The sequence below is a fragment of the Saccopteryx bilineata genome, chromosome 4, assembly GCF_036850765.1.
Source record: "Saccopteryx bilineata isolate mSacBil1 chromosome 4, mSacBil1_pri_phased_curated, whole genome shotgun sequence".
NCBI classification, from domain to species: Eukaryota; Metazoa; Chordata; class Mammalia; order Chiroptera; family Emballonuridae; genus Saccopteryx; species Saccopteryx bilineata.
The window spans coordinates 45,323,176-45,439,651 of NC_089493.1; the positions used below are offsets into that span (position 1 = coordinate 45,323,176).

The 116,476-nt window shown below is 43.0% G+C and overlaps 2 protein-coding genes and 3 pseudogenes across 2 annotated transcripts; 3 read left to right on the top strand and 2 right to left on the bottom strand.

The window, feature by feature from the left end:
* Window positions 1-6,868: 6,868 nt before the first annotated feature.
* Window positions 6,869-8,557, top strand: LOC136335421 (geranylgeranyl transferase type-1 subunit beta pseudogene; annotated as a pseudogene).
* A 2,114-nt stretch (window positions 8,558-10,671) lies between these two features.
* Window positions 10,672-17,656, bottom strand: LOC136335422 (large ribosomal subunit protein bL19m pseudogene; annotated as a pseudogene).
* Window positions 17,505-79,383, top strand: GCH1 (GTP cyclohydrolase 1). The gene is made up of 6 exons (XM_066276272.1): window positions 17,505-17,994; window positions 54,036-54,145; window positions 63,327-63,382; window positions 74,322-74,353; window positions 75,266-75,350; window positions 76,646-79,383. The coding sequence occupies exons 1-6, from the start codon at window positions 17,655-17,657 to the stop codon at window positions 76,770-76,772; spliced, it is 750 nt and encodes a 249-aa protein (XP_066132369.1). The 5' UTR covers window positions 17,505-17,654; the 3' UTR covers window positions 76,773-79,383.
* LOC136335061 (small EDRK-rich factor 2-like) lies at window positions 22,008-22,642 on the bottom strand. The gene has a single exon (XM_066276078.1). The coding sequence runs from the start codon at window positions 22,422-22,424 to the stop codon at window positions 22,248-22,250; it is 177 nt and encodes a 58-aa protein (XP_066132175.1). The 5' UTR covers window positions 22,425-22,642; the 3' UTR covers window positions 22,008-22,247.
* A 16,108-nt stretch (window positions 79,384-95,491) lies between the features above and the next one.
* LOC136335188 (translationally-controlled tumor protein-like) lies at window positions 95,492-96,373 on the top strand (annotated as a pseudogene).
* The last annotated feature ends 20,103 nt before the right edge of the window (window positions 96,374-116,476 follow it).

Below are 116,476 nucleotides of genomic sequence, written 5' to 3' on the forward strand. Positions count from 1 at the left end.
AGGTTGCTGGCTCGAGCAAGGGGTTACTCAGTCTGCTGAAGGCCCACGGTCAAGGCACATATGAGAGAGCAATCAATGAACAACTAAGGTGTCGCAATGCGCAACGAAAAACTAATGATTGATGCTTCTCATCTCTCCATTCCTGTCTGTCTGTCCCTGTCTATCCCTCTCTCTGACTCTCTCTCTGTCTCTCTTAAAAATAAATAAATTAATTAAAAAAAAAAAACAACAAACCAAGTCAATATTTAGTGAATAATAAAATCACCAGTTATAGCAGATATTGCAAAAATCTTGAAGGGCTCCACAGATGCCTGAGGTTGGGAGATATTTGTCAAGGCACAGAGCTATCCAACAGAAATATCACAAGCCACAAATGCAAGTCACCTATTTAATTTAAAAACTTCTAGTAGTCACATTAAAAAAGAAAAAGGTGACATTAATTTTAATAGCATTTTATTTAACTCAATATATCCAAAATATTATCATTTTTACACGTTATCAATATAGAAAGCACTGATGAGATATTTTACCTTTTTTTTTCTACACTAAGTTTTGAAATCCAGTATGTGTTTTACATTTACAGCACTTCCTCTTATATGAACTAGCCATATTTCAAATGCTAAAGAGCCATGTGTGACCAGCGGCTACGGCTCTGCTAAGCACAGGTTACGGGGAAGTGAGGTACGATTCTGCCCCTTGAGCTTCCAAATCCCACAGTGGTAGTTGCTGAAAATTTTTGTTTAAGTACTTCTAAAAGAATTTCAGAAATATATGTGAACCTTCCTCTGCCTCACACATGCATTGTTAGATTGATAAATAAAAGTTTTCTAAGACTAAATAGCTGTATAAATATAAATTACAGGGTATTTTATTATATTTATTTTTTTCTTGTGTGCACATGAGAGGGAGAAAGAGAGAGAGAGAGAGAGAAAGGGAAAGAGATGAAAAGCATCAACTCATAGTTGCAGCACTTTAGTTGTTCATTGATTGCTTCTCGTATGTGCCTTGATGGGAATGGAGGGATGCTCAAGCCAAGCCAGTGACCCCTTGTTCAAGCCAGCGACCCTGGGATCATTCCCATGATCCCACACTCAAGCCAGCAACCCCACACTCAAGCTGGCAACCTTGGGCTTTCAAACCTGGAACCTCAGTGTCCCAGGTTAGTGCTCTATCCACCATGCCACCACTGGTCAGGCTAAATTACAGTGTATTTTATTTTATTTTTAAAAGATTTTATTTATTGATTTTAGAAAGGGGAGAGAGAGAGTGAGAGAGAAAGGAGGGTGGGGAGCAAGAAGTAGTTGCTTCTAGTATGTGCCTTGACTGGGCAAACTCGGGTTTTCAAACTGGCGACCTCAGCTTTCCATGTAGACTTTTTATCCGTTGGACCACCACAGGTCAGCCTACAGTGTATCTTAAACACTGACTTTAAATAAAGCCATGACAGTATTTTGAGAGTAGTCCATGAAATGAAAATATTATAGTACTTTGTCATCTACCACCATCTAGTTATACAAATTAGTGAATAAGCTCTTACTTTCCTTCTTAAACTTGTATTTCCATTTCTCTTCCCTATACAGAAATTTATTCAACATTTATATTTGAAAATCTTTTATTTATTACTTATGTCAAGCCTTTCTGCAAAAAGAACTTGCATATATTGACTGGTGGTGGTGCAATGGATAGAGTGTTGACCTGGGATGCTGAGGTCTCAGGTTTGAAAGCACGAGGTAACCGGCTTGAGCACAGGCTCATCTGGCTTGAGCAGCAGGCTCGCCAGCTTGAGACTAGAGTCACTGGCTTGAGCAAGGGGTCAATGGTTTGGCTTGAGGCCTTCACCCCATCAACATCAAGGCATGTGTGAGAAGCAATCAATGAACCACTAAAGTGATGCAACTAAAAGTTGATGTTTCTCATCTCTCTTTCTCTCTATATCTCTCTGGCTCTCTTTCAAAAATAAAAACAAAAAAAAATCTTGCATATAAACTCATATTTTAAAAATATTTCCTTGTGACTCTAAGGCTCTAAATGTTTTTCAAATTATTCTGGACTGAGTTATCTTTCCCTTATATAATGTATCACAACAAAATAAACATGTCACGAAATGTGGTAAGTTATTAATGGTACAATTTCACTGGGAATTATTTCCAAATGCCAGTACTGGTCCCTTACCTTCCTCATTAGTTCAAGTAGCTGTAGATGAATATTATTTATTGCTAGAATGAGACAAGATTCAGAATCGATTCTATTCTAATTTTTTATTTTTATGGGCATAAACACTAAATAGATGTTTATGAGTTTTGGAAATAGAGTTTTGTTTTAACAACAACTTGAGATTATTGACCTTGCCTCCATATTATACGGCGAAAAATTGCATAATGATCTATCACAAATTATCTTAAGTGATCTATTAAACTGACAACATGATTAGATGTTTCTTCAATTTTGATGAAAGTGAATAATTGAGAATGGTTTAACTTGCAAAAGTCATTAGATACTCATTCTGTCCCCACAGATGCCAGCATTCTGATTTGCCCTTTTGCAGGGTGTCTGGGGCAGTGCATTGTAGAAAGAATTTGGATACCTGAGGCAGATTACTTTCTCTCTCTCTTTTTTAACACACTTCTTTTTTTTATTTATTTATTGATTTTAGTGGGAGAGGAAGGGAGAGAGAGAGAGAGAGAGACAGGAACATCCATCTATTCTTGAATGTGCTTTGACCGGGGATGGAATCGGTAATCTTTATGCTTTGGGATGATACTCTAATGAGCCGATCTATCCAGCCAGGGCTCCTTTTTTTCTTTAAATTAAATTTAGGGAGAGAAAGAAAAAGAGAGAGAGAGAGAGAAATCGATTTGTTGTCCCACTTAGGTGCCCTAACTGGGGATGAACCTGCAACCTTGGCGTAACTGGACAATGTTCTAACCAACTGAGTTACCCAGCCAGGCCCAGACTACTTTCTTTTGGTAAAGTCAGAGCAGGGCAATTAGGTGAGGTGGGGAGGAGACCTGCCACATGCAGAATACAATGAACAGAAGTGCCGGTGGACATTGACAATATGGACACTGGTGTGCATCCCCCTGGAGTCTGGCTGAATGCTGGGGTCTTAGGGCAAGGCAACAGTTAGTAGACAAATGGTGCATGAAAGAAACTGTCAAGATGAGTGTCTGGGCTCCAGGTTGTCAATCCTCAGTTTTCCAGAGCCAACCTGAGGCCAAAAAAGAGCTCCTTCATTCTTTTTTTCTCGAGGCAGGGGCTACATTTTGGGGGAAAATAGCTGATAACTTGGTTTTCCTTTCTTCCCATGGGGGCTAGAATGGTGGCGTGGTCCAGCTAGGGCTTCAGGCTGCTCACCAGCTGAACAAATTCCTGGCATTCTGCAAGTAAAAACCAGTTTCTTCCACTGTAAAATGGGAATAATGATCTTTGTTTTGGTCAGACAAAGAGATACAGGAACATCTAGAATTTTCTGCCACACTAGTCAGTATAGGGATCAGCAAATGCTCTGCCTCAGTATTAAAATAAAAAATACTCACATTTTTTAAATTAATTAATTTTTTTTACAGAGACAGAGAGAGGGATAGACAAGGACAGACAGACAGGAACGGAGAGATGAGAAGCATCCATCATTAGTTTTTTGTTGTGCATTGCGACACTTTAGTTGTTCATTGATTGCTTTCTCATATGTGCCTTGACCGCGGACCTTCAGCAGACCAAGTAACTCCTTGCTCGAGCCAGCGACTTTGGGTCCAAGCTGGTGAGCTTTTTGCTCTAACCAGATGAGCCCGCGCTCAAGTTGGCGACCTCAAGGTCTTGAACCTGGGTCGTCCGCATCCCAGTCCGATGCTCTATCCACTGCGCCACTGCCTGGTCAGGCAAAAAATACATTTTTTAAAAAACATCAGGCATAAACTAATCATTCTTTTTTTTTAAGCTAATCATTCTTATAGAGAGCTTGCCTTCATGAGACGATGAAGCATGAACCCAGGAATCACCTTCTCACAGGTTGGAAGAAGAAATCCACAGCACGACAAAGCAAAGACTCAAAAGCCCAAACTCATCAGGCAATAGCTGTTATCACAGAATCCAGAGTTCAGCATGAGGATGATGATGAAGAATGAAGAAAATACATGAAAGCGACATCAAAGCATGGTAGTTAGTGCTACTACACTTTAAATAACCCTGGCTCTGCCACTCACTAATTCTAATTGTGTGATCTTGGATAAGGTACCTAGCTTATCTGTGCTCTGTGCACCTACAAAACTATTATAATAGTTTCCTGCCTACCGAACTATTACAATAATAGTCTTATGTTTTGGGTGGTAGTGAGGATTAAATCAGTTAACATAGTTCTCAAAACAGTGGCATTCATAAGTAGCATTCAAAAAATGTTAGCCCTGGCCGGTTGGCTCAGTGGTAGAGCGTCGGCCTGGCGTGCAGAAGTCCTGGGTTCAATTCCCGGCCAGGGCACACAGGAGAGGAGCCCTTCTGCTTCTCCACCCCTCCCCCTCTCCTTCCTCTCTGTCTTTCTCTTCCCCTCCCGCAGCCGAGGCTCCATTGGAGCAGGGATGGCCCGGGCGCTGGGGATGGCTCCTTGGCCTCTGCCCCAGGCGCTAGAGTGGCTCTGGTCACAACAGAGCAATGCCCCGGAGGGGCAGAGCATCGCCCCCTGGTGGGCAGAGCGTCGCCCCCTGGTGGGTGTGCCGGGTGGATCCCGGTCGGGCGTATGCGGGAGTCTGTCTGACTGTCTCTCCCCATTTCCAGCTTCAGAAAAATACAAAAAAAAAAAAAATGTTAGAAAAAAAATGCAGAATTTACTAATCTTGGTGGGAAAAAAGTATTAGTTATCATGATTGTCTTATAGTTTTGTCTAGAGCTAGCTATCAGGAAGTCCAACCTAATTATTTAATCAATCTGTAAAGTGTTTACTTTCTTGGAGCAAGGCATAATAAATGGGCAGATAAGTAATATAAATTCAACAAAAGCAGGGTGCTTACCTATGTACATTCTGAAGTGAGACAAGGATAAGATAAAATTCTTCCTTTAGTTATTCAACAACTTATTAAATAGTTTCTCTATGCCAGCCACCGTGTGAAATACTTGGATTATTCCTCTTATTTATGTGCCTAAAGTAGAATGCATTTTATAGTGTAAAAGGCACAGAAAATATAAAGGATCATTCTTTATACCCAGTAAGAAGTCTTGGGATGGCAAAGCTGTTCTAGAATGACTCGACAATAATATCAACAACCCGGATTCCATCTCTCTTCCTACTCGGTCATCATAGTGATGACTGAGGTACAGCAAGCAAGATACAACAAAGAACATTTTGACCAATTGCCATGTCTTGCCAAAACAGGGGCCACTAGCTTTCCAGACCCCAGCTGGTGGACCCATAAATCCTTGGTTCAAACACTTAGTTTTTCATTTTACTTGCAGCATTCCACTTACAGGTACCAAATTGTATTACTTAGGAACTGTGCTTGGCTGCTAAGGACAGAGACTCAAGCTAGTGGCTCAGTAAGTTGTTGCATTTTCCTAAAGTAATGGGAAGCCTAGTAGGAAGGGGTTCAGGGCTGGAACGAACGCTTTGCTGTGTTATCAGGGATTCAGGATCTTATCTTTCTGTTCAGTTATTCTGAGCATGTGCTCATGGTCTCCTGGGTACAAGACGGCTTCTAGCATGGTTTTTGCCCTCCTGCCAAGAGAAAGAAGGTAAAGGGCACAAGGCACCCATTAGCCGAGCACCGATGTGCACCCCTTTCCCAGACGTGCCACCCAGCAACTGAGAGCTCATGGACAGAACTACATGTCACATGACCAATGCAGCTGCAGAAAGCTTGGAAAATGTGTTTCTGGCCAAGTCCCAGCACACTGCCTCTCTGAAGGAAGTTAGAGATCTTTCATGAAAAGAAAAAGGGGAGGAAGAATACTGGGTAGGCATCTAGCAGTAACTGCCAGAAACCAATGGCCCGTCCTGGACAGCACTTCATCTTGCTAGATGGCACCTCTCTGATGAGAGGTCATGGCTGGTCTCTCAGATGCTATCCTGCAAAGGCCCAACAGGAGTCTTGAAACATCAGATCATTACAGATTCACATGTATTTTTTTAGATACCTTCTTGGTAATAAAGATATTTTCCATTTATATAGGATTCTTTCTCCGGTTATTTAACAAGTTAGTACGATTTTAAAATGTATTAAAACAGTTTCAGATCCATCACTGTCATGAATGATGTCAGGAAATATTTGCCAGAAGCCAAACATTTGAACAACTTAAACTATAGCATCAGAAAAACTACAATTACACTCAGGAAAGAACTGCGTGATGTGTGACATTAAAATGCAGTTCCCCAGACAACTGAGAGGGAGATAACATTCGATAAGAATGGAGCTTCTGTGAATGGCTAAGATCTTACAGAATTTGCAACACCTTTTATTTATTTATTTATTATTTATTATTTATTTATTTATTTTAGAAATCTTTAAGATATGCTTTTTTTAAAAAAAGATTTTATTTATTCATTTTATAGAGGAGGGAGAGAGAGGGAGAGAGAAAGGCAGAGGGAGGAGCGGAAAGCATCAACTCCCATATGTGCCTTGCCCAGGCAAGCCCAGGGTTTCGAACCAGCAACCTCAGGGTTCCAGGTTGACGCTCTATCCACTGCACCACCACAGGTCAGGTCTTTTATTTATTTTTATTGACAGTTAAATTATCACTTGAAAGCATCTGCTGACTAGGAAACAAATTCTCCCCAGTACTCTTAGGCTTCCTCCAGAAATAGCTACCATACTAATTATGGAGGAGATCAGGGAAAGACTTGAGTAGTGGAAATGTGCAGGTGGGATGTACAGCCTTGTCATCAGACATGGCTGTGTTGGAGATGGCACTTTTTGCAGATGTAAGCTGAGACAGTGTTCAGATAATCTTTGTCTCAGTTGACAGAACACTGCCCCAGTGTTCTCATCATACATGAGTTTGACAACCTTCCTGCCTTCCTTTTTTTTTTCTTTTACGTGAGAGGACAGGAGATAGAGAGACAGACTTCTGCATGTGCCCCGACTGGGATCCACCCAGCAACCCCCTGTTTGGAGTCAATGCTCTGACCAACCGAGCTATCCTCAGCATCTGGGCCCAATGCTCAGACCAATCGAGCTACCCTCAGTGCCCAGGCTGATGCTTGAACCAATTGAGACACTGGCTGTGAGAGAAGAGGAAGAGAAGGTGGAGAGGGAGGAGGAGAGAAGCAGATGGTTGCTTCTCATGTGTGCCCTGACTGGGAATCTAACCCAGGAATGTCTGCATGTTGAGCTGACGTTTTATCCACCGAGCAAACCTGCCAGGGAGATAACCTTTCTTGAATTCTGTCATTTCCACTGTGCCTGCTTGAGAACTCAAAGCATGGGTATTTAAGGCCATGGCAGACAGAGCTGCCATAGCAGCTTGGTGGCCATGGAGGTCGAGCAGCAGGCGGTGGCTGTGAGGGAGAGTGGCTGGACTTCCTGTGGGCAGGCACGGTGGTTCTTCCAGGGCTGCCTCCACATTTTACTGAAGCATTCTTCTTTGCTGAGACCAGCAGGTTGACAATTACATTTTTGCGCTCTCCAAATTGGATAGATTGGATTCCCTAGATGTGGTGAATCAAGATAGTATAATAGAGTGGAGGTACTCCCCACAGAAGGCAGAGCAAATCTATATCACTGTGGTTTCCAAGGTTCTTCATACCTGGGCATTCCATTCAATCCATCAAAGAATCCTGAAACAGCTCATGACAGTGGCCACATAGCAAATTACCTACACTGACCTTTCAAGTTTAGTTATTCTTGGAGACATTTAAGCTCAGTAAATAAAGAAGCTTACGTAGCAGGCTAGAGAACCCTTCAGCTAGAAGGTGAAAGTTTTTGTGCAGTACCCGAAGGCAATGAAAATGATGTAATTTGCATTCTGTGCTTCTTGTGTTTGCTATATGCTCAACAGCTTGTCCGGCATGGATAGGAAAAAAGCCATCAACTATATCTGGAGAAGTATGTCCTGTGACAATGAGTTGGAATAGGGAGCTGGACTTGAATCTCAGGGAGGAGCAACTTTTTGTGTCATTGCATTGCTGTGTCTCATGGGTAAACCAGGAGTTTTTACAGAACAAGAATTGAATAGGATAAATACATGGTACATAATAAAGCCACAAAACAGTTATCATGAAAGACCAAATAAGCCTGTAGGCACCTGTCATTGTTTTTGGATGGGAGCAACTCTAAAGCTTCTGAAACATTTCCAATACACTATGAGAAAAACAGAAATTATATTTTATCATCTCAAGATCGTCTTGTGGGGGGACTTGCCAAATGGCCAGAGAGTCATCCAGATTCTTTGCACACATTTTTTTTTTTAGATTTGTGGCCTGCCACTGATGGAGGAAAGTGGCATTTGTAAAGTTCATCTTGTCCTGAATGTAAGCACACGGCCTTCTGAATGCCTTTGAGATCTCCATCAGGGCTGGAATACTGAGGAGTCTAAACAATGCTCAGAGAATGTATACATCTCCAAATGTCTACATTAGATTGGGAGGGTGGGGGGATTTGTGGCATAACTGTAGCTCAGGGTTAACAGCCATGTATAACCAAGTGTTTGCTCTTTTTTTTAGGAGGTTAAAGTCTTACAATCAAATCTTGTGCTGGTATCACTTTGGGATATGGCCTTGAGCCAGTATTTATAGTGGATTTCAAGAAAATCTTTGAAGTTTGAACCACACTAGACTGTTGTAGTTCTTAAATGTTTATACTGTATTTCTAATAAGTTCTTTAAGGAAAAATTAACTGTATATATATATATATAGGCTATCTTATTTATTTATTATTGATTTTAGAGAGAGAAACAGAAGATGATGATGAAGAAGAAGAAGAAGAAGAAGAAGAAGAAGAAGAAGAAGAAGAAGAAGAAGAAGAAGAAGAGGAGAAATCAACTTGTTCCACTTATTTATGCATTCATTGGTTGATTATTGTATGTGCCCTGACTGGGGATCGAACCCACAACCTTGGCATATTGGGGTAATGCTCTAACCAGCTGAGCTGCAGGGCCAAGGATGTTTCAGTTTAAATATTATTGACTCCTCTTTAGGAAAGATGATTACTGTGCCCATCTCTCTCTTCCCAATTCTTGGTTTTGCTTCATTGTATTATTATATTATTATATATTTCCAGATTAATACTGTCCATGATCTGTTCTGTAATAATGATTCTCAAAGTCATTTAGTATTGGCTTTATACTTTGTATTTTTATATTAAAATATTTGAAATTGGTTTTATATTTAAATGCTTATCATCACTTGTTTATTCTTAAGTTCTCTATTTTGATTATCTCTTAATTAGCAAGCTCTTATGTCAAGTGGTTTTCTCAATAAGGATTGATAGGAGTTGTGTTTTCTAAGTTCATACATGTTTGAGATGGTGTGTCCCTATACTTGAATGCTTTCTTGAGCAGGTATAATTTACTTTCCTTAAAGCTATAAAGTTGCCTCACCCCCCTCCACCCTTTTTGGTGATGAATGTTCTTATAGAAAAATTGAAGTCTGTGCCTTTACTCTGTACCTCATTGAGACAATTTGTTGTCAGTTTGTTGTCTGGATGCTTGAAAAACTATCCTTAAAGCTGTTTTTATCCTTGGAGTTTATCCAGCTCAGTGTTAAGCATTCTGTCTTGAATTTTTCTACAACATACTGTTCTAGAAAACTATATACATAATTTTGCAAATTGTATTTTTACTGTTTTAGAGAAATTTTTTTTTTTTATTGAGCTATATAATTCATACACCACAAAATTTGTTCTGGTAAAGTGTGCAGTTCAGTGGTTTTTATATCTTTTTTTGTGTGGCAGAGACAGAGAGAGTCAGAGAGAGGGACAGATAGGGACAGACAGACAGGAAGGAAGAGAGATGAGAAACATCAATTCTTTGTTCCGGCTTCTTAGTTGTTCATTTATTGATTTCTCATATGTGCCTTGACTGGGGGACTACAGCAGACTGAGTGACCCCTTGCTCAAGCCAGCAACCTTGGGCTCAAGCTGATGAGCTTTGCTCAAACCAGATGAGCCTGCGTTCAAACTGGCGACCTCGGGGTTTTGAACCTGGGTCCTCCGTGTCCCAGTCCAACACTCTATCCACTGCGCCACCGCCTGGTCAAGCACTGCCAGATTATTTTCTAAAGAAGCTGCCCTATATTATACTCCTCCCAGTGTGTAAGTACTGTATTTCAATTTCCTCACATCCTCAGAAACACTTGTTCTTACCTATCCTTTTTAATATAGCCATCCTACTGGGTATGAGGTAATATTCACTCACACCCTGATTTACATTTCCCTGGTGGCTAATGATGCTGAGCTTCTTTTCATATGCTTGTTGGTCAAAGAAATATATTTCTTGGAAGAGATGGCTAGTCAAATCCTCTGCCCATTTTTAAATGATATGATTGGTTTATTTATTATTTATTTATGTTTCATGTATTTCTCTTTTTAAAGTAATAAGCTAATGTGCTAACTTTATTGTTTTAAACAGTACTCATAAAATAATGAATGCTTAGTTGATTTAATGATGATGTCTTTATATTGAAATTAATTTGGTCTCTGAAAAATCCTCTGAGAGTCAGTATATCCCCTGCAAGTAACTAAATTCATTTTCAGATCAGGACATTTTCGATGCTTTAATTTCATCTCATATTGTAGCTTCAATTTCTGAAGTATCATAGTCCCTCATCATATCAAACTCAAACCACGGTGGACTCCACTTGTGAGCTTCTTTCATTTGTTCTTCAGTTAAATAAAGATCAAATCTGATTCCTTTAATATTAAACTTTGAACATTCCCAGCATTTGGATCAGAGCTTAGGCTTCATTTTACTTTCAACCGATTAACAGGAACGTCTTGGCTAGATTATTGTACTGTTGGCTTTACATTAATACCCAAAGTGTTGTCTTTAGGAAGGGCAAGCTGTCATCCACCCCTTTCTCTAATTTGACCACCTGGATTCCAGGATTATAAACTTCAAAGCAAATCTCAACACCTTGCCCTTCAATAGTATTCCTTAGGATAAAAGTAGCTCCAGGCCCTGTTTCCTGATCTCTGGATGCAAATCCCTAGAAACTGACTGGTTTTTCCATTAGTGTGTAGGTCAGCCAGTAGTAACACGAAGAATGCTTCTCACATAGAACTCTGGAATGTGGAGTACTTTCTCTCTTTTCTAACATATCTTTTCTTTCTATTTAAAATTTCAGAGGATTTGTTCTTCCTCTTGGAGAAATGAATTCAGGACCCAAGAACCTGGTTTCCTGGTGCAGGGGGCAGCACTTATCCACGATGACTGTTATTAGAGGCGGCTGGAATGCACAGGGCTGGGAAGGTCCAGTGCTCTGCTGCCCACTGTGCTAAGCAGCCTGGCCCTGAGCCCGTTCTGTGCCCTGGCTCACCAGACTCTCTCCACTTATGACTGGTCTATTTATTATTTAATTGTAAGTGAACTTTATCTTCTTCTTTTTTTTTTTTTTTGTATTTTTCTGAAGCCGGAAACGGGGAGAGACAGTCAGACAGACTCCCGCATGCGCCGGACGGGGATCCACCCGGCATGCCCACCAGGGGGCGATGCTCTGCCCACCAGGGGGTGATGCTCTGCCCATCCCGGGCGTCGCTCTGTTGCGACCAGAGCCACTCTAGCGCCTGGGGCAGAGGCCGAGGAGCCATCCTCAGCGCCCAGGCCATCCCTGCTCCAGTGGAGCCTCGGCTGCGGGAGGGGAAGAGATAGACAGGGAGGAAGGAGAGGGGGAGGGGTGGAGAGGCAGACGGGCGCCCCTCCTGTGTGCCCTGGCCGGAATCGAACCCGGGACTTCTGCACGCCAGGCCGACCCTCTACCACTGAGCCAACCGGCCAGGGCTGCACTTTATATATTGTAGATAACTAATCCATATCAGATTTATGATTTACAAATATTTCTACCATTATCTGCATTGTTTTTCCCTTTTCCAATAGTATCCTTTGAAGCTCAAGCGTTTTAATTTTGGTAAAGTCTAATTTTTTTTTCTTTTGTTGCTTCCATTTTTGATGTGATTCTAAGTCTAATTGCTTAATCCAAGGTCATGAAGATTTATGGCTATGTTTTCTTCTGAAGTTTATAATTTTTGCTTAGATTTAGGTCTTTGCTCTATTTGAGTTAACTTTTGTATGTGGTGTAAAGTAGAGATCTAACTTATTAAAGTAATAAGCTAGTGTGCTAACTTTATTGTTTTAAACAGTACTCATAAAATAATGAATACTTAGTTGATTTAATGACGATGTCTTTATATATGAAATTAATTTGGTCTCTGAAAAAATCCTCTGAGAGTCAGTATATCCTCTGCAAGTAACTAAATTCATTTTCAGATCAGGACATTTTTGTATGCATGTAGGTATCCAGTTATCCTAATCTCATTTGCTGAGAAGAGTTTTCTTTATCCTGTTGGATTATCTTGCCACCCTTGTTGTAAATCAATTTAACACAAATATAAAGGCTTATTTCTGGTAGAGAAATACACTTTTATTAAATCTTGCCTATATCCTCTCTTTTGTTGAGTTCTTTATCTCAGAACCCTAATTACCATATTCCCCCATGTATAAGACGCTCCCATGTATAAGATGCACCTTAATTTTGGGGCCCGAAATTTGGAAAAAAATGTATTACATAAAGTTATTGAACCCAAGTTCTATTCATCATTCATCATAAAATTCATACAACTTCTCATCACTGTCAAAACTCCCATCCATTAGCTTGTCCTCATCTGTCTGATGACGAATCACTGTCTTCAACAATGAGCGCAAAAACAAGCGCAAAAAAGTGAGAAATGCAAGTTTGAAAAAATCTACAACCACTGTATAAGACGCATTTAGTTTTTAGACCCCAAAATTTCTGGAGAAGTGTGCGCCTTGTACGTGGGGAAATGCGGTGTTCTTATACAGGTCATCTCTGTCTTCTCTAGAGGTGGATTAAGGTCAGTTGAGGCCCTGGGCCTGGAAGAAAATATTGGGCTCCTTAAGAAAAAGAGACAGAGAAAATAAAAACACATGTTAACCATATTTTTAAATAAATAAAAAATATTATGTACTATTAATGTTAAAATTGCACATATGAAACCAAACTTGGTGTCATTAGAAAAAAGTGTAAAGTTAGGGTTTTGCGGGGCCTTTCCGAAGTCGGGGCCCAGGGTACGCACCTGGTGCACCGGCCGTTAAATCCACTGCTGGTCTTTTCTCCTATCCAAGTACAAACCAGGCCCGACCCTGCTTAGCTTTGGACGAGATCGGGCGCGTTCAGGGTGGTATGGCCATAGACCACTGCTGATCTTTTCTAATAGCTTTCATCTTCCTTTTATTGCATTCATTCTTGCACCTTACTTCGTGTCAGTAATTGAATTTTCAACAGTGTCTATTTTGTACATGGTTCTAACTGATTCCATTATCATAAGGATCCTCAATTTATTTCCTTAGATCTGCAACTCCTTTGACAATTCTATTATTTTATTATGTTTTTTATTAAGTTGTTCTGTAGCAGAAAGCATTTGTGAGGAATTTGCTTTGGTTCTATGAATGTTGTTTTCTTCTTGTTAGGTTCGGGTCCAGTGCTCCTTACCAAAACTCCTCAGGTTAAGGTGATGTGGCGCTAGCGCAGTTCCGGGTGTCAGTGCAATCCTCGACCCCCAGCTGCTGAGCGGGCAGCCCCCGTAAGTCTCCACCAGTAAACCACCTCCCATCACTTATCAAAGCATTCTGTTATTCAGCCATTATTCTCCAACCCTCAGACCTCCTACCAGTTAATCACCTCCTATCACTTATCTAAACATTCTATTACTTAGTGAATAGGCATCACCCTTTCCCAAAATTATCCATCAAAACTAACTTCCTTACTAGCCTTGCTCACTAACCCTATAAAAATTTAAATCCCCAGACCGTTGGGGCTGATACATAAATAAATGTTTGCAGATGCATTAGTAAATTTCTCATAAAACTCACCAGGCCTTGTGTGTCGATCCTTGGGTGATCTAACACTTCTCAGTTGCATTCTTTGTCTTTACATCTTCTACGTGCTGTATTCTTTCCCCTTTGCTTAATTTATTCTGTTTGGCTGATCTGTGTTCGCACAGTTACCGGGCTGTTTGTCTTCTGTCCATGCCTGGTATTACTGAGGGTGACTTCGTTGTGTTTCCCATCGTAGTGGATGCCCATTTGTTTTTCTGACTCTGCTACAGTTTTTTATCTTAAGGAGTTTGTGCTATCTCTCTTCTTCTGTGAGGAATTGTGAAAGTTGGGAGTGTTCAGCTGTGGAAGAGTTTACTCTCCATTAGCACCTGTCTTATTAGCATTCTTTCGTTCTTCTGAGATGGTATCAAACATCCTTTACAGTGACATGCGACGAATAGGGGCATGCCTACACTCTTCCCTCATGAGGTGTCTGGATAGTTTCCTCAATTCCCTTGAGCCTTCCCTTCCATCTCAGAGAGTAAGCACAGTGGCCATATTCTTTCATTTTCTCTCTAAAAGTCCTCCCATTCCTTCTCAGTCAGAAGAGAAGAAAGGTAAGGGTCTTCCTTCAATTTGCTATATTTCAGGGATTTAGTGAGACCTCCAAGAATTCCATTAACTCCACAGTCCTGCTTCTGAAAGTTAGGAGAGGGATAAGGATACTTTTCTTGTGTACGTTTCCACCTTGATCCAGAATCTCCTTCAAAGTTTGAATTTCATATATAGAACCTCCATCAAGTGCACTTAAAAAAATGTGCTTTTTTCCCAATTACCTTTGCCAAATGCCTAATGTTAGTTAACCTGTTACCCTTGACTCTGTACAGATATCTACATAGATAGCACTGCAGTATTCAGTCTGGGACACTGTGTATCTCACTCACCTGTCTCTGTTCTTTCACTACACTAGAGATGAAAGAATTAAAAAAAAACAATCCTTGACCAGTCAGGGGATATACAAGAATCATCAAATGAACGCCGAAATAAGTGGAACAACAAATCGATGTTTCTCTCTCTCTAAAAAAATTAATTAAAATAAAATAAAATAAAAAATCAGTGCAGTAGTAGAGCAGTGACCTGGGATGCTGAGGACTCAGGTTTGAAACCCCGAGGTTGCTTGCTTGAGAATGGGCTCATCAGCTTTAGCGCAGGATCGCTGGCTTGAGTGTAGGATCACAGACATGACCCCATGATCACTGCCTGAGCCCAAAGGTCACTGGCTTGAGCAAGAGGTCACTGGCTCCACTGGAGCCCCCCACACCCCATAAAGGCAGGTATGAAGGCAATCAATGAACAACTAAAGTATCTCAACTACAACTTGATGCATCTCATTTCTCTTCCCGTTTCTCTCTCTTTCAAAAAAATTGAAATAAAATCAATAAAAATAAAAAATAAAAAATTCTTGGCTTTTGGTAGAAAGTAACTCCTAGGTTGGGTCCAAGGTAAAAATGGGTCATGGACTGGGTTAAAAGCATAGATGCTGTCACAATTTCTGGCTGTGAATGTTCATAGCTCTATTGGTGAACCATATTATGCTAATAAATTCTGTGGGACATATCCCTCTTCTTTTAGTTTATTTCTCCTTTTTCTCTTGTTTCTACTTATAACCACCCAACTACCTACATTTCACTGTCAAAATGTTTAGATAATGTTGGCAATTTTAAAGCTTCCTTATATTACCTCTGGGCATTTAGCTAGAAGGTATTGCCTCCATTTTACAAGTACAGTCAATATATTTTAGATTTTGTATTAATAATTGACAACAAATGTGCTAATGTCTCAGTGGCAGTGTTTATAATAAAATGCTAATTTTTAGGGTAAAATTACATTAGGAATTTTCTTTGGTAAATATATTAGTTAATGTTTATAATTTTTTAACATTTATTTTATTGATTTTAGAGAGAGGAAAGAGCAAAAAAGAGAAATATTGATGTCTTCCTGTATGTGCTCTTACTGGGGACCAAACCCACAACCTCTGTGCTTCAGGGGGATGCTCCAACCAATAGAGCCATCTGGCCAGGGCTGTTTACAAATGTTTTTATTTTATTTTATCAAAAGTTTTTTTGTTGTTAACAAATATTTTTAAAGAAGGCAAAAGATTCCCCCCCCCAACCTTTATTAAAAGCATCACCATCAAATCCCTCCGTTTTAAAGTACCTCACTTGGTATCTTTGTTTTCCTTTGTTAAATATAAGACCATCCTTTATTGTTGTGTTCAACTATGCTCGAAATAGTGGACAGCAGCAGTGCAGTTAAAGGGAAAAAATGTTGCAGGACCTTGTCAACGGGAGAAAAACTTATAATAAATATTAGGAGGGTGACAAAGAGACTTTCCAAAGGATGTTCATATTTATTGATTTATGTCATTTGATTTTTAATATAGACATTAAATCACTATCTTTTAAAAAACCCCACTTACATGATTATTTCTTCTATTTTAGACTGAAGATGCCTAAGAGGTCAATTTCTCTTTTTCTTTCCTTAATGTTTAGAATAGAGCAATACCTGGAGCAGACATTCAATGAATACTAATTATAATGACCGAGCTTCTTTATGAGTATAGAATAATTCCAGGGGCTTCCCTCCTGGTTTGTTTGATCCTTCGCTTTCTAATACTTGTTTATATGTCAGAAAATCAGCATTAGAAACTCTCTGGCAAATCAGAAGATAATTTGATACGTCATCTTTGGCATTATGAAATAATCCCTCAAATGAGGGAAAAAGTCCATTTTAAAATCTTAAAATAGTCAAGGCAGATGCCACTGGCTGAGTCCAGTTTGATCAATAACGTTTCACAATTTGTACCAGCATCAGGGGAAAGGAGCTTCGCTTCGCTTGCAAATCAATCGCTCCAGGGTTAAAGTTCTGGCCACCACAAATATCATCTCTCTAGATATAGGGGTCACATGAGGACCACTTGGTGTAACACTCCCACTGAAACTGGCTAGAGGGTCCGCTGCACATATTTTAAACTAACGAACGTAAGAGTTTCAAGTCATACTATTCTCTTGCCCTAAAAGCAAGAGCTTGCCTACAGCTTAACCCATTCTCTTTCTACGAGGCCACCTGCTCGCCCCTCTTTCCCAGGGCGCGGGGATGAGAGAACTTCTGTTGCAGCACTCTACCTATCAATAAAAAGAGAGGGGCTGACCGGGCGTCCAGACAGTGTCTCCTGCCAAGGTTCCAGCTCCAGACACCTGTCTCCTTTCGGATTCCGTTCCTCGCCACTTGTGGAGACCGACTCCTTTCCTCTCCGCCGGAGCCGAAAGACCTCCGGGGTGGGTCGGCAGCATCGCCCCAGACCCGCAGCCTTGCCGCAGCTCGCCCCGCGGAGCCCCTCCGCGGGCCGCCTAGGCAGCCCCGACCCCTCCGGGGCGCCGGGCCAGGGGCGGGGCTAGCCCCGTGACGCGAGGCGGCACCCACCAATGGGAACGCCCTGCGGCGCCGGCCGAGCCGCTAGCCCATAAAATAGAGCCGGGGGGTGGTTCCTGTCACTTTATTCCCGACAGGTCGCCGGCCCCTCTCCCGGTTTTCTGGCTACAGCCCATTGCCCGCGGCCTCCGGCGAAGTTTAGTTGCAGCCCCTCAAGCATCCCGAGGTCCTTCCCGAGCGGCAGCGGCGGGTCCATGGAGAAGGGCCCCGTGCGAGCGCCGGCGAAGCCGCGGGACCGCAGGTACAGCAATGGGTGCCTGGACGGGGAGCCGCCGCGGCCCGGGCCGAGCCGACCCGCCGAGAAGTCGCCGCGGCTGGAGACCAAGAGAGCGCAGCTGGCGGACGGCTGGAGGGGCGAGCGGCCCCGCAGCGAGGAGGACAACGAGCTGAACCTCCCCAACCTGGCGGCCGCCTACTCGACGATCTTGCGCTCGCTGGGCGAAGACCCCCAGCGGCAGGGGCTGCTCAAGACGCCCTGGAGGGCGGCCTCGGCCATGCAGTTCTTCACCAAGGGCTACCAGGAGACCATCTCAGGTCAGCGAGCCCGCCGGGCGCGGGAGGCGGGCGCGGGGGGCGCGCGAGGGCTCCGGGAAGTTTGGAGTTGCCTCACTCTTGGCAGAGAGAGTCGAGTGCTGCCACCTTCCGAACCTCGCCCTCGGACCGGGCCCGGCTGCCTCTGCTCTCGAGGTCTCCCTTTCGGCAGGTCAGGGGTGAAGCCTTGGCTGTGTGTGCCCGGAGTGCCCGGGGTGATCCCTCACCGCCAACTCGGGGGACTTGCTAGGCACCCGGGTCTTCGGAAAGTTGTAACTCTCTGTGGGTCACATCGAGTTCACTCTAGCTCAGGACTCTTCCGGAATTTGTTGCAGTTCTGAGCAAAGGCTTCTCGGAGTTTGAGGTGTGAGGTTTCTGGGGCTAGTTTGCTGCTTAAAGCCTTCTGCCTCTATTCTCCCTCAAAGCAAGAAAGTGATCAGGCATTTTCTCTGAACTCTGGGACACAGGGTTGAGTTCCTGTCACCAGGTAACCCCCCCCCCACACACACACACACACATACATAAACTCCAAAATATCTGAGTTGGCCCAGTGCTATCACTCAGGGACAGACTTTGACCCAAGGGAAGGGAAAGCACAGGGTGGGGGGTGCAGAGGGAGTGGAAAATGACTGGGAACTTTGAGACGTATTTGCTGGGTGAGTGGTGTCGATCTTCAATTTAAAGAGAGAGCGAGAGACAGAGAAACAAAGAGCCCCTGACTTATACAGCTGGGACCACAGGATACTCTGTAGTTCACATCTTTGGTGCCTCGTGGTGACATTTACTTCTTTGGCCTAAGAAACTTTCTGCTTTAACAGTTTCTCAAAGAATAGCGGTGCTGCTTTTTAGGTAGCCTCCCCGCCACTGTTATTTCCCTGGTGGAGTATCTGGCAACTAACTCCCTGAATAGGTCCTGGGAAGAACCAAGTTATTTTTGCCCAGCCTTCCACACCCCAAAGGAAGGGTGGCAAATCAGAGTAGGAGAGGGGTGGGGCCCAAAAAGGAAATGATCCTACATCCTAAAGCCAAGAAATGTGTCCAAGTTCATTTTTTTTTACCCCTTGATGGTAAAAGTTTAGAGCTTCAAAAGCAGAATTTCACAATGCAAAGACCGAAGAATAAACATTCTCTATTTGATGAATATGCTATCCCACAACAATGAAGAAACATCTTCATAGATGAGGCTTGCTCATTCTGCCTTTTGTGGACTCTGAAAGCCACCTCCTCACTGCACTGGTCAGGCTTTGGGAGTCTTGCCCTAACAGAATTCACTGGAGAGAGGGATTTCTGACCCCACGACAGTTCACAGCTTTTTATCTAACGTGGCTCACAAGATTTTCCTAAGAAATTGTTAGCAGAAGTTTGAGTCATGTACTATAGGACCGATGAGTCCAAAGAACACTTCATTCTAACTTATAAGACTGCTCTAGTCAAGTGTTGCTTTTTTATTTAAAATGTCTGTGGACCTAGAAACAGAAAGCATATTAGGGGTTGCCAAAGCCTGGAGAGCAGGGTGGAATGGGTATGAGTTTTCTTTTGGGGTGTTAAATGTTGTGGGAGTAGAGACTGATGATGGTTGTACAACATGCAAAAGTGGTGATGGTTGCATTACCACTGAATTGTACACTTTAAATGGTTAAAATGATGAATTCTATCACAACGAAAAAGTCCACGAACAATTTGAAAATTATTGAATAGCCATTAACTAAATACATACTTTTATGCTCCAAGTGCTTTATGTGGATGGTCTTGGTTAATCCTCAATTTGAGGTAACATTGTTCTTTTATACCCATGATAGGGAAGCTGAGGCAGAGAGGTTGACCACTTCATGGTAGGGCTGGTGATTGAATCCAGGTAGCCAAACGGCAGAACTCTTAAACACTTCCTTATGTTGCTACTTAGAGAGATATATCAGTGTATCTTCTCTACCAACTTTCAAACTGTGAGTTGCTACTGAGTAGTTGGGTCACCAGCATAAAAAAAAGGTGGATTAGAATGGTGAAGATCCATCTATATCACATGTAGTGAGGGTAGATATTTTGAGGAACTTCTGCGTAGGTTTTATAGGTGTGACTTTTGTGTGTGTACTGGCTCCAGATGTAAAATGTCCTTAGTGTGGGTTATGATAAAAAGTTTGAAAACCTCTACCTAGAGGGTCACACTTATATCAATTCAATTTATTATCAATTTCTTAGAGGTATATAGTTAAAGAGAAGACAGAGAAGGGAGAGGATGATGAGGATGATGCTAAACTTAAAGAAATAATCTGAAATGGTGGTCAAGGCCTTGCACCAACCTGGGTAGGAGAGATGAGGAAGAATATCTTAAATCTGTAGAAAATATAGAAGAGAGTAATAGAGAAAAAATTCTTGCCCAATCCTTAATTTTTATTTCTTCTGCATCCCAGTCCGACGCTCTCTCCACTGTGCCACCGCCCGGTCAGGCTCTAATTTTTATTTCTTTAGAAGAGAGAATATGCCAATGACACATAGATTGTTTTGGATAGAAACAAACTTCTTTGAAACTATCACTTTTCTATGATTGTAAACAAGCTACTTTATATCATTGTGTATTAATTCTTGGTTAAGAGTGCAGACTTAAGTGCTGTAAAATGTAAAATAAGTTGGTACTTTTTACATGCCCCCAATTATTATTTTTTTTCAGTTCCAGTTGAGGGGATTGATGCTAACTTCTGGTGTTCTGGAGAGCTTGTCAGTTCTCTTTGTACTGCAGCTTTTCTTCCCAGGGGCATGGTACGCCTTTCCCTTTCTTCCCACTGTGTCCCTTATCATGGGCGTAGCAACTCTCCTGGTCACTGCCACTGGGCTGTAGCTCGTAGTCTGGCAGGGAGGACTGGAAGAGACACTGTTACCTCTCTCAGAAACTGCCTATCCTTTGAATCTAGCACCACAGGGAGATCCTTGGACCAGTGTATCTCTCTTTCTCTCTCTCTCTTTTAGAATTGTTATGAGTTTATTTGAGGCAAATTGATGACAATTGTTGGGAAAGCAAATCTAAATGAATTGAGAAAATGCTCCAGAGAATGGCAGTTTTGAAGCTTATTTTATACATTAGAATCAAAGGAAGAGATAGATGTAAAGAGGGTTCCGTGAAATCCATTGGTGGTAGATTAAGGAAGTAGGAAAAGGCAAAGCGAGGAAATGTGTTGGGGCAGACTGGAATGTCCAGGAAGCCAGGTGACACTTGGAGAGTTGGAGAACCAGTTTATTATGCCTGCAGGCTCAGAGGAGTTAATTCTCCAAAGTCTGAGCCCCGACTGGAGGGCTTCGGGGCCCATTATAGCCCAGGCTGATGCAGGAAGCGGTCGAGGTTACAAAAGCGCAACTGGAATTAGTGAGCAGAACAGTTACAGGCAAAGCATTTTGCTTTGTCATCATAAAGTCATAGCCACATCATTCCTTCTTTGATGCTCTCTAACAAAGTCTATAGCAGGGGTCCCCAAACTACGGCCCGTGGGCCACATGTGGCCCCCTGAAGGCCATTTATCCGGCCCCCGCGGCACTTCTGGAAGGGTACCTCTTTCATTGGTGGTCAGTGAGAGGAGCATAGTTCCCATTGAAATATTGGTCAGTTTGTTGATTTAAATTTACTTGTTCTTTATTTTAAATATTGTATTTGTTCCCGTTTTGTTTTTTTTACTTTAAAATAAGATATGATCAGTGTGCATAGGAATTTGTTCATAGTTTTTTTTATAGTCCGGCCCTCCAACGGTCTGAGAGACAGTGAACTGGCCCCCTGTGTAAAAAGTTTGGGGACCCCTGGTCTATAGGGCCTGAAAACTATATATGTCTGAAAACACTCATTAGGACATGAAGGCGTGGGGACACTTAGTGACAGAGTGAGGCTTACTAGGATGAGTTTGATTAGGATTTTGTAAGTTGTTATAACAGAAAGTTTCCAAAACCTTTTATAGTAACAATACATCCTACTATTAGTATGCGACTCTTTTTTTTTTTTTTTTAATTACAAAGCTACTTTTAAAACTTTGGGGTGAGCCCCACAAGAATAAAAAACACTGGGATGGGGTAACCCCCTCACCCCCAGGAGTGGCCCAGGGGGAGAGAGGCTACCTGAGGGGAAGTTAAGCACAAAAAGGACCCACTGCAGACTCAGGGCAGAGGGAATGCCATCGGTGCTGGGACCTGTGAGCACTACAGGAGGAAATGCGAGCGTGGTGGGACTGGCTCCAGGCACACAGGCGAAGGGTGAGAGGGTTGGACATGAAGCCACAAAGCTACTTGGGTTCCTCCTTCTCGTTTGCCTTTTTCTGCTTCTGCTGCATGATCTCTGAGTCCCTCTGCTTGCGGGCAGCAGCAGAAAGCCCGTTATCTCGGCGCTTTCCCTTAACCGAGTTGCTCTGCTTTTTCATATTCTTCTGGCGGGCGAGCTCACGCTGGTTACCGTGGGTCATGGCAAAGGCAGCAGCTCCAGCCTGCCTTTGTTTCGTCCCCTCGTTCACTCCCAGTATGTGACTCTTTTTTTTTTTTAATTTTTTTCAATAATTTTATTTTTTTAATGGGGCGACATCAATAAATCAGGATACATATATTCAAAGATAATAAGTCCAGGTATCTTGTCATTCAATTATGTTGCATACCCACCACCCAAAGTCAGATTGTCCTCTGTCACCTTCTATCTAGTTTTCTTTGTGCCCTCCCCCTCCCCCTTTCCCTCTCCCTCTCCCCCCGTAACCACCACACTCTTATCAATGTCTCTTAGTCTCACTTCTATGTCCCACCTACTTATGGAATAATGCAGTTCCTGGTTTTTTCTGATTTACTTATTTCGCTTCGTATCATGTTATCAAGATCCCATGATTTTGCTGTAAATGATCCGATGTCATCATTTCTTATGGCTGAGTAGTATTCCATAGTGTATATGTGCCACATCTTCTTTATCCTCTTAATGATAGTCTCTCTCGTCTACTCCAATCCACTGGAGCGCTTGCAGCGAGTCCTCTGTCCAGAGTTAGAGTCAGGATCTCGACAATGATCAGGAATGGCAGCGGGCAGGTCATTACAGTCCTGGTTGTTCCTTGGGTTCCGCTGGTTGGGGCCCTTCATCAATTTCTGGTAGTATGCCCATTGTTCTTCACAGCATCCCCTGTAATGGCTTTGTGGGGTCACTGTGAGTGGTCCAGGACTCTGGCAGGCCATCCGTGTTGGCTTTTTGACTCTGGTATGGCGAATCCAGGGTGCCGTACCTGCAATTTTAATGGCAGTCGGAGTAGCCAAGACAACTCTATGTGGAGCTGTCCAAACAGGTTGGAGTGTTGTTTTTTTCCAGTCTTTAACCCATAGTATGCGCCCAGGCTGATAGGAGTGGACCCAGTCCTAAGGGGAACGGGGCCCTCTCTAGAACATCGGGGCTATCTTATGGAGCGTTTTCCCTAGCAGCTGGAGATGGGTTGAGAGGCCTAATTCTCCTATCTGTCAGGGAGGGGGGGGTCTCCTCTCAGTTTATTAATAATGGGTGGGGGTCTCCTGTGTAAGATTTCAAAGAGGGAGTATACTGTGGGTCCAGGAGTGCATCAGACCCAAACATGGCAAGGGGTATCAAGTCTACCCAAGGGAGGCCTGTCTCTGGCAGAGCTTAGCTAGGGTGGTCCTTTAGGGTTCAATTCATAGGTTCAACATCCCCTGAACTCTGAGGCCAGTATGTAGCCTGTAATTTCCAGTTGATTTCTAATACTTTGCTATTGCCTGGACAATGGTTGACATGAAGGCAGGCCCTCTTTGCCACTTGATCAGCGAAACAGTTTCCCAAGCTTATTGGGTCGGTTCCTTTTTGAAGTCCTTTGCAGTGTACGACTGCATTTCTTTTGGGTTTCCAGACTGCTTCCAGTAGTTGAAGAATCCTTTGGTTTTTGATTTTTTTGCACTGAGCTGTGAGTAGTCCTTTTTCCTAATAAATTACCCCACGCACATGTAGGGTTGCAAAGGCATATATAGAGTCAGTGAAGATGTTGACCTTCTTTCCCTCTGAATATTGTAGCACTTGGATTAGTGCCCACAGTTCTGCTCTGTGAGCTGACTAAACCTGTGGTAATGCTTCTGCACTGGTGACTCGGTCTCAGGTGGTCACTGCATAACCAGCTTTCTGCTCCCTGTTTTGGATGAAGTTACTTCTGTCTGTGAACAGTTCCAGTTCAGGTTCATGAGAAAGTGTCTGTTAAATCAGGTCGGCTTGAGTAGACCTCATCCATGCTTTCCTCACAGTCATGATCTGGCGGTCTGGCCTCGGAGGGGGAGGAATGTCTCTGGGTTCATTCAGTGTGTGTACTGTTTCTAGTGACACCCGTGGGTTTTTGCACAGTAGTCCCTGATAGTGGGCCATCCTGCTGCTGGTGAGCCACCGGTACCCCTCGCTATTCATCAGGGTTGTCACCGCATGTGGGACTTTCCCATAGATGTTCTGGCCTAAGGTGAGCTTGCCAGCCTCTCTGACTACTGTTACCATGGTGGCTAGTGCCCGTAGGCAAGGGGGCCACCCAGCAGCACTGGGCCGAGCTGTTTAGACAGATAGGCCACTGGTCTCTGCCATGGCCCGACAGTCTGGGTGAGGACCCCTGTGCTACATGGTCTTTCCGCAGACGAAGAGATTGAATTCACTGTTTACACCCGGCAGTCCTGGCGCCGGGCACTGGCGAGCAGTGTCTTTATTTCTTGGCATGCCGTCTCCTGTTTTTCGCCCCAGTCTAGGAGTTCCCCCTCTGGCCCGCTTAGTGCCTCATAGAGGGGTCTTGCCTTCCCTGAGAACCCTGCCGCTCCTAGGAGCTCCCAGGGCTTCTTTTTGTTGTTGGGTCTAGGGGTCGAGCCGAAGGTTTGCTTCCTCTCGGGCCCTAGAGAACATGTCCTTTGGTGATGATGAACCCGAGATACGGGACTCGGGGCTGACATATCTCTCCTTTTTCCAGGACACCTTGTACCCTGTGTCGATCAGCAACTGTAGTAGGATTTTTGTGCCTTTCCAGCAACCTTCTCGGGAGTCGCTGGCCAGGAGATCATCTACATATTGTAGGAGGACACAATTTACCTCTTCTCCCGGGGAAGGCTGTGAGGTCTGCGGCCAAAGCCTCACCAAATAAGGTCGGCAAAATTTTGAATCCCTGAGGCAGATGTGTCCAAGTTAGCTGGGTTTTTCTGCCTGTGTGAGGTTCTTCCAATTTGAAGCCGGACAGCGGCTGGCTCTTGGGAGCCTTCGCAAGCAGAAAAAGGGCATCTTTAAGGTCTAAGCAGGTGAACCAGCTGGCTCCAGGAGGAAGTAGACTCATGAGAGTGTAGGGGTTCGGAACCACCGGGTGCAGAGTGATGACCGTGTTGTTGACTGCCCACAGATCCTGGACTTGCTGGTATCCGCCCCAATTAGGCTTCTTTACTGGTAATAGTGGCGTGTTCCAGGCGGACTGGCATTCAACTAAGATCCCGGCCTCCCTGAGTCTCTTTTTCTTTTTTCTTTTTTTTTTTTTTTTTCTGAAGCTGGAAACAGGGAGAGACAGTCAGACAGACTCCCGCATGCGCCCGACCGGGATCCACCCGGCACGCCCACCATGGGGCAACGCTCTGCCCACCAGGGGGCGATGCTCTGCCCATCCTGGGCGTCGCCATGTTGCGACCAGAGCCACTCTAGCGCCCGAGGCAGAGGCCACAGAGCCATCCCCAGCGCCCGGGCCATCTTTGCTCCAATGGAGCCTTGGCTGCGGGAGGGGAAGAGAGAGACAGAGAGGAAAGCGCGGTGGAGGGGTGGAGAAGTAAATGGGCGCTTCTCCTATGTGCCCTGGCCGGGAATCGAACCCGGCTCCTCTGCATGCTAGGCCGACGCTCTACCGCTGAGCCAACCGGCCAGGGCCTCCCTGAGTCTCTTTATGGCTCTCTGAGCTCTGTTCCGAGCCGAGCTTCCCTGGGCACTGGGCTTTGTCTCTGTCTTACTGGGACTGCCCAGGTTTCAGGTCCACTACCACAGGTGCATGGCTTTTGCCATCCTGGGAGGATTCTTCTCTGCCCAGACTAGTGGGAATTCTTCTAAGAGTTCAGGCGGGTTTTGCTCATTTATCTCCTGGGCATGGAGCTTCCATTCAGCCTCCCTGGCGACCGTTATGGACAGTATCAGAGTTTCCTCTTGTGTTCCTAAAGTTAAGCTGGCAGGTTTTCCAGGAGTCAGGTTATTTGGGCTCGTAGCTTAGTCAGTAGGTCCTGTCCCAGGAGGGGTATAGGACATTTAGGTAGATACAGGAATTCATGGACAACTTGATGTCCCCTGATTTGACACGTTCAGGACTTGCAGAAGGGGAGAGGAGTTTGAGTGCCCATGGCTCCAGTTATGGTGGCTTCTCGCTCAGTAAAGGGTGTGACTGGCATGGTGACTACCAAGTGTTCTGCTTCGTGTCCACCATAAAAGTCATTGGCTGGCCCCCTACCATCATGCTGACCATGGGCTCCCGGGGGCCTAATTTTACGGAGCCTGGTCTTACCTAATCAGCATCAACCCCAGCTAACCTCATCAAGTCTTGAACCACTGGTTCTGGTTGATAGTTGCCTTTCCTCGACTGAGTGGTTTTGGCCGCAGGGCCAGAGGCTGTTTTCTGGTTGGGGTATTCATTTTGCCAATGTCCGATCTCTTTGCAATATACACACATTGATCAGGTTTCAGGGGCTGGTGTCTCATCATTCTGCCCTTCCTGGGAGGTCCAGCCTTTTAATCAGGTCAGGGTTGCCGAGAGCTGCAGCAAAGAGGGAGACCTTTTGTGTCATTTTTTTATCTGCTTCTTTCCGAGCTTCCAGTCCTGGTTGATGTAGACCTTGTTGCCAACCTCTAACAACTGGGTGGCATTCATTCCAGCGAAGCCTTCTAATTTCTGGAGCGTGTGGCAGCTGTCAGGATAGAATTAGGCTACAAAGGCGGCATTAACTGGTTGTTGATTTTTGACTGCCTCAGGGTCCAATGGGGTGTAAACTCAGAAGGCTTCACAGAGCGCTTCATAGTAGTCAGCGGGAGGCTCATCAGGGTTTTGAGGCACGGAGGTGATTTTGGACATATTGGTGGGCTTCTTAGCCCCTGCCTGGACTCTGTGGAGAAGCACCACGCGGTACAGACGTAGAGAATTCCTTCTTCCCTCGGTGTTGAAGTCCCAGTCTGGTTTGACGTCTGGGGCCACAGCCTTTGTCCATGCCTCCACATCAAGGGACCCTGCTGGAGCTTGAACTTGTATCCATTTTCAGGTTTCGGTCAGGGTTCACCTTCACTTTTCAATGTTGAGCAGGGTGAGAAGCAGCTGGCGGCATCATCCCAAGTAGGCTGATGAGTTTGGAAGATGGACTACGAGAGCCCGAGGCTTCTCAGAACAGGAAGGCATGTGGTGCTTCCAGTTCAAAAGATCTGTGGTGGTGAAGGGTTGATAATGCAAGGCGGGCTGTCCTGCCCGGACGCTGCCATCTGTATTTAGTTGCTGGGGTCCTCGGGTCTCCCGGAGAAGCATCTGGCAGGCGGATGTCTGCTGGGCCAACCGTAGGCGTCTCCCGATGGGTTCCAGGTCTGGCTGGTCAGGTTCAGGCTCGTGCGGCGGGGAGACTGATGGTGGTGGGCTCTTGGGCAAGGTAGGTGGTGCTGTGGAGCCACGATCAGTCACGCATACATCCATTCATACAGCGGTTATTGCTTTCCCCCCCTTTCCCAGGGCATCCCTATTTGGTGTCTCAATCTTAAGATCGTGAGAGGTGATCAAGCTCCCCCTTCCGTTCCGAGACAGGCTGGACTGGGTGAGCGTTCCCGGGACCTTACCTTGTCCAGATGCCTGACCTGAAAATGTTAGTCTGTCTCTCTGTTGAGTCCGGTCGGGTCCAGTTGCTCCAGTGATGAGGTCCCATGGAAGATGTCGGGTGGCGCCGCCTCGTTCACACAGAAGGCCCCCTCTGCCAGGTGGTTCTTGCTGCTGGGCTGGTGGCGCAAGGGACCAGCATGGTTGGCTTCCCGGTCAGGGAACCAAATGTTGCGACCTACTGGCATGTCCAAGAAGCCAAGCAACACTTGGCGAGTTGGAGAACCAGTTTATCATGAGGGTGGGCTCAGAGGAGTTAATTCTCCGAAGTCTGAGCCCCGACTAGACTAGCGGACTTTGGGGCCTTTTATAGCCCGGGCTGATGCAAGAGGCAAGCAAGGTTACAAAAGCGGAACCGGAATTAGCGAGCAGAGTGGAGCAGTTACCGGGGAAGCGTTCTGCTATGTCATCATGGAGTCATAGCTATATCAATTTCCAGATAAAAAGTAAAATGGAGAGACATATACTGCTTTTAAATTGGTGGGTAAAGGATAGCAAATACTTAACATTTATAGCACAGAGAGATGGTATTCTGGGAACACGGTAATAATGAGAGATTCTGTGGTTCTGTGCTCTGGTGTGATGGTGTGCCTTAAGAGGTCTGGAAAAGATTACTCTGACATTTCAAAGGTCTGCTATCTTAGATGTAAAAAGACAATAATAAACAGGCTAGCCTTAGGTACAGATTGACCTTTGTCAAGAAAGTGACAGGCCTAGCATGAGATAACCCACCCTGATCCGCTTTTAGTTGGGAATATTTATGTTTAGATCATCCAGTGTGGTTGCTTTGAGTCCCTGAGGTTTTAAGGCCCACCATGCAGGCCTCCCCTGAGCTTTTCAGATTTAGTATGTGGCCCCTTTTTCACCTGTACTTTTGCTTTGGGTCATAAATCAGTCTGAAGGATGCATTAAAATCTTGGATAATGTCCCATGGTGCTAGGAAGGCTCATTCCTAGGAAGTCTTATTTGTCACAAGTCAATGTCTTGTGGAAAGGGTGGACCATTGGGGATGGGGCAAGACTGTATCCTTGGATGGAAGTTAAGGCTAAATTTTTGAAGTATGTACATGTACTTTCAAATAAATAAATTAAAAGCATTGTGACAAAGTTGTTTCAAATCTAGGAGTAAAAGAAATACAACTCTTCCTAATGGTAAGTTAGCAAGAAAAATCTGGTTACTGAAAACCTTTATCCTGAAATTAGAGAAAAATAGATATCTATATTTTTGCAAGGTTAATCTTCATTGTAATCTTTTTTTATTTTTTAAGTGAGAGGAGGGAAAATAGAAAGATAGACTCCTGCATGTGCCCTGGCTGGGATCCAACCTGCAACCCCCATCTGGAGCCAATGCTCAAATCTACTGAGCTATTTTTAGCACCTGAGGCTGATGTACTTGGATAACTGAGCTATCCTCAGCACCTGTGGCCAGTGCTGAAACCCATCAAGCCAGTTGAGCCACTGGCAGCTGGAGAGGAAGAGGGAGAGAAGCTGGTGAGGGATGGGGGAGAGAAGCAGATAGTCACTTTTTATGTGTGCCTTGACTGGGAATAGAACCTGGAATAGAACACTGGGCCGACGCTCTATCCACTATGCTAACTGGCCAGGGCTCATTGTAATCTTTTTTTTTTTTTTCATATCAAAGGAGGTCATCCTCCTTTGAATGTAACCTTGTCACTTAACTATCTGTTTTGTTACTGGCATGTCTCCATACTTAATTGTCATCTTTCCCTTTTTGTAAAGGGTGGTAGCTAATTCCTGCTTTGACTGGGCTCTTATAAGAAATAACTAGGTATGCAAAAAGCACCTGATGTTTAATATATTCCTTTCTAGTGAGAAAGAACTGTGGGATTGGATTAATTGGAAAGTGTTTTAAGAATGTGGGACAACTTTGGAGCCCTGAGCCATCAAGTAAAAAGTTCAGTCACTCTGTGGATGCCATGCTGGGAGGAAGCTCTGCCGCTTGGAGAGACCACCTGTAGTTGTCAGGCAGATTGCTGTAGCTGAGATCCCACCCCGAAGCTAGCATCCAGCACTAGACATGTGATAGACTCCTTCAGGTGATTCCAGCCACAGCTGACTGGTCATCCGCACTGAGGCCCTGAAACCAGGAGATGACCCGCAAGTCCTGCTGCCTGTCACCACGAAAGCCAAAGTTGTGAGACAAGTGAGAAGGAAAATGGTTTATTCAAGAGTCAGCAGCCTGAGAAGATGGGGGACTCCTGTCTCAAAGCCCATCTTATGTCTCAGTGCAGGCAGGGGTTTTCTTCAGGATCTCGGGAAGAGGGAATGGCGGAAGGCAGAACAAAGAGATCAAAGGGAGAGGGGCTCTTCCAAAACGGAAGGTGACTTATTCTTGTCAGTTCCCAAAAGGGTCCCAGCAGCTTCAGCAACATTCTCGAGGTTGAGCTGGCCGTGAACGGGCAGGATAGAGGCCTCTGGTTTCTGCAAATATATTCAATACTTGAAACATTTGGTTAGCTAGTTAATGAGAGCAAAATCTAATGTGATTAGTCTGAGTCACATGGAATTGAAACTGCCTGTTACAAACAGCCGGACACCTGTGGTTTCCTCATAGCTTCCTCAGGTGTCAGCATTCCTTATTCCTGAAACAGGCTATTATTATTCAACTGTAGCCAGAGCTTGGGACAGATACCTGGCTTCAGATCCTGTTACTTACCAGCTGTGCCTCAATTCCCTCATCTGTAAAATGGGGGTGTTAATAGTACTCATCCATCTATAGTGTTATTGTGAGGATTAAATGAGTTCACACACATGAAGTGCTAAGAGAAATGCCCAGCATATATGAAGTACTATAGATATTTGTGTGAGGTAGCAGTGGGTACTGAGATCTGATTTGAAAGTTATGTCAGTGGTTTCAATAGCAGTTCAATGTGACAAGTCGAACTGTAGGCTTTTCGGGAGTAATTTGACAAATTATAGGAAACAACACTTTTTAAGCTATTTTTTCCTGTCAGCATCAAGTGAGTCCCTGGTGTTGTGTATCAAGGCGGCTACATGCTGGGTGCTGGGAATGAAAGCCTTAGGTGTTAAAGAGAAAAGCATGGGAGCCGTGCCTCTGAGCAGGCAGGTCAGGTTGTATACCCGGGACGTCATGTGATCCTCCTGCCGTCTAGGAGTTCATAAGCATTTTAGAGAGGTGGAAATGGAGGAGGCTCAGGTTAAGTCACTACCCAGAGGTCACAGCGAGTAACTCAGGTGTGTGTGACTACAGCGTTCCTGTTCTAATTGACATTATGCTCCTTGGGTTTTAAGTGCCTGTGTTAGAATGTCATATGAAGAACCCATTAATATGTGAGAATTGTAAGACATGAATTCTGCCTTTTTTTTTATATATATATATTTTTTTTTTTTTCTGAAGCTGGAAACGGGGAGAGACAGTCAGACAGACTCCCACATGTGCCTGACCGGGATCCACCCAGCACGCCCACCAGGGGGCAACGCTCTGCCCACCAGGGGGCGATGCTCTGCCCCTCCGGGGCGTCGCTCTGCAGCGACCAGAGCCACTCTAGCGCCTGGGGCAGAGGCCAAGGAGCCATCCCCAGCGCCCGGGCCATCTTTGCTCCAATGAAGCCTCGCTGCAAGAGGGGAAGAGAGAGACAGAGAGGAAGGAGAGGGGGAAGGGTGGAGAAGCAGATGGGCGCCTCTCCTGTGTGCCCTGGCCGGGAATTGAACCCGGGACTTCCGCACGCCAGGCTGATGCTCTACCACTGAGCCAACCGGCCAGGGCTGAATTCTGCTTTTTTCCTGAATTCTAGCAAAGGGAGAGCCAAGTAATTTTAGTTTTGAGCCACTTCTTCATATCCTGACTTAAAGATATTTCACTAAGTTCTTGATCAGAGGAATTCAGGAATGATTGCAAAAAGAATTAGCTAAATTACATTCAATTGTAAGGTAAATTAATAACTAACAAACCTTTCCCACACTTACTCTTTTGAAGGAGATATTTGTAAACCAAAATTTTATATATTTTGTCTAAGCACATTTAATTATGTTGTGGGTTTATTTTTTATTTATTTATTTATTTATTTTACAGAGACAGTGAGTCAGAGAAAGGGACAGACAAACAGGAACGGAGAGAGATGAGAAGCATCAATCATTCGTTTTTCGTTGAGCGTTGCTACACCTTAGTTGTTCATTGATTGCTTTCTCATATGTGCCTTGACCGCGGGCCTTCAGCAGACCAAGTAACCCCTTGCTGGGGTCAGTGACCTTGGGTTCAAGTTGGTGGGCTTTTGCTCAAACCAGATGAGCCCGCGCTCAAGCTGGCGACCTCGGGGTCTCGAACCTGGGTCCTCCACATCCCAGTCCGATGTTCTATCCACTGCGCGACCACCTGGTCAGGCTGGGTTTATTTTTTAAATTTTATTTATTGATTTTAGAGAGAGGAGAGAGAGAAGGGAGGGAGAGGAGTGGGAAGTATCAACTCCTAGTACATGTAGTTGCTTCTTGTATGTGCCCTAACCAGGCAAGCCTGGGATTTCAAACCGATGACTTCAGCATTCCAGGTCAATGCTTTATCCACTGTGCCACCACAGTTCAGGCTGGTGTGGTCTTTTACACTTTATAAATACAAGTCTATTTTAATGACTTGACCGTTTGGAACTTTCAGTCCTGCTTTAAATATTTGTTTTTAGGGCTTGTACTTTTTGTTAAATGCAGTTATAAATTCTTTTTTTTTTAATTTTTTAATTTTTTTTTGTGACAGAGACAGAGAGAGAGACAGAGAGAGGGACAGATAAGGATAGACAGGAAGGGAGAGAGATGAGAAGCATCAGTTCTTCGTTGCAGCTCCCTAGTCTCCTTAGTTGTTCATTGATTGCTTTCTCATATGTACCTTGACCTGGGGGCTCCAGTAGAGCGAGTGAACCCCTGCTCAAGCCAGCGATGTTGGGGTCATGTCTATGATCCCACGCTCAAGCCAGTGACCCTGCACTCAATCTGGTGAGCCCATGTTCAATCTGGATGAGCATGAGTTTAATTAAGCTGGTGACTTTGGGGTTTCAAACCTGTGTCTTCTGCATCCCAGACTGACGCTCTATCCACTGCGCCACTATCTGGTCAGGCTATATAAATTCTTAATATTTCCTTTCATTTAAAGTAGTTTTATCTGTAACTACAATGGTGTATAAATTTCAGAGATACACATTTATTTTAACTCCTTTTTTGAACAATTAGACAAACATAATACAACATAATCATGTTGTATCTGTGCTAACATATCTGAATTGTATTCCCTACCTTATATTTGCAATTGTGTCAAAATGCATATACTTGAAGATTTTATATTCTTTTTTGTTTTTTTAATTGATGAGAGAGAGAGACAGGTAAGAAAAGAGAGGGGAGAAGAGAGATGAGAAGCATCAACTCGTAATTGCTTTACTTTAGTTGTTCATTGATTGCTTCTCATATGTGGTTTGCCCAGGGGACTCAAGCTGAGCCATTGACTCCTTGCTTAAGCCAGCAAACTTGGACTCAAACCAGCAACCTTTGGGCTTTAACCAACAACCTTTGGGTCCAAGCCAGTGACCCAGGGATCATGTTGATGATCCCGTGCTCAGGCCAGTGACCCCACACTCAAGCTGGGGACCTTGGGGTTTCAAACTGGGGACTTCAGCATCCCAGGTTGATGCTTTATCCGCTGCACCACTACCAGTCAGGCGTATATTTTTGTGTTTGTTTGCTTGCTTGCTTTTTATTGTGATACAATATACATAACAGAAAATTTACCATTTTTAAGTGAATGGTTTATGTGGATTAAGTACGTTCACATTGTTGTTCAACCATCACCACTATCCATCTCCAGAATGTTTTCAACATCCCAAATTGAAACTTATTAACCAATAACTCCCATTCCCCTTCCCTCCCAGCCCTTGATAACCACTGTTCTACTTTCTGTATGCATTTGACTATTCTAGGTACCTCAGATGAGTGGAAACAGACCATATTTGTCCTCCATGACTGGCTTATTTCACTTAACATAAATATCTTCAAAGTTTATCATGAACATCATTTTGAAGTTAGAAAAGACCCGTTTGGTCCTTGTTGAGCCAGTAACTCATTCTGTAGAATGCTGTATTTTCTTAAATTTCTATCTATTGTACTTTTATTTCCTGACTTTAAGAAATCCTTAGAATTGAAGATGTACTAACTATGTGTATAATTTTCAACCACCAACTCTGTGAATGACCCTGTACCAACTATTAAAAGGGAAGCAAAACTTCGTGGCCAGGTCTGGCCCTCAAGGAGCCCGTGGTCTTTGCTACAAGTACCAGAAGTCTGTGGCAAGAAGACTTAAAACCACACATGACTGTGGAGGAGGTAGTTTTTGAGCTGAATGCAGAAGGAAAAAAATTTTTTTAACAGAAATAGTTCATGTTGGTTTAGTCTATGCATTCTGGAACAAAAAGAATACATTAATATTCATAGTTATCTGTACCATAAAGTTAAAATTAAATGGAGCTTTCAAAGCAATTAGGTTTATTTTATTAAACATCAGCATGGAGTAAGTAGGGTTGGCTCCTTTCTCTGATGTTTTAATATCCATTCTGGCCAATTAGCCAGAACTTTCCTTGAACACACATTGCTAGTTGGTCTACTCTAGTCTTTCTATCTGGTCATTTGTTTTGTACAGGAGTCTTTTTTCTTCCCTTGGTTACTCTTGCTCTGAGTCTTAACTCTTGTACTTCCTGAGTATCTTTAGACTTTTATTTTATTTTTTATTGATTTTAAAGAGACAGAGAGGAGGGGAGAGAGACGGGGAGGGTGCGGATGGAGGAAGCATTCCTTTGTTGTTCCACTTAGCTGCGTAGTCATTGGTTGAGTCTCATATGTGCCCTGACTGGGGATCGAACCCGCAGTGTTGGTATTTCAGGACACAGCTCTAACCGACTGAGCTAACTGGCCAGGGTCGATTCTCTTATCTTCTCTTTTACTGACTCTTAAGCATCTCTCACTTGAAGTACAGTAACTTCCCGACTGGCTGCCTTGCCTCCTAGCTTATCCTGCTCCAATCTTTAGGGCTAATGTGATTTTACTAAAATCAAATAGGTCTCTTCCTTCTGAAAACACTTGACTGATTTTCTCTTGTCTTTCCTCACAATAGCTGTGAGGTTTTACTATGTTCCAGTTCTTGCCTGCATTTTTCCCCCCTAATCTTCCATCACCATCTCCTCACTAGGGCAGTGTACTATTTTAGTTTAGTGCATAGTATGTCTTTAGAAACCATTCTGTCTTATTCTCACATTGGAGCTGGAGACCAAAGAGAAGTCTAACAGGAGGCTTGTTCTTCTGCAATATTTGACCTTTATCTTCTGCCCTCTTTCTCTAATCATTTTTGCCTGTCTTTTTGGGTTTGGGTTGCTAATCTTGAGGGAATCACCCCCCCCACACACACACACACAATTTACCAACATCTGTCTCCTATCTGGAGTTCTGAGAACAAGCAATGGCATTTAGGTAAGGAAATTGGCCCTTGCTGAGTTCTGGGTTGAATTTTTTTAGGTCTCGTTGGTCCCAATGCTGTTTCAGTGACGCACTTTGCCAAGAGCACATGGCTCTGGCTATGAGGCATGATGTGTTTTATCTACACGTATTAGTTCTTATTTGTTCTAAGCAGGAATCAGCCAAGTTCAACAGAGGCCATTGCCAAATGTCCCAAATGATGCATTTCTCCCAAAATTATTTAAAATACAATGATACCTATTATATATTGTAGTTTATGCACTTGTAGTAAGATGTGCATGAGCAGTGATGAAGGCGCTGAGTGCTGGAGTTCAACTGAGAGGCTGTAAACCCAGTGAGGACCTTACTGAACTCCAGATTATTGTGCTGTATACTGTGCTCTCTGACTAACCACCCCTTCAAAATATGAGTGCTTCTGTTAATGCACGGGTACCACTGGAGGTGAGCCACTCTGAATGCCCATCAGAAACAATTTGCCGCTCAGCTGCAAGGAGTAGTTAGCTGGCAGCCTCCAGCGGTTAGTACTTCAGGATTTGCCTTGGTGGAAGCCATGCTTATCTCCGCTGGTTTTTGTTTTTTTTTTCATATTAATATCTATCTCTTTCTTTCTATTCCCCCTCCACCACAATATATGGAGCTTTTGGAGGGTGGGGTTCTTTACAAGTAAAGCAGCTTAGAAGAGGGTGACACAAAACTTTTAGTTTCATATTTAGTGTGTTAGAAATTATTTTCACTGATGTAATCTTGAGGTCCATTTGGTGTTTCTTAAACTATTTTAGTGTGTCATCCCTGGCCAGGTAGCTCAGTTAGTTAATCATCCCAGTACACCAAGGTTGTGGGTTCATCCCCTGATCAGGCCACATACAAGACTCAATCAACAAATGCTTAAATAAGTGGAACAACAAATTGATCTCTCTCTCTCTATCCCTCTCCCTTCCTCTCTGTCTCTCTAAAGTCAATCAATCCATCCAGCCATAAAAAATTTAAACTATTTTAGTGTGTCAAAGACTCATCCTAGTCTAATGGGAAGAACAACTAGTCTGGACTGGTCACAGCATTCCCACTAACTAGTTTATGACTCCAGACAAGTTACTTCAAGACTTTTATGGATCTGGTCTGCAAGGAGGGGCAGTTGGACTGGAGTTGAATTGTTATGCTGAGGTCTCTGTCGTATGGGTATGCTAGAGAGCTTTGTCTCATTGCTCACACTGTACCAGGGGTCCCCAAACTTTTTACGCAGGGGGCCAGTTCACTGTCCCTCAGACCGTTGGAGGGCCGCCACATACAGTGCTCCTCTCACTGACCACCAATGAAAGAGGTGCCCCTTCCGGAAGTGTGGCGGAGGGCCGGATAAATGGCCTCAGGGGGCCTCATGCGGCCCGAGGGCTGTAGTTTGGGGACACCTGCTTCGGCAGCTAACAGGTGGGATCCTAGCAAGGACGTCAGACTTTTTTCCTTGGCAGAGGTGCTGCTTTCCTCTGAAACATTCAAGCCACTCAAATAGTTCCTATGGCAACAGGTCTCTTGTTTTTCTTGTGATGCAGATTTTTGAAAAGGTTCTTCATCTGTATGCCCTTTAGGATCTGTGGGCTTCTAACCTAAAGCCCCTTTGATTTGACAAAACCTTTCTTTGAAGACTTTACCCTCAGGAATATCGTAGACATGTCTACTAGAAGAATAAGCAGTTGTTAGTCATACTAAATGTGAAATTTTAGTGGATTAATAAGGTCTCTCATATCAAATAGAAGAGTAATTATTAGATTAGTTGGTAGAACAATAATGCCAAGAAAATTAATATTCTTTGTGAGGATCAGGACATTTCATTTCACTTTTACTTTTTATTATGTAAAATTTTCAAACACAAAAGTAGACAAAAATTGTATAATAGACAACTATATACTTACTACTTATATTCAAAATGAACATTTTTGCCGTATTGGCACTGTAAGGCTGGTGGTGGCCGAGGCCAGGCAGTTCACATTGGATTTGGGTAGATGGTAGAGAAACTGTGGAGCCGGACAGTGTTGGGCCGTTCCTGTTTATTGGAGGCTCGCAAAGACAGGTGAGCAAATAAACAACAAAAGTGAAAGAGCTAATGAACAAAGGAAAATCTGCTATTTGCAATAGGGCAAGGGAGCAAGGCAAACCTCACTTAATGGTGGCGGGAGAGCGATCTGGGAGAATAACCGCCCCAAGGGAAGCACCCATAGCCAGCACCCATAGCCAGCACCCATAGCCCCCACCTATAGCCTTATCTAAGCCAAACACATGTGCCTCTGCCACATGCTCACGCACTAGTCAAGTGAAGTGCTTGCAGCTGGTAAACCTGCACGCAAGCCTAACACAGCTGTCCCACAGGCACATTCTATTCCCTTACTGGGAGAAATCAGAAATGTGTGTTTAGAGGTGAAATATAACCCTAGAAAATGTTTTTTCTTGTTAACCACATACACTATGCTTAGTAAAATTAACTATTAATTTGTTCAAATCATTTAATACCTAATTGATATTCAAACTTCCCTAGTGGTCCCAAATGTCGTAGTTTTTTTTTTTTTGTATTTTTCTGAAGTTGGAAACTGGGAGGCAGTCAGACAGACTCCTGCATGCGCCCGACCAGGATCCATCTGGCATGCCCACCAGGGGGCGATGCTCTGCCCATCTGAGACGTTGCTCTGTTGCAACCAGAGCCATTCTAGTGCCTGAGGCAGAGGCCATAGAGCCATCCTCAGTGCCCAGGCCAACTTTGCTCCAATGGAGCCTTGGCTGCGGGAGGGGAAGAGAGAGACAGAGAGGAAGGAGAGGGGGAGGGGTGGAGAAGCAGATGGGCACTTCTCCTGTGTGTCCTGGCTGGGAATCAAACCTGGGATTCTTGCACGCCAGGCCGACACTCTACCACTGAGCCAACCAGCCAGGGGTCCAAATGTCTTTTACTGGTAATTTATTTGTACCAGGACTCTCTCAAGATCCATACATTTGCATTAGATTGTTAGTTGTCTCCCCTCCTCTGCCCCCCATCCTATTGTTAGGTTTTAATCTAGAAGAGTTCCTGCTTACCCCTCAACCCCCTGCCCACACCCCTCCATATGACACTGATTAGCAGAGATTGTCAGTTGTCCTTTAAGATGGATGACCCACCTTTGGGATTTGCCTGGTTGTTTTCTTCTTGTTTCCATTTAACTTGTTTCTCTATCCCTCATATTCCTGGAAATTGAAAAATAGATCTAAAGATTTAATTAAATTCTGGGGAAACATTTTTAGCAGGAATGTTATTTTCTTCATGCAGTATCACAACCAGGAGACAAAATGTTTGGATGTTGAAAATGTAAAGATTCTAGTTGGTTTGAGAAGCAATTCTTGATTGGTAGCTTAGGATAAACGTCTATAGAGAATTTCTTAAAAAACAACAACAACAAAGACCTGTATATTAGTTTGAAGATTTAATGGAATTCTTTTTTTCTCCCTTGAAACTGTTCCAATTTGATTTCAAAAAGTAAAGGTCAAAGTAGCATTACATTACTGAAGTTTTCCTCTTATAAACCAAATAAGTAGTTGATAAAACAGCATTTTGCGACTGATACACAGCGACTCTGGGCTCTAGCAGCTTCTGGGTGTCAGGCTGCTCTTTCTATCTGTTCGCCTGCACCCTCCCCTCTTGGAGCCCCTATGTTCCTAATTTTACTTTTGATTTAACAAATCAGATTTCCTCCCTTCGTTTCCTTTGCCGTCGTTGGCTTTAGGCCTTGTTGCCGCAGGCATGGCTGAGTGTGACCACCTCCCTCTGAGCCCTCCCTTCGTTCCATTCTTCTGATAGGAGAGGCTCCGACGCCCGGCAGCTGCTGTGACTGGGGCTGGGAGTCAGAGGACAAAATTCAGCTTTTTCACTAATTAGTTGGCTCTTCCTCAGCAGAACTTAATGTTTCCAAACAGAGCCTCAGTTTTCTCATCTGTAAAATGGGGAGGGGAACTGTTTTGACTAGTGTAGAGTGTGGCAGGGCTTGAAAGAGGTCATGAAGTAAAGGTAACATTTAATTTGAAAAATGCTCTAAAATAGAGGGGAATCTGGTTTCTGCCTGAGGTTGTTTCCCATTTCTGTATTTTATCTCATATGGTACCTCTCTTTGTTACTTCCTTTGGAAAACTCTCTTCGTCCCCTCCTATTCATCCTCAAGGCTTGGGTCAAATCTTTATCTTCAAAATAACCATATTGTTTCTCCCAGCCCATATTTTTTTCTTTATATAAACTATTGCTTTTATAGTTTAGGTTCTAGTCATCTTCAAATATTTTTACACATAGGCCTCTTATTTCCTTAGACTTTAGGTTTCTTGAGGTACAGTTTGATATTTTTGTGTCCAGCTCAGAAACTATAGTACAGGACCTCTTATGAAAACTTGATCATGTTACCCTTGAAACTGATTTCTAGTGAGTTGGCTATAGGACCCAACTGGTTTCTTAAGTGGCTTTTTTAGAATTATGGGTAGGACTTTTTTTTTTTTTTTTTTTAATTAAGATTATTGTACTTTTTTGGCCCTGGCTGGGTAACTTGGTTGGTTAGACCATCATATCAATATGCCAAGGTTGTGGATTTGATCCCCAGTCAAGACATATACAAGAATCAACCAATGAATATGTGAATAAATAGAACAGCAAATTGATGTCTCTAATTCTCACATCAATCAATAAATAAAATTTTAAGAAGATTATTGTATTTTCTTATAAGAGGAGGGTTTTATTTTATTTTTATTTATTGATTTGAGAGAGAGATTGATTTGTTGTTTCACTTAATTATGCATTCATTAGTTGATACCTGTATGTGCCCTGACTAGAGATTAAACCCACAACCTTGGCACATCAGGATGATGCTCTAACTAACTGAGCTACCCAGCCAAGGCCAAGAGGAGTGGTTTTGTTTGTGCTTGTTTGTTTTGAGATAGGCAGGGAAAGAGAGAGACAGGAACATTGAGCTGCTCATGTATGTGCCCTGACCGGGAAAATGAACTTGGCGACCTCTGCGCTCCTGGATGATGTTCTAACCAACTGAGCTATCAGGCCAGGGCTTAATTTTTATTGATTTTTGGAGAAATAAAAAGAGAAAGGGAAAGAGGGGGGAGGGGAAAGGGAAACATTCATTTGTTGTTTCACTCAGTCATGAATTCTTTGATTGCTTCCTGACTGACCTGGGATCGAACCCACAACCTTGTTGTTTCAGGATGACACACTCTTAACTGACTGAGCTAACCCGCTAGGGTCAAGAGGACTGTTTTTTAACAAATTTGACGTATGTCGATCAACCCTTGTTCAGATTGGGCACATATCAAATCTAGTATTTGTCTTTTTCTTTCAATTTGCATGCAATGGAAAAACAAGACTATACACATACATACACATACATATTCACAAAATTGGGTAATAGGCACTAGGTAGGCTGACAGTTTGCCTATAGGTGAGAAATCATCTAACAAAAAGTAATCAGAACTTTTTTTTAACATCAGTGACTTCCATAATCAAGTGTTATTCTGGCCTGACTAGGTGGTGGCACAGTGGATGGAGCTTCGGACTGGGACGTGGAGGACCCAGGTTCAAAGCTCTGAGGTCGCCAGCTTAAGCATGGGCTCATCTGGTTTGAGCAAGGCTCACCAGCTTGAGCTCAAGGTCACTGGCTTCAGCAAGAGGTCATGCGCTCTGCTGTAGCCCTCCCAATCAAGGCACATATGAGAAAGCAATCGCTGAACAACTAAGGTGCCACAATGAAAAATTGATGCTTATCTCTCTCCCTTCCTTTCTGTTCCTGTCTGTCCCTCTCTCTGTCTCTCTCTGTCTCTGTCACACACACACATACACACACACACACACACACACACACACACACAAAATGTGTTATTCTGATTAATAAAACTTGGTGCTGACCTTGCCTTTGCCCACTGGAAGCCAGGGGTTCTCCATGTGCCCGGCATTCAGTGAGACATGCTGCAAATGCTCAGAGAGGACTTGGGCAGAGCTGGGTATCCGGGCTTGGACTGGGGCTGCGGCTCCTGGTGCTGCTCCTACCCACACAGATTTCTTCAAATCGAACAACTGCTGTAACACCTCCTACAACAGCAACACCTTGACTACCCCAAAGCCAGTGAATGCCACCACCAACACAAGTGGTGGTGCTCTGCAGTCAATAGTCTGTGTGATCTTATTTTCTCTTCCACATCTCTGCTGTTAAGAGATTCGGGCCAGGAAATGTCTATACTTCTCCATCTTCTAAACCCAATCCGAATGGCCTCTAGATATCCTGAGTGACAGGGAAAAAACAGGTTTTCATTGAATCTGATAATTCCACACCTAATTTTATTGACACAGAAGATGTCAAGGGTCCCAAATTTGATTGGTTTGAAGAGCACGTGCAGGGTTTGGCTAGATGATGAATGCTAGTATTAAATCTGCTGGAGTTTCATGTACAATACAAGATGAGGAGGGGCATCTTCAAAATAGTTCAGAGATGTTTTACTTAAATGTAGCTTATGAAGTAAGGATACATGAAGCTCTACCTTGAAAATCAATACATTTTATATTATCTAGAGATAAAGGATGAGATTTAGAACAGAGTCAGTTTTCCTTTGGTTTATTGAAGTTATAGGGCCATAAAACAGGTAATGCAAAATACTTCCATAGTTCTATTTATATGCACATTTGAGGGAACTTCCAGGTGTTTCTGTAAATCCTCGATGTATTGTTTCACAGTACTAATTTAATGTGGCTCTAACTGTAGAGAAAGTTTTACATTGTTGTCTGACAATGTGGTGGTGCAGTGGATAAAGCAGCAACCTGGAATGCTGAGGTTGCTGGTTCCCAAACCTGGGCTTGCCCTGTCAAGGCACAAAGAAGAAGCAACTGCTATGATGCTTTCTGCTCTCCCCCCCCCCCTCCAATTTTTCTCTGTAAAATCAACAAATAAAATCTTTTTTTAAAAAAAGTTTTACATTATTAAGCTATCACTGTTCTCTTGGGAACTGAACTCTTTGCTCTGAGCCTCTGGATTTGACACTGAATTTGACTATTTGTGTAGTAATTCATATGTGCCAGGGCATTGAGGGGTTGGAATCTACTCCAAATCCAAGCCTAAGAGTAAAGTTTACTTCTGTACTTACCACCTATTCCTATTCAACAAGAGCACCAGATTCATTTAGCTGAACGAATTCAAAAAAGTAGAAGTACACTGACCTCAACTAATTAAAAAAATGTTTTTTATTTCTGCATATGTTAAATACGTTTTACAATTTAAAAAGTGATCTGTTTTGAAGGCAAAATTGACAATTTTTTTTTGAGAGAGAGACAGAGAAGGGGGATGAGGAGAGAGTTGAGAAACATCAGCTAGTAGTTGCTTCACTTTAGTTGTTTATTGATTTTTTTTTAAGTGAGAAGAGGGGAGACAGAGAGACAGGCTACCACATGCCCCCTACAGGGATCCACCTGGCAAGCCCCCTAGGGGCTGCAGCACTCTGTCCATCTTGCTCTGTTGCTTGGTAACTGAGCTATTTTTAGCATCTGAAGTGGAGGCTCCAGGGAGCCAGCCTCAGCGCCAGGGGCAACTCATTCAAACCAATTGAGCCATGGCTGCAGGAGGAGAAGAGAAAGAGAGAGAAGGGGGATGGGGAGGGGTGGAGAAGCAGATGGTTGTTTCTCCTGTGTGCCCTGACCAGGAATTGAACCCAGGACTCCCGCACACCAGGCCGACGCTCTACCACTGAGCCAACTGGCCAGGGCCTTGATTGCTTCTTATGTGTACCTTGCCCAGGGCTCAAGCCAACCCAGTGACCCTTGCTCAAACCAGTGACCTTTGGGCTCAAGCCAGTGACCTTGGGATTATATCAACGATCTCATACTTCAGTTGGTGACCCCATGCTCAAATTGGTGAGCCTGCACTAAAGCCATTGTGCCTATACTCTACCTAGAGACCTCAGGGTTTCAAACCAGGGCCCCCAGTATCCCGGGCCAGTGCTCAATCCACTGTGCCACCACTGGTCAGGCAAAGTTAACAAATCTTAAAATTGAAAAGGCAAATATGTGAAGGAGCTAAAATAATAAATCAGGTATTTGGGAAGTGAATACTGGAAGCTTACCTACATTAAATTCAGAAAAACTTTTATTTTATTTTTTATTTATTTTTTATTTTTCTGAAGTTGGAAACGGGGAGGCAGTCGGATAGACTCACCATGCACCCGACCGGGATCCACCTGGCATGCCCACCAGGGGGCGATGCTCTGCCCATCTGGAGTGTTGCTCTGTTGTAACTAGAGCCATTCTAGCACCTGAGGCAGAGGCCATAGAGCCGTCCTCAGCGCCTGGGCCAACTTTGCTCCAATGGAGCCTCGGCTGTGGGAGGGGAAGAGAGAGACAGAGAGGAAGGAGAGGGGGAAGGGTGGAGAAGCGGATGGGCACTTCTCCTGTGTGCCTTGGCCGGGAATTGAACCCAGGACTCCCGCATACCAGGCCGACGCTCTACTACTGAGCCAACCAGCCAGGGCCCAGAAAAACTTTTATATTCTTTCTGTACATACTTTAAAAAAGCTTGTGACTCAAGGGAAACAAAAAATGTAAACAATTAGGGCTATATCAAATTAAAAAGTTTTTGCACAGCAAAAGAGACCACCAACAAATGAAAAGAGCCCACTGAATGGGAGAACATATTTGCCAATGATATATCTGATAAGGGGTTAATATCCAAAATTAGTAAAGAACTTATAAATTCAACATAAAAAAATCCAGTTTTAAGATGGGCAAAGGATCTGAATAGACACTTCTCCAAAGAGGACATACAGATGGCCAATAGACATAAAAAAGGTGCTCAATGTCACAAATCATCAGAGAAATGCAAATTAAAACCACAAGGAGATACAACCTCACATGGCTATCATCAATAAATCAACAAATAACAAGTGTTAGTGAGAATGGAGAAAAGGGAATCCTCATGTACTATTGGTAGGGATACAGATTGGTGCAGCCTCTGTGGAAAGCACTATGAAGTTTCCTCAAAAAATAAAAAATGGAACTGCCTTTTGACCCAGTGATTTCACTTTTGGGACTATATCTGAAGAAACCCAAAACACTGATTCAAAAGAATATACGCACCCCTATGTTCACTGCAGTGTTATTTACAATGGCCAAGATTTGGAAGCAGCCCAAGTGCCCTGATCAGAGGATGAGTGGATAAAAAAGCTGCGGTACATTCACCCAATGGAATACTCCTTGGCTGTAGAAAAGAAGAAAATCTTACCATTTGCAACAGTGTGGATGGACTTGGAGAGTATTATGCTAAGTGAAATAAGCAAGTCAGAGAAAGACAAGTACCATATATATGATTTCACTAATATGTGAAATCTAATAAACAAAATAAACCAACTAACAAAATAGAAACAGACTCATAGAGAGAACAGACTGACAACTACCAGAGGGAGGAGGGTGGAGGACTGGGTGAAAAGTGTGAAGGGATTAAGCAAAAAAAAAACCCTAAAACCCCCAAAAACAAAAATGCAAACTCAGAGGTAGTATGTTGCTTACTAGAGGGAAGGGGAGTGGGAAGACATAGGAGAGGGTAACGGGGGCTAAAGGGTGATGGGAGGAGACTCGACTTGGGGCGGTGAACACACAATATAATATACAGACGATGTATTATAGAATTACACACCTGAAACCTATACAGTTTTGTTAACCAATTTTACCCAATAAATTTAATAATTATTAAAGAAAAAAGGACCTGGCTGGGTAGGTAGGTAGCTCATTTAGTTAGGGTATTGTCCTGATATGCCAAAGTAGTGGGTTTGATCCCTGGTTAGGGCTGTCACCCTCTGACTTGGTGACTATAGTGAGGGTCTATGGTGAGGAATTATACTGCTCACAGTTGTGGTCTTGCTAAACAGCCAATTAGGGTCCCTTTTCAACCCTCATTTTCTCTCACTCCTCAAGAACCAATTCTCTTAGCCAGACTGGTTATCAGAATCACTTGGGTTTTTAGTTTTTATTTTATTTTTAAACCCCAATTTTATTTATTAGTTGATTGAGTCAGTGATTTTAGAGAGAAGAAAGAAGGTGAGAGAGAGAGAGAAAGAGAGAGAGATCAATTATTCATGGATTCATTAGTTGATTCTTGTATGTTCCCTGACTGGGGATCAGACCCACAACCTTGGCTTATGAGGACAGCAATCTAACCAACTGAGTTGCCCGGCCAGGGCCTGATCCTTTCTCCCTAATTATTTGTTACTAATGAATGGTGGCTTGCACACACCCTGTTGGTGCTTATTCGTCAGATAGAGTTACAGATGGTTCTATAGCATTAATCTGTGTGAAATCTGATGGAATAAGTGAATGTAGGATAATAAGAAATTAGCCCATTAAAGGCTTTTAAAGCAAATGCATAGTTTATCAGATTGGTATGTTTATTCTTTAGAACTGCTGTGAACCAGACCTTGTTACCACCATCTGTTTTGTAAATTTCATTTTTAGTTTAACAGCTGGATTGTGAAAGATATACAAAATTATTCAACTAAAAAATAAAATTTGGCAAGTATGCATCTTTTTTTTTTAAAAAAAAGATTCTTTGAATATACACTGTTTTCTTCTTTAGCTAGCCTTCTAAGGCTCTAAATTCTGGTCTACCACAATCTTTCAGAGTAGTAAACTGAGACCAGAATGAGAGTGCTTTCGCTTGGAGAACTTTGAGAGGTAATAATATATATGATTGGCAGCCTTCAGTTTTTTGTGTTTTTTTTTTTTTTGTATCTTTCTGAAGCTGGAAACGGGGAGAGACAGTCAGACAGATTCCCGCATGCGCCCGACCAGGATCCACCCGGCACGCCCACCAGGGGGCGACGCTCTGCCCACCAGGGGGCGATGCTCTGCCCCTCCGGGGTGTCGCTCTGCCGCGACCAGAGCCACTCTAGCGCCTGGGGCAGAGGCCAAGGAGCCATCCCCAGCGCCCGGGCCATCTTTGCTCCAATGGAGCCTTGGCTGCGGGAGGGGAAGAGAGAGACAGAGAGGAAGGAGGGGGGCGGTGGAGAAGCAAATGGGCGCTTCTCCTATGTGCCCTGGCCGGGAATCGAACCTGGGTCTCCTGCACGCCAGGCCGACGCTCTACCGCTGAGCCAACCGGCCAGGGCCAACCTTCAGTTTTATCAGTGAATAAATGGGAATAGTTTGAAACCGCTTCTTTTCCCTACCTCAGTGCGCTAGCCATTACTCTGCATATCTCAAAGGCTTGACCAGTGTGTGTGGGAGGGTAACCATTGAAATTTGGTGTCGATTTCCAACACCCCAAAGTTGTGCAGGCCTGGAACCTGGGAGTGCTGTTAAACTCTGTCTCCAAAACCATTCAGTTACCTTGAGGCCCCTCTAGCCCCCAGGTCACAGTCTGCACACAGCTGGAATGAGAACTCAGGTCTCTGAACTCTCTTAATTCATTCCTTATACTTTACCATTCTGCTCCTTGTACCATTGTGCGTGTTTCACTAAGAGCTAGTTAAATAATTGTGTTTGGATAGAAAGATTATATGTACAGTGGTCCCTCATCTATCGTGGAAGTTAAGTTCCAGAACCCATTTTTCGATAGGTGAAAATCCACAAAGTAGTGACCTTATATTTATTTTATTATTTATATATATTTTAAGGCTTTATCAACCCTCCCTACACTCTTATAAACCTTTCCCACACTTATTTTGCTTATTTTACTGCAAAAATAATAAAAAAATAATAAATATATAAAAATACCTAAATACCCAATCCTGTGATATAGCATAAAATCCACGATACAAAATTAGATATATAGAATTTAAAAATCTGTGATACAGTGAGACTGTGAAAAGTAAACCGTGATATGGTGAGGGACAACTGTACTTCCATTTTTTTCTTTTCAGTATTTCATTAGCTTATAAATAAACTACAATGAACATTACTGCTATGATCAGGTAAAAAAGTCTCATTTAATAAATATAACTTTGGCCCTGGCTGGCTGGCTCAGTGGTAGAGTGTTGGCCTGGCGTGCAGGAGTCCCGGGTTCGATTCCCGGCCAGGGCACACAGGAGAAGCGCCCATCTGCTTCTCCACCCCTCCCTCTCTCCTTCCTCACTGTCTCTCTCTTCCTCTCCCGCAGCCAAGGCTCCATTGGAGCAAAAGTTGGCCTGGGCGCTGAGGATGGCTCCATGGCCTTGCCTCAGGCACTAGAATGGCCCTGGTCGCAACAGAGCAACTCCCCAGGTGGGCAGAGCATCGCCCCCTGGTGGGCATGCCTGGTGGATCCCGGTCGGGTGCATGCAGGAGTCTGTCTGACTGCCTCCCTATTTCCAACTTCAGAAAAATACACACACACACACACAAAATAAATAAATAAATAAATAAATAAATAAATAAATAAATATAACTTCGAACTTGTCCCTCACCAATAGATGCCATGTTGAAGACAGGACAGTTGAAAGGATGGGAGTAGCTCACCAGCACTGTATTTGCTGAATGAAACATGCACATCAGTACTATGTTGAGGGAAGCTGGTACATTTATTTCCATAGTTGGAGCTATATATTTTTTCCAGCTTTATTGAGATGTAATTAACATGCAGTGTGCGATGTGTTGATTTGATACCCTTGGGTATGGCAAAATGATTATCACCATGGCATTATCAAATATCTCCATCACATGACATAATTATCATCTCTTTTTTGTGGTGAAAACATTTAAGATTTACTCTCTTAACAACTTTCAAATATGTAATACAATATTGTTAACTATAATCAAAAAGCTGTGCATTAAATCCCCAGAATTTAGTCATCTTCTAACTGGAAGTTTATATTCTTTGATCAACATCTCCCCATTTCCCCCACCCTCCTGGCCGTTGTAACTACCACTATGCTTTTCTATGAGTTTGGCTTTTTTAGATGCTACATTTAAGTGACATAGATCATACAGTTTTTCTCTGCCTGGCTTATTTCACTCAGCAAAATACCTTCAAGTTTTATTCATGTTGTCTTACCTACATTTTAATTATTTAAAGGCAACATGAGAATTTATCTGCCAACCATGACAGGAATGGAAATTTCCAAAATAACCAATCTTTTACCTTCTTTGCAATGCTTTGGCTCTTTCCTGCTGACAAACCTGCAGTTTCTGAAGTGAGTTCAGTGCCGTAGCTCAGTCTACTCCGGCAGATGGTGGGAACGGTGGTCTGAACTCATCTTACTTTCTGCCATTACGTTCGTCTGTGGAGTGCTTCAATTCAGGCTTATTTTGGCCAGTTTTTACAAATATTTACTGTTAGCTTTGTCTTAAATGCAAAAAGCTGTGGGTGCTGGAAGTGAAAACAAAAGGCAGACCCTCGTCATGGAAATGAAAACGGAAACAGTCATTTTCTTCCCTCCTTTAATTTGCTTTAACATTACTATTGCTCTTACTTGTAGGACAAATTTTTCCAAACAGGATGTAATAAGCAAAATGTTTTAACGCCACGCCTAGGGCAGAAGCCTTTGTTTGGTTTGCAGACTGTGATTTAAGAGGTTTCTGAAGGAGTGTGCAGCATTGCAGAAGCAGGTTTGTTTTTCCTGTGTCATCCTCCTCCTGCCACAGTCCTTCCATGCAAAGGTAACCCCAGTTTTTTGCCTTTTTTTCAGGAACAAAACAAAATTAAACAAAACAGGCCCTGGCTGATTGGCTTAGTGGTAGAGCATTGGCCCTGGTGTGTGGATGTCCCAGGTTTGATTCCTGGTCAGGGCACAAAGAAGCAGCAACCATCTGCTTCTCCACATTTCCCCCTCCCCCTCTCTCTTTCTCTCCTCCTCCCACAGCCATGGCTTGATTGATTTGAGCACATTGGCCCCAGGTGCTGAGGATGGCTCTGTGGAGCCTCCCCTTCAGGTGTAAAAAATAGCTCAATTGCAAGTTGGGCTCCAGGTGGGCACAGCATTGGCCCCAGACAAGGGTTGCCGGGTAGATCCTGATTGGGGTACACTCGGGAGTTTGTCTTTCTATCTCCCCTCCTCTCACTCGGAAAAGAAGAAGAAAAAAACCCGACAAACAAAAAACACCAGCATGTGTATGAACACTTCAACTAAAACTTTTTTTATTAATGAAATGTCTCAGATATGCAAGAGAAAGTATAAAGAACTAGTTAATGTTCTAGAACATGCATCGAGTTTTAACAAATCTTAATATTTTGCTATAATTGCTTAAAAAAAATTCAGATCCTGTTACCCTCCATCCACAGAGTTAACCACTATCTGTAATTAGATCTCTGCTCTCATGCTTATTTTAATACTTGGATTTTATGTGTATATCCACAAACATGTAGTATTGTTTCTACTTCATTTAAATGGTCATCCTGTATATATCCATTACTGCTTCCGATACTTGCTATTTTCATTGGGCATTCTTTCAGGAAATTATAAATGCAGCTCTGATTCACTCGCTTTCGGTGCTGGTTCATATAAAACTGTATAATTGTAAACTGTACCCAGGCTGTGTAATCATTGCTCTGATGTACATTTAAACTCCTAATATTTGCTAATATCAATAGTGCTGCAATAAGAATTCTTATGTTCCCTTGGCCACCTGAGTTTCTTTGAAGCCCCTTCTTTAAATCTATTTTAAGGAAGTAATCACAGGGTAAAGACTGACACATTAATTGGATACAATGGAAGGTCTATGTTTAACTCTGGCTCTGTGCGTGGCATATAGGACACTGTGTGGAAACTCCGAAGCCTTAAGCTACATTACTTACTTCCAAGGTTGGGAGAAATTAGGACACGTAACAGCGGTGCCAGGAGGTGGAATGAAATAAGTTCTGTATGCTGGTAGATGCAGCTCTAGTATTGGGAAGGTTTGAGCTAGGGATTCAAACCTTTCTTTACTAAATCAGGGTGGGCTTAACTTTCTTAGCATCTTGAGTTGATTTCATTCCAGCCAAGAGCAAAGAGGCTTGATGCCTTTATAAGTCTTGCTTTCTGTGTTTTGTTTTCTCTTAATTCTGAAACCAGCAGGCAGACTCCATTCTCTCTTTGCTACCCCTTAGGGTGGACGCCTATTCAGTGTTCCAAGTCTTCTTCCATTGTCTTTTTAACACTGTCCTCCAGGAAGCAGCGTCAGGTGTGAAATTCTGGCTCTCTTGGAGATCTCCAATTTTTTGTGCCGATCACCAAACATCCTAGATAGTGCTAGTTCCTGTTACCACTCATTCAAAAAGAAACTCCACTGGACACAATTTTCCTTTTGTGGGAAATACCCCACCAGTTTCCTTTTACCTTCCCTGACCCCAGCAGAAACCTGTTCCTTCATATATATTTTGTTTGAGTAAGAGCCTTTTGAAGGTGTGAAGGTTCTATGTACCAATACAAACCATGAAATATGTCAAAATAGGGCCTCTTAAAGTGTGGTTCCTACACTAGGAGCATTAGCCTCTTCTGGGAACTTGTTAGAATGCAAATTCTCGGCTCTGGCTGGTTGGCTCAGCGGTAGAGCGTCGGCCCGGCGTGCAGGAGTCCCGGGTTCGATTCCCGGCCAGGGCACACAGGAGAGGCGCCCATTTGCTTCTCCACCCCTCCCCCTCTCCTTCCTCTCTGTCTCTCTCTTCCCCTCCCGCAGCCGAGGCTCCATTGGAGCAAAGATGGCCCGGGAGCTGGGGGATGGCTCCTTGGCCTCTGTCTCAGGCGCTAGAATGGCTCTGGACGCAACAGAGCCACACCCCAGAGGGGCAAAGCATCGCCCCCTGGTGGGCATGCCGGTGGATCCCGGTCAGGCGCATTCAGGAGTCTGTCTGACTGCCTCCCCGTTTCCAGCTTTGGAAAAAAGAAAAAAAGAAGAAATGCAAATTCCCAGGCCCACCCAGAACTACTAAATCAGCTGCTCTGTGGGTGGGGTCCAATGATTTGTGTTTTAACAAGCCCACTGGGGGAGTCTGAGAACCCAAGCTTCAAAGTGTGCTTAAATAGGTACTGGGGTCATATTGTAGGCCTGCCTCACTGTACTTTCAGGAAGGGACTAAATACTTGAAAGATGACTGCCCAGCAGGGTTTTTGTTGTCATTAATTATATAGGAAGGTATATTTTTTATGCTTTTATTTGTGTATGTGTAATGTTGTTATAGGTAAACCTTTAGCTCTTGGAGGCTACATTGGTTTCCTTTATTGGTTATAACCTGCAGCAGGAAATAGAAAGCCTGCCATAAATCCCTGTTTCCAGGGTTACCTTCTTGCTGCTGATAACAGGCAGGAAATTAAAACAATCTGTGATAGTGTTTTGTTCTTATTAGTCACAGATGGTAGCTTTCAGATATATTGAAGCAAAACATAAATATAGTAGGGGAACTTTATTGTTATTGAAAAAAATGGTTTGGGTAGGTCAAGGTTATAGTCTGGGTTCATGTTACTGAAACGGAATGTAGGCAACATTGGTGTTCCGTCACCACACAAAGCGTTAAAGCATACGGGGGTCACTAATTTTGTTCTTTCTGGTTTAATTTTGAGTATGTAAAACATTTACATGATTTCAAAGTCAAAACTATAACAAATTATATTCAAAGATGTCTCATTTCCATTCATATTTCTTCTCATCTTGTGCTGTCAGTCCTTTATGGGTAATCATTTTTATTAGCTTTTTGATTTGTTCTTTCAGGGTTTATTTTTGAAGATAACCATAAATATGCGTATATGTTCATATCTTCCCCCTTTCTATTATTCATACAAAAGTTTGCACATTATACTAAAGATTTTTTGTTTTCTTTTTTAAGCGAGAGGAGGGGAGATAGAGAGACAGACTCCTGCATGTGCCCTAACTGGGATCCACCTGGCAACCCCTGTCTGGGGCCAATGCTCCAATCAACTGATGCATGAATCAACTGAACTATCCCCAGCACCAGACGCTCAGAGCAACCGAGCTGTCCTCAGCACTGGGGGCCAACATTCGAACCAATTGAGCCACTGGCTGTGGGAGGGGAAGGGAGAGAGGGAAGGGACAAGAAGCAGATCATCATTTCTTATATGTGCCCTGACTGGGATTCGAACCTGGGTTGTCTGCATACTGGGCCAACACTCGATACGCTGAGCCAAGTGGCCAGGGCCTTGAAGTAGCACTTTTTCAGGCCCCTTTTAAAGCTGAGATGACTGAGGTACAGAGTGCCTTGCCAAAGACCCACAAGCTAGTTAGTGATGGAACTGCATGCTAACTTAGCCTAACTCGGGGGCTAGCATTTTAATATGGGTCATTTGGTTGTTGTCAAAGCTTAGAATGGGGATGCTCTCATTCTTTGCCAGAGAAAACAAATGAATACTTCCTATGTTTGACAATTCTCTTTCGTTTTTTTTTAAAGAAATATTTTCTTTGTTTTCACATTCAGGAAGATTCCTTGTGTAACTAAGATTTTAGTAAGCTATGTATAGCAATAATATTATATTAAAATCTTGGAGAAATCTGGGAGACTCTGGGGAGCACCAAGGATCTATTTTTAGACTTCTTTCAGAAATATGACTGCGGGTTAGGGAAGAGTATTCAGAACAGAAAACTGCTTTTGCAGAAGGAGTATTTACCTAAAGAAAGGCACCAAGCCTTCTCGCTGGATTTTATCAGCCTCTCCTGACAGGGGTGTTGTGCTTGTCTGTGTTGTCTAAACCCCACCTGGTCACTTTTGTTGACTACATTAATGACTTTTCTACTACACAGTCAAATGTGTCTCTGAAGAGCCTGACTCAGGGGATGCTAACTGTGGTTAAACAGTGACTCAATATCTGTGAGCCTCTATTCTAGTAGCGGTGGAGCCCTGAAGGTCAGGCTGTGTGGGTGGACGTTTGCACAGCTTCCCTGTGACTCACTCTGCAGCCTGCCTTTATGAGGGGAAATAGCTGTAGGTGGCTGCAAAGCCCTACTTGTCTCCTCTGCTGTCTCAGCATGCTATGTAGATGGGGTCTCCCCAAGTCCTTGAAATCAAGCTACATTTCAAGCTCAGTGTCTTGAATGTATCTAGTCTCCCAAGCTATCCAGATATCAATGCGTGTTTGTTTTTTAATAAAGCTTTTTTTGTTTGTTTCTAAATGTTTATTGTATATCTGGCCATATGTGCTAGAGTCCACAAGCAAAACACTGCTCGCCACACAAAGCCAAACTGGGCAGGCATCCATATACTGTTGTAGCATCTATTTCCTTAGGAAGGGAGGAAGGCAGCTATCTAGAGCAAGCCTGGTGTTTGCATACAATAACTAGAAATTTTATGAGAGTAGAAAATTATTGGGGAGATTAATGACAGAGGTGAAATGTATAGTTGTCTGGATCTGGCCTCAAGTCAAAAAGCTAATGATTATTATATATTTTTTCTCAGATATGGTTTTCTACACACCTGTTATAGAGAAAGTGTTCGGTACACAAAATGTAAGGAAAAATGTGAAAGCAGACAATTTTTTATCACCAGTAATAGCTCCTCTTTTGTTTTGTATAATTTCTCTCTCCTTCCCCTCCCTCTCTCATACTGCAAATATATTTGTAATCTTGCATTCTAAAAAAATGTAACACTATATCATAAGGATTTTTCCCCCCATCATTTAAAGGAAAAGACTTTGCTAATTTGCTGGGTAAAATAACTAGTTTTAGTTTGCCTTCCCTTAATATTTTAGTTAGGACTAGTATGATTGTCAGTTTATTTACTTATGAGATGGTTAGTTTTTCTACTCTGTATCTTTTCATAAAATTGAAAATGTTACTAAAGTAAGCCTCTGATTTCAGATGTCCTAAACGATGCTATATTTGATGAAGATCATGATGAGATGGTGATTGTGAAGGACATAGATATGTTTTCCATGTGTGAACACCATCTAGTCCCATTTGTTGGAAAGGTAAGGTTTTTTTCTGTTGTTTCCTAACAATTTTAAAAATCACGATGAAGGTTTTAAAATTAGGATAATTATATTAAAAATTGTCACCTAATTCCTAATATTCCGGATATTTAGAATTACATATAAACCTCGACTCTTCATCAACCTGACTAATCTAATAGCTTGAAATGAACAAAATAAAAAACAAAGTAGCAGAAGGCCCTCGAGGCTACTAGCGTTTCACTGCAAATGCCATGTTAATAGGTTAAAGTAATAAGATTAAATTCTCCTCTTTTTTTTTTTTTAAGGTAGCTGCTGCAGGCTCTCAAAACCTTTGTCCTTTATTTTGACAAAATAATGTTTGATCCAAGATAGACTTTTGTGTAATATGACATGAGCAGTATTGATTGCAGAATATCTTGTAGCAGGGTTATAGTATTAGTGGCGATATGGCTATGACTCCTTGGTGACAAAGCAGAATGCTTCACCTGCAACTGTTCTTGCTCTGCTTGCTAATTCCAGTTCTGCTTTTGTAACCCTTGCTTGCTTCTTGCATCAGCCTGGGCTATAGAAGGCCCCAACACACACCAGTCGGGGCTCAGACTTCGGAGAATTAACTTCTCTGAAACTTCTCTGAGCATGCCAGTGTAATGAACTGGTTCTCCAACTCTCCGAGTATCGCTTGGCTTCTTGGACATTCCAGTCTGTCGCAACATTTGGTTCCCTGACCGGGAAGCCAACCGTGCTGGTCCCTTGTGCTACTGAGCTGGCAAAAAGAACCACCAGGCAGAGGGGGCCTTCTGTGTGAATGAGGCAGTGCCTCCTGAATTTTCCATGGGACCTCTTTCCTGGAGGCCCCCCCACGCTGGGGGTAACTGGACCCAACCGGATTCAACGGAGAAACAGATTAACTCTTTTGGGACACACATCTGGACAAAGATAAGGTCCCAGGATAAATCACCCAGTCTAGCCCATCTCCAAACGGAAGGGAAGCTTGGTCACCTCCCATGGTCTTAGGATTGAGACACCAGATAGGGATCCCCTGGGAAAGGGGGAGGGGAATGTTATAACTTGTGAATGAGTGTTTGTGTGACTGACTGATTGTGACTCCATGGAGGAAGCTATGGAGTCTGTCTGGGCCCCAACCTGCAGTTCCATGGTGACATCATAAGGCCTAACGGTGACTTGTCTCCCTTTTGGAAGACAACCAGGCCCAGGGTTTATATGAGTGCACCTTAGCCAAGACACGCCTTAAAGTTTCACGAGAGACGCGGCCAGGTGAACAACTGCGTGGCCTCTGGAAAGGGGGCTCCCAACCTTTGTCTGTTTCACCACTCCAGACATGGGAAGGAGTGCTGGAAGGTCATATTAGACTAGACATGGGGTCTGGTCAGTCCAAACCCACTGTATTAGACAGCGTGATTAGGAATTTTAAGAAGGGGTTTTCTGATGATTATGGCATGAAGTTAACCCCGGAAAACTGCACCCACTGTGAATTCAAGTGGCCCCCTTTCAGGTCAGGTGACCCTCGGAAGGAACCCTAGACTTATCAACTGTCAGAGCAGTTTACTGGGTCGTGACAGGTAATCCTGGCCACGCAGAACAGCTTCCCTATGTAGATTCCTGGTTACAGATAGCACAGAGCCTGCCCCATGGGTTCAGTTCTGCGTTAATAAGAAGGGGCAGTGCAAGGTCCTGGTAGCCCGCCCTTCAAAAGTAGGCAAGCCCCTGAAACCTGATCAATATGCATATTGGAAAGATTGGACATTGGAAAATGAATGCCCAATCAGAAAGCAGGCCTCCGGTCCCGCTGCCAAAGCCACTCAGTCAAGAAAAGGAAAGTGTCAACCAGGACCAGTGGTCCAGGACTTGATCAGACTAGCTGAGGATGGTGCTGACTAGGTAAGACTGGGCTCCATGAAATTAGGCCCCTGGAGCCCACGGTCAGCAATGATGGTAGGGGGCCAGCCTATGACTTTTATGGTGGACACAGGAGCAGAACACTTAGTAGTTACCATGCCAGTCTCACCCTTTACCGAATGAGAAATCACCGTAATTGGGGCCATGGGCACTCAAACTGCTCTCCCTTTCTGCCAGTCCTGAACGTGTCAAATTAAGGGACACCACGTTGTCCATGAATTCCTGTATCTGCCTGAATGTCCCATCCCCCTCCTCGGACAGGACCTGCTAACTAAGCTAGGAGCCCAAATAGCTTTCACTTCCAGAAAATCTGCCAGCCTAATTTTAGGAACACAGGAGACCCTGACAATGTCTGTAACAGTTCCTAGAGGGGCCAAATGGAAACCACACTCAGGAGATGAAGGAGCAAAACCCTCCTGAACTACTAGAGGAGCTCCCATTAGTGCGGGCCAAAAAACACACCCCCCCCCCCCCCCCCCGTGTTCGAATGGGAAGAACCTCACATGGGCAGGAAAGTTCAGCTAACCTGGACATGTCTGCCTCAGGGATTCAAGAACTCTCCCACCCTGATTGGTGAGGTTTTGGCCGCGGACCTCACAGCCTTCCCCGGGAGAAGAGGTAAACTGTGTCCTCCTACAATATGTAGATGATCTCCTCCTGACCAGCAACTCCCGAGAAGGTTGCTGGAAAGGCACGAAAATCCTTCTACAGTTGCTGACCGACACAGGGTACAAGGTGTCCTGGAAAAAGGAGAGATATGTCAGCCCCGAGTCCCGTATCTCGGGTTCATCATCACTGAAGGACATGTTCTCTAGGGCCCGAGAGGAAGCAAACAATCTGCTCGACCCCTAGACCCAACAACAAAAAGAAGCCCTGAGAGCTCCTAGGAGCGGCAGGGTTCTCAGGGAAGGCAAGACCCCTCTATGAGGCACTAAGCGGGCCAGAGGGGGAACTCCTAGACTGGGGCGAAAAACAGGAGACGGCATGCCAAGAAATAAAGACACTGCTCGCCAGTGCCCGGCGCCAGGACTGCCGGGTGTAAACAGTGAATTCAATCTCTTCGTCTGCGGAAAGACCATGTAGCACAGGGGTCCTCACCCAGACTGTCTGAACAGCTCGACCCGGTGGCTGCCGGTGGCCCCCTTGCTCTCGGGACCAGCCACCACAGGGACACAAGTCAGAGAGGGCTGCCAAGCTCACCTTAGGCCAGAATTCTAAATATGCTTTTGCAACCCTACATGTGCATGGGGCAATTTATAAGGAAAGGGGACTATTCATGGCTGGGGGTAAAAAAAAAAAAATCAAAAACAAAAAAAATTCTTCAACTCCTGGAAGCAGTCTGGAAACCCAAAAGAAATGCAGTCGTACACTGCAAAGGACTTCAAAAAAGAACCGACCCAATAAACTTGGGAAAGTCTTTCGCTGACCAAGCGGCAAAGAGGGTCTGTCTTCATGTCAACCATTGTCCAGGCAATAGCAAAGTATTTGAAATCAACTGGAAATTACAGGCTACATACCGGCCTCAGAGTTCAGGGGACGTTGAACGTATGAATCGAACCCTAAAGGACCACCCTAGCTAAGCTCTGCCAGAGACAGGCCTCCCTTGGTAGACTTGCTACCCCTCGCCATGTTGTGGGTCTGATGCACTCCTGGACCCACAGTATACTCCCCCTTTGAAATCTTACACAGGAGACCCCCACCCATCATTAATAAACTGAGAGGAGACCCCCCCCCCCCGACAGGTAGGAGAATTAGGCCTCTCAACCCATCTCCAGCTGCTAGGGAAAACGCTCCATAAGATAGCCCCGATGTTCTAGAGAGGGCCCCGTTCCCCTTAGGACTGGGTCCACTCCTATCAGCCTGGGCGCATAGTATGGGTTAAAGACTGGAAACAACAACACTCCAACCTGTTTGGACAGCTCCACATAGAGTTGTCTTGGCTACTCCGACTGCCATTAAAATTGCAGGTACGGCACCCTGGATTCGCCATACCAGAGTCAAAAGAGCCAACACTGAGGACCTATCAGAGTCCTGGACCACTCACAGTGACCCCACAAAACCATTACAGGGGATGCTGTGAAGAACAATGGGCATACTACCAGAAATTGATGAAGGGCCCCAACCAGCGGAACCCAAGGAACAACCAGGACTGTAATGACCTGCCCGCTGCCATTCCTGATCATTGTCGAGATCCTGACTCTAACTCTGGACAGAGGACTCGCTGCAAGCGCTCCAGTGGATTGGAGTAGACGAGAGAGACTGTTATCAATAGTCACTTACGTGCTAATAGTAGGATGTGTTGTTAACTCTAAAAGGTTTTGGAAATATTCTGTTAAAACAACTTCTTAACAAAATCCTAATCAAACTCATCCTAATAAGCCTCATCTTGCCACTAAGTGTCCCCACACCCTCATGTCCTAATGAGTGTTTTCAGACATGTATAGTGAGGCCCATAGACTTAGTTAGAGGGCATCAAAGGGGGGAATGATGTGGCTACGACTTTCTGATGACAAAGCCAATGCTTCACCTGCAACTGTTCTGCTCTGCTCACTAATTCCAGTTTCCTTTTGTAACCTTGTTTGCTTCTTTTTTTTTTTTTTTTTTTACAAAGACAGAGAGAGAGTCAGAGAGAGGGAGAGAGAGGGACAGATAGGGACAGACAGACAGGAACAGAGAGAGATGAGAAGCATCAATCATCAGTTTTTCCTTGCGACACCTTAGTTGTTCATTGATTGCTTTCTCATATGTGCCTTGACCGCGGGCCTTCAGCAGACCAAGTAATCTCTTGCTCGAGCCAGCGACCTTGGGTCCAAGCTGGTGAGCTTTTTGCTCAAGCTAGATGAGCCCACGCTCAAGCTGGTGACCTCGGAGTCTCGAACCTGGGTCCTTCTGCATCTCAGTCCGATGCTCTATTCACTCCGCCACCACCTTGTCAGGCCTTACTTGCTTCTTGCATCAACCAGGGCTATAAAAGGCCCCAAAGCCTGACAGTCGGGGCTCAGACTGGTTAAAACAAGAGAAAGAATTGTTTCCTCATGTCTCCATGATTGTTGCCTTTATAATGTTAATAATTTATCAGCTTGGTTAAAATGACTCTATTTTATATTTTTCCTTCTTCATTTTTTCCTCAGCATTTTTTGGTACATATGTGTATGCATTTCTATTAGGAATGGACTTCCGAGTGGAATTGCATGGTCATAGGGTATATACTCCTGCTTGTTTATTAGGTACTGATTTTAGTTTTCCAAAGTGGTAGTACCAATTTACACTTCATGTACTCTAATGTGAGTCCCAGTCACTTTACAACCCTTGCCAACACTTGGCACTTTGATTCTTTCTGAGTTTAGTATCCTGATGTGTGTGTAGTGGTTTCTCTGTCTCTTTAAAACCTAATTTCAAACATATATGAGGATAAAAAGACTAGTATAATCAAGTTCCATGTTCACATCAACCAGCTTCAACAATTATTAGTAAAGGCCCTGGCCAAGTACCTCATTTGGTTAGAGCATCATCCCAATACAACAAGCTTGTGGGTTCAAGCCCTGGTCAGGGTTCATAAAAGAATCAACCAGTGAATGCATAAATCAGCAGGACAACAAATCAACGTTTCTCTCTCTTTCCCTTCCTTTCTCTAAAATCAGTGAATAAATTACAAAAAGAACAGTTATCAGTAAAGAACCAATTTTATATATATGGGACATTCACATTGGACTGTTTGGAGGCAAATCTTAGATACATTATTTTTTCCATAACTTCTTCTAGTATATCTCTCTAAAAGATAAGAATTTTTAAGGAAACGTTACTCCAATTTGATTATCAACCTAAAAATTCAGCAGTAAATACTTTAACATATTAAATAATGCATATGTTATATATAAAGTATGTATAGACAGCATGAGTCTATCATTTATCATTAATATGCATCTGTAACATGATATTTTCATACTTATCTACAGTAGCACTAACATAAAATTAACAGTAGTTCCTAAATAGCATCTAATAACTAACCCATGTTTACATTTTTCTAGTTGTGTCAACTGTCTTACTATTGGTTTGTTTAAACCAGAATCCCAATAAGGGTCATGAATTTACATTGTATTTAGTTGTTGTGCCTCTTAACTCTTTTATTCTGAAATAGGACCCCTGCTCCCCCAACCCCCTTGGCATTCTTTTACTGAAGATACTGGGCCAGTTGTCCTGTATAGTATCCCACCTTCTGGCCCTTTTTCTATTCAACCTCTGGATTTCTTATAAACTTGATTAGATTTAAAACTTCTATTACCTTCTGCTATCTGTGTTTGTGTTTTTGCTAACACTGTTTTAAATATATAATTTAGTGGTGATTATCTAAAATGGACATTTAAATGACTTAGGATCTTTGGGAAGACCAGAAATAGTACAAACGCTATGCAAATTATAGTTCTGCATGTAAGTATAAAAATTTCAAGTGGTACCTGAGAAAGGTTTAACTCTGAAATACTTTTTTTTTAAAAATAAATTTTTATTAATGTTAATGGGATGACATTAATAAATCAGGGTACATATATTCAAAGAAAACATGTCTAGGTTTTCTTGTCATTAAATTATGTTGCATACCCCTCGCCCAGAGTCAGATTGTCCTCCGTCACCCTCTATCTAGTTCTCTGTGCCCCTCCCCCTCCCCCTAACTCTCTCCCTCCCTCCCTCCTGCGTCCTCCCTCCCCCCATCCCTGGTAACCACCACACTCTTGTCCATGTCTCTTAGTCTCGTTTTTATGTTCCACCAATGTATGGAATCATGTAGTTCTTGTTTTTTTCTGATTTACTTATTTCACTCTGTATAATGTTATCAAGATCCCACCATTTTGCTGTAAATGATCTGATGTCATCATTTCTTATGGCTGAGTAGTATTCCATAGTGTATATGTGCCACATCTTCTTTATCCAGTCTTCTATTTGAAGGGCTTTTTGGTTGTTTCCATGTCTTGGCCACTGTGAACAGTGCTGCAATGAACATGGGGCTACATGTGTCTTTACGTATCAATGTTTCTGAGGTTTTGGGGTATATACCCAGTAGAGGGATTGCTGGGTCATAAGGTAGTTCTATTTGCAGTTTTTTGAGGAACCACCATACTTTCCTCCATAATGGTTGTACTACTTTACAGTCCCACCAACAGTGGATGTAACTCTGAAATACTTAACGTTCTTTGGAATACTTAATGTTTAGGTGCTGCTTTTCCTTCTGCTGGCCAGGAGGGTGGTGCACAGTGCTAGTAGAGGAAAAGTCACTAGTTACAACTGGATCAGTTATTCAAGTGCACAGCAAATATTAGGTGAATAAATGCAACAAATACTGGCTGACCAAGATGTAAATAAGTCTATAATTTTATATTAGGTTAATGGATTGCTTACAAATGACCATTTACTTTTAGCCTTTTAAGAGAACTAATGTTTTTTTATACTTAATGCACATGGCTCAAAGAGAAGTAACACATACATATTAGATATCAATCAGTACCTATTAAGATTATAGAAATGACTTTGCCTTATATTAAATGCTGTAAGGCCTGACCAGGTGGTGGCGCAGTGGATAGAGTGTCGGACTGGGATGCAGAAGGACCCAGGTTCGAGACCCCGAGGTCGCCAGCTTGAGCGCGGGCTCATCTGGCTTGAGCAAAGAGCTCACCAGCTTAGACCCAAGGTCGCTGGCTCCAGCAGGGGGTTACTCGGTCTGCTGAAGGCCCGCGGTCAAGGCACATGTGAGAAAGCAATCAATGAACAACTAAGAAGTCGCAACGCACAACGAGAAACTGATGATTGATGCTTCTCATCTCTCTCCGTTCCTGTCTGTCTGTCCCTGTCTATCTCTGCCTCTGAAAAAAAAAAAATGCTGTAAGAACTTATAGATGCATATTGAGAACTTAGGTGTTAGCAATAGCCAGAGGAAAAGTGGGAGAGGGGGGAGGGAGAGGAGGCAAAGCTGGGGAGATGAGGACAGAAAGAGACTCTGCGTGGGACAGAATGCATGAAGTGGTGTGTAGATGATGTTATATTGAGCTGTACACTTTAAACCTGTATGGTTTGGCGAACCATGTCATCCTACTAAATTAAAAATAATTAATTTAAACCAACTTAGGTGTTGTTAGGATCCAGATTCTGCACAGTCACATTTGTATCCATGTCCTTCTCCTGTCAGGAAAATGGTACTCTCCAGAGGCTTAGAAGTGGGGCTACCATGCATGATGAAGGGCATAGGACCCCTCTTTCTGGGTAGCAGGGTGGGGTGTTTAGGGCCACAGTGATGTGTGAAATGGCAGTCTTTATAGTTATAGTTTCGCCCATCTAAAGGAGGCTTTCCTGGCTACATTTTAATGTTGCTACAAGATAATTTGCACTTTCTTGAGATGTTCCCACTTAATAGAGGAAAGACTTTAAGAATTGTATGGAGAGTTTAACTTCACCAAGAAATACCATGACAATGTTTCAAATTTTTTGTTTTTAATAGAGTCATTCTTATATTTTTTTCTTTTAGTGCATTTATATTATTTATTTTTTTCTTATTTTTTAGTGAGAGGAGGGGAGGCAGAGACAGACTCCTGCATGCTACAGGACCAGGATTCACCCAGCAAGCCCAGAGAGGGCAATGCTCTGCCCATCTGGGGCCCTTGCTCTGTTGCAATCAGAGCCATTTTGTTTAGTACCTGAGGCAGAGGCCATGGAGCCATCCTCAGTGCCCAGGGCCAACTCACTCCAGTCGAGCCATGGCTGCAGGAGGGAAGGAGAAGAGATAGAGAGAGAGAAGTGAGAGGGGCAGGGGTAGAGAAGCAGATGGGCACTCCTCCTGGGAGCCCTAACTGGGAATCAAACCCAGGACATCCACATGCTGGGCTGATGCTCCACCACTGAGCCAATGGCCAGGGCCTGTGTTATTTTTTATTTTATTTGTTTAGATTTTATTTTTTCATTTTTATTAGAGAGAGAGAGAGAACAGGGGGAGGAGCTGGAAGCTTCAATTCCCATATGTGCCTTGGCCAGACAAGCCCAGGGTTTTGAACCGGTGACCTCAGCATTCCAGGTTGATGCTTTATCCACTGTGCCACTACAGGTCAGGTGGGCCTATGTTATTTTTAAATGCTTATTAAAGTGCTTCATATTCTAAGTCTTAAATCTTAATGTCTTAGAGGTACATTTTTATTGTGTTGAATTATATATAAGTATTCTATATGATGTGTCCTTATTTTGTTGTTTTGTCACAAGGAAGCACTATATTTTCACTTAGCTCATTTCTGTCTCTTCTCTGAAGGTCCATATCGGTTACCTTCCCAACAAGCAAGTCCTTGGCCTCAGCAAACTTGCCAGGTAAGTATGACTGCGTGGTGAATAGGAAGACAGGTGTATAGGTCGTGGCCTTACACAGCGAGCGTCTCACCAGGCTTTCTTTATTGACCAGTGTGAATCTAACATGGAAATCACATTGCAACTTAGAATTTACAGTGGCAGAGACAGACTTGGAGGACTTAGAGGACCTGAAATGCAAATGTCCTTTTCCTCACTCCCTCATTGCCTACCCTCCTCCCCTATCTCCCAGCCTTTCCTCCACTGGCACATCCTTGAAATCTGAGTTCACACCTTTCTCTGTAGAGCCTGCCCTGACCAGAGAGGATCTGAGCCCCTGTCCTGTAAGGGTGGGTTAGCTAATGGGAGGGGTGGGGGAGGAAACCTGGCAGGGGTCTAACTGCACTGCATTGTTTTCAGACTTTTAATCAAACCACCAATTGGGGTCTCAACCCTGCCTTTTACTCTGGGGTACCTTCGGGCGTCTTTCTGGGGTCCTGCAAGACCAGCCAGGTCACTTATGGTTTCTTTGCCTCTTCAGACACAAGATTCATTTACTCTGCTTTTGATCTGGTCACTATAACCTCGATCAAGTTATTAAAAGTTAGCTTGGTTTATTTTAAAAGGGTGGGGCTTGACTGTATATTTATTACCTATTTCTTCATTGTGTTCCTAACTCTCTCTCAACACACACTTTCTTTTCACTTGTTTTTCTAGGGATTAAGGAAAAAAGTAAGTAGAATAGAACATTTTAATTTCCCCAGTGTTTAACTTTTTTTTTTTTTTTTTTTAAAGATTTAACTTACTGATTTGAGAGAGTGAGAGGGAGAGAAGGGGGGGAGGAGCGGGAAGCATCAACTCATAGGAGTTGCTTGTTGTATGTGCCTTGACCATGGAAGCCTGGGGTTTTGAACCAGTGACCTCATCATTCTAGGTTGAGGCTTTATCCACTGCGCTGCCATAGGTCAGGCATCCCTGGTGTTTGACTTTATTTCTGGATGACAATCTTGCCACCAGCTAGAGTTCCTTGGCACCATGAAAGGATGTTATTGTATCAGTTGTAAGTGCTTCACTGCAATAAGACTCTTAACACAAATCCAGAAACACCTTGCCACCTTCCACTGATCGGAACCCCCTGGCAGCGACTAGGGGTTGCTGAGAGGGTATTGGTGGGGATGGGGTAATTGACCCTACTATAATTTCTATTGCCAATGCTGTATTTTTCACTTATAGGGATTCTGGTTGATGCCTGTCACAGACTATTCATATGCAAAACGTGTGTAGTGGATGGTTTTTATATTATAAAAAAACTTGGCAGACTACATAGGCCTATGTCTTAAGGAAAGCAGTCTTCTCTCTTTAGAAGACCACACTGTGTAGCCCATGGGCACATCTTTATGGAAATGGTTTCTGGAGTGATCCAATGAGATCTTGGAATAAATGTATTTGGGTTAGAAGGAGTAATCTTTGGTTATTTCCTTTCCTAGTAAAAGGAAAAAATCTCAAATAATTAAGCTTTTATGAAACAATACAAAGGAGTTGATTATTGGCCTAGAGATTTGTCCTGACATTAATAGGATTAAAACTTAAAAAAAAATGGAACACTAAACCAAAGAACTGAGTATGTGTTACTGTCAGATAGGTTGTAAAAAATTTGAATGAAGGGTCTATTAAATAGAAAAGAAGGCTAAGATTTTACCCAACTGCTTCCTTCTTGTAAGAAGTAGGAATATTTAGGGAATGAAGAATAATAAAGCAAGCCGAATGCCTTGGCAAAAATTCACTACTCATTTTAATCTTGTATGCAAAGTTTGTTATATGCATGCCTTTAAATGAATGACCTTTCAGTGCCACAGAAGTCAAATATCAAACAGTAAAGCCTTAAGTAACAAGAAGATGCCACAAGTGACTCGACCTGGTTTAACTCTAGTAGAATTCTAGAATAAACTTAGTTTTAATAGAAATTCCTTTTGTTGCTGAAAATTCATTCAACATCTATCAGTTTTCTTGCCTGAGAATAACTGAGTGAACATAATTAAATCTTGAATCTCAAATTGCAGTGCCTCGTGATAACCATGATTAGTCTATTTATTGAGCAACTACTGTGAAAGGCCACTGTGCCAGAGAGAAGTGGGACATAGCCTCTGCCCTCAAGGAGGGCGAGAGCATGAGGCAGCAGGTGCCACAAAAATGCCTGGTCTGGAGCTCCCAGTTCAGAGGAGCCAAGATGGCTGTGGCCTGGGACGGTGAAGAGACCTGAGGTGGAGAGCTGCTCAGAATTCTACAATAAATGGAAGAGAAGTTCCTCTAGGTGTGGTTAATACATAAGCAAAGGCAAATAAGAGGGTAGGGGCAAAGCATATTCCAGTGGCTGGGAGCAGATTTAATGGATTGAAGCTAAGATTTAGACAGGTGAAAGGAAATAGTTAAAATGTTAAAATGTAAGGTAAGCATTAGATTACGAAGTGGACATTTGTTGTCCCTTCTTTTTCAATTATAAAAGTAACATATATACCAGTTAAATTGATTTATTTAAAATTTAAAAAAGATTTTATTAATTGACTTTAGAAAGAGGAAAGAGAGAGCGAAAGAGAAGGGTGGTGTGGAGAAACAGGAAACATCAACTAGTAGTTGCTTCTGGTATGTGCCTTGACTGGGCAAGCCCGGGGTTTCAAACTGGCGACCCCAGCATTCCAGGTTGACGCTCTGTCCACTGTGTCACCACGGTCAGTCCATACCAGTTAAATTCATATGTAAATGAGTGAGTAAAAGGAAAGTTCTTTTTTTGTATTTTTATTCCCCAGAGTAAAAACTAGATATTTATTTCGCTATCCCTTCAGAAAATTTCTGTGAAAATGCAAACACAAGGGTTTTTAAAATTAGCAAAACCAACCTGACCAAGCGGTTGTGCAGTGGATAGAGCATCAGACTGGGATGCGGAGGACCCAGGTTCGAGACCCCGAGGTCGCCAGCTTGAGCGCCGACTCATCTGGTTTGAGCAAAGCTCACCAGCTTGGACCCAAGGTCACTGGCTTGAGCAAAGAGTTACTCGGTCTGCTGAAGGCCCACGGTCAAGGCACATATGAGAAAACAATTAATGAACAACTAAAGTGTTGCAACAAAAAACTGATGATTGATGCTTCTCATCTCTTTCCATTTCTGTCTGACTGTCCCTATCTATCCCTCTCTCTGCCTATCTCTGTAAAAAAGAAAAAAGAAAAAAAAAAAAAAGCAAAAACAAAGAAAAAGAGTGGATGAGATCATACCCTATATTTTGTACTACAACATTTTTTAAAAATCTAGAATACATCAAAATCCTTTGTACATCTTTTAGTCCAAAAAGCCCAAGTTCCTTTTAATGGTTACATAGTATTTCTTTGATTGATTAATATAATGCATTTAACCAGTCTTTGATATAGATACGTATAGTCTACAGTTTGAGGCTGTCAAAAAAGAAAGAAATGCTTGAGTGAACAGATTTGTATATATGTGCATACTTTGAGTCTACCTGTAAGAAAAATTACTAGAGTAAAATTTGCTGGGTTAAGGGGAGGTGAATTTTTTACTTTACTAAATTGCTCTCCAAAAAAAGATTATACCAATTCATACTCTAATAATAAAGGGTGTGTCTTTCTCCACATTTGCCATCATTGGGTTTCATTATACTTTTTAATTTTTGCCAACTTGGTAAGTGAAAATGGTACCTGTTGTTTTAATTTGCATTTCTTCAACAGAGTGAGGTTGAATCTTTTCAGAAACTTCCTGCACTTAGCCTTTGCTAATTTTTCTGTTGGGTTGCTTGTCTTTTTATTACTGATTTGTCTGAGCTCTCTGAATGTTGAAGCAGTTAGGTCAGATGCTGTAAGTCATTTTTCTAGGCTTGCCATTTGTCCTTTGATTTTGCTATATAGTATTATTTTTCCATAAAGAAGTTAAAAACTTATGTAGTCATAAACTCATGTTTCCTTGGTTATGTTTATACTTGAATCTTTGCTCCCTTTGGAATGTATTTTGGGGCTAGGGGTGAGGAGGAAGCCACCCATTCCTGTTGCGTGCTTACCAACTTCCTGCTGCACCCCTGCGTCCCTCCCAATACCATGCTACTGCCTTCTTGCTCTCTGCTGACACTCTCTGGTGGATGTTTAAAACATTAATTAATTTATTGATTGATTGATTTGAGAGAGAGAGAGAGAGAGAGAGAGAGATTGATTTGTTATCTATGCATTCATTGGTTGATTCTCGTATGTACCTTGAGCCAGGATCAAACTTGCAACCTTGGCATATCATGACGAAGCTCTAACCAACTGGGATACCCAGCCGGGACGTGGGCTTCCCTTATGCTTCTCCTGGATTATATGTTAAACTCCTAACTTCTCTTTGCCTCTAATCTCTTAGGGTTCTTAAATCTGCTCTCATACCTGCTAGGATGTTCTTTCTGAAGTGTGGCTGTGCTGCTGCTGTAAGAGAAAGTTCAAACTCCTCACTTTAGCTGACAAGTCTGTTGTGATCCAGCCTCATCTGCTGCACATTTGCTCTTTGCTCTAGCCGCACCTCAGAATTTACAGCCTGGTGTCAAGTCAAGTAATATGAAGGCATCAAAAATGCTCTTAAGATTTGCAAGGGTTACGTGATACCATCCAAGGGTTCTTCCTGCAAAAGTGTCACCAGACTGCTTTCCCAGTAGCCAGAGGACGAAGAAGAGAAAAAGCATAATGCAAAAGAGAAAACAAAGGGCCTAGCACGGAGGCTATAAGACTAGTAAGTGGGCTATTTAAATAAGATTTACATTGGATTAAATCCTGTACCCAACTATATTCCCTTTATTTTTTTTTTTTTTATTTTTTTTTTTTTTCTTTCATTTTTCTGAAGCTGGAAACAGGGAGAGACAGTCAGACAGACTCCCGCATGCGCCCGACCGGGATCCACCCGGCACGCCCACCAGGGGCGGTGCTCTGCCCCCCAGGGGGCGATGCTCTGCCCATCCTGGGTGTCGCCATATTGCGACCAGAGCCACTCTAGCGCCTGAGGCAGAGGCCACAGAGCCATGCCCAGCGCCCGAGCCATCTTTGTTCCAATGGAGCCTTGGCTGCGGGAGGGGAAGAGAGAGACAGAGAGGAAAGCGCGGCGGAGGGGTGGAGAAGCAAACGGGCGCTTCTCCTATGTGCCCTGGCCGGGAATCGAACCCGGGTCCTCCGCACGCTAGGCCGACGCTCTACCGCTGAGCCAACCGGCCAGGGCTTATTTTTTAAAAAAATCATAAAAGTTCAAAATAAAGATCAAGGCACAATTTATCAGAGGAGACAAAGTGGTTTTCTTATTTTGATAAAGTTTGTATAATAAAAGTGGTCCTGAATTTTTATATGTCAGATGGGATAAAAAAACAAAGACAGGAGCTGGCTGAAATGAATTCAGAAACTGCCATACCTGAAAGAGGTGAGTGGGGACACTAATTACCTCTCCATCTTTGATTGAGGTGGACAAAAAAGCATATGCAAAGCAGAGTAATAAAATTTTGGCCAAAAGAAAACATAAACTTAAAAAAAAAAAATGAACAGATGTAACAAGAAAACTAGAAATTAATACAAAATTATTTTTAAAAACCAGCTATTTAGAAGCTATAGCTCTTTTAAATTTCTTTAACATGATGGAAAGTCATAATGATGCAAACACTGTGTGTTAATATATGCAATCCAAAGTACAAAGCTGTAGTTTGGGATTAATACCAATTCTCCTCAAACTTTTCCAAAAAAATAGAAGAGAGAACACTTCTAAACTCATTTTTCAAGACCAGCAATACCCTATTATCAAATCAGACAAGGACCCTACAAGAAAGGAAAATGAATTCCTGATGAACATAGATGCAAAAATCCTCAACAATATATTAACAAACTGAATTCAGCAATACATTAAAATGATTAAACACTGTGATCAAGTGGGATTTCTCCCAGGGATGCAAGGATGATTCAACATTGGCAACTCAATCAATGAGATACACCACATTAACAAAATGAGGGATAAAAACCATGATTATCTCAATAGATGTAGAAAAGCATTTGACAAAATTTATTATCCATTAATGATAAAAAATTCACTCAAAATGGATTGAAGACTTTAACATTAAAACCCGAAACTATAAAACTTCTAGAAGAAAACATGGGGTAAACTCCTTGATGTCAGTCTGAGTGTGATTTTTTGGATTAGACAACAAAAGTAAAAATAAACAAGTCTGACTACATCAAACTATAAACATGTGCACAGCAAAGGAAACCATCAACAAAATAAAAAAACAGCCTATAGAATGGGAGTAAATATTTGCAAATAATATATCTGATAAAAGTTAAACCCAAAATATATAAAGAACACATACAACTCAATAACAAAAAAACAAAGAATTCAATTAAAAAATGGGCAGAAGAACTGAATAAACATTTCTCCAAAGAAGATATATAATACAAATGGCCAACAGGTACATGGAAAGATACTCAATGTTACTAATCATCAGGAAACTACAAATCATAACCTATATAGGATATCACCTCACACCTGTTATAATGGCCATGATTTAAAACACAAAAGATGAGTGCTAGTAAGGCTGTGAAGAAAAGGGAACCCTTATGTACTGTTTGTGGGAATGTAAATTGGGGTAGCCACTATAGAAAACAGTATGAAGATTCCTTGAAAAATTAAAAATAGAACTTCCATATGATCTAGCAATCCCACTTCTGGGTGTATATTGAAAGTAAATGAAGACAGGATATCGAAGAGATATCTGTACTTCATTGTTCTCACCAAAATAAGTAAGTAGGTAAGTAAATAAATAAATAAGGTGTGGATGTGGGTGGGGGAATGTTTTTACAATACGGGTGCATATGAAATCATCATGAGATACACTGTAAATAGAGTACAATGTTTATATTGATTATGCCTCAAAGCTGACATTTTTTGGAGGTAAATTTATAGCCACAAGTGCTTCCATTATTAAGTAAGAAATACTGACAAGAAATAAAGAAAGCATTTAATATATATATACTTATATATATATATGTGTGTGTATTTAAAATTACAAAGCATCCTTAATGGAACAAATGGGGAAAAAGTGAGACAAAATTTAAATGATTAACCCTTTGAGTAGTAAGTTTTTTCATGCTTGTTGACCCCAGGAGTGAATTTTTTTCAAAAAATGAAATTAGTTCCAGTTCCAGTTTTTTTAACTTAAAATCATGTTTGTTTGATAACCAGTTTATAGAAACATGAAGAACATACATATACCTTTTTTTAATGTTGCCTTACACATTTTTAAAATAAAAATTTTTGTTATCTGGATGGTCAGGAGGCACAAGGATGTACATGAATGTTCGTACTTCTCAAATTAATAGAAAGCATAAATCAAAATGTTGAAAATCTCGTATCATGGATTGCTTGGAAGTCTGAATGAGAGGATAAATACTTATATCTTGGGATGAGAGGCTATGTAACTAAAAGTAAGCTTTAAAAACTTCTTTCAGAATAAGATTTTTAAAAAACGAAGATGGAGAGAGAAGGGAATGAATCGCAAGTTAGAAAATATGGCTAAATTAGTAACCGCTAGAAAAAGTCAAAGTAATGTTAGGGCTGGGAAGAATGGGAAAGGGCAGGACCCAGTCATTTTAACAGGTATTCTTTCAAACTTCCAAGTCACCACAATTCCCATGTTGTATAAATAATCCAAAAGCATTAAGAAACCCGAAAAGCTCTACAATCAATTTGATGAAGTTGCCTATCCCTAATAAAGCTTGATAAAATGAGCCTTATAGACTAATCTCACTTAGGAATGTAGTTTTAAAATTCCAAAATGTATTTCAAAAACCCTTACTTTAACAGGCTACAAGTATTATTTTCATCATGACCCAAGACGGTTTACCCTAAGATTACAAAAATGATTTAGATTAAAATTGAGAACTACTGATTTTGGCAGTATGGCAAACTAGAGTGTAATGATATCCCCCTAGGTATAGCATACTCAGATGTGATGTGGGTGAACATTTCACACACTGGACAAAATGTAAGGCAATCCCAGTGAGAATCCATAGGAATTAGCCAGAATAGGAGCCAACCTCAGGGATCTCTCCTTCCTATTCACCCCAAATTGGAGTAGATACCTGTTAGCCTTATTCTGGAGATAGCTTTAAAAAGAGTCCATAGGCATGTTCTGTATATATTAGGGTTTGCGATCACAGTTCACATGACCTTTGTGGGCCTCAAAAAAAAGAAACAAAAAACAAACAAACAAAAAAACAAAATCCAAACCAATAATTTACTGTAAAATGCCACCAAGAAGAGAGCCTGCAATGCTTAGCAGAAATAAGTGCACGTTCTCTGATGCACTTTTATCCATGCCTCAAAGACTTCCCATGGATGATGTTCCAAAGAACATGAATTCAACGAAAATAAAAGAAAACAAGCCATCATGGGTCAGAGTTACCTGAAACAAATGGTCAAAGGGGGCAGGTTCTCGAGTTAATGGATGCAGAATATATAAGTATGTTAGAGGATAAGAGTCCTGAAAGTTTGACAAAGGAGTAATTAGCCAGGCATACTGGAAAAATGACCAAATAACTTCTTAAAAAAAGGTAATTGAATCAAAAGCCCAATGCATTCACATTAAATAGCAGCATAGGCACAGCCTAAAGGAACTGAAAGAAAGGTCTGAAATTGTAGAGGATGCAACACAGAGAGACAGGTACAAACATGAATGAGAATGTAAAAGATACGGAGACTGAGAAGGTCCAATATGCCCTTAATTAAAATTCCAGGAAATGACAGAGACAATGGGCAGGTGCAATGTTAGAGAAGGTAATAGCTGAAAATGTCTCTGATTACATGCAAAATAGCAGTCTTCAGATTCAGGAATCCTAATAAATCCCAAATAGGGCCAATTAAATTAAGTCCCCACCTATATTCAATATGGAAAACTGTACAGTATACATACTCAAATATCATAAAAGCAGCCACAGAGAAAACTATTATCTACAAGGTAACATCAATTAGACTGACAATTGGTTTGCTATTGGCATTGTTGAAAGGCAGGTAATATCAGTGTCAAATTAGAATTCTGTTCCCAAGAAATACCTCTCAAATTTTTTGCAAGAATTGGGGCAAATACACATTTTTTTTTTATTCAGGGAAGCTATATGATTTTTGTTAATGTTGAGAAGATAGAAATTCAACATCTAATTTTTACTCAAAAAGAAAAATGAATAAACTTGGAATAAGAAGTCATAAACTCTCTGAGCATAGGAATCCTGTTCACCACACAATTGTACATCATAAGTACACAATGATAAACACGAATGACCCTCCTTTGGCGTGACAATGGCTATCAACCAAAAACAGGCAACCCAGGTGACAGTAAAATGTTAGAGGCATTCCTATGAAAGCATGGAGCAAAATATGAATGCTCAATGTCACCACTGTTGTCTAATATTGTACCTGAAATTTTGCTTGAGTAAAAGAAACTATGAGAAGAAAGACATTACTAATTTTTAAATCAATGGCATCTCTTACTTATATAACAAAAGTTAATTACCTGAAAAACTATCAGCAGTAATTTATACAGACATTTGACCCAGCAAGAATGAGACAGGCCCTGGCTGGTTGGTTCAGTGGTAGAGCATCAGCCTGGTGTATGGACATCTTGGGTTTGGTTCCTGATCAGGGCACACATGAAAAGCGACCATCTGCTTCTTTCGCCTTTCCTCTCCCCCTTCTCTCCCTCTTCTCTTGCAGCCAGTGGCTTGATTGGTTCAAGTATCAGCCCTGGGCACTGAATATGGCTCGGTTGGCCTGAGCATTGGCCTCATGCACTAAAAATAGAAATAGCTCAATTGATTTGAGCATCTGCCCCAGACAAGGGTTGCTGAGTGGATCCCGGCTGGGGTGCATATGGGAGTCTGTCTCACTACCTCCCCTCCTCTCTCTCACACACACAAAAAAGAATGAGATATATTTTTTATCTGGGAACTTGAGCCATCTTTTCTCAGGTTTTTGTTTAAAATAAAAAATAGATATTGGAATTTCTTCAATGTTGTTTACCTACTGGGAACACAGAAGGATCAGAGTGAATCCTGCCTTCAGGTGGAGTGGTAAATAGGGCAGTGTACCACTTACTGACGTTATTGGCTGTCACAGAGGTATCCAGGAGCAAGCTGTTGGTTCTGAGAGTCGTACTGGGGGGGAAGAGCTTTTAAATGCCTCATGGACAAGGTGATTCTTGAGTCCAAATTCGCGACTAAAAGGCCAGATTTTAAAGAAAAGATCCTTAATGTGCACTGCTATTCTAAAATGGGTGATTCACGTGGCCATCTTTACATTTCACAACTAGAATGAAAGATGTTGAAAGGAGGAAAATCATCACTTGACAGATTGTGTTATAAGCTAGCATCAGTAAGGTTTTATTCTGGGAGGGAGTTAATCATTGAATGCTTATATAGACCTATTTTATAAAGAGATGTCTGAAGGAGGCTGTTCACTTCTAATCTGATTATACTAATAGGTTTAGTTGGTACAGTAGTTGACAGTGGTCTGCCTATTAATTAACAAGTAGTCTTTTTATTTTTAACTTGATCTTTAAGCTCTGATTAAACAATATGACTAATTAGAACACATGCGATTTGGCTTAGAATGGATGGCTTGGGAGCTTTAAAATTACTCATCTCTAATTGCGGTTTTCGTAAGTGAACTATGTACTCTTAATTCTTGCTGTTTGCGGACATAGGGAGGCACCACTCTGTCATAGCTGGTCTCCCTTAGTCCTCCCCTCTTCTCATTCTCCTGTAGTTTATATATCTTTCTATCCTCCTGTAAGCATTAATCTGCCCGCACCCTACAGCTGCTTCAACAAAGTCCTTTTAGTCTTACGACAAAGCCTTAGCAATTTCAGTTAAAAATGTTTTTGTATTAACTAAAACAATTCTTTCTTTTTTAGGATTGTAGAAATCTATAGTAGAAGATTACAAGGTAAATTTTAAAACTATCTTTTTACAGAAAATATTTTTTCTTAAGGAAAAAGCATTTAGTTGTTTTAAGTATTATACATATGACTTATACAAATTAAAACCTCATAGGAATATAAAACAGAAAAGCCTGCTCTATATACTCCTTCACATTTTTAGTCATACACAAACATTTTAAAATCAATTTATTTGTATTACATTTCAGAATGGGCTCATATTATACATAATGGGCTTCACTTATCTTTTCTTCTACTTTTTCTTTTTTTTGTTTTTTTTACTTACATCTTGAACACCCCCCCACACACACACACACACGTAAGTATTGCATCTGTTTTGCCCACTGTTAGCATTCCGTTTCATGGCTGTGCTTGATTTAATCAATCCCTGCTCTGATAGATATTTGGGAATTTTGTCAGCTTTCAAATGAATGTAACATTGCAGTGAATGTATGTACTCAAAGATTAGTTGTGTATTCAGCACAGGAACTGCATTATTTAGGCTGAATCATTGTTTTTCAGCATTGCTGTAAGTATAGTTCAGTAGTCAGACTGATTACTTTGTTAATCCTGTTGCCAAGCTATGTATTCCTGGGCTCTGCTCAATCTCTGTGAAGGTGCTGGTTATCAATATCCTGTTGGTTTTGCTGCACACCTGAGAGACAGCTGCGTTCTAATCCGTTCCCTGGAGGGCGCCAGGGCTTCCTGAGCTCTCGTCAGCACCTGCACTGCGGGGCGGGGAATTGAACAAGGGCCTCCTGTGGCCCAGGCAGCAGTCAACTGGTAGAGAAGCGGGTGTGTCTTGCTTTTTAAATCTCACAGAAGTCTGCTTTTTAAAGATTTTATATACTCTCGAGACAGCAAAAGCTTTCAGCTGTTTGTGTCAGATACTTAAACTGAGCTCCTTGTCACATCCACAGTTCAAGAGCGCCTTACGAAACAAATTGCCATAGCAATCACAGAAGCCTTGCGACCTGCCGGAGTTGGGGTGGTGGTTGAAGCAACGTAAGTCCGCATTCGCCTTTAGTGATGTCAGAGTAGTGCATGAAAATGATACTCAGTGCTGCTCGGTTTTCACACACTGCCACTGTCACGTTTCCCATCTTTGAGCCTGAAGCACTTTGTCCTCTTAAAATTTATTTATTTATTTATTTAATTTTATTTTTTAGTGAGAGAGGGAGAGAGAGACCGGGGTGGGGTAGAGAAAGAGAGAAATGAGAGGCATCCAAGCTTAGTTCTGTCACTTTCATTGATTCCTTCTCATATGTGACTGAGGGCTCAGTTTGATCCAGTAACCCCTTGCTCAAACCAGGGACCTTGGGATCTTTTCAGTGCTCCCAAGCTGAAGCCGGCGGCCCTGTGCTCAAGTTTACAAGCCAGCACTCAAGCCAGATGAGCCCATGCTCAAGCTGGGGACCTTGGGGTTTTGAACCTGGGACCTCAGTGTCCCAGGTCAACACTCTATCCACTGTGCCACCACTGGTCAGGCTCCTTTTACCTCTTTCATGTACTGTGTTGCCAATATGGGAACCAGGGCACGGGAGACTGTTTTTTCTTTTTTGGTGGGGGTTGTGGAAGAGTAGGGAGTCATAAGCTTAGGTGTAGTGATTCGCACAGCCAGCAGTGTTGTCTATCTCCTCTCGATTTCTACTTCAGCTCTTTGTTGCTCCAAGCAGAGTTTTTCAAATATTTTGACACACATTTAAAAGACAGAACTAAGAATGGGTACAAAGAGCAACTGAAGACATGTGTGTAAGTTAGAATGCATTCTGAGAATTACAACAGCTTGTGGGCAAGGTTCTCATCCACTCTCCGGGCGTGGCATGCGCTCTGTACTGTGTGTTCCATCCAGCTTCACCAGCTTGCTTCAACCAGGTGGGCACCGTCCTCTGGATTCCAGCCGGTGAACCCAGCACACTGCAGTATCTCTCTGGGCACCACAACCTGCATGGCACTGTCTTGGTCCTGACAATGGGCCAAGTGGGGACCCTGGATTTCTATTTATCTTAGAGGGTATTGTCTCTCTGTAGACCACTCGTATTATTTTCACCTAGGAAGACTATCCCATTTCCCCCCTCTCCTGTTGGATGCTGTAAGAACTTAACCACTGAGAACAATAAGTGCTATTAGACTTCAGAAACTTAAAAAAAGTTTTGTATTTTTTTTTGATAAAATGTGTCTAAGTGACAAACTTGGTCATTGTGAACTCAGTTTAATCAGATTTAAGTTTTGGCCTGCTTTTGTATTTTAAAAACCAAACCAGTAATTGTCTCTTTGCCCTTTGTTGACTTGTTTTGTAGACACATGTGTATGGTAATGCGAGGGGTACAGAAAATGAACAGCAAGACCGTGACCAGCACGATGCTGGGTGTGTTCCGGGAAGACCCAAAGACTCGGGAGGAGTTTCTCACTCTCATCAGGAGCTGAGCTCAGTGGGCGCCGCGTGCTCTGCACATCGCGCCTCCGACTAGCCCCGGTCGTCTGGTCTTAATTGTTTGTACACAATTCCATTCTCTGTCGGAACCGTCGTGAAACTTACTCCTTGTCACTAATTGTGTTTAATAATTATTTATTGCAACTCAAAAATAATTTTAATATAGGGGTGGGCCCTCAACTTTCTTCTTGCCACCATTTAGTAGCAACATTCAAGCACGCTGCCAGTAGTTTTAAGTGATATGCACACTGTCACTGCCGTTCAGATAACCTGAGGATGGTGGGAAGGGAGAACTTACGTATTTTGTTCAAGTAGTTTGATCATTTGGTTCATAAGCATAGGAGAGTTGGGAATGGAAGAAAGCCATGGCCAATACACTGCTTTTTCCACTCCCCAAACAAAAATGGTATAGGGCTTAAAATGATTTATTGTACAGTGTGCGACATTGCTCTGTGAATTCCAAGTCCAACAGGCTCCACCTTCATCGTGTTTATTAAACCACCAATGACACTTTATTTTTTATTTATTTATTTTTTAACTGTTTAGTTGTAACAGTAGTCACCAAGGGAAGGTAGTGAAATACTTGTTTTTTATTTTACTGTGAGTTAAAAAGGCACATTTCTACCTTCTATTCTTTTTAAAATTCATATATATGGAATTAATTCCTGGAGTTGTTTACGAGTGTATTCTCACGTCAACATACAGGGATTTAGATGCTTAACTCTCTGTGCCTTGATGAGAATATCACACCATTTGGAGTGTAGATACCTTCGCCTTTATTTAAAAGCCATTATTTTATAAGATTTAGTACTGACACTGCAAATAACTAGTCCTCAACATTTTACCTTTGGAAATTTCTTAAGAGCTTACTTTGTGTGTTTCTTGTAGATGCCTCAAAACATTTGTTTAAGCTTCTCAGTAGTTTTTCTAAATATTCCAGAAACTTCTGAGTGTTCATCCCTTTCAGGTCTGCAGTATGGTAGCTTCATAAAAGAATGCAGAATGAACTAACTGTGCACTCATAATGAGCTGTGTCCAATGTCTAATAACAACTGTTTGTTGGTGTCTGTGAAAATGCACCACAATCTTCTGGAATTACTGGAAAATACCAGAAGCCCCCATACTTGTTTCCCTTGTGGTCCATGAGGGTCTTATCTTCAGTGTAACTCTTCAAGTGGCCCCAGGCCAGTGGTCGGCAAACTCATTAGTCAACAGAGCCAAATATCAACAGTACAACGATTGAAATTTCTTTTGAGAGCCAATTTTTTTTTTTTTTTTTTTTTTCCTGAAGCTGGAAACGGGGAGAGACAGACAGACTCCCGCATGCGCCCGACCGGGATCCACCCGGCACGCCCACCAGGGGGCGACGCTCTGCCCACCAGGGGGCATTGCTCTGTCATGACCAGAGCCACTATAGCACCTGGGGCAGAGGCCAAGGAGCCATCCCCAGCTCCCGGGCCATCTTTGCTCCAATGGAGCCTCGCTGCGGGAGGGGAAGAGAGAGACAGAAAGGAAGGAGAGGGGGAGGGGTGAAGAAGCAAATGGGCGCTTCTCCTGTGTGCCCTGGCTGGGAATCGAACCCGGGACCCCTGCACGCCAGGCCTACGCTCTACCACTGAGCCAACCGGCCAGGGCCTAAGAGCCAAATTTTTTAAACTTAAATTATATAGATAGGTACATTCCTTATCAAGGTAGCTCCCGCATGTGGTATTGTGTGGAAGAGCCACACTCAAGGGGCCAAAGAGCTGCATGTGGCTCGCGAGCCGCGGTTTGCCAACCACTGGGCTAGGTCTCTTCGCCCAGGAAGCTGTTGCCGTATTAATGATTATCTTAAAATTTCTTCTACTGGGGCAGTGTGGGCCAAATTAAAACAAACAAAATAACAACTCCCTGCAAAAACACAAACACAATGAATGAGTCCACAGAGAGGCCTCTTATTTGATATAGTGCTCTTCAAATTTATCCCATTACCTTAAGAAGAATTCACGACAGTGCTTGCTTTAACTTTGGTAGTTCTATCTCTGCCACTTTGATGCACTTTATTTAACTTATGATGAGGCAAAATGGTAAAGATTTAAAAAAAAAATCCCCTACTTCTATTTCCTATATTTTTCTATATTTAATATTTCTAAAGTACAGTGGTGGTTGATTTTGAGTTCCTTTTAAAGTCAAAGTTAATATAGTATTTATCCTGCTTCATATTTAGACATTTGGAGGTAGAATTAAGCAATCAACTCATGTTTGGTATTTTAAAGTAAAAACAAGTGTGATTTGGAGTATCAAAGAAATTGTTATATATTTCTCTTTCTGAGATCAATTGTATTCCTTTTTGTAACGACCCTTTGCTCTAACATTCTCTAAGTGTTCTCATAAAGATCTAGTATATCCATAAGCTGTCGTCTTATTGGTAAATGCAAAGTAATTACCTTGTCTGTTTTACTCTGGTCTGTAGTACTTCAAAATGACCTTTTCATATCCATGACCTTGATTCCCATTTGAGGGACTTTTAAACACTGTTCAGTTAAATTGTCTGAATTTTATGTATGTGTGGGTATGTGTTTCTGAAGTTAATTCTATTTAAATTATTAAAGGGTTATAACTGTTCTTGTGAAAGTAGTTGTTGTTTTTTTTGAACCACTAGTATAAAATAGCAATTAATTCAACTGTTTTCATTGCATTCTGTTTTAGCAAAGGGACCTTCCATAGGGCTTCTTGAAGCTGTGAAGCTATTAGAATATAAATCCCAGTTGCAGTACAAATCAGCCCCAGGCTGTTTCCCTTTGGTATTTGGTTTGGGTGTTACTGTCCTTGCCCTTCTGCAGTAACGGGAAGGGGCGGTCTGGGATGAGAGCGGGGAATCTGAGTGGTCCCGTGTCCCTGGTGTCTGAGTAACTGCAGCATCCTGAGAACTGGCGTTTTTCTGTGTGGAAGCAGCTGGGGAAGGGGGCTGGGGCATGGAGACAGGCAGGGCGGGAGTGGGAGAAGGGTCACCTCCGCTTCTAGGGAAGAGCCCATCCGGGGCAGAACTTCCAAGTAGGCGCAAAGGTTTGGCTGCCTCTTTCTTTCTGTGTCTGGTGACTTCATCATACCCTCTCTCCTGGTGGTCTTCTCCCTTCCCGGCTCCACCCAGGCAGAGGCCCCTGCCCCCACTGGTAGTCAGCACATCCGGGTGCCGGTGCATTGAGGTGACCTGCTGCTCCTCGAAGGACTGTGACCTATTGGGCAACCAATCTCATTACACGAACTAGGAATGCTTACTGAAATAAAACATTCCTGAAACCACAGCTCGCAATTGTCAGTAAAACAAATGAGCTTCTCACCTGAGCCCGAGTTGCTGCTCCTGAGTTTTTTCATTCAAGAAAAAACTTGGTTGGCTGAGTTCTCTATTTTGTCACTTAGTGGAGAGCAGTTGCAGAGTGCTCTAAGAAAGTTTTAGAGAAGGCTGTCTGTCTGAACAGCTGGATTCATGATAGGCCTGCATCTTCCCACTGAAGGTGAGGAGGACAGGGTCTTTTTTTTTTTTTTCTTCATTTTTCTGAAGCTGGAAACAGGGAGAGACAGTCTGACAGACTCCCGCATGCGCCCGACCGGGATCCACCCGGCACGCCCACCAGGGGCGACGCTCTGCCCACCAGGGGGCGATGCTCTGCCCATCCTGGGCGTCGCCATGTTGCGACCAGAGCCACTCTAGCGCCTGAGGCAGAGGCCATAGAGCCATGCCCAGCGCCCGGGCCATCTTTGCTCCAATGGAGCCTTGGCTGCGGGAGGGGAAGAGAGAGACAGAGAGGAAAGCGCGGCGGAGGGGTGGAGAAGCAAATGGGCGCTTCTCCTGTGTGCCCTGGCTGGGAATCGAACCCGGGTCCTCCGCACGCTAGGCTGACGCTCTACCGCTGAGCAAACCGGCCAGGGCCCAGGGTCTTAATAGATGAGCTCAAGGCGAAGTGTGAATTCCTGACAGCTCCAACCCTCCCAGAGGCCCTTGCTTTAGTTTATTTTAGTCTTTATTGTGGAAAAAATAAACACGTACAACAGTAGACTGTATGTGAGTACCGGAACCTACATGTACCAGTCACCCAGCTCCAGTACGTCTCAACTCCTGGCCATCTTGACTCCTCTGTAGCTCCCATCCCCACCAGATTGTTTTAAAGCAAATCCTAGGCATCATATTTTTAAACATTTATTTATTTAAATTAATTTCTTTTTCTCTCTTTTCTTTTTTTTTAGAGAAAGAGACAGGGACAGACAGACAGAAAGGGAGAGAGATGAGAACCATCAATTCATAGTTGTGGCACTTTAGTTCATTGATTGCTTTCTTATATGTGTCTTGACTGGGGGGCTCCAGCTGAGCCAGTGACCCCTTGCTCAAGCCAGTGACCATGGGCTCAAGCCGGATGAGCCTATGCTCAGGCTGGTGACCTCGGGTTTTCGAACTTGGGTCTTCAGCATCCCATTCCAATGCTCTATCCAATGCGCCACTGCTTGGTCAGGCTAAATTAATTTATTTTTCAATTACAGTTGACACAAAATATTATGTTAGTTTTAGGTATATATCATTGTGATTAGATGTTTATATTCTTTAAAGAGTGAGCAACCCAATAAGCCAGACATTTCCTCCATAAATATTTCAGATTATCTAAATAAAACGGAATCATTTAAAATAAAATACTATCTATTAATCAATGCTTTTGTATTAAATATCCAGTCAGCATTCCATTTTTCCCTATTGTCTCATACATTTTATTTTATTTTATTAAATTTTTTTATTGAGCCTGACCAGGCAGTGGTACAGTGGATAGAGCGTCAGACTGGAATGTGGAGGACCCAGGTTCGAGATCCCAAGGTCACCAGCTTGAGTGTGAGCTCATCAGGTTTGAGCAAGGCTCACCAGCTTGAGCCCAAGGTCGCTGGCTTGAGCAAGGGGTCACTCGGTCTGCTGTAGTCCCCGGTTCAAGGCACATATGAGAAATCAATCAAGGAACAACCAAGGAGCCGCAATGAAGAATTGATGTTTCTCATCTCTCTCCCTTCCTGTCTGTCTGTCCCTATCTGTCCCTCTCTCTGACTCTTTGTCTCTGCCAATAAATAAATAAATAAATAAATAAATAAATAAATAAATAAATAAATTTATTGATTTGGGAGCGAGACAGGAACATTGATCTGTTCCTGTATGTGCCCCGACCAGGGATCAAACCAGCAATCTCTGTGCTTCAGGACAATGCTGTAACCAACTGAGCTATCTAGCCAGGGCCATACATTTTATTTTTTTATAGTTTATTTGAATCAAGACACAAATGAGGTCCATACATTGCAATTGGTTGATCTGGGATTTGTGTGTGTGTGTGTGATAAAAAACATATAACATAAAATTTACCATCTTAACCATTCTTAAGTGTAAATATAGGCACATTGCTGGGCAACAGATCTATAAAACTTGCAAAACTGAAAACCTATACCCATTAAACAACTCTCCTCTGTCCCTGCCTCCAGCCTCTGGTAACCACTATTCTACTTTGTTTCGGAGTTTGACCGCTTTAGATAGATACCTCATATATGTGGAATCGTGCAGTATTTGTCTTTTGTTACTGGCTTTTTCCCCCCTCTTAGCATAATGTCCTCAAGAGTCATCCATGTTGTATAATATAACAAGATTTCCCTCTTTTTAAAGGTTGAATAATATTTTAGGGTATGTATTTACTACATTTTCTTTATCCATTCACCTGTTGGTGAACATTTAAGTTGCTTTCACCTCTTGGCTATTGTGAATAATAATGTACAGTCATCCCTCGCCATATCGCAGTTCACTTTTCATGGTCTCACTGTATCATGGATTTTAAAATTGTATATATCTAATTTTGTATCACAGATTTTCTACTATATTGCGGGATTTTGCGGGATTTAGGTATTTTTATATATTTATTATTTTAATTATTTTTGTGGCAAAATAAGTGTGGGAAAGGTTTATAAGAGTGTGGGGAGGGCTTATAAAGCCTTGAAAGATATATAAATAATTAAATATAAGGTCGCTACTTCGCGGATTTTCGCCTATTGCGGCGGCAGGGGGGAGGGTTCCTAGAACCTAACCCCCCGCGATAGAAGAGGGATCACTCTAATGAACATGGCTGTGCAAATCTCTCCTCAAGACCTTGTTTTCAAGTCTTTTGGATATATATGCAAAAGTGAAATTGCTGAATTATACAGTAATTTTAAAATTTTTAAAGGAAACTCTACTGTTTTCTATTGTGGCTGTATCATTTTACATTCCCACCAGCAGCACGTAAGGGCTTCAATTTCCATATATTTTTGCCAAAACATATTTTCCAGTTTGTTTGTTTTTTTGATAGTGTCCATTCTGATGGGTATAAAGTAATATTTCATTGTGGTTTTGATTTGCATTTCCCTGACAATTAGTGAGGCTGAGCATCTTTAAACGTGCATGTTGTATGTATATATAATATATATATATTTTTTCTTTGGAGAAATGTCCATTCAAGTCCTTTGCTCATTTTAAATCAGGTTATTTGTTTTTGTTGTTGTTGAGTTGTAGGAGTTATTTACATACTAACTCCTTGTCAGATAAATAGTTTGCAAATATTTTCTCCTATTTGGTAGGTTGCCTTTCACTCCCTTTGAGTCTTTCTTTTGCTGCATAGAAGCTTTTAAGTGATGTAATCCCATTTGTCTATCTTTGCTTTTATTGCCTATCTTTTTGCTATCATATCCAGGAAATCATTGCCCATTCCAGGATCATAAAGCTTTGCCCTCATTTTCTTCTAGGGGTTTTATATAGTTTTGGTTTTTACATTTATGCCTTTAATCCATTGAGTTAATTTTTGTATATAGTGTAAGGGAAAGGTACCCCTTCATTTTTTTTCTTATCCAGTTTTCCCGGCAGCATTTGTTGAAGAGACTATCCTTTCCCTGTTGTGTGACCTTGCATTAGATTATATATATGAGCATTTGTTTCTGGGCTCTCTATTCTGTTCCAGTGGTTGATACATCTGGCTTTATGCCAGTACCGCACTGTTTTGATTATTGTGACTTTGTAATACAATCTGAAATCAGAAAGTGTGAGACCTCCAGCTTCATTATTCTTTTTCAAGATTGTTTTTGTTATTTAAGGTTCTTTGTAATTGTATATGAATATCATAACATTTTTCTGTTTCTGCAAATAATGCCATTGGAATTTGGGTAGGGATTGCATTGAATGTGTAGATTGCTTTGGGTCGTATGGAAATTTTAACAACTTCAGCCTTGCGATTCATGAATGTGGGCTATCTTTCCATTTATTTGTGTCTTTAACTTCTTTCATCCATGTTTTGTAGTTTTCGGTGTACAGATCATTTACCTTCATGGTTAGGTTTATTCCTAATTATTTTCTTCTTTTTTAAAAAACAGACTTTTTAAACAAGAAGTTTTGGGTTCACAGTAAAATTGAGTGGAAGTTAGAGAGATGTCCCATACACCCCCTGTTCCCATTCACGCATAGCCTCCCCTGTTATCAACATCCCTCAGGGGAGTGAGTCTTTTGTTACAGTTGACTAACTTACATTGACTTATCATTATCACCCAAAGCATATCGTCTGCATTAGGGTTCACTCTTGGTGGTGTACCTTTTATGGGTTTGGACAAATGTATAATGACTCATATCCACCATTACAGTGTCATACAGAGCAGTTTCCCTGACCTAAAATCCTCCGTGCTCCGCCTAGTCATCACCTATTCTTTTTGACTCTACTGCAAATGGAGTTGTTTTCTTAATTCCTTCTTTGACTTGTTCGTTGGTTAATATGTTTTTTTAATTCTTTAATCCTATGGAGTCACCTCTTGTTCTCTCTTCCCTGCCGTTTCCTTACAATTATTTGGTCATTTGTTTTTGGAGAAGCCCTATGTTTACGCCTAAGAAATGTCAATTTCCTGAACGTCTGTGGCTGACCGAATGAAGTGAAACTTCAGCTAGCGGAGGAAAAGGGTTATTCTCTGTTGCAACGCTTGTCCATGTCCTTAAACTCCTACTCCCGGGGCGGCCCAGGTTGGCGGGGTACTGCCCGGCCTTCAACTGAACACAGCACTCCTTTGTTTTGTAACTCAGAGTTCCACTCCCCTCCAGGTATGGAACAGTTCATCCCAGTTTGTTTTTTTCGGTGGTAGGTGTGGTCTGTTTTTCGTGGACAGTCTTCAGTTTTAGAACGTCTGCCCTGTGACTTCCTTGGCTTCAGCACGGTGGGTTCCTTGACTGCCAGGATTTTAGTTGAGGTGGAAGGGTGAGTATAGGACTGGAAATACTGAATCACACAAGCCATGGCATCACTTTGAGAGCCTCTCCCTGGGGAATTCCAAGGTTTAGGTTGAATGGAAAAAGTGCCTGGGTATCTGACTTCTTCAGTTCCATTTCCGTGGCCCCTGAGTAAGAGTACCAGGCTCTGGATGACCTGGGTGAGGGGTCGGAGGAGTGACACACCAAGTCTTGTATTAAAGCAGCTTCTTTCAGCCTCTCCCTAACAGTGTCATTATGAGGTGCTTACAAGTCCTGTTGGGAGAACTGGCACATGCATTACACAGCCCTAATTTGTCCATCCGTGTTCCCTCTTATTTACACATTCTCCTTGGTTTGAGCAATGTATCCACAACTCTGACCTTTTGAGAAAACCTTTAACTTTTGGTACTGACTGTGCTGCCCAGAGGGACGTGGTCTGTTGGTCAGCATAGAGAGGGCTGTGCTGAGGGAGTCCTCTGGGAAATGTTTGGGTGTATGTAAACACATCCTCTGAGGCTGCCACACTTAGGCTTTGTTGATTTTCTACTGATTTTAGGATGAGTTTCTTCTCCTCCTTCCTTTTACTCGATCTCTATGTGTTTGAAAATGTGCTGAATGAATAGACAAATCAGATATTTTTCTTTCTTTCTTTCTTTCTTTCTTTCTTTCTTTCTTTCTTTCTTTCTCTTTCTTTCTTCCTTCCCTCCCTCCCTCCCTCCCTCCCTCCTTCCCTCTCTCCCTTTCTCCTTCCCTCCCTCCTTTCTTTCTTTCTTTCTTTCTTTCTTTCTTTCTTTCTTTCTTTCCTTCCTTCCTTCCTTCCTTCCTTCCTTCCTTCTTTCTTTCTTTCTTTCTCTCTCTCTCTCTCTCTCTTTCTTCTACTCCTCCTCTTCCTCCTCCTTTTCTTCCTCCTCCTCCACCTACTTCTTTTTTTCTTTGAGAGGCAGGGCAAGAGAGACAGGAATATTGAGCTGCTTCTGTATGTGCCCTGACCAGGGTATCAAACTGGCCACCTTCGTGCTGGTACAACGCTCTAGCCAAATGAGCTATCTGTCCAGGGTTTTATTTATTGATTAAGTTTTAGAGAAACAAAGAGAGGAGAGGAGGGAGGGGTAGGGGAAAGGAAGCATTTATTTGTTGTTCCACTCAGTCATGCATTCATTGGTTGCTTTCTGTGTGAGCCCTGACTGGGGATTGACCCTGCAACCCTGTGTTTTTGGGAGAATTTTTTTTTTTAATTTTTCTTTTTTTTAAAAAAAAATGGAAATGGGGAGAGACAGTCAGACAGACTCCCGCATGCGCCCGACTGGGATCCACCCAGCACGCCCACCAAGGGCGACGCTCTGCCCACCAGGGAGCGATGCTCTGCCCCTCCAGGGCGTCGTTCTACCGCGACCAGAGCCACTCTAGCGCCTGGGGCAGAGGCCAAGGAGCCATCCCCAGCGCCCGGGCCATCTTTGCTCCAATAGGGCCTTGGCTGCGGGAGGGGAAGAGAGAGACAGAGAGGAAGGGGGGGGTGGAGAAGCAAATGGGCGCTTCTCCTATGTGCCCTGGCCGGGAATCGAACCCGGGTCCCCCCGCACGCCAGGCCGACGCTCTACTGCTGAGCCAACCGGCCAGGGCCTGGGAGAATATTTTTAATGGACTGAGCTAACTGGCCAGGGCCAGATGTTTTTCTTTATAATTTGTCTTTTTGTGGGGTTTCCCATCATAGGTATGATGATACTAACAGTCAAACTCTGTCTTAACTGTTACATTTCTTTATGGAGACTGTTTTCTGCCATTTCACATCTAAAATCAAGGGATAAACTGAACAGAAAATGGAAAAGCTAATAGATAAAAATCAGTTTAAAGTGACTAGCAGGCACCACAGAATTATTTCATATTGGTCATTTGGAAAGTAGCTTTAAGCAAGGTGAATGAATCTCAAAGCAAAATTTCTCACTTCTCGTTTCTGGGTACTTCTGGGAGGTGGTTTGCCTATGAACAAGGAGCATATGAACTTGAAATCTCTATCAGATCTTATCTGACCTTCTCTTGCTTAGCAGTTGTCAAAATTACCTCATAATGAAGGGGTCTGGGAGAGTGGAATGGCTCCTTATGTCAGTACTTGAATATTTTGTTAACAGAATTTCCACATAAATTTTATATATATATATATATTGTATTTTTCTGAAGCTGGAAACGGGGAGGCAGTCAGACAGACTCCCACATGCACACGACCGGGATCCACCCTGCACGCCCACCAGGGGGCGATGCTCTGCCCATCGGGGCGTCGCTCTGTTGCGACCAGAGCCACTCTAGCACCTGAGGCAGAGGCCACAGAGCCATCCCCAGCACCCGGGCCATCTTTGCTCCAATGGAGCCTCGGCTGCGGGAGGGGAAGAGAGAGACAGAGAGGAAGGAGAGGGGGAGGGGTGGAGAAGCAGATGGGCGCTTCTCCTGTGTGCCCTGGCCGGGAATCGAACACGGGACTTCCGCACGCCAGGCCGACACTCTACCACTGAGCCAACCCGCCAGGGCCTAAATTTAATATTTAAAAAAAAGAATTATAAAATAAAAGGTATGTACACTTGAAATATATTTAGGTCAACAATGAACTCTCATGGCCTTTTTAACTCAAACACTGTAAAAAAAAAAGATTAAAATTGAGGACGGAAGGGCATGAAAGGCTAAGTCAGTTTAAAAGGTAACAGAGCACAGCTATGCAGCTCCTTTGTCAGCTCCCTGAAACGACTTGCAACACAAGCAAGGAAAACAGGGTATGCACATAGACAGGACGAACGGTCTGGACTTCCCCTTCACGCCCCTCCCCCGCCCGGAGACACGAGGTACATGTGGGTCTGCAGAGAAAGCCATGAAAGCGGTGGAAGGTATAGAAGACTCAAGAAAACCATCGCCGGGAGCTCGTGTCTCGGTGCCTGTTTGGTCACGCTGCTCCACCAGCAAATAAATCCTCTTCCTCCAGCACGTTGTCTGAGAGTCTTTGTCCTCGGAGAGTCGCTTCCTAAATCAAGGTGAAACCTCGAGTTCTGAAAACTGGTAACTTTATATTTTCTGAATTTTAGGTTTTTGGGGGGTGGTACAGAAATCTTCCAGATTTAATATTGTGTGTGTGTGTGTGTGTTTGTACTCAAAGTGAAATCTGGAAAAGTTGCTATAAGGCACTACATTTTTTATGGCATGTATTAAAGTTTTAATTGTATTTTCCATAAATATTATTTTCTGAACAGCTCTCTTAAGTAAAGAACATTTCCATTTTATCAGTGAGCAAGTTGGGGCTCAGGGAGGATTAAATGACTGGCATCAGTGCCCTGGATTAAGGAGCTAAGGTTCCTGTCTTGACTCCATCTGTTGGTCTTTCTGCTGACCAGTGGGCCCAGGCCATTAGATCGCCTCTGGCTCACCATTGCAGCTGGTTAATCTTTTCCAGTTGACCTCTGTAACACCCCTCCCCCCAACCCCCTCTTTGGAACTGGAATCAGATTTTTAAAGAGGTATGCAATCAGCTTTGTCCTTTGCACTCCAGAGTGCTTCTGGGAGCCACTTTAAGATAGTAGTTGGAATCAGCCGCCTTAGTTCCATCTGGTCACAGTCTTAAAGGCTCACTTAAGACTTTTTAAATTGGTAATTTATTTACTGTACTTAGCACAAAATTCAAATAGCACCAGAAGGTATGAAGGAAAAGCTTACCTCCACCTCTGTCCTGGAGTGCGCCAGGTAGCTGCTATCATTAGGATATTTTATGAAATGCTTTATGGTAATTACAAAACGAAAACCCTTCTCTCCTCCATCCTGGCTAACTGTATGTACTTACAATGGTAGAATGTGTAGCTCTAAACTGTTGAGTGGTTTCTACAACTATCAGAATGTAAGATCCATTATGATGATTATGACTTATATTCTTTTTAAGTCAACATTAGATACTTTCTCAGAAAACTTTTTAGCGAAACTTCTGCCAAAATGTATCCAATTCACAGAGCTTTGACCTCCTTAGCAAAAGAAAGTGCTTCTGGCAAGCTGTCTAAAAGCAGTATATGTTATATTTATATCTGCTTATTTAAATCAGGGATTCTTGACCATGTATGCTCATCAGTATCACCTGTGAAACTTTAGACAATGCATGTGCCTTTACCCTAGGAAGACCTATTCCGTATTTGTAATTGCCCTTGGTTATTCTGGCGGCCTCCCGCAGTTGAGACTAGCCTGAGATAGAACTATTCAGACCTGTGGAGCCCATCAGGAAGCTAGTGGGCCCAAGCCCAGGTGATGTGGGCAGGGAACAGCTACATGGGTCACTCACTTTGTAAGCGATCAGTTCCACCATCCACTATTAAGAGCGTCTGCAACCACTCAGTTGATAAGTCTGAAGGTAAATTGCCTCTTAAAAGGGACTGTCTCCAGATTAATGTAATCAGTGCTTCAATTACCTGCAAATAAATAATTTAGCCCTCTGGTCTGATTTTTCTAAACATATCCTATTTACTCCCTGATTTTTTCTTTTTTTTGTATTTTTCTGAAATTGGAAACAAGGAGGCAGTCAGACAGACTCCTGCATGCACCCGACCGGGATCCACCTGGCATGCCCACGAGGGAGCGGTGCTCTGCCGCAACCAGAGCCACTCTAGCGCCTGAGGCAGAGGCCACAGAGCCATCCTCAGCACCCAGGCCAACTTTGCTCCAATGGAGCCTTGGCTGTGGGAGGGGAAGAAAGAGACAGAGAGGAAGGAGAGGGGGAGGGGTGGAGAAGCAGATGGGCGCTTTTGTGTATCCTGGCCAGGAATCAAACCCGGGACTCCTGCACGCCAGGCCAACGCTCTACCACTGAGCCAACCGGCCAGGGCCACCCCCTGATTTTTATAGCTGTTCTTTATAGAAAACAGAAGATAACGGTAAGCAAAAAAGATAAAGAGGTACCCAGAATTATATAGCCCCAAAACAACTACTGGTAACCTTTGGTTTACTTTACTTTTTAAACTGTGCATGTCATTTGCATAATTTAAAAAGTAAGAAAAATAAAACCAATACCACAGAACTATATTGAAAGCAAATCTGTAGTCATATTTAAAGCAAGTCCATCAAGACATGGTATTATTTTATCTGCATTTATTTGAGTGTGTAACAGTAATGGATAAAGGGTAAGAAAGGACTTACACACACTCACACACATTATTATACAAACAAAACTACAATGATTACTTAATATCATACCCATTCTCACTGACCTTCTCTCAGATGGTCTCATATTTCCTTTCAGAGTTTATTATCAGTTTGATTTGTAGTCTGCAGTTTTTGTCCCCTTCTTTCCCTATAACTATAACACTTTGGATACTATAAAATACCTCTCTTATCTTGGTATCTTATACTTATCAATTGTCTCAATAACTCTTATTAGTATAAGATATAGTATAGATCGTGTAGCTTTGTTTGAATGGTTACATGACATTTTATGGTAGAAATGTCATACTGTATTGAACATTTTCATAATGGTGGACTTTCGGGTCATTTATAATTTTTTTTATTATTACAAATAATGCTACAGTAAACATCTCTGTTTCCTAAGTACAGGGTTCTAGATATGAATTTACTGGGACAAAAGAGCCACCCCGCTTTTCTCCCCTTCCTCTAAGGAACAAAAACGAATGGCCTCAGATGAACTATTCAGCCCTCCCCAAACCATGCAGTGTATAGATACTCTCTTATATGTAACTGTCTTATAGCTAAAAACGTTACAGCACACAAATTAATTTCTTCTTTACTTAAGAGTACCTTTGTACCTCATTTATCTTGACATGTCCACATTAAAAAAAAATTGTTTAAAAAACAGAAAATTTTACTGAGACATTGGTAGGTTTACATGTAGTTTTAAGAAACACTGCCCAGAGACCCCCTGTGTACTTCGCTGGTTTCCCTCAACACCAGTTTTAGCAAAACTGTCCTATCTATCACAGCCAGGATATTGATATTGATACAATGCACTGATCTGACTCAGACTTCCCCAGTTTTACTTGTGTTTGAGTGTTGTGTGTGTGTTGTTTTCTACAAATTTATTACCTGTGTGGGTTGGTATATCCTCCACCAGAGTTAAAATATTGAACAGCTTCAACACCTCAAGGATCCATTGTGTTGCCTTATTATGATCACACACCCTACTCTTCACATTTTAAAAAGACTCCTGAGATTTCAATTTACTTCCTAGCAAAGATATTACCAGAATTGAGTATCATTCTAAAAATGTAATATATTACTAGGTGGACAATATTTTCACTGTCCTATCCCTATGTTAGAGTCTTTTAATACATTTATTATCAAATTGGGTCTCAAAGAGTATTGGAAAGACTCTCTTAGAGGATATAGGGCAGGCGTTTCTTTCATTTCTCTGGTTTTCCAATACTTCAAAATGTTATTTTCAGCAAAAATCAAATCACCAAAGCTACCAAATGCAATAAACATCCAGACTTCTGTCTTTAACAAAGCTGGTACCAACTTCATAGAAACACCACTCACAGGGTTGAGACAATAGTATTTTGCTTAATGGGATTTTCTGGTTAAGGGTAGACTGAAAGACTTTTGCTAAAATTATTTCAAAAAGGAATTTGATCTAAATCAAAAGATACTTACCTTTTCTAAGCCCAATTAATGAAAAATTATATTCTTCATTGAAGGAGGAGCTTTCTCAGTTTCTCTTTTTTTTCTCTCTGAGAAGTGATCATATTCTTTCTGCTTGTTACTAGTCAGCATAACCTAAGTCCTTGGGGCACGTGGGCTCCTTTTATGGGCTGGAAATCCTTACCGGTTTATAGTGAATCAGTGGGAATCGACCTTTCTGTACAAGCTATCATTTTTACTTAAAGGCAGAATATTGCTGAACTTGGAAATGAGGAGATTATAAATAACAATATAGGGATGAATTTGGAATAGAGGGGATGTAAACAAGAGGGGGAGGGGTGGAGGAATAGATGACAGGTAGAATCAGAAGGGACTGTCCTCAGACAAGTATAGCAAGAGGAGGTTATTGGGCCCAAAATGCAATTTGTGATAAACGATTCCTCAATTAGCCTAGAAAAATTAATACATATGCTGTATAGAAAATGCGATTTAATTTAGCCATGTAGTCATGCATTTAGATCTAGAAGTCATTGGTGGAGTATAAGCCAAGAAGATCAGATCCTGAAAGACCCTATATATATTTGCCATTTAAAACAATGATGAATGCGTTATCTCCTTTGCTCCCACAAGTCTACATGTATTTGGATGTGAGTGAAAGTGACATTGGTGTGCAAGGCTATTCATTGCAGTGTTGTCTGTAATGAGAAAGCTCTTGTTTACAAGTCAGTGCTTAACCCAAAGTATGTGAATTGACTGCATGTGATTTGAGTTGTGAGTTTTAGAGCCCTTTCATCAGCGTTATCAGACTCTGATCCACTGTCCATGTTTATCTCTTGGGCTCACCCCAAACACATTTCTGAAGTTGGGCAGGATAATTAGTTGGTTCTTGTTTTTTTTTAAAGAGAGAAAGAAAATGGAGGTTGGGGGAGTGGGAAGCATCAACTCGTAGTTGCTTCTCATATGTGCCTTGAGCAGGCAAGCCCAGGGTTTCAAACTGGCAACCTCAGCGTTCCAGGGCGACTCTTGACCCACTGCCCCACCACAGGCCAGTTCGGTTGGTTCTTGTTGAGAAGGCTTCCTTTAAGGGCCTAGTTAGCATCTCATTCTAAGAGGAGCATGTGGACTGAGGGTGTGTGTGTGAAATTTTTTATTCTCTTAAACATTAGAGTTTGGAGTAAGAAGGTTTGGGGGAATTTGTTATTTCATAAAGACTTCTGTAAGCAGACAAAGTGGAGATGCAGAACTGTCCTCCTCGCCCTTTCCTCTTACTCTTTTCCCTTAGAATTAAAAACCAAAGGCCCAAGCTTTACCTCATGTAAAAGCCACATGAGATATCGTGACTCAGAAGGGAAGCTTAGACCTGAGTTCCTATAATTCTGAGCAGACTGTTTATTTTTAAGACAACATCTTTGTTTCAAAATTTGCTTTATAGATGTGTAATTGCTCTGATAATTTGCAGTGTACTGAGTTTGGGGAAGGTCGTTATTGAAGATCTGGAAGTTCTAATAATATTGGGACACAGAGTTCCCCTTCTTAGCTTTTAAGTGCATGAAACAAAACAAAATGAAGTATAAGTTAGACACAGAACCATGGAACACTGTTTGTCTCTGTTTGACAAATATTTACACAGTCATCACATCAGCACTGATTGCTAAGTTAACTAAAAATTGTGAGATAATCTCTATTTTGGGAGGAAGGAGTATGAGTTAAATTCTCATCTGTCATGACACAGTTTAGATAACAGCTAAATTGATCAATCAAGAAAGAGCAATTAAGTAACTGCAAAGAGAAATAGCTACATGACTTTTAAGGAGCTGTCTCCTTAAGTGAGGAGGTGGAGGAGGACTCTTGCTTAAATTATAAGCTTTCTGTCACTAATTGACTTTTTAAAAATCACGTACCTGTACTTACTTTGTTAAATTAAAAATATAACTATATTTTTATCTACATATATGGGGCTAGGAAAATAAGGGTAAGGATTGTACTGCAATGATTATTTGAAATATCCTTGAATGTTACAACCAAAGTAATGTTTGGGGGAAACAGAAAGACAAAAGTAAAGTACGTGAGTTCTTGGATAAATAAAAGAATCATTGTTTTCATCTAAACTTTTTTGGCCTGAATTTTTGCATTTTATTTCTCTGTAATTCATAGCCTTCTAGAGTTCTAGATCATGGGTTGACAAACATTTCCTGCAAAAGGCTGATGGTAAATATTTTAGTCTTGACTGGTTACATCACTGCTGTTGTAGACCCTTGAACAACCCAGGGGTTAGGGATGCCCACCCTGAGAGTTTGAAAATTTGTGTATAACTTTTGAGTCTTCCAAAACTTAACGACAGTTGCCCTTCAGCATCTGTGGAGGTTTGGTCCCAGGGCCTCCCCTTGGGTACCCAGATCCGCAGGTGCTCAAGTCCCTTATAGGAAATGGATGTAGGTAGCCCTCTGCATCTGTGGACTCCCCACCACAGAGCAAAAATATTGCTTTTCAGTTCATAGTTGAATTCACAAATTTCAGATTTAGAATCCACAAATGCGAAACCCAGGGATATGAAGGGCCAACTGTATATTTCTTTTTTAAAAATCCATATATAAATGGGCCTGTGCAGTTTAAATCCGTGTGTTCAAGGATCAACTGTACTCAACTCTGCTGTTGTAGTGTGACTGTCATCATAGACAACATGTAATCAAGTGTGGCTGTGATCCAATGCAGTGTAACTATTTATAGACATTGAAGTTTGAATCTCATATAATTATTTTTTTTAGATTTTATTTATTGATTTTTGGAGGGGAGAGAGAGAGAGAAAGAGAGGGAGAGTGAGAAAGAGGGGGAAGAAGCAGGAAGCTTCTCATAGTAGTTGCTTCCTGTATGTGCCTTGACTGGGCAAGCCCAGGGATTTGAACCAGTGACCTCAGTGTCCCAGGTCGATGCTTTATCCACTAAGCCACCACAGATCAGGCAAATCTCATACAATTTTATGTCATGAAATATTAAAAAAAAAATTTCAACCATTAAAAAAATGTAAAAACCATTCTTAGCTTGTGAGCCTTATAAAAGCAGTGGGTAAGCAAGATTAAGTCAGCAATTTGTAATTTGTGAATCTCTGTTCTAGATCTAATACATTTGTGGGATTCTCTGCCCTGCATAGTAAATGCAGCCTCCTCTTTGGAAGCTGCCAAGAAGAATTTACACAGAGTGGGTAAGCATCAGTTCCCTAGAATTCACAACTATGGAAATGATCTCATTGACAGCTTTAAAATCATCATGGGCTCTAAAGAGTTAAACTCTGTAGGAACTCCTCCCTCTTCTATAATTTACTGTCTAATTATAGAAACATCCCTATGAGCGAAGCTATATTTCAGAGAGTTGGAAATTTCATTAGCAGAAACAGAAATAATGAAGTCATAGATGTGAGACTTGGGCTCTCTTTGTACCAGGAGAGCTGGATTGGGGCCCCTTGGCTCCAGCAGCTTCTCAGAGGTTGGATGTAAAGGGGCTTCATGATATCAGGCCCTATCTCCACTTACAAGTGACTAGGAGAGACCTGGGAGCGAGGTCCTGCCTGCCCTGAGAAGCCTGCCCTGGAGACGGCACCAGTGGGTGCCATCGTCACCAGGAGGTGTCAGTGTTCAGGACACAGATCTTCCAGTGGCTGAGTCGGCCTTTTTTGCCACTCTTATAACCTGTCCCCTCCCTGACTCCAGCACCCCTCCAGTTTCTCCTAAGCCAGTGCCCACTGTTGTCTCCTTCCAGCTACCATCTTCATCATCTAGACTAGAGTGACCTCATCTGCCATGATGAGATATTCTCTGACAGCGACAAGATCCAAGAGATCACAGCTGGGCTGTGCCTACAGCCCAGGGGAAGATGGTCAGTAGGACAGAGGGTAACACTGATGACTCTGTCATTGGTAGAAATGCCTCTGCTGAAGGCCCTGAGGAGGAAGGTCCTAAAGGCACAGTAATCACTGGTGTTGATATTGTCATGAACCACTATTAGCCGGAAACCAGCTTCACGAAAGACCAGCCTACAGGAAGTACATCCAAGATTACATGGGATCAATTGAAGGGGAACTTAAAGAACAGAGACTAGAAAGAGTAAAACCTTTTATGTCAGGGGTTGTAGAACAAATCAAGCATGTCTTTGCTAATTAAAAAAAAAAAGGCCCTGGCCGGTTGGCTCAGTGGTAGAGTGTCAGCCCAGTGTGTAGATGTCCCAGGTTCAATTCCTGGTCAGGGCACACAGAAGAAGTGACCATCTGCTTTTCCCTTCCTCCCCCTTCTCTCTCCTCTTTCTTCCCCTCCTGCAGTCATGGCTCAATTGGTTAGAGCTCATCAGCCCCAGACACCGAGGACAGCTCTGTGGAGCCTCTACTTCAGATGCTAAAAATAGATCGGTTGTGAGCACGGCCCCAGATGAGCAGAACATGTGCCCCAGATGGGGGTTGCTGCGTGGATCCTGGTCAGGGAGCGTGCGGGAGTCTGTCTCTCTATCTTCCCTTCTCTCACTTGGAAAAGAAGAAACAAAAAACAAAAAACAAAAACCCCCCAAACCTACCAGTTCTGTATTGGTGAAAACATGAATCCACATGGCATGGTGGTTCTTCTGGAACACAGTGAGGATGGTATGACCCCCATATAGGACTCTTTTTAAAGATGGTGTAGAAATGGAAAAATGTTAACGACCTGGCAACTTGGATCTATCACCTATCATCACAGCTGGCTTCTGCTTTCCATCCACACACCAGGACTAGGATGATGGGACTGATGTTATCCTGAGCTCTTTTATTTATTTTGACCTTGATTTGTTTGGAGCAGAGGCATTGCTTTTTAAGAAGAACATTTTAGTTGTCTAAAGATAAAAAACATGTAAACTTAAAAAAAGTTAAAAAAAGACACATCTTCTCTTACATGGCTTTGTTTTCTTAGGTGTAACTGTGTTGTGTTTTGGAATATAACAGTGACTGAGACCACCCTGCCCTTAGGTCTGGAGAGGGATGTATGTGGATAAATATTTGAAGTACATGGGATAAAGAATGCTAATATAGCCTGACTAGGCGGTGGCACAGTGGATAGAGCGTCGAACTGGGATGTGGAGGACCCAGGTTTGAAACCCCGAGGTCGCCAGCTTGAGAGCGGGCTCATCTGGTTTGAGCAAAAGCTCACCAGCTTGGACCTAAGGTTGCTGGCTTAAACAAGGGGTTACTCGGTCTGCTGTAGCCCCCTGGTCAAGGCACATATGAGAAATCAATCAATGAACAACTAAGGAGCCACAAGGAAGAATTGATGTTTCTCATCTCTCTCCCTACCTGTCTGTCTGTTCCTATCTGTCCCTCTCTCTGACTCTCTCTGTCTCTGCCACAAAAAAAGAAAAGAAAGAAAGAAAAAAGAAGTACGCTAATATATGTGGAGCCCACAATGGAGAGGGGTGCAGTAGGGAAAGAGGGCCAAGAGGTAGGCAGGGCCAGATCACTGAAGAGCCTCCTGTGCCCTGTCCAGGGACGGATCCTGAAGCTCTGACAAGCTGGTGGAAGCATTTCAAGCAGGAAAACGTGGGTTGTGATCAGAGTTGGAGGACAGGACAGCAGTGGGGACTGTTACACCAGTTCTGGGAGGATAATGAGGCCCGGACTAGATTACTGGAGGCTGAGAAGAGGGGAGAGACTGAGGAGGTAGATCCTAGAGAGCTTGTCTGCGAATGGCTGAAGACAAACAGTGCAGATGGCCCCTGGTTTAAGAGCTTGAGAGTCTAGGACTCACAGCAGCAGTGATCACTGAGTTAACGATGAGAGAAATGGGCATTTGGGGGGTCCTCAGGGAGGAAAGGTGGGCAGTGGAGCCTCCCGTTAGACATGTTCATAGAGGACCCCTGTGGGACACTCAAGCACAGATATCTAGGAATTAATTTAGGGGTGTGGTCTGGGCTGAAGGCAGAGATGTGAAAGTCAAGTGCAGACCAGTTGCTGCTCAAGTTGTACTTGGAACTGAGTTCAGCCAGAGAGAGGGTATAGGGTGGTGTGGTGGGGGAAGTGAGAACTGCCCATTGGCTTTCTACAATAAGGACTCAGAGAACCATGACAGGTGGGTATGCTCAATGTCAAGGACGAGGTTTCCAGAAAGAGAGAACGCGAGAAGATCAATGTAAATTTGTGTACAAATATATATGGATGAGCCCTGCATCTAAAAGAACTAGAAAAAGAACAGCAAGTAAAACCCAGACATAGTAGAAGGAAGGAAATAATAAAGATCAGAGCAGAAATAAATGACATAGAGGCTAAAGAAACAATACAGAGGATCAATGAAACCAGGAGCTGGTTCTTTGAAAAGGTAAACAAGATCGATAAACCTTTAACTAGACTCACCAAGAAGAAAAGAGAGAGGACTCAAATAAATAAAATTAGAAATGAGAGTGGAGAAATAACAACCGACACAACAGAAATACAAAATATTGTAAGAAAATACTATGAAGAACTGTATGCCAAAAAAATAGACAACCTAGATGAAATGGACAAATTCCTTGAAACATATAATCTTCCAAAAATTAATCTGGAAGAATCAGAAAACATAAACAGACCAATTACAACAAATGAGATTGAAACAGTTATCAAAAAACTTCCAAAGAAGAAAAGTCCTGGGCCTGATGGCTTCACAAGTGAATTTTACCAAATATTCAAAGAAGAACTAACTCCTATCCTTCTCAAGCTATTTCAAAAAATTCAAGAGGAAGGAAGACTTCCAAGCTCCTTTTATGAGGCGAGCATAATTCTGATTCCAAAACCAGGCAAAGACAACACAAAGAAAGAAAATTATAGGCCAATATCCCTGATGAATTTAGATGCTAAAATCCTCAACAAAATATTAGCAAACCGGATCCAGCAATATATGAAAAAAATCATACACCATGATCAAGTGGGGTTTATTCTGGGGAGGCAAGGCTGGTACAATATTTGCAAATCAATCAATGTGATTCATCACATAAACAAAAGGAAGGAGAAAAACCACATGATAATTTCAATACATGCAGAAAAAGCATTTGATAAAATCCAGCACCCATTCATGATCAAAACTCTTAGCAAAGCGGGAATACAGGGAACATACCTCAACATGATAAAGGCCATCTATGACAAACCCACAGCCAACATCATACTCAATGGGCAAAAATTAAAAGCAATCCCCTTAAGATCAGGAACAAGGCAGGGGTGCCCCCTTTCACCACTCTTATTCAACATAGTTCTAGAAGTCCTAGCCACAGCAATCAGACAAGAAGAAGAAATAAAAGGCATCCAAATTGGAAAAGAAGAAGTAGAACTATCATTATTTGCTGATGATATTATACTGTACATAGAAAACCCTAAAGTCGCAGTCAAAAAACTACTGGACCTGATAAATGAATTCAGCAAGGTGGCAGGATATAAAATTAATACTCAGAAATCAGAGGCACTTTTATACACTAACAATGAACTGTCAGAAAGAGAAATTAAGGAAGCAATCCCCTTCACCATTGCAACCAAAAAAATAAAGTACCTAGGAATAAATTTAACCAGGGAGATTAAACACTTATACTTGGAAAATTATAAAACATTGATAAAAGAAATCAGGGAAGATACAAACAAGTGGAAGCATATACCGTGCTCATGGTTAGGAAGAATAAACATCATTAAAATGTCTATATTACCCAAAGCAATTTATAAATTCAATGCAATACCAATTAAAATACCAATGACATACTTCAAAGATATAGAACACATATTACAAAAATTTATATGGAACCAAAAGAGAACACGAATAACCTCAGTAATCTTGAAAAGGAAGAATAAAGCAGGAGTTATCACACTTCCAGATATCAAGTTATACTATAAGGCCATTGTACTCAAAACAGCCTGGTACTGGCATAAGAACAGGCATATAGATCAATGGAACAGAACAGAGAACCCAGAAATAAACCCACACCTTTATGGACAATAGATATTTGACAAAGGAGGTAAGAGCATACAATGGAGTAAAGACAGCCTCTTCAACAAATGGTGTTGGGAAAATTGGACAGCTACCTGCAAAAAATGAAACTAGATCATCAACTTACACCATTCACAAAAATAAACTCAAAATGGATAAAAGACTTAAATGTAAGCCATAAAACCATAAGCATCTTAGAAGAAAACATAGGCAGTAAGCTCCCTGACATCTCTCGCAGCAATATATTTGCCAATTTATCTCCACGGGCAAGTGAAATAAAAGACAGAATAAACAGATGGGACTATATCAAGCTAAAAAGCTTTTGCATAGCTAAAGACAACAAGAACAGAATAAAAAGACAAACTACACAATGGGAGAACATATTTGACAATACATCTGATAAGGGGTTAATAACCAAAATTTATAAAGAACTTGTAAATCTCAACACCAGGAAGACAAACAATCCAATCAAAAAATGGGCGAAAGAAATGAATAGACACTCTCCAAAGAGGACATACAGATGGCCAATAGGCATATGAAAAAATGCTCAACATCACTAATCATTAGAGAAATGCAAATTAAAACCACAATGAGATATCACCTCACACCAGTCACAATGGCGCTCATCAACAAAACAACACAGAATAAGTGCTGGCGAGGATGTAGAGAAAAGGGAACCCTCCTGCACTGCTGGTGGGAATGCAGACTGGTGCAGCCACTGTGGAAAACAGTATGGAGATTCCTCAAGAAATCAAAAATCGAACTGCCTTTTGACCCAGCTATCCCACTTTTAGGAATACCATAGCACTGTATGAAAAGGAGAAATGCACCCCCATGTTTATGGCAGCATTGTTCACATTAGTGAATATCTGGAAACAGCCCAAGTGTCCATTAGTGGACGAGTGGATTAAAAAGCTTTGGTACATATATACTATTGAATACTACTCAGCCATAAGAAATGATGACATCGGATCATTTACAACAACATAGATCAGGGGTCCCCAAACTACGGCCCGCGGGCCACGTGCGGCCCCCTGAGGCCATTTATCCGGCCCCCGCTGCATCTCGGAAGGGGCACCTCTTTCATTGGTGGTCAGCGAGAGGAGCATAGTTCCCATTGAAATACTGGTCAGTTTGTTGATTTAAATTTACTTGTTCTTTATTTTAAATATTGTATTTGTTCCCGTTTTGTTTTTTTACTTTAAAATAAGATATGTGCAGTGTGCATAGGGATTTGTTCATAATTTTTTTTATAGTCTGGCCCTCCAACAGTCTGAGGGACAGTGAACTGGCCCCCTGTGAAAAAAGTTTGGGGACCCCTGACATAGATGGACCTTGATAACATAATACTGAGCAAAATAGGTAAATCAGAAAAAACTAAGAACTATATAATTCCATACGTAGGTGGGACATAAAAATGAGACTCAGAGACATGGACAAGAGTGTGGTGGTTATAGGGTGGGCGGGAGGAGAGGGAGGGGGTTGGGGGAGGAGAGGGGCACAAAGAAAACCAGTTAGAAGGTGACAGAAGACAATTGGATTTTGGGTAATGAGAATGCAGCATAATCAAATGTCAGAATAACCTAGAGATGTTTTCTCTGAACATATGTACCCTGATTTATCAATGTCACCCCATTAAAATTAATTAAAAAAGTAGTTTAAACAATAATATATATATATATATATATATATATATATATATATATATATATGGATGAGGATGTTTAGTCTGGAGTTGTCCATGATACTAAAAAGTTGAAATAACTTAAATATCCAATGAATAAATCATGGCATGACCATATGATAGAATACCATGTAGCTATAAAAATATAAAAAATTTAGAAATACAAAGAAATTGGTGATAAGTATATCAAAATATTTGAGTAGTAGAAAATAATACTATTTAGTAGTCATTAATTATTTGTTTAGTAGTCATTTAAAATTTTTAATTTGCCTTATTTTTCAAATCCTATGCAATAAACATATTGTACATTGATAAGCAAAGTCATCTAAGAAGCAGGGCCATACTGAAGTGCCCATCGGATCTGGGAACGCCATGATCTTGGTAGCGCCAAGGCTGCTTGAGATGTGACCGGGAAGGGAGATAGTAGGCACTGCAAGTTTAGAGTCCCTGTGAAGGGGGTGGATCTGAAGGGAAAGTGACAAAGGAGGCCATAGCTAGAGTGGCTGAGGAACTGAGGGAATTCCTTTCTCAGATGGGAGAGCCTTGACCAAGTTCATATGTGAAAGAAAAAAGTTTGTCTCTAGGACAAGTGGATTGTTGACAGGGCAGAGGCTCAAAGGAGAAGGGAGAGGGTCTAGAACTCATTTTAGGGCTAACTTTGGGCGGGGTATGGAAAAGAGGATGGACAGAACGAAGAGAAGTTCAATGGAGTGTGGGTATGGGGAACGGGCCAAGGATGGAGCAAGGTGCCTATTGAAGTGTTGTCAGGTGCGATTTCCTGTCTGGGATGTGCTTTTAAACTCTCCGTTGGGGTTGGGGTAGGAGGGAAGGAAGGGTTGGGCTAGATAAAAAAGATAGTAACTTGTTGGGGGGTTTTTTTGTTTTGTTTTTTTTACAGTCAGAGAGAGGGATAGACAGGGACAGACAGACAGGAACAGAGGGATGAGAAGCATCAATCATTAGTTTTTCATTGTGCATTGCAACACCTTAGTTGTTCATTGATTGCTTTCTCATATGTGCCTTGACCGTGGGGCTATAGCACACTGAGTAACCCCTTGCTCGAGCCAGCAACCTTGGGCTCAAGCTGGTGAGCTTTTGCTCAAACTACATGAGCCTTCAGTCAAGCTGGCGACCTCGGGGTCTCAAACCTGGGTCTTCCGCATCCCAGTCCGATACTCTATCCACTGTGCCACCGCCTGGTCAGGCGTTGTTGGTATTTATAGTGGAGGTATTTGAAACTGGGTAGTGGAGGTTCACAATGCAATTCTGAATACTTTTGTGAACTTTTAAATATTATCAAGATTAAAAAAGGACCCTATTCTTAATTGAGGATACCAGCTGAGTCTGGTCTGCAGCCTCTAACCTGCAACTGTGAACCCAACTGTTTTCATTTACTCACGTCCCGCACAGCAGACTGGCTTCCCAGCTGCCTTCTTCTTGTCTCAGCCCCTCTGGGGAGACAAGGGGTTCACGGCAAGTCCCTGCTACAAATGGATAGCCATTTCTACAGGAAGAGGTCAGTAACCAGACTAGACACCTTGGAAAAGAAAATAACTTTAAATGCAGAACTCCCAAACAGTCCCGGACCTAAAGCATCAGAACATGCAGTAAACAGTGCACTGTGGCGCTTCCGCCCCCCCCCCCCCCCCCCCCCCCCCCGCTCTGGGTGCTGTGTGGCCCAGAGGGTCTGTGGGCTGACGGGTCTCTGGGCTTGAACTCACAGTGGAATAATAACTTGCAAAACAATAATTAAATTTGTGCTTTGCTCGGGTGTCTGATTCCCAGCCCCAGGAGCTGGACGTTGCTCTTAGCGACTTTCTTCTTCTCGTGTGATTCTGGTACCCAGAATAAAACCTTTCGGTCTTTTTTTCTTGAGATAATACTTTTGAAGATTCTGGCATGTAATGAACATTCAGGAAATGCTAGAGAATCACCATCATCCCTGGACTGCCTAGAATAGAACTTTCAAACGTCAAGTTTTAGGGCTGGTGTGACCTCAGAACTCATTCTCCCTAAGTTACTCATTTTGTAGATAAAGAGACTGGGGGAACTCGAGTGACTTGTCCCAGACCACACAGCTGTTAGTGGCAGGATAGATGACAAACCTTTCTTCTTGAGTATTCCACAGTGAAGATCTAAAACTGCTTGTGATCCTTGCCTGGACCCCAGTGGAGGGTGATATGCCCAGGATCCAAAGACAGCTTGAAGGCAGCTCAAGTCCATTGCCTTCTTTAAAACTGTCACAAGCCCCTTTTCACAAATCACAGAAACAATGATAAAACCTCTTGCCACCAGCTACCACTCCCACCATAGCTCCAATTGCCCCCAAACCCTTCTGCCCTCGATTCCAGCTCTTCCCCAGCTCTGCCTCTCTCTCCAGCTTCTCACTCATTCCTCCAGAAGAAAGGGCCCTACCTGTTTGGGAGGCGGAGGCAGTAGCGAAGCCGCCTGGCAATTGCAGGCTTGGCTTTAGCAGCCCGGCAGGAGGGGTGAGGCTGTGGACACTCCAACAATAATATCCTGTCCCATCCTCAGAAAGATAGCTGGGGTGAGAGGGTAGTAATGATGGGTGGGGACACATGCCGAAAGTGGGACCTTCCAACAAGCATTCAAGGAAATGCATGGACTGGAGAGCTCGGAGTCAGGGATGAAAAGATGTTGAGAGTGAGACTTTGGGATACAGAGAAGGTAATCAAATGGAGAAGCTACGTGCTGGTTTCCTCAGCAAATGAGAAATGGTCTGTGCATCTCCCACCCGTGACTTAGAACTGGGCTGTCCCTCTGCACACCCTCCTAGGTTCTTTTTCATCAGCCCGAGAGTCAAAACTGCTAGATGAGGCTTTCTCCTCCCCATGGGTGCATGTCTGGTTGGCTTCCTGGCTGTGCTTCCCTCCCGAGGAAGCTTCAGCTTCGGGGCGGGCCATCCTGGCATCCTGGCTGACCTTCTTGTTGAGCTGGGGTGTTTAGTGGCCAAGGAAGCACAGGTATTTAGGACATCACCTGTGGCTAATCAGGGCAGGCTCTGCCCCAGAGGGAGGTGCGTGGGTGCTGTGCGGGGCTGCCTGACACGTGCTGGATCCACAGAAGTCCACAAAGGGACCTTCGGTGAGTCACCACAGCTCTGTCCAGTCTTTCCGGACGGTCTGGATGGAGTTCGAGTCATGTGGCCTACATTTCTCTGATCCTGTCTATGGGAAAGAAGCATTAAGGGTTAAATCATATCTGTCTTCCTAGGATATATGAGCTTTCCAATAAGTACGAAAATAAAAACCAGGCCAACAAATTCTATGAATGAGTAAAATGCTTTTATCCAGTCTTGTGATTAAGGTTTAAGACGTTCTACTCTCACACAGAACCTGCCATGCCTCATCAAGACCAATTATAAAATTCATCTCCGTCATGACTAAGCTGACAAGACGGTCACACATCACGAGTGCCTATTCCACACAACAGGTGGGCGAGAAAGAGCAGGTAATCAATCTGGCATCTCACTCAGCTTGCGGTGGAGCTGACAATAACTAGTGAGGAGGCCTCCTGTCCCCGACATGCACACAAGATGAAGACGAGGCCAAGGCGCATGCAACGATCTGAAAATGAAGCTATCGTAAGGGCCTATTGTGTGGGCCATTCATTTCTTCACTCATTCAACAAATATTTAATGAATTTCTGCTATATACCACGAGCACCGGGGATAGAAACGAGAAGAAAAAATTCCTACCTCTATGGCGGTGCATTCTAGTGGGAAGATAGAGAACACAATACCGGCATGTTGCAGTGCTAAGTGATAAGGGCGGGGGAGGGAGAGTGGTGGGGAGATGGCTCATTTGGATAAGCGGTCCAGGAAGGTCTTTCTAACTGGGTGGTGACTGAACGGGGCAAAGGGAGGGGCGAGAGCCCAAAGGGTACTTGTGGGTAAAGACTCTAAGAGAGCATGAGTGTCACCTGATGTGGGGGCACATTTGTTTCTTTTGAGCAACAGCACGGAGGAAGCAGTGTGTCTGCAGAACAGGGGTGCAGGAGGGACAAGGGGGAGGTGGGCCCCTTTCGGGCTGGACTCTGAGTACAACAGGAGCCATTGGAGGGTGGTGAGCAGAGACGTGGCAGGATCTAACTTAAACTGGTCTGGTCTGGTTGAGAATGGGAAGCTGGGTGTAGCAGGTGGCTCATGATACTCAGGGAAGAGATGATGGTGGCTTGGACCAGGGCGGCCATGGTGGGGATGTGGGAGTGGAGATATATTCTGAGTAGAGCCGCCAGGATCTGTTCACAGTGGCATGTGAGGTATGAGGGAGAGGACGGTGCTAAGGATGACCCTGGGACTGTTAGCCTGAGCCGCTGAAGGCTGGAGCTCCCACTGACACTCTCAGAAGGACACAAGCGAGAGGTCCCCAATGGGCTGGCACAGCAATGGCTCCTGGAAGCAAAGATGAAAAATTGGGATGGATTTATTGGTGGATGTGCCTTGTTGGTTGACCCTGGGCCGAATCTGGCTGGCAGGTATATTTGGTTTGGTTTTCATAGCATTTGTTAAACAACTGAATTAGTTGCAGATGTTTAAAACTCGTGGTATTTTATATATAAATCTGGATTTCCTAGTTCTTTTAGAACAGTGGAAGATCTGGCAGCCCAGGTGACAGCTGGCTGGCCCTGAATGACAGCAAGCCTCTTTGGCGGGGCGTGCCCTGTGCAGCGGGCAGTCACCCCTCCTCCCCTATCGTCCTCTGGCTGCTGCTCCCCTCAGCTCCTGTCTCCTCATTTGAAAATAGGAATGACAGTAGTGCCTGCCCCCCGGGGTTGTTGGGAAAATTAACACAGAAAACTTATGTAAAGCAACTAGAATAGAGTCTACTAACAATTCAGAATATTCACTATTACTGCTCTTGTTGTTATCATCTCTCCATCTCGGCTTCCAGGGCTTTGAGTTTGCAACTCTTGAAACATGGCTTTCTGAAAGCTGGAAGGTGATATTAACGAGGGTTGAGAGGTGAGTGAGGCTTCCCTTAATGAATGGTGGCACCAAACCAGAAAGGATGAGTGAAGGCAGCACAGCCCTGCCCCCTCAAACACACGCTTAGAAAATTGTGTCCGTCCGCATGGTATCAGCCCCACAGATCGGGCTTCGTTCCTCTTCTTCCGCAGAGCCTGGCCTGGTGGCCCGGATCACCCGGTGACTCATCTAATAGCCCTTCATGTTCACCCAGCTTGTGGCACCACAAATTATATTTGCAGCCTCCTTATCAGGCAAGCTAGGAAATTAAACCTAAACGGCTATGGTGTTGCTAAGTAATATGGCTGCGTACATAGACACCCGAGGCTGAGACCATCACAGCCCCGTTACAGCAGCGTTTCCCACTGTGGCTAATAAGGTTTGGAACCTTCAAAGGAAACCCACTGTTCTTTTTTAAGGTCAGAAAACAGGGTAACTTGGTTATAACAAGAGATAGCATTTCCTTTCCTAGATGCCAGGTGTGTGTGTGGCGAGTGCGTGTGCATATGCACGTGCTTGAATATGGGTCTGCGGGTCTGTGTTGAAAATCCAGAGTCTCATGGCCAGCAGAGCAGCTGGAGGGGAGACCGTGCCCCCCCTTCAGACCCCTCTGCTGCAGACCATAAAGGCCTGGTCAAAGCTAGCTGTGTCCAGCACCTGACCCTCAGGTGGTGTTTGTTTAGTGCCTGTTGGCTTCACTCTGCCTGGGGATTCTACTTAGGGGTATGCAGCACTAGGTAATGGGTGGGGCATTTCTGGTGATTTCTCCTGCATGAAAGTTTTTTTCTTCAGAAGGCGTTTCTCTTTGTATAACAGAGCCCTGCAGCCAGGAGGGCGGCTCCCAGCCATGGATGCTTGGGTAGCTGAGCTGGACTCTTTATCCTGTTTGTCTTTAGTCAGACTATCTATGTCCAAGCCGGGGTTTGGCTCCCCATGGAGCCACCTAGTTTAGCGCTCCTGCGCGGTTGCAGAGACGGGGGGCCGTAGTTTATGCAGGCAGGGACTTCGCGTGCATCATCCCCCAGGGCGGCTCCTCTGTAACCCCGCAGCCACGCCGGGTGGTGAAGCATGGTCAATGTGGCTCCTGTGGGCAGGGGCTGGGGCATCTGGAGCCCATGTGTCCTCCCTAGCTCCCCTTTCTGAAAAATCTCCCCCCATCCTTTCTGATCTGGGCTCCTGAGGGTGTGTGTGTGTGTGTGTGTGTGTGTGTGTGTAAAGAGGGGGTGGTGAAATCCCTTGTCTTTTTTTTTTTTTTTTTTATACACAGGAACAGACAGGAAGGGAGAAAGATGAGAAGCATCAATTCTTCCATGCGGCACCTTAGTTGTTCATTGATTGATTTCTCATATGCCTTGACCAGGGGCTACAGCAGACCGAGTGACTCCTTTCTCGAGCCAGCAACCTTGGGCTCAAGCTGGTGACCTCGGGGGTCTCAAACCTGGGTCTTCCGTGTCCCAGTCCAACGCTCTATCCACTGTGCCACCGTCTGTCCAGGCTGACATCCCTCATCTTTAATTAGTATCTTTCATCACATCTTTCCACAGTGCTGAGGATTATTTTCCAAGACTCAGTCAGGTAGGTTGGGTCTCCTATCACTTCCGGTTGGTGAGAAGAGCGTGGGACTTCGAGGCTGCCTGGAGAAAGATGCTTGCAGCAGGGGATGTGTTTGTCCTGTTCAGGTCTGTGGTCAGACCGGGGCTCCATTCTCTGATAGCTTTAGATAATCTGGCCTATCCAGTCCTGGTCGGTACTAAACAAAGAACGTGGAAGAGAATTCCTTTTGTCATTTGTTGTGTGGTATGAGACATAGCTGTGCCTAGGAACAAAGACTTTCAGGTTGGGGTTGTCTCCCGATGACACTTTTATGAGTGCACTCTTTCCATGTTGTTGGCCTTCTGAAGGCTGAGGCCCATCTCCCTGGACCCAGACCAACCCGAGGGGCTGCCTGGGCTGGCCGCTGGTCTGACTGCGTTTCTGGCATCGCCATACCCACCCTCACACACAGCACCAGGAAACACTTGGCCAAGCAGGGGTCAAATTTCAGTCCAGTCTTTTGTTTTAAAATATAGTGAAGATACTGACATTTAGTCATTAACCATGAACACATCCCATTTTGTAGTGCTTTGCAAACCTTGTAGCTGTGAGCTGTGATTTGTTTATGTGAATGTGTCACGATTCTTGGGTCTTATTGGTTAGTCTTCATTTAACTATTTTTGCCACATGTTTTCACTACAAATTGGCTGCTTACGAAATTAAATCAAAAGTGCATGATTTCTATCCCCTCTCCCACTAGTTCCACTGAAGGGAACACTGGCGATATTTAAATAGTGCCCATTTCATTTCTCTGAGGGGCCATCGCTTACTTGGTTGAATATGTGCATTTCTTGGATGGTTCCTTTATGACTCCTACTGGTCCTGTTTCTGGAAAGACTTCCGAAGCGTGAGCTGGCTCCAAGCTGAGTGTCTTCACCATTTTGCTGGCCTTCTTCTAATTGCTAAGCACATATATCCGCATGGCTAGGTATTTCCGAGACTCCAGCTGAATTTCCGGGGTCGGTTTAGAGATAGGGAAAGGGAACGTGGAAGGCACTGCTCCCACTTCAGAATGGTGGCATGTTAGCAGAGCAGCCTTGTGTTCTTGGGATAGTCCCACTTCATTCAGAATTGTTTCCATCTCTACCTCTGTCGAAATGTCCTAGCTGAGTCTAGGGTACCCACCCTTCCTTCCTTTCCTTCACAGTGACGATGGGGAGAACCCTAGAAATGGTGGTGCACCTTTAACAGTGATAGCCTTTTACAAAATTCTGGTCATAAACTATTATAGATTCATAGTGGAAAATGCTGAAAATATAGAAAAAACACTATAAAGAAGATAAAAAAAAAACACCCGTGACCCTCTGTTCGCTGATAGATGACCACTACTAATTTTCTGAAATATCTATTTCAAGATTTATACTCACACATTTTACATATGTATAAAATTGAAAAATAATATGATACTATTTTGTACATTGCCTTTCCATTTAACGTGGTATGACAAACATGTTCCCGTGTAATTAAATTATTCTGCATTATCACTAATTGTCATTCATGAATGGATACATTCTGGTTTATTTAACCAATTCCTTATGACAAGCCCTTTAGGTTGACTCCGATATTTTTATTTTGCCGTTATAATCATTGCTGTAGTGAACATCCTTGAGGTTTCCTCTTTATGTCAAAATTTAGCACATTTAAACTTTCTTTTTAAATTGATTTTTAGAGAGAGAGAGAGAGAGAGGAAGGGAGGGAGAGGGAGAAAGAAATTGATTTGTTGCTCCACGTGGCTCTCCATGCATTCATTGGTTGATTTTTGTGTGTGTCCTGACCGGGGAGTGAACCCACAACCTTGCTATACTGGGAAAATGCTCAACCAACTGTGCTACCTGGCCAGGGCTTTTAGCATATTTTGAAAAGACTTGGCTTGATATTGTCAAATACTTCTCCTAAAAGTGTGTACATATTTCTTGACTAGCTGTGTATGGGAGCTTTTTATTGTGATTTAAAATATATTTGTCAGCCTGACCTGTGGTGGCACAGTGGATAAAGCATCGACCTGGAATGCTGAGGTCGCCGGTTTGAAACCTGCACTTGTCTGGTCAAGGCACATATGGGAGTTGATGCTTCCTGCTCCTCCCCCCTTTCTCTCTCTCTCTTTCCTCTCTAAAATGAATAAATAAATTTTAAAAATTAAAATATATTTGTCACTGATACATAAAAAATGATCATCTCTTGCTAATTAATTTCAGTGTCTTGGATTATGGGAGGTTAAACCTTCTCCGTGTGGTTAATTAGCTGGCGGGCTATCCTATGCTGCCCTGCTTCCAGGAGATGGAGTGTAAGTGTCGTTAGTTATAACTTAAGAAGATGAGATTGGGGCGTGTTGCCAGGGAGCTGCGGCAGTTAAAGTAGCGCTATTTGCCTTCAGAGCCTACAGCCAATCTTCCTAAGTGTCTGTTTTCAATCAGCCCTGAGTGGGCCTTCTAATCTGAGGGTATCTCGTTCCTCCAGGTCTCCCGCAGGGCAGAGTTGTTGGGATGTGACTTGGGACTCAAAAGGCTGGGGTGGCTTCCTGCAGAGAGGGTGCCTGGCTCACTAATGGATTGATTTCCTGTACCTCCAGTCTTCCCCCCTTTTTTCCCCTCATTCATGCAGATGATCACGTACTGAATACCGTTCATCGTGTTTTGTGGTGTCCATCCCTTAAATGATGGGGTAACTAGATGTTTGATGCCAGTGTTGATACTTTGAGCCTGAGGTCGGTGGGTTATCTGCCTGGTAGGTAGGTTAGGGCCAGCTGTGCATGGATGCCAGGCTTCCATTGTTCCCAGGTATGCAGGCCTGCAGGGCTAGGTGAGGAGAGAGGTCAGCGTGGGAAGCAGGTTTGGGAGGTGGTCAGTACAGGCACTAGACATGCTCGCAACCAGGTTCGTGTCATCTGGGAGACGAAACATGCGCTCTGTGGGGAGGAGCCGCGACCCTGGGCGGCTGTGGCTGGGCTCTGAGGAAGAGCTGATGATCTGTGCTCCTTCCCTGACACAACAACGACTTAGGGTGACTCCTTCCAGTTAGAAGGTCCAGGATGCATCTGGAAGACAAAACCATCAAGTGTTTTGCCAGCTTTAACAGCCAAGTTAAGAGGAGAAAAGCAACGGCTGTGAGGGAGTCTGCAGGGACGCTGTCTTCCCTCCGGCTGCGGCCGCTGCCGGGGAGGCCGGGCTGGCATGGCCCTCCATCACCCCCCACTGGCAGGTGCTCCCAGGAGAGCTGCGGGCCGTCGGGGACATGGCATCGTTACCTGGAATCTGGGAAAGAAGGCACGGGTTTTATTCTTACTTTTAAGATTATATTTATTGATTTTACAGAGACAGGAGAGAGAGCGGAGCAGGGAGCGAGAAGTATCAACTCACAGTTGCTTTTCTCTAGCTGTCCATTGCTTGCTTCTTGCATGTGCCTTGACCGGGCAAGCCTGGGGTTTCGAACCAGCGGCCTCAGCATTCCAGGTCGATGCTTTATCCACTGCACCACCACAGATCAGGCACAGGCAGAGGTTTTATGTTTAATTTCTTGTCCTCGAAATCCAACACAGTCATACATAAGCTCAGAGAGACAACCGGCAGGAGAATTCAACAGGAATGCCTGTAGTTTCTGAGGTACAGGGGAGTGAGGGAAGTCATACTGCCTCTTTCACTTTGGGTTTTGACTCTGAGTAACCAGCCCACAGCTAACTGTAGTCAGTTGATAAGAAAGGCCGCAGGGATGAAGACTTTCCCAAAGGAAGAAGCATGTTTGGCATAGGTGAGCTCTCAACTCTTTAGGAGGTGATAACCCTGGACTCTCCATAGCTCTTTGAGAGTTTGAGGTGAAGACTATCTGAGTGTCGTGACAGGGATGACATCGGCCCTCCTTGCTATGAAGGGACTTGGTGTCTCTTGGTGTTGAGTGAACAGAGGGGAGGATTGGTGGGGGGGAGGGGGGAGGGGGCCACACAGACTTGGCTGCCATGGAGAGAAAACTGCATCCTGGCAACATTTGTCTGTTGAACCTAGTGCTGTGTCAGCATTTATTACTAACCATGGTGAAACTGCTTTGCATTTTTCATAGTGCTTTCTTGTAGATATGACTTGATTGTCATAAAATATTTTCCACAGGTGTTTTGAATTTTAGTTTTTCAGTCAACATTTGAACAATTTCTCAGCCTCATAGAAGGGGCAGTTTTATAACAGGGGTGTAGAGGAAGCTAAGCATGTTTTGCCAGCTGTGGTAGCCCATGTCTGAGGCAGTGGTCCCCAACCCCCGGACTGCGAACTGGTATCGGTCCATGGGCCATTTGGTACCGGTCTACAGAAAAAGAATGAATAACATATTATTTCCGTTTTATTTATATTTAAGTCTGAATGATGTTTTATTTTCTAAAAATGACCAGATTCCCTCTGTTACATCCATCTAAGACTCACTCTTTTTTAATTTTTTTATTATTTTTTTTTTGTATTTTTCTGAAGCTGGAAACGGGGAGAGACAGTCAAACAGACTCCCGCATGCGCCCGACTGGGATCCACCCGGCACGCCCACCAGGGGCGAAGCTCTGCCCACCAGGGGGTGATGCTCTGCCCCTCCAGGGTGTTGCTCCGCCGCGACCAGAGCCACTCTAGCGCCTGGGGCAGAGGCCCAAGGAGCCATCCCCAGCGCCCGGACCATCTTTGCTCCAATGGAGCCTTGGCTGCGGGAGGGGAAGAAAGAGACAGAAAGGAAGGGGGGGGGGTGAAGAAGCAAATGGGCGCTTCTCCTATGTGCCTGGCCGGGAATCGTACCCGGGTCCCCTGCACACCAGGCCGACGCTCTACCACTGAGCCAACCGGCCAGGGCCTAAGACTCACTCTTGATGCTTGTCTCGGTCACGTGATACATTTATCCATCCCACCCTAAAGGCCGGTCCGTGAAAATATTTTCTGACATTAAACCGGTCCGTGGCCCAAAAAAGGTTGGGGACCACTGGTCTGAGGAGTTGGGCATGTACCCTGGTCCTGATGCAGGCACTTGGGGCGCCGGGGAGCCCCACACGGTGGAGCGGAGGTCAGAGTCAGCCCCAGACCACAGCAGTCCCACCCCATCTTGGAGGCATCAAGGCCTTGTTTCCCGTCCCAGGATCTGCGTGTAACCTGAGCGTGAGACCCTTTGACCTGAGAATCATTGTCTTTGCTGCACGATTTGTGGCAGGTTATTTAAGCTGTCCAGTCCTCAGTTCTCATTTGTAAATTGAAATAATAAGGGTACATATCTCCAGGAATTGTGTGACAATGAACTGAGTTAGTACCTTTAAAGAAAAGAGCACTTAGAGTAGGGAGTTAGCATATTAACCATTATGATGACCACAGCAGTCAAGACCATGAACATTAGATTTCACAGATGGAGGCAGCCTAGGGTGATGAGCAGAGGCAGATTTAATGGTGGGCGCACCGGGCACATGCCCTGGGCCCCAGTTCTGAAGGGCCCGCCCTGCAAAACCCCAACTTTAAACTCTTTTCTAATGACAAGGGCCCAATATTTTCTTCTGCGCCCAAGGCCTCAACCGACCTTAATCTACCTCTGGTGCTGAGACAGCTGCCCTGTCTCCCAACAAGTTTTCAGCAAATCTCCACTTTCTATCTTCATGGCTTTAGTCTTGAAGAGCATGGAGGGGAAGGGCTATTGTTCTATTTACTTCTGAAAGAAGCTGATGGAAAAATAACCCCTGAGTTTATGAGATAAAAGGTCAAAATGGGAAACAACCTTGAGAATGTCAGTCTCTTCAACTACCGTATTTCCCCATGTATAAGACACCTCTTTTTTCGAAAAATTTCGGGTCTAAAAACTGGGTATGTCTTATACAGTAGTTGTAAATTATTTTTCCTTGCATTTCCTGGGGGTTTTTTGTGCTTGTTTTTGTGCTTATTTTTGTAGATGAACAAAACCTGAGTTCAATAACTTTATGTAATACATTTTTTTTCAAATTTCGGGCCCCCAAATTAAGGTGTGTCTTATACTTGGGAGTGTCTTATACATGGGAAAATACGGTACATTGAAGGCAGTAGAGAAGTGACTTCTCACATGAGACCCCATGAACTGAGAGTACATGCTGTCTTCTAACTCTTGGCTTTGCCACTTTTCAGCTATGTAACCTTGGGCCACTTACTTATTTCTTCTGAGCTTCAGTTTCTTTATTTGTAAAATAGTGTGGGGGAGGAAAAAGGTTCCTTTACCCTCAAGGTTCTTTTGGTTGGTCTAATAATCAAGTAGATATGAGACAGACTAGCAAGAGAAAATAACTACATTTAATACATACATATATATGGGAACCTCATATACATGAGAGATTTGGAGACTCCACATACATGAGAGGTTCAGAGATAGAAAAGGTAGCTTGAGGTATATATTTATAATACTTCTGAACTAGGGACAAAGTAATGCACTTTAAGAACTTCACAAGTCATTGCAGAATGATAAGAATAGACATTTAGATGCTCAGTTGGCTCTGCAGTAGAGTGTTAGCCCCCGCCTGTGGAAGTCTTAGGTTTGATTCCCAGTCAGGGCACACAAAAGATGTAACCATCTGCCTCTCCACCCCTCCCCCTTCTCTCTCTCTCTCTTTCTCTCTTCCCATCCTGTAACCATGGCTCCAATGGTTCAAGCAAGTTGGCCCTGGGCACTGAGGCTGGCTCCATGGACCCTCCTCAGGTGCTAAAAATAGCTTGGTTGCTGAGCAACGGAGCAGCATCCCCAGATGGGCAGAGCATTGCCCAGTAGGGGGCTTGCCAGGTGAATTCTGGTTGGGATACATGTGGGAACCTGTCTGTCTACCTCCATGCCTCTCACTTAATAATAATTTTAAAAAAGGAATAGACATTTGGTAAACAGAAGTTTGCCAGTCTTACAGATAAGTCAAAAAAGTTATCTCTGATAAACTCTTACCATGGGTAAGGTCCCAGTTCAAGTTCTTCTAAGTAGATAAGGGGAGAGACAGAAGTTTCTCTTGAGCCTGTGGTTAAAATTGCTTTTAGCTCAAAGTAATCTGAACCCCTACAATGGGATTAATACTTTATAGGGCTGTTGGAATTACTAAATCAGATGATCTGTAGAGTTAAGTTCTTCAAACCTGGTGAGGGCTCAGTAAAAGCCTATTATCATGCCTATTATTATATTTACTATAAATGCTTATAATTACAGGCTTACAGTTTACAATTTACAACCCAAGGAACATATTACAGTGGATGGTCCTCTCCCTCACCTCGAAAGTCGTTAACAATCATAGGAATTCCCCTACTTGGCTAGCCCTAACCCTCTGTGCTCGATGTTGTCCATTTGAAGATGTTCTGGTTGCAGAAGGTCTGGGCAACTCATCCTGCCTCTGCAGGTGTCTAATGCCCCCTAAAAGGGAATGGCCATGGCTCCCATGGGGGGATCAGGGCTTTTTCTTTGTTGTTGTTTTTTTTTATTTTTATTTTTTTTAGATTTTATTTATTTATTTTTACTAGAGAGAGAGAGGAGAGAGAGAGAGAGAGAGGAAAAGATAGAGAGAGCAGGGGGAGGAGCGGGAAGCATCAACTCCCATATGTGCCTTGATCAGGCAAGCCCAGGGTTTTGAACTGACGACCTCAGCATTCCAGGTCAACGCTTCATCCACTGCACCACCAAAGGTCAGGATTTAAATTTTTTAAATTTATTTATTCATTTTAGAGAGAAGAGAGAGTGAGAGAGAGAAAGAGAAAGAAGGAGGGAGGAGCAGGAAGCATCAACTCCCATATGTGCCTTGATCAGGCAAGCCCAAGGTTTCGAATCGGCAACCTCAGCGTTCCAGGTCAACGCTTTATCCACTGCGCCACCACAGGTCAGACAGGATCAGAGCTTTTAAGGGCTTTTGAGGTGTCTGCACTCAAATGTTTCTCATCAATGACTCCTTCCGCTAGGCAAATTCCTGAAAGAATAGCAGGGTTATAGGGTAGGTGTATGTTTAATTTTTAGGAGAAACTGCCAGCTGTTTTCCAGTGTGGTTGTACCAGTTTACATTGAAACTGAGCAAAATGTTGGTCCACTGGGCGCTGCAGATAGCCCATTATGCCGACACGGGGTGGGGGCAGTGGAAGAAAGTAGTGTCTATTGCATGGGGCTCCAGAGCACGGGCAGTTTGCACTGGAAAAACCCGAGCACCCCGATGGCTTACAGACAAAAGGCGTTTTAGAGCGAAAACCGTAAGTCATCATGACTAAAGGGTCTGGGGTCCTGGGTGAAACTGATTGGTCAAGAATGAGGAAAGGGCAGTAAATCATAGTTTCAGGCCCTTGGGTCAGCTTCAGCGTCCCTCAGTCTGGTTTCATGGGGAAGTGACCAGGGTGTCATTCCACTTTCGGACTCTGGCTGAAACACAATTTAGGGCATGATGTTATCTTCAGCCTAACAAAACACATACCTTGTGACCATTAGATAGCCCGACCATCCACCATCGGTTTCTGGCTGCCCCAGGGAGTAGAAAATGTGAGGGGAAAGGCCAGGGCTTACCAGGCACACTGGGACGAAACCAAATTGAGTGCTGGGGTGACATGTCAAATCAGGGCCATACATTACAGCGGGGCCTCCGGTTCACCTTCTTACCAATTCCCTGTAAAATCTCCCCAGCCACATTTTAACATTCTTTCCCATAT

What these genes read in the sequence shown, in the direction of transcription:
- LOC136335061 (XM_066276078.1), bottom strand. Translation starts at nt 22,424, where the DNA reads ATGACCCACGGTAACCAGCGTGAGCTCGCCCGCCAGAAGAATATGAAA.
- GCH1 (XM_066276272.1), top strand. Translation starts at nt 17,655, where the DNA reads ATGGAGAAGGGCCCCGTGCGAGCGCCGGCGAAGCCGCGGGACCGCAGG. An exon ending in CTACCAGGAGACCATCTCAG is followed by an intron (nt 17,995 to 54,035) that starts GTCAGCGAGCCC and finishes CTCTGATTTCAG; the next exon opens with ATGTCCTAAACGATGCTATA. An exon ending in CTATAGTAGAAGATTACAAG is followed by an intron (nt 74,354 to 75,265) that starts GTAAATTTTAAA and finishes TCACATCCACAG; the next exon opens with TTCAAGAGCGCCTTACGAAA.